This window comes from Haliotis cracherodii, unplaced genomic scaffold, assembly GCF_022045235.1.
Source record: "Haliotis cracherodii isolate W230 unplaced genomic scaffold, xgHalCrac1.p SCAF_17, whole genome shotgun sequence".
Lineage (NCBI taxonomy): Eukaryota > Metazoa > Mollusca > Gastropoda > Lepetellida > Haliotidae > Haliotis > Haliotis cracherodii.
The window spans coordinates 17,738,407-17,856,089 of record NW_027266272.1 but is presented as its reverse complement, the minus strand read 5'-3'; the positions used below and the strand labels follow the sequence as shown (position 1 = coordinate 17,856,089).

Below are 117,683 nucleotides of genomic sequence, written 5' to 3'. Positions count from 1 at the left end.
TCCACAGCATCCATAACTCCAAGCATGTCTGATTCATTTGGATCTCAATTTGCTCTACTAATCTGAGGGGCGGTCGGGTAGCCTAGTGGTTAAAGCTTTTGATTGTCACGCCGAAGACCTAGGTTCGATTCCCGACATGGGTACAATGTGTGAAGCCCATTTCTGGTGTCCCCTGCCGTTATATTGCTGGAATGAGAGTCCATTTTCACAAGGAAATGTAACTTCATTATCCTAATGACCACTATGATTTATTGATGCTAATACTTTAGTAGGACGGTCGGGAAGCCTCGTGGTTAAAGCCTTCGCTTGTCACGCAAGTCCCAGGTTCGATTGGATACGATGTGTGAAGCCCATTTCTGGTGTCCCCCGCCATGATATAGCTGGAATATTGCTAAAAGTGGCGTAAAACCATACTCACCCACTCTACTAATCTGAAGTTGTCGTCCTCTGCTGAAGGGAGTTGAAGCCTACTCGGCATGTAGAGCCAGAATGTGAAGGCTTGGGACGGTGGGGTAGCCCAGTGGATTAACGTGTTTGCTTGCAACTCTAAAGATCCCTGTTCAATTCCCCTCTGGGGTACAATGTCTGAAGCCCATTTCTGGTGTCCTTGACCGCAATTTTTCTAGAATATCGTTAAAAGCGGCGTAAAACCATACTCACTCACGCGGTTCATAAATTTAGCAATGTCCTCAGTATTGTTTATGACTGTGTAAAGATGATGTGCATATATTTATTTTATAGTTTTCAAGTCATATTCGTCCCAGCACTGTGACTGTTAAAGTCAGTACTTGATTTTAAACAAGCTACACTGTTGTATGTGAATCGATGCGACGTGGAGATCATCTCCTTGAGAAGCGAATCAAACAAGGGCATTTTAGGTTTTGGTTAAACCAAGTCTGATTTGTGCATTTTATCAAAACAAGTGCTGATATTGATCACTTTTATCTTATTATCCATATGATGGTTAATTATTGTACAGTTTCTTCAAGAATGTGTTCATGATTAATACAAAATGTTTAACGCTTAAAACAGCGTGAACTGAAACCGTCCATTGAGTCGCCATACCTGGAGCATATTTTCAGTTGTTTTGTCAGGCCAAATAATCTTCTGAAAATTGTTCAAGTTTTTGCAGCTTAGTCAATATTCTATAGACGTTTTACAGGGAAAACCATAGTTTTCTCAATTGCCGACAACAATAATCTCAATTAAACAAAAAGGGAGACGTGTACTTTCCAATGTGTTCAAAAAACATTGTCATTAACGTTGCGTATGTTGTTTACTTAAATCTCCAAATGTTAAATGCAATTGTCTCAGGGACTGTTATCTGTAGTATGGAAGTGATTCTTGTATTCAAAAGTTGATTGTCTCATGTGATTTGTTTTAATGCCATTCATGTATTAAAATTATGCATTGAAAATGATTTGTCGTACTTTACATGAGAGGGAAAGATAGTCACAGTCAGTGACTGAACAACTGTCAAAGGAGTGGAAACATCAAACATCTTTGATGATGAAGCAAGCAAGTGATGTTCCACCAGCTGGTACAGTGATGCCTTTTGTTTTCTGGAATTCCTATCTGCTAGTCTTCTCCAGCAATGTAGTGTGACTTTGCATGGAATATCATGGAGAAAGAACTGTTTGCAATATCCACATGCAATTCATCTTCCCGAGGCAAGAGAGTTAGCTGACTTTAAAAGTTCAGTTTCCATCCTTCCCGAACTAGGCTGAAATTACTGGGCTTGATCGTAGTGCCACCAGTGGCTATTATCAGTTATGTCCCTTCTAAGCCTCTCCTATTGACCAATCAGATTCCACCTCTCATATCACTTGCGTTTGCTTCACACAAAATGGTGGCGCCCAGTCAGGATGATCTGATCGATAATCAAGATCTATATTGTGATAAAACGGGTCTTACATCGCGAAATGCATCAAATCACCTCAGCACCTTGATTAAAAACATGAAAAGGTGTTGGAAAATATCTGCAGACGAGTTGGCGGTGCACATGTTTTGCAAATCCTGCAGTCGACCAAAATCTGCACGACGGTTCATGAACCGTATTTAGATTTCGGGGAGAGATTTTGATTGGACTATGCATAGACTCATTAGTCCAGCCAAAATGTAACTCCATAATACCAGCCTAGTTCGGCAAGGGTGGAAACTGGACTTTTATAGTCAGTTAACTCTCATGCCTCGGAAAGATGCATGCAATTTGGAGGGATTGTGACCAGTGATACTGCCTATTTAAAACCGCACTGCATTCAAACGTATCATGAACGACCATTTGCTCCTGGGATCAAAAACGTCATGCCACAATTCAACGCCGTAAATCGAAACATTGCAATCCGACGCCACAGTCTGCAGTCATCTCAATGTTCACCGGATCACCATTGTTCTTTGGGATTTATGTCGGCAATACAATTCCACGCAAGGTCCCGAAGTGGAAGACCCTTGCCATCCAGAACAGGTACATCCGGGTACTTCATTTGCGTAGCTGCAGGTGGAGAACCTGGTTTGAGAAGAGTGTTGCAGTGGCTATATCGATGCTACTATATACCAATATTTCAGCTATATGACAGCGGTCTGTAAATAATCAACTCTGGACCAGACAACCCAGTGATTGACATCATGAGCATCAATCCACGCAATTCGGATACGATGACATGCATTAATCAAATCACCGAGCCTGACCAGCGTACCCATGTGGAGAATCGAACCTAGTGACTTTTAAGTCGCTTCTTACGACGTGGATCTCTTCTCCACAGCATTTTAGAAATGACACCGTGACAAATACATGACAAGACAAACCAAACCAAACACAGCAAATAGAGAGATTCTTTATTGTGGAAAAACCCTGTTTTCCAGATCCATTTAGAAACAGAAGGGAAACTACAGCTATCAAACTAAACTAGGATTAATATATGGGCTATTGTTAAGTGTAGGTAGATATACACTGTGGCTTCTAGTTGAAAATACAGTCGACTCCCTGTCAGCAGGTTTGGCATATAAAACACTGAACTTTATGAAAATATTACATATTTCTGTGCTGTTATGAATAGTTCTGTTTGCACCTGATCACCAGAATAATTTACTTTGAATAGCAGGATGACATACATTCTGGTGAAGCAGCTGTTTAAAATAATTATGTCTATTTGATGACCTCACGACTGAATTTATGTGATCAATAAGCTGTTGGTGAAAAAAGGCCACATCTTTGGAGGTCATTAAGTAGAAATAGGATTAAGTAGACATTTTTGACTGTCCCTTGACTTACTGAGTCGACTATGTTAAACTAAATCTTGAACAAAATGCTTTTGAAGAAACTGCTGCAAGTAATACACTCCAAATGATTGCAAATTAACATATTACAAAGTAAATGTGTAAAATTAGAACTCGGCAAAAGCATGTTTTCCTCCATAATAATTGAGCAAAATTATACTGGGATGAATTCAAGGAATGAGTTAGCTATGGGCCTCCAACATGGGTCTTTGCTTATTACATTAAAAAAGAAGAAATGTATTAAGTGACCTGGGGGAATAATCAAATGACTGTTCTCATAAAAAAAAAGTAATTATCCAGCATTTTTTTAAATTCAGGGTCGGTCAATCTGTAAACCAAATAATAATAATAAGGGCCTTATTAGATTATTCAAAATTCATAGGGCAAACTGAAATATTCCATCTAGTATCATTCCCTTTTGTGGAAATATGCTGTCTGATTAAACCAACTTTTGTTGGACAAGAATGTCATTGGGGTATTGACCAATAAAGATTTAGATAGGGACCAAGATTATATTTTCTTCCAACCTAATATGGATGTTGGCATCAAGTCTATACTGTCAGGATAGAATATTGACCATCCTGTTTTGTTTTTTGTCTTTATAGATCAAACTTGTATTATTGACAAAGCACAATGGGATTGAAGGAAAGTGATATCGATACATCTATGGGACTGGTTTGGGACTGTTCAAATTGAGAGTGTTGTTTAATGCTGCTACCATTATTTTTCAGATATTCTTTGGGACTGATTGATAGACGTAAACAATTAAAGATTCAGGGCATCCTAAATTAAATCCTCTCGCTTATCGGCGTATGCGCCTGACTTATCTAACAAAGGAGATGGATAGTGTGGCATTGAGTGAGTGAGTTGGGTGTTTACACCTCTTGTACAAATTTGAACTACATGACTTCAAAACAAAGAATGAGCTGAAATTGATCATTTCTATGATTTGATGATCACAATTTCTTTTTAATAAATTGTTTAAAATGGAAACGACAAAAAGAACTTACACACTGGGAACCACACCTCAACATTCACCCGTATTTTTTTTGTTGAATGAATATCTTTGGGTCACTGCTTCAAGATTATATTTAAAATAATAAAAATAACTTACAACACATTTTTTCAGGATTCTAATCAATTATTTTGGGGATAATTTTTGAGGCAAAAATAATTTTTTTCCGATTATTGTGGAACAAATTATTGAAATAAATATATAAATAAATCGCAGCCCCGACCCAGAATATTAAATGGTCCCAATGGTGGAAGAAGCAACAATGCATCTGATATGAAGTGATGGGTCACTAGGTTATCTGAATGGCAACTTATTACTGATAACTGATTGTCCAGTGTGAAAGAGTTACAACAGGGACTTAATTGTCAATACCACATTTAACAGATAAATGAACAAAATACAAGTTCTAAAACAATGACACCTTTCAACAAATAATTACCCAACATGTTTACCCTCTCATGGTATGGTAAGAAGGACATTTACTTACACTGACAGGCTCGAATTCAACAAAATACTTCAACATTACATAAAAGGGACAAATTACATCTTCAATGTAGTAAACGCACTTGGTTCTTAATACATTGCTTACAGCACTGACAAAATTATTGACTATGCACAACCATAAAATACCAATCACATTACACTCCCTCACAATGGAACAAATAAAATACATGGTCAACAACAAAACATATCCAAAACACATCATGTATCTTTTGTAAGAAGATAGCACACCTAAGGCCAGACTTTGTTTTTAGACTCCCAAAATTAAATGTGAAAAAATTTAAAAACAATTTTTTTTTATTCCACCAACCAGAAATAAGTAAAAAGTTAAAAAAAAATCATTTAATGTTGCTATCAATACAGATAAATTATTGAAAATACTATAATTGTAACCTTTTGAAAATGTATCTTAAAAACTACTAAGCATTTGGAGGAAATCCCAAATGTCATTGAAATAGGCTAGTAATAATTAAAGCATTTGGATATGTGAACAATTAGTATGTTACCATGGTTATTCCAATCATATAAATTATACAGAACAAAAGTTCTTCACAAAAGAGATTCAAATTTTATCATTAACAAAAGAAAAAGGTACAAATAAATGTTGAAGCACAAAACTACTTTGTTCTCGTGTACATAAAGACTGTACGTCTATCTGGGCAAGAGAGACTACGGCAATATATGTGGGTGCAAATCAGTAATAAAACTAAAAAGCAAAATAATATCACTATGCTATCTGCAATAAATCAAAATCATTCATTAATTTGATCAAATGTCATATTACAGTCCAAAAAACCTTGAATCGATAAACTAAAGTGAATGCCAATAAAGATGTAACACATACGAGTTACACATCGTCAGTACACAACAGGTTTGAATACACTACGTTCCTCCATAACCCAGCAATACATACGACCGCTTTGTGGCGTAGCTGCTATTATTAACCTATGAAACAAGGGTTGGCCTGGTTCCGGCAAGGGAACACAGAGAACAAATAAGCACTCAGTTTATATCACACACGTGGCAATGTGTCTGTCTTGACATCATCATCTCATAAGTGTTATCATGTGCCATAGCCCATCTATATCTGCTCTACACATTGCAACAATGTGAGGCAATGGTAGAGTTTACACAAAGTTCATATAAGGAGTAGGGCTTTTTCTGGTCTGTCATACAGACCCTGAAACAAATATATCCAAAACAGCCCCTGCAAGTCTATAGTAGGCAAGTCAAGATTACTGTAGTTTCAGTTTCTGAAAATGAAGCAGGTCTCTGGGCTCCTTTACATTATATTTTATTACCAGTAAGATAAATAAACTGTTTTAAAAAAAACACTATTTTCATTTCAGAGACAAGGTGTTAGTCTAGACTTAATGGACTTCTGTGACTTATACACAGCCTCATTTCATTGGCTGACTAAAAATAGACACATCACTACACCGCAAACCTGCCGTATGGATTCACGAGTGGTGGAAGACCGTAGAAGTATTGGCATATTGTTACATGGTGACTTCATGGGAGGAAGAGTATTCCCAAGGTTGCCTGAAAACAGGCCAAACAATTCTAAATATGTCATAATGTCAATATAAGCACCAACAAAATGTTATACAGTACTATTCAACACACTGGAATAAGATATGAATATTATGCATATGATTGGTGTATAACTGTGTTTATCACACTGTGTTGTTCAGTACATATCGCCACTCAGTTGCTGCAACGATAACTGGATGACTGGGACAGTTATTGAAGCTGTAAACGGAAAGCAACACAAATGACAGACAAGAAATCACATTCGAGACGTGTATCATATTCATAAATAACTAAATAACGACAGGAGAACTCTTATCATCAAACCACCAGCTACAGCATGACAAATGTGTGGTTTTGTAGCTTTGATAAACTAAAATCAAATTTCACAAACTGTATCAATATGAGAATATAACTTGTGTCTTTTTGTGTGCAAAGCGACCTAGCGCTACAACTGTCGTAAGTTGTCTAAGTTAAAGTAGTGGAATTATGATCATCTTAGTGCAAAGATCGCTTTGAGGAACCTGGGCCATAATATAACAAGTCAAAAACAAAGAAAAATGTTTTCCACGGAATGAAGACTGAATCTGTATCATTAACTATCTGCATCTTCGTCAAGTTTAGCAGTCACTATGTTTGAAGTACACTATTATCACACTATTGTACAATGTAAACAACATTTGTACATTAGGAATGTTCAGAGACCAAAATGTATGATCTTATGTATGATAATATGTCAAGTGTATATCTAAATAGCATGATATATCTGAATATCCCTATCAAGAGTTTAAAAGTATATATTGAAGAAGAGAAGTAACTTGGTATATCACATATTTTCGCATTTCTAAAACCTACCGAATGTTTCAAAAAAAAACGTTCCCAACAAGGATACAGCAACAGTTGCACTTCAAACATAGCAGAATAACGATCAACTAGTGAAACATATTTGCACATCTCTTAATTACAGGCAGTTGATAAGTTGTTCCCAACCAAAGGCAGGGTTAGAAATTGGCATTAGTCCTATAGTCCTTGCCAAACTGCCCAATAGTAAAGATCCAAAGGACTAGTAGAATTTTGCCATTTTTAAAGGTTTTGCTTTATGCTATCATTATAAGGACTAGTGGACTGAAACTGTTAGTTTCTACCGCTGAAAGGCCTTTCTTTTTTGCTTTTTGCTTTATATTATTTATTTTCTCCCACTCACCCTTTCCCTTTGTAGCTGAGTATGGAAGTGACAAACACACAAATTAATATCAATGGTCATTTACAGGTAGTTTATCCTCGATCATTCTGTGTATCTGATCTTCATTCTATAATGCTACATGGCGATTGGGTCCAAGGTATTGAATGGAGATACAGTCAAACACCACTGTGTCGAACTGTGATGTGTCGAACTAACGGTTGTCTCAAAGTAAAAACTTGCGTATTCCTTCTTTTTTTCATCACTTCCGGTTACGTTGAACCTTGGATACCTCGAAGTATTTACAAAGGTCCCTTTAACTTCGACACAATTTTGTTTGACTGCATAATAGACCCGTGAAGATCCGGGGTAGAATAGGTCTTCAGCAACCCATGTTTGCCGTAAAAGGCAACTAACGGGATCGGGTGGTCAGGCCACTTGCGTGGATCGATGCTCATGATATCAATCACTGGATTGTCTGGTCCAGACTCGATTATTTACAGACCGCCGTCATATAGCTGGAATATTGCCGAGTGCAGCGTTACACAACAAACCAACCAACCAACCAACGACTGCATAATACAGTGGATAATCGAGGATATAGGTAGTGATGCAGGGAAAGAGTTTGATTCATCTGATGGACACTGCATGCATACAACTGACTGGGTTGTACATAACATTTTTTTGAAATCATTATCTGTTACACTTAAAAATGTATCAAGTACATTTCAGAAAGGCATCATAACATGTTGGTATGACAACTGTTCCTCGGAGTCGAAATTTGAATATTGAACACTGAGTCAAATCGATGCATGTCAATGTGCTTGAAGCAGGATGCAGACCTTTACCTACTTGATGATACCCAAGAACATGCCGAGGTGCTAACAAACAAAGGATCCTAATTGGGACAAAACTGGAATTTGAAACCTGGATCCCGATGGATCCTGGACAGGCTAAAGTTAGTGAGTGAGTGAGTGAGTGAGTTCGGTTTAACGCCGCTTTTAACAGTATTCCAGTTATATCACTGCGTGTCAGCTTATTGTGGGAGGAAAGCTCGAAACGATGCAGGTCTCTGACGTTTACCACTTTGGTGAAACCCACGAGCATGGGTATGGTGCTGACAAACCTAGAAACAGGTTTCTGACGTGCATAAGGGACGCAACTCTGCACAGCGAATCGCCATGCTTTAGACGACTGGGCCACGCGTGCCACTGGAAAGGCTAAAGGATGTAAATTGTGATGTCTGAAGCCACTGTGCACCCCCCATGATGCTTCTGTTTGGAATGCTGATGCTGCACTTGCATGACTTAATAGCAATAACTGCTTCCTTAGTCATACAATAATTATCTAAAATTGAAAAGGCAATTTAGAGAGAGCTTGATGAATATTTGAGTAACTGGTGCATACAAGTCAGTAAGGAAGGTGATTAAATAAATGTTCATACATTTTCAAATTAATTTTGAGGTTTTAATAAAGGGCCACTATTTACCCTATGTGATTAAGCAAAGCTGATGCTGAATGACAGATCACTGATAATTTGTGAAAAAACAGTTGAGCGTATGTCCTAAATCATGCTAAACACATCCACAAAACAATATTTCAAAAAATATTTTTTCTTTAGATATGTACAATAATTACATATGAACATCATACATAAGTATATGCCAAGGAAATATACATCAGTTATCAACAAACTTGCCTCAGTTGTAAGTAAACACAACCATAATCAGCCATTACTAGTCAACATACAATGACATTCAAGAAGGTGAGTGAGTGAGTGTGTGCGTGAGTTGGGTTTAACGCTGCTTTTAACAGTATTCCAGTTATATCACAGCATGTCAGCTTAATGTGGGAGGAAAGCCCGAAGTGATGCAGGTCTCAGACATTTACCACTTCGGTGAAACCCACGAGCAAAGGTATGGTGCTGACAAACCTGGAAACATAATTGGGGCGAACCAGGATTTGAACCCACAATCATAGGTTTCTGGTGTGCCCAAGGGACGCAACTCTGCACAGCGAGTCACGGTGCCTTAGACAACTGGGCCACCCGTGCCCCCAGAAGGTGAGTGAGTGTTTGTTGTTGTTTTGCTCCGTGTGTATGTAGTTGTGTGTGTGTGTGTATGTGTGTGTGTGTGCGTGCGTGCATGCTACTTTGAACAGCACTTAAGTTAAACCATGTGGATCAGCTTAATGTAAAAAGTTGACAAACAAACGATCATAATGGGGTCAAATTATGAAACCATGACCAGCAGATCCTGGCCTTGCTAAGGGAGACAACTCAGAAAGGAGGCAGTACAAAGACTCCAGTCAACTGTAAGTCTGTTGTAAGTTACAATCATCATATACAGTCTGTACAGAATGTTTGCTGTGTTACCTGCCTCATTGGACAGACAGGCACAGAACAGTGATCACCCAATGAAAGGAATAATAGTCAACATTGATAAGTTTAATACTATCTGAATGGTAAATGACTAAAGTATACTGAAGTATGGGACTTTTCAGAAACTGTCTAACATGTAGACTGTTCCATAAAGAAAGAGTGTTAAAAACAATGTGATAAATTTCTATTATACACAGTTAACAATGAATATAATGATTATGCTGCCCAGGCAACAATGTTCAGGCATTCAATACGAGTGTATGGGAACAATGTATGGATATACCTCATTATGATGTCATCATCCGTGTTAAACAGTGAAACCTCAGTAATACAGACAGTGCTGTTCCTTATGAAACTGCTTGGATGAACTTATTTCTGGATCAACAAATCGTGGGTATGTTGCAGCCGTCTGCAACTTCAGGGACTAGAGTCTAATAATGCTGTTTGGTTGCCACTAAGAAAGACCATATTCTTAATTAATATCTTTTTCCACTGAAACCTACTGAAAATTATGCCAAAAAGTAATTTCGTGCTACTAGGCATGGTTAAAGGTTTTGCAAATACTGCAGTAACATCTCTTTAATAAAAAATTATTGTTCCAAGCAGTAATGACCGCCTCCATAGTCTAGTGGATAACGTGTCTGCCTGGCACGAGGAAGGTTGGTGGTTTGATCCCCTGCCACGTCATTCAAAAACAGGCTGAAAGATGTTACTTGTTGTTACCCTGCCTGGTGCTCGGCATTAAGGGGATAAAACAAGGACTAGTAGGCTTGGAGTCAGTATGCTGTGTCTGAGCTGGGTGTATCTATGTTAAACTGCATCATGACAAGTACCATAAAACTGACATTAGCCACACACACATGCATGCAATAATTTTAAACGCGATGTTAAACCCCATTTCACCTCACCTCAAAGAAGCAGTTGTCTGGACCAACAGTGTCAGAGTTAGCAAGGTTTCAGTTTATAGGATACGCCCCATGGACATCATCAAGAGGGTGTCATGACTGCTTGATGTTCACATGAACAAGAGCACCTTGTGGACGTTACATAGGGTTGAAATCAATCACACAAACTTTCCCGATCTGGACTGCACACGGTCAATACTTCATGGGTTTCTATACAATATGTTCCTCCATCATCTGTGAATTAATATGGTCGGTTTGCAGTATAATCTCAACGGATGGCCTGTTTCAACCCAGTGAGTGATGGAAAACAGCACAAAGCAATATTTCTCACCGTGTGCAACATGTACCATGTGCTCTTCACTTTGAGTAAATGTCAGGCAGTGGTAGGTTTTGCACAATGTTCAAACATGGAGTAGTGCCAATTTGACTTCCATGAATTATAAATCTCATTTCGTTACATTTCACCACTACACTGCATACAGACGTGTCTATCATGGTTGAGGGGCGGTCGGGTAGCCTAGTGGTTAAAGCGTTCGATCGTCACACTGAAGACCCGGGTTCGATTCCCGACATGGGTACAATGTGTGAAGCCAATTTCTGGTGTCCCCCGCCGTGATATTGCTGGAATATTGCTAAAAGTGGCGTAAAACCAAACTCACTCACTCACACTATCATGGTTGATGGAGGAACATACTGTTTACAAACGTAGTGAGGATGGATTGTGTAAGGTCTTGTTTATCGCTCACACCATCTGGAGCACCTGGTACACCGGGTTCATGTAGACTCGTTTAAAGTAGGGCTCGGGATGGTCTCGGAGGATATCACAGAAGGGTGTCTTTCCTCGATTCTCAAAATCTTCCGTGTCCCAGATCTCTGGCATAGAACAACCCTGTCTGGAAGAAAATGACAGTGAGTCAGGTAACTGAATCTGGACAGGCTTCGAACTATTGCAGGCTTTAATAGAAACATATGCCAGTAACAGTTTGGCAGTGCTGAGAAGGGTATGTAGACACCACTGGTTAAATCTGACAGACCTGCAGCTCATTTTGGACTAGTGGTTTATGTAAAACAAGAAAAAAAGTGAGCATGGCTCACTAATACCCCTGACTCACCTAGTGTGTCAGTAGTTTCAAATTAAATAGCTAGGATAGGGTTAGGGTTTGAAAAATTCATTAAAAAAATTAAATTAATAAAAAACATTTTTTTTCTTTTGACTGCACCCCTCCATATGACACAGATTATATGTACTAAGTTTGAGATGAATCCACTGAATAGTTTAAGAGAAATCGCGCAGACAAAGTTTTCGGACGGACTGACAGACGGACGGAAGGAACCTTGGTATAACTATATACACCCGACTTTTAAAAGTCGGGAGGTATAATAACTATATTTTAGGAATAACTAAATCACTCTAGACTTTTACTATTTTTTGACTAATGGACCATTGTCCATGTCTATTTCTAGAACGCGACATGTATTGGGATACCATACTCACTTGGTTCGGCGGGAACACCATGAGTCTTCATAGATGACATAATCCACTTTCAGCTCTTTGAGGCCCTTCACGACCTCATCTCCGGGCTTCCGGCTGAAGATACTGTACACCATCTTCGTCCTTTCCCTGCAATACACATGTTTTAGGTCAACTCACATCACATGTACAGTAGGCCAGCCACGATTAGGTGCCTCACTCTGGCAGTGTGGGTGTTTGAATCCTGGATGGGTCTCAACCCCAAAAAGAAATACTAGAACCTGTACTTAAGTAAGTTATCCCAAATATATTTGTTAGATATGGATCTGGTTGCTTGAAACAATTCATCAACGTGAAGAGGTTGCTTAATCTCTAACAAGCTCTATGGGAATAATGTCTAAGAACTTATCAATTCAAGATCAGATTGATTCATTAAGTACAATTTCATATTGTTTTAGCAGCATTCCAGCAATATCAAGGCAGGAGACACCAAAAATGAACTTCACACATTGTACCCCTGTGGGAAATTGAACCTGGGCCTTTGGCGTGATGAGCAAACGCTTTAACCACTAAGCTACCCCACCGGCCCCAGTAAGTAAATGATTTAAGATTGGAAGAAATGACTCAACTGAATCACGACAATAATGTCCCCCTGATCGAGCACCTACCGTAGTCCTGCATCTTCATAATGGGGGTGGTTGACAATTGGTCGGTGGGTGCACAGCTTAATTGTAGCCATTGTTGGCATCGGACCAGCAAATACAGCATCTGAGGGACAGAAGTTCCATGAGGCATGTACAAGCAATCTGCAATGAGGGAACATCTTGCCTGTGTGGCTTCCATTGAGTCGCCTCTATGACCAGCATACATTGCTCTTGGCCTGTTCTAACCAGGAATCCTCATGAGGTCGCCTCTATGACCAGCATAGGTTGTTTGCGGCCTATTCTAACCAGGAATCCTCATGAGGTCGCCTCTATGACCAGCATATGTTGTTTGTGGCCTATTCTAACCAGGAGTCCTCATGAGGTCGACTCTATGACCAGCATAGGTTGTTTGCGGCCTATTCTTACCAGGAATCCTCATGAGGTCGCCTCTATGACCAGCATAGGTTGTTTGTGGCCTATTCTAACCAGGAGTCCTCATGAGGTCGACTCTATGACCAGCATATGTTGTTTGTGGCCTATATTAACCAGGAGTCCTCATGAGGTCGACTCTATGACCAGCATACATTGCTCTTGGCCTGTTCTAACCAGGAATCCTCATGAGGTCGCCTCTATGACCAGCATAGGTTGTTTGCGGCCTATTCTAACCAGGAATCCTCATGAGGTCGCCTCTATGACCAGCATAGGCTGTTTGTGGCCTGTTCTAACCAGGAATCCTCACGAGGTTGCCTCTATGACCAGCATAGCTTGTTTGCGGCCTATTCTAACCAAGTAAGGATAAGAATTTATGGATGAACAACTTCTTTATTACAATTATATTGTGAGCAGCTCTTAATTGTAATAAAGAAGTTGTTCATCCATAAATTCTTATCCTTACTTACCGTATATCGCTGTGTATAAGGCGACCCCACGTATAAGACGACCCCCCTGTACACACCTTAAAAATCAACCCAAAATCCTATACTCCGTGTATAAGGCGACCTGGATTGAAACACATCACAAGTCTGACTGATATACCGGTAGAAGATTTAACGTGCTCTTGCCGACTGTAGCGTATTTCGCACACAGACATCACAAATTAGTTAGTTAGTTACTTTGGAGATTTAATGTGCGCTTTCCGACTGATGCGTATTTCGCACACATCACAAGTGTGCACACAAACCTTATATATGCAATAAAAATATGTTTATCTTGCGTTGTTTTTTTTCTACAATGATAGGTCGCGTGTGTAACTCCGGCACACGTCGCCATTTTGTGTTTACACGGTACGACACCAAATTGGTGCCCGTAAAATAAAATTAATTTATGAAGTAATAACATATAAGAGACAATGGTGAGTAATTTAATCGCCAATTAACTATGTTGTAACTAACTAGGCTTATGTTTGCTTCACATTCAGCGTGTTTATTCCACAATCACTTGTACACACCGTCTCCAACACTTGTTAATACAACTGTAAAAACAGCGGGAATTGATTTCAGCTTCACCGGTTATCACATGTTAGGTCACATGTGCAATATGCAAATGATTACCGGTACTTCCGGCTCTCTACTCACGGATGTTGATTGTTTTACCGTGTCAGCTGGTTTGACAGTCTGCATCGAGGAGAGGGTCATTTCAACTTTATTTGCAGAAATTATTAAACTTTATTCAAGGAAAAGAGATACAAATCATGTTTATGTATGGAAATAGTTATTTGAACAGTTATTTAGGACGAAATGCGAAGTTTTATTGTCAAATGCTGGGCTGGCTATCGGACGCCGGTTGACATCGCCAGTGGAAAATAATGTGAGATCTTTGACTCCGTGTATAAGACGACCCCCCTTCTTAGCCCCCTCATTTTAGGTACGAAAAACTCGCCTTATACACAGCGATATACGGTAGTACTCCAACTTCTAAATGCCTATCAAAGAAGTTATTCTAACCAGGAAATAACATGAGGTTGCCTCTATGACCAGCATAGGCTTTTTGTGGCCTATTCTAACCAGCAATCCCCATGAGGTCGCCTCTATGACCAGCATAGCTTGTTTGCAGCCTATTCTAACCAGGAATCAACATGAGGTCGCCTCTATGACCAGCATAGGCTTTTTGTGGCCTATTCTAACCAGCAATCCCCATGAGGTCGCCTCTATGACCAGCATAGCTTGTTTGCGGCCTATTCTAACCAGGAATCAACATGAGGTCGCCTCTATGACCAGCATAGGCTGTTTGTGGCCTGTTCTAACCAGGAATCCTCATGAGGTTGCCTCTATGACCAGCATAGCTTGTTTGCGGCCTATTCTAACCAGCAATCCCCATGAGGTTGCCTCTATGACCAGCATAGCTTGTTTGCGGCCTATTCTAACCAGCAATCCCCATGAGGTCGCCTCTATGACCAGCATAGCTTGTTTGCGGCCTATTCTAACCAGGAATCAACATGAGGTCGCCTCTATGACCAGCATATGTTGTTTGCGGCCTATTCTAACCATGAATCCTCATGAGATTGCCTCTATGACCAGCATAGCTTGTTTGCGGCCTATTCTAACCAGGAATCCCCATGAGGTCGCCTCTATGACCAGCATAGCTTGTTTGCGGCCTATTCTAACCAGGAATCCCCATGAGGTCGCCTCTATGACCAGCATAGGCTGTTTGTGGCCTATTCTAACTAGGAATCCTCATGAATCCTCATGAGGTCACCACTATGCATAGGCTGCTTGGGACCAATTCTTACCTGGAATCTCCAAAATCCAATGCATACTGTGTCTGTGGCAAGTATCAGATCAGCTTGTGGGCAGAGATTCCAGTGATCGATAATATGAGCAGCCTCTTACAAAGTCAGGGTACAACACATGTCATAGATCATGACCACCCAACCCATTTAGTCACCTTGTGCGATAAGCATAGGTTGTTGAGGACATATTCTTACCAGAAATTTCCAAAATTCTGGGAAACAATAGGGTATATTTTATCAATACCTTAAGCCATGTAGAGTACTCAAGTATTAGTGAGTGAGTGAGTATGGTTTTACGCCGCTTTCAGCAATATTCCAGCTATATCATGGCGGGGGACACCAGAAGTGGGCTTCACACATCGTATCCAATCGAACCTGGGACTTCGGCGTGACAAGCGAAGGCTTTAACCACGAGGCTTCCCGACCATCCTACTAAAGTATTAGCATCAATAAATCATAGTGGTCATTAGGATAATGAAGTTACATTTCCTTGTGAAAATGGACTCTCACCGTAAAGTATCTGACCTTTGCCACCAGTTTGAAGTCCGATTCCAGTAAAATTCTGTTCATTCTAGTAAACTCAGCTAATAATAGTACAACCCTAAGCTCAACTGAAAATGATGCTTACAGTCTGTTTGTTTCTTGTTTAACGCCGCACTCAGCAATATTCCAGCTATATGGCAGCGGTCTGTAAATAATCGAGTCTGGACCAGACAATCCAGTGATTGGCATCATGAGCATTAATCTACGCAATTGGGATACGATGACATGCATCAACCAAGTCAGCGAATCTGACCACCTGATCATATTAGTTGCCTCTTACAACAAGCATAGTCGCCTATTACGGTAAGCATGGGTTGCTGAAGACCTATTCTACCCCGGATCTTCACGGGTCTGCTTAGACCCTGTTTGGGGTCGTAGACAGATTTGGGCATTCTGCTGCAATACCAAAGAGGCCTACTTTTGGGTGTCTTGTCGTTAATCCAGTCGACCAGGTCCTCCATAGGATAGTTGCTGAACTCCCCCATGATGCTCCACTGATGCTGCAGGTTCTGTATCCCCGTGAACGCCATCCCCGCCAACACCACCGCCAGCATCGCGAAGTGGGCCTCCTTACGGCCACACCAGCCAAAGTACTGCAACATTTCAGGTGGTTGGTGAGAACATGGTTCACGTCACATGAGTGGTTTATTTTTGTTGGTTCTAATGCTGCACTCAGCAATATTCCAGCTCAATTACAGCAGGCTGTAAATAATTGAGTCTGGACCAGACAATCAAGTGACTTACATCATGAGCATCGATCCACGCAATTGGGATCGTTGACATGCATTAACCAAGTCAGTGAGCCTGACCACACGATCCCATTAGTCACCTCTTACGACAAGCATAGATGCCTTTTATGAGCCTGCTCCCTGATCCATTCAGATTCCTCTTATGACCAGCAATGTATGTTCCTGGGGACTTATTACGGTGCTTGCTTAGTATATGGTTCAAGTCAGACAAGTGGTACCATGATACAGCGACCCATGTCCCCTGAGTATGATTGGTTGGTTTGTTGTTTAACGCCGCACTCAGCAATATTCCAGCTATATGGCAGTGGTCTGTAAATGATCGAGTCTGGACCAGACAATCCAGTGATTGACATCATGTGCATTGATCCATGCAATTGGGATCAATGACATGCATCCACCAAGTCAGCGAATCTGACCACCCGATCCCGTTAGTTGCCTCTTACGACAAGCATAGTCACCTTTTAGCCCACTGAGATACCATGCTGCAGCTTAACATGCATACCCCACTCAGACACAGTATACTGACTCCGAGCCGACCAGTCCTTGTTTTCACACATTGTCTTTGTAAACGATATTATTTTACAGAGCAATGGAATTCATTACAAACATCTTTTAGATTACACTAATTTCATTTATGGGTGTAGTCTTTTCTGTCCCAATTGGTAAGCGATGGCATGTCCTAATAAATAAATAAGTAATTTATTGTCCAGAAAACATCCAACTGATTACATGATTCAGTTCAGTTAAAAAAATACAGTTGGTCCAACCTCTGAGGAACAGAGGATATATTTACTCCATGTCAATTTGTGAGACGGCCAAAGTATATGTTGTGTAAGACTAACCTTTATTCTCTGAAATGAAAATATTTTAGGCTAAAAAAATAATAGTCTTGGTTCTCAGGCATCTCCCACATCATCAGAAAGTCTGCCGCATAGCGCTTGATATGAAAATCAAGCCAGAATCTTTCAGGAGTTATTTAACTGAACCAATTTTTTATAACCCTAAAATCAAAATTAAAATGGGCAGAAGCTCATTTTATGTAACAGGTACTTCTTGTAAAGTCTGCCGCACATTTCATTTTTATTTCCATTTTCAAAGTTTGAAAAAATTATCCTAATGCTTAAAAAAAAATGCGATTCAATATAGCACACAGTTACTACCCATTACATGCGTACTGCTTTACTGTGCATCTCGTGTTATGGTCATGGCAGCAATAGGAGTTTGTATGCTTGTTTATGTAGGGAGGCACTTTACCAGGTTGATGGTACAAAACTGTTTATTTGGTCACATAAAGATTTGAACAAGCAAAATAAACACAAACAAACAAACAAACAAACAACACACCTGCAGTATATTTTCAAAAGGCATTGCCTGAGAACCAATTCTTTAATTTTTTTAAGCCTTAAGATTTAATCTTGTTTTTTCAAAATGCCAAAGTATTATAGACAAGCTAGGGGCTTTTGTTGTGGGTGAGAAACTATTGTGAGGTGGTAGGTGTAATGTACAAGGCTGCTCACCTTCTTGGAGGCCAGAAGTGACGTGAGGAGGCAGAGATGCGGAGTCCAGAACAGCTTCAGCCTCATGATCATGATGGCCATTGTGGCGAAGGCAACTTGTTGGAACAGGTGGTACACCAGCTGGAACATCGAGGGAAACATGGCCAGGATTTAGGTTTGGTTAGGTGTGTAGTTTTACGCCGCACTCAACAATATTCCAGCTATATGACGGCGGTCTGTAAATAATCTAGTCTGGACCAGACAATCCAGTGATCAATATCATGAGCATTGATCCATGCAATTGGGATCGATGACATGCATAAACCAAGCCAGCGAGTCTGACCACCCGATCCCGTTAGTCGCCTCTTACAACAAGCTGAAGATCTATTCTACCCCGGATCTTCAGAGATCTGGCCATGATTTATCACCGATTATAACTATTGCTGTTTGTTTGAAGTTTAATGCTGCACTCAGCAATATTCCAGCTATGTGATGGCAGCCTGAAAACAATCGAATCTGGACCAGACAATAATCCAGTGATTGACATCATGAACAACGATCAAGGACGTCACGCTATTAACCAAGTCTGCCATCCAATCCATTTGGTCCTCTTAACATTTCATATTTGAATTACAATTTGGCAATTATTTACAAAATCTTCCTTTAATCTAGGTCCTATCCTGGAATGTGGGTATGGTGGGTGCCTGGGAATGTGGTATACAGGACAGTATCACCCTGTAGTAAGCGTTCTTACAACGAGCATTTCTGCAATATTTGAGCTCTATTAACCTTGAAAAGTGAACTCACCTCTGCATCAGGTCTGTTCCTTCTGAAATAAAAATAAATAAATCACAACTTAAGTTTTACGACTGTGGCCAGTAATGAGTTATGTTCCTAGAAAAACAACAAGAGAATACTGTAAATCGTGAAATTAATGGGTCTCCAAAAGAATACGACCACTGATCCCATGCAAAAAATGCGACTCAATATGAATACGAAACCCCCCTCCTCTCAAGCATCAGCGGATTTATATCTAAAAAAAATGTCCTCTGTCAGGTTTACAGGAGAATCCTTACATTAATCCAATCACACACCAAAAAGCACCGCTTATTAACGCTGAGTAAAGTACTTTCGCTAAAACAATGCACGTATGCACACTCGTGTCGGCCTTTGACGCAGTCGAAAAGAACAAAGACACCGTGTTTCATGGGTGGTGTCTGTCTGGACTTGCAGGTGTGATCAGTGATGACATAAGTGAGTCTTGTCTTGACCCCAGCAGTGACAATTCACAGGTTGTAATTAGTGTTTGAATGACATTGTTTATATACTTCTTACAATAAAGTGGTGTGGAATACATAGTTGTTTGTTTTCAGCGTATGTCTAAGTTGGTATTTCTGCTATCCCAAATGTCTTATTGTTGATATAAATGCAATGTTTAATAATACGAGCAAAGACCACTCGCATTTTTTGCATTTAATTCACGCTCGCGTTAATTTCAAGATTTACAGTAGTATACATGTATATAGAATATTGTAAAATGTTGGCAGAGGAAAAGATCAAGTCAATTTCTTTTCCAAATACAGGTTTGAATATTTCCTAATTTAAGACACTTGAAGGAAAAGTCCTACAGTGTAATGGTCCATATAGATCCATGGATCATTTTCTATAGATATGTCAGAAAATGAATTCTATTCTTCAGAGAGATCGATGCTCAAAGTAAGAATTCAAATAAGACCGTAAGCTTTCTTGCAAAGGTTTGGGTAATTTCCCATGATTCCTTCTCAAGTGGTTCATTTTAGAGTGTTTACTAGACAGTAGACATTGCCTTATCTTCTAGAAATATCAGTATTGTAATATATGTGTTTTGATGGTCGTATTAATCTAGAAAAAAACAAGAACGGTGTATAAACAAACACACTGATAAAATTTCATTAGCCAGTTGGGCCAGTGACATTTCAGAATCTATAGCAGCGGTAGAAACTAACATTTTTAGTTCACTAGTCCTTATAATGATAACATATAGCAAAACCATTAAAAATGGCAAATTTCTACTAGTCCTTAGGATACCTTCAGTATTGGGCAGTTTGTCAAGGACTACGGGCACTAGTGCCAATTTCTAACACTGTATAGCTGACCAAACTTTTGCCATTTGGCACACTGATACCTACCCCTGACTCTCTGCAGTGCTGGCATGCACAGCAGAGCCGTTAGCCACAACCGGGTTCTTCCACTGAGAGTATTCAGATTTTAATATCTGGAACAAATCAAATTAGTAGAGTGAGTGAGTATGGTTTTACGCCGCTTTTAGCAATATTCCAGCAATATCACGGCGGGGGACACCAGATATGGGCTTCACACATTGTACCCATGTCAGGAATTGAACCCGGGTCTTCGGCGTGAAAAGTGAACGCTTTAACCACTAGGCTACCCGACCGCCTCCCATGCCAGTATAAACTTTGTAGTGTTTCAAATACATCACAGATGTAAACCAACTAATATTCCGTTGAATGCCCACCTACATGCTGACCCCAACGTATGTGCATACATTAACTTAAGAGACTGGTGAGATAGCCTTCATGAACATGGTACAAATTGCAACACATTCAGATTTTAATTTTTTTTTTATAAAATTAAGCAATCCGAAATGGCCTATCTATTACATCCCCCCCCCACAAAAACAGTTAACAGACAATTTGATGTGAAGATACTAAAAGGAAGAAACTGCATTAGGTGAGGTGAAATGGGCTTTAGCGACATGCGTGCGTGCATGGCTGCTTGTACTAGTCCGGACTGATGTCGACTTTATAGTGCTAGCCCACCGAGATACCATGCCGCAGTTTAACATGAGAACCCCATTCAGACACAGTATACCGGTACTGATTCCAAGCCGACTAGTCCTTGTTTAAGCTGTTTAATGCCGAGTGCCAGGCAGGGTAACAACAAGTACCATCTTTTAAAGTCTTTAGGTATGACGCGACCGGGGATCGAACCCGCGACCTTCTGCCCTCCAGGCGGATGGTCTACCAGTAGACAACGGAGGCAGTAGAAACTGCATTATGTTCATATCAGTTAGTGTGACAGTTAGTGTGACAGCACTTCAACCCCAGGAGACAGTGAGTAAGCAAATGGATCAAGCATTCCATGTTGTTCCATCATTGACTATGTCATGATGTTTGTTTGTTGTTTAATGACACAGTCAGCAATATTCCCTATATATGACGGCTGTCTGTAAATAATCGAGTCTGGACCAGACAAGCCAGTGATTGATATTACGAACAACGATCTGCTCCTGTCTATCATAGAGTTTTTAAGTGACGTTATTTAGGCAGCATACAAACAACATGGTACCAGAAAGAATACAAAAAAGTTTTGTTTGTTTGTTTGTTGTTAAAGGCCCCAATCAGCAATATTCCAGCTATTTTACGTCGGTCTGTAAATAAATGAGTGAGTGAGTGAGTGAGTGAGTGAGTTTGGTTTTACGCCGCTTTTAGCAATATTCCAGCAATATCACGGCCGGGGACACCAGAAATGGGCTTCACACATTGTACCCATGTCGGGATTCGAACCCCGGTCTTCGGCGTGACGAGCGGACGCTTTAACCACTAGGCTACCCGACCGCCCTGTAAATAATTGAGTCTGGACCAGACAATACAGTAATTGACATCATGAGCATCAATCCACGCAATTGGGATACGATGACATGCACCAACCAAGTCAGTGAGCCTGACCACCTGATCCCGTTAGTCGCCTCTTATGACAAGTTTATTTGCCTCTTACGGCAAGCAAGGACTGCTGAAGACCTATTCTACCCCGGATCTTCACGGGTTGATGAGTGTGATGAGCCAATGTGGTTACCACATAGCTAACCTACAGGACTGACTACCTTCCCATACATCAGGGTGTGGACGAGACTGGGATTATGAATAATTAAATAATTCTGAAATTGTATGACTGAGAAACTGATAAGACTAAGCCTCAGTGGGTGACTTACAAAGAACACAGCTGTGACAAATACGACCATGGAACAAGGCAGCAGTAGGGTCCACAAAAACTTCCATATTGTCTGAAACAGATTTGAATAAGTTGCCAATATTTCTACACAATAAGTTGTGGGTCTTAGCTTGTTATCATAATTGTCACATAGAATTATTTCATGAAAATCAAGCCTTCGAAACTTCAGTGCTTGACTGAAACCGTCCACATTAACAAATTTACTGATAAGCAACACATAGTTACAGTGTAATGTGATGATGTATATTTGTAAGCAACGATAGAAACTAGCATGTTTAGTCTACTACTAATTATAATAACATATAGAAAAAAAACTAAAAATGGCACATTTCTACTAGTCCTTGTGATATCTATGGGGCGGATTGGCAAGGCCTTCAGGATTACCACCAATTTCTATCGCTGTGTAAATGTTCCTTGCAGCAATCTTCATGAATGGGGAGTTTCCATATTAACGGGGTTCACTGTTATGTAACCAGAAATGATCTCTTTATGTTATAAATGATCTCTTAATCATTAAAATGATCTCTTCATCTTCAAAAAATGATCTCTTCATCTGTTAAATGATCTCTCCATCTCTTAAATGATTTCTTAATCTTTAAAATGATCTCTTCATCTTGAAAATGATCTCATCTTTGAAATGATCTCTTTATCTTCAAAATGATCTCTTCATTTCTTAAATGATCTCTTAATCTTTTAAATGATCCCTTGTCTTTCAAATGATCTCTCAATCTTTTAAATGATCTCTTAATCTATTAAATCGTCTCTTAATCTCATAAATGATCTCTTAACCTCTTCAGTGATGCAGATTGAAACAACTAAATCAGTATACTCACTATTTCTTCAATGAAATCAAATTCCTTGGCACAAGTATACAACATGGTGTGGAAGTTTTTAAAGTCAGAAAACTTGCTTCTGAAGATTTCCCCTATGTGAGCCTGGAAATAACACAGAGTAAGAGTTAGGGATAAAGTCACCTTATGTCATTCTGATTAAAACATTGTTTAATTAGGCACTTTCTTGAAACTGACAGTGGTAAGTGACGATAATTCTATTTTAATTTGAAATGTTATTGCAAAGGTGAGTGAACACAGGAATTATGAGAAAAAAAAGCTAAAAAATGATAAATGACTTTGAATTCGTTAACCAAAATGGATTTTAAAAAAATTCCAAAATTTGGAATAAACATTTTCTTCCCCACAATACTTGCCATGGACATTCAGTTGAAAATAATAAATTAATTCCTGTGGTAGTTTTGAGGTGAGGAAGGTGAGAATGACCTTTTGGTCATAACTTTATTCTGGCCAAAAGTAGATGAAGAAAACCAGGCATGTTGCCTGAACATGTGTATTGCACCTCAACTGATATTTCCTTCAGTCTGTGATGAACCGAAAAAACTATCTTTTCTCAACAGAACTTAAAACCACCTTGAAACAGGAGTAAACACAGCTAAACAAATTTCAGGAAAATCACAACCTGACGACTGAACCCACTGAACGGAATAATCTGCACAGTCGAAAAAAGAAGCAGGGGTTGAAGGTTTGTATGTGGGAGAGTCCATGTTGTGCATTGAATACACATGGAACAGGAACTCCACATGCTCCGCATCAAAAACCACACAAGTACAAGTACGGTATTTAATGAAAATTGATTCTTCAGTTGTATGCAGACTCCCTACTATCCCCAAAGACCCCCAATTCTTCTTAAGTCTGTTTATGGATCTGTAGGTAATAATAACTGTGAGATAGGCCCGGCTACTCATCTGACAGATGATAAAACTGTCCTTGTCCATAATTATCCCTCAGATTATGTACGCTATCTAGATGACGTTGAAGGGAATCCCGTAATAAAAAGGAACAAACTAGATTCTCAAATCTTAGTGCATCAAACTTTACACTGCATCTTTTCTATTAGTATGGAAACTGTTAGCTAAATTTGAAATGAATCCATGCAGTAGTTTTCAAGTTATAGATCGCATAAATGTTTTATATAAAACATTCTTGGTCAAAATTGGTCTTATTGCTAAAGAAAGTGTTGACTAAGTTTGAAAAAAATCTATGCAGTAGTTTTCAAGTTATAGGTCACACACCAAAATGTCCTCGGAAGGATTACCAAATTCCTTGGTAGGTCAGGGGCAAAACAACAATAGCGTGACGTCATGTCGTTGGTTTAAATTACAAACGACAACACATCACTACAGGCGATACAATTACGTACATCATCTGCAATATTCAGCAGCTTCCCGACCACCATTTTACTGCAGACTGTTCCGATTGCCAATAGTAAACTTTGCACAGCCTGAAACACAATGGGGATACTTTACCGACATTGATATAACACAGAGTAACACCATGTTGACAGATAAAAGAGGATTGCGATTCAAGCTTTAGAGATGTGACCATGCACAGATCGTATCATGCTAGTCTCAGATAGGGATACACTGTTAAATTTATCATTCACCTTCCAAGTTGACGTTCAGTTTTCTTGTGCTAATGTAATGTGCAACATAATCTCGAATAAAGGTTCAAAACTAGAGGTAGTTGCATGTACTTTTGATTTTTCAGCTTCACTGCTTAAGCCCTGACAATCATAACATACCACCATGCACTTTATGTCTGATTACTTCCAGTATGGGGAACCAACATATACTACACAAAAAGCCCAACCCTCTAAGCGTGTGTGATTATTGTTTAGTCCCGCACTCAGCAATATTACAGCCCTATGATGACAGGCTGTAAATAATCAAGTCTTGACCAGACAAACCGGAGAGGGTAAGTTGACACACAATCAACCAAGTCACTGAGTCTCACTGTCCGATCCATTTCGTTGTTTGTTTGTGGTTTAACATTGCACTCAGCAAGTCCATCTATCATGTCTATATGATGCTGGGTTGTAAATAATCAAGCCTGCACCAGACAATCCAGTGATTGATATCATAAGCAATGATCCACGCATTTGGGTACATTGCCAGAAGCTTGATGTGCCATCAACCAAGTCATTGAGTCTGACCACCCAATCGATTAAGTCGCCTCTTATGACCAGCATACAGACCAATTCTTACTTGAACTGCTCATGGATTCCCAAAGTCGTCGCCCTTAACAATGGGGAGATGGGGACACATTCAGGTACACTCAAGTTCACCATGTCTCCCGCAAGACTTACAAGTAATGTTCACCCATGAAGATCTGGGTTAGAATTGGTCTTCAGTAACCCATTATTGTTGTAAGAGGCGACTAACGGTATCGGGTGGTCAGGCTCGTTGACTTGGTTGAAGCATGTCATCGTATCCCAGTTGCGTGTATTGATCCTTATACTAAGGGCCTCAGTTCCTCACAGACTACGGATGAGTCTGTGGAAGGAAATCAGTACAAACAAACTTTGGCTTGGTTCCACATTACCTACCATAATGATGATCTTAAAATGTAGTTTATCTAGGACTGGACGAAGGAATAGAATGATCTGAAAATGAGAGAAGATATTTTAGTCTGCTTCTCACAATTACATCATCATCATCATCATCATCATCATCATCACCATCACCATCATCATCACCACAGTGGTTATTGTAATAATAACTTATAATTGTTATTGTTATAATAATAATAAGAGAGAGAGGATAATAATAATAATAATAATAATAATAATAATAATAATAATAATAATAATAATAATGATCATCATCACAGGAGTTATTGTAACAATAACTATTATAATTGTTATTGTTATTATAATAATAGTAAGAAGAAAAGAGAGGATGATAATAATAATATTATCATCTCCCTCTAGTAGTACCTACCCACATGGAGATCAGACAGGATGCATAGAATGATGTCAGCAGCATCTCATTGCCGAACAGCAGCACATAACTGATGGCCAGGCCCAGCTGGAACAACAAACAACATGGTAGTGAGTGAGTGAGTGAGTGAGTGAGTGAGTGAGTGAGTGTCATGTCTAATTTTGGAATATTCCAGCCATTTTACTAAGGGAGACACTTGAAACAGGCGTGATGAGCGTGATGTTTGTTTGTTCATTGTTTAATGCCGCACTAAGCAATATTCCAGCCATTTCATGGAGGGAGACAGTGGCGTGATGAGTGTGACTTGTTGCTTGTTTGTTGTCTAACGCTGTACTCAGCTATATTTCAGCTATATGATGGACGACGGTCTGTAAATAATCAAGTCTGGACCAGACAATCTAGTGATTGACATCATGAGCATATATCTAGCCAATTGGAATACCATGAGAAGCACGCACTAACCAAGTCAGCGAGCCTGACCACCCAATCCCGCTAATCACCTCTTATGACAAGCATAATTGCCTCTTACGGCAAGCATGGGCTGCTAAGACCTATTCTCTACCCGGATCTTCATGGGTTGATGAGTGTTTTGAGCTAATGCAGTTACCACATAGCTAACCTACAGGACTGACTAGCTTCCCATACATCGGTGTATGGATGAGACTGGGATTATGACTAATTAAATAATTCTGAAATTGGATGACTGAGAAATTGATAAGACTAAGCCTCAGTCTAGTAAAATACTGAGTCTAGTAAGCTCCATTTATTATACTGGTAGTCCATAAAATAACACTAAAATCTGAAAATGGTGCTTTAGAGCCAATTTCAGGCGAGTAGACTAAAGGGTTATTGGCACAAAGTGGTAGATATTCTACCCACGTCAGAGAAAAGCAGTGTTTCCGACTTACTGACTGTCCAGAGAGGATGACTTTGAGCTTCCTGTCATCGATGTACTGCAGGACGTATGTTCCCATCACTGACATGGCCTGGGTCAGCAGGGCGAACTGGGCAAACTGTGACAAGAGAGGGACACATCAGCAACAAAACACCCCATTTTATCATATAATGGATAGTCTTACATTGGTACCATGATTTGATAAATATGCAAATGAGGTTGCCCATCAGGAACTATTTTCAAGCTCAATACATAGATGCAAAGCCTTCTTTCCATAAACTGTTGACTGATGTTTCCAAAATGCTAAGATAGGGGTTTTCCAATTTGTTGCTGTGTTTCTGTAGATTAAAATAGCTGCAGCGCATTTGGTACTACATGATAAATTGGGCGGTTCACACAAACACTGTATTCATACACGGTTTCTGAAGCAACTTCATTAAGTAAAATTACATCTTAATCATCGATCATTCTAAGAATGACATCATGTTATAGAGAGATTAATACCCTTGTGTATTAAAATATCATAAATAAGAAGAAAAACTATGTATTATGTTCACAACGGCTCGCATTTCTAATATATGATTTTATCATACGGAGACACACTCTAACCTGGAAGTGGAATCCCCAAGAGGGAGTGTTCTTGTTTAGTATATATACTCACTAATAGACAAACAGTCCCTTCATATTATTTAAGAAATAAATGACGAGTGGGGGTTGTTCATCATACAATAAAACACAGCAAGAAGAATAAACCAATGTTTTACCATGAAATAAACCATGCTTCGTTCTTCATTGTTATTTGCGATTTATTAACGTAGCTATCTTATATAAGCTGTTTAAATTTTCTACTTTAACATTATCATAATTATCTTAATAGTCTCTCTAAAGCAGATAAAAGCTCACCTGCCACGGCAGCATGAAGCACACAGAGGCAAGGGCTATAGCCACACTGTGGTAGATGTTTGGGGACTTGCACCTGGAAACACAAACATCACTTGCTACACTGACTACAAGACACTAGGGCTGGCTATCGATACAGATCATAGAGTTGGTTGGTTGGTTGTTTAACGCCGCACTTAGCAATATACCAGCTATATAACAGCGGTCTGTAAATAATCAAGTCTGGACCAGACAATCCAGTGATTAATATCATGATCATCGATCCACACCATTGGGATCGATGACATGCATCAACCAAGTCAGTGAGCCTGACCACCCGATCCTGTTAGTCGCCTTTTACGACAAGCAGAGTCACCTTTATGGCAAGCATGGGTTGCTGAAGACCTATTCCAGCCCGGAATCATCACAGGTCACTGATCATAGACAGTGATAATCGTTAACTAAATATCGATCAATTATTGATGAATATCGGTAAAGCAACTAGGAGCAAATACACACAAAAATTCCAAAAGAAATCAACATATTTCACTCCACTGGTGAGTGGTGGCACACTTATGCAGGGATGACTTTGTGGACATTTGAGATACAATGTATAACAAAAACAGTAACTTTCCATCTTCAGCAATTGACATAATTGAAAATAACAGGTCTGTTTTAGTAAATCTAAACTTTATTTCATGACAATAGTTCATGTGAGATATTTTCGATGACACAATTTTCATATCGATAATTGTTAATATTTCTTCCCATCGACAATAATTCTGATTATTGATTTTTTTTCCCCAGCCCTACAGCTGGTACTAAATTTATGATTTTCAACTGAGCCCTTTAGGCAATTAAGTTATTATAAATGTGCTATTTTGATTTTAACAGTATCATTGACACTGTAATACAGAGATGGAAATTAGCACTCGCCCACTGGCCCAGACCTATTTTGTTAATTTTTAAGGTAACTTAAAGGCTAGTAGAATTTTAAATGGATGTTTATTGCTATTTGTTCACACTATTCAGTGGGGCTGCAATGAATGCACTATGAGGGGAATACTATTCATATCACGAATATAGGGTAACAAATACGAATATTAATTCATGTAGACAATAACAAGTCAGCAGCTGATGCATTATTTGTTACATTCAGTGAAGCAATAATAACATAAATTATTTTACATGGTTTGTTAATTATCAATATATTATACATGTATATACTGCACTGATTGGCACTGTTCGTTTTCACCATTCTGAATTACCATGGAATAGCAGTGGTCGAAATTCAAAGGTGTCCAACACAGAAAATAGTCATCAGATTGTGGATCATTGTCTCTGTTTAACTTGTTTTTTTATGTGAGTGAGTGACCCTGCAAATCATTAGATGGACTGACTGTCAAACGTGAAATGGATATGTATACACATTACATACCTCAGTGTAAATGTAACTAGTAGCATCTGGAACACAAGGAAGGGGTAAGCGAAGCTCTCTCGGAGGGGTGGCGTCCACTGTACTCGGGTGGCCTGAAACAGACACTTGGTATTAGAGACAGAGAGTAGAGAGTTTACTGGTAAATAAATATTACTGTTTGTCAAGGCAGTATCACTAAGAATACCTTAACTTATACCTTTGAATCAACACAACTTCAGCCATTAGTCCAAAGACCAAGTCTAGTAAAATATCCTAGATGGCAGGGTAGTATAGATGTGTATACCATGGATGTCAGGGTAGTATAGATGTGTATACCATGGATGTCAGGGTAGCATAGATGTGTATACCATGGCTGTCCGGGTAGTATAGATGAATGAATGAATGAATGAATACTCTTTATTTCCCCCAATGATTTGGAGAGTAGTACATACAATTACATTACATTATTTGACAACGGCAATGACAAAATACATGTGAATACAACAGGTTGAGCTGGGTAAGCAGTAATGAAGTGATGCGTGAAACTCTATTTACATGATGTGTGACATAGCTTCACAAATACAATATGGATGTTAAGTTCCATGAGCTGACATGTTTAGCCACGATACTCATGAATGTTGCCCAGCTGTCAAGTGTCATGTCCTGGACCACATCTGTAATAGCACCGAGGTATGTCAGAATCTTGACGGCATCACTAGACGTGTCCTCAAGTCTGAGATATGTTTCAAGGCTAACATTGTCAAATAGAGACTCACTAAGCACATTTCTCTGTTTCATTAGGCCATCACAGTAAAGCAATTGGTGCTTAACAATGTCATCACATTCACTGTTACAGATAAGACATAGTCCAGACGTTACAGGTAATATGCCGAGCTTTACAAGAGCATATACAGGGGGGGGAGTAATATCATACCATATACACAGAGACCAGAGACGATGTGGGGCAAGGCGGGTGTGGATAGCACTAAACCTATGCATGTCTGGACGTTGTTGCAAAGTATTTCTCCAATTCATATTTTCAGACTCACTAATAGCTCGTTGTACCATGCTTTTCCATACACTCTTAGATGGAAATTCCCCAGAGTTGATTAGTTTATCTAAGACGCCTGAGAATCCATACTTTTGAGCCACATTCAGTAGATCATGTGTTATGGATCTGGCACTGTGTGAGATCGTGGTGACATATTGGGATAGTCTGAGATAGAAAATCGGCTTCACAATGGTTGTGCCTGCTGCTCTACAGAGTCTTCCCAGAAAGAGAAGCTTCATTTTCTCCACCTTGCCCAGCATTGACCACAATCCTAGAACCTGGGTTGTAGCAGCTGTAGAGGATCTCCTGTGAAGGTTTTGGACTCGTCGTGCAAAGTAGCGCTGTAGGGTTTCCATCTCACTGATCTCACGGTTGTTGATATTAGGCCAGAGCTCACATGCATAGAAGGCAGTGGGGAAGATCACTCGTTGCCAGATATTCGATGAAGATACTGGGCTCAATCCTCCAGCTCTAAGACCAACATTTCTTAAGGAGTTGATTGTCTGTCGCGCCTTAGCACAAGCCCTAGCAGTTCGTTCACTTGCTTTTTCCGTGTGTATCAGAGAGCCGGCATAAATCGTACTGCTTTGGATCTTCATTGTCACATCTCCAATTCTGAACACAGGTCTATTACAATGTCTTCTGTTATTGCAAAAAGACAAGACACAGCTCTTATTTGCGTTATATGTCAGTCTCCAGCGCCGAGCATACTGGTGGATAGTATCAAGAGACATATTCAGTCCATGTACACTCGTACTCACAACAGTAGTGTCATCAGCCAGTACTACCGTTGGGATGTGCTCCTTACCAACAATTAGTCCACATTGTAGATTATCAAGCTGGGATATCAGGTCATTGATATAGACTAGAAACATCCATGCTGAGAGCACGCGACCTTGTCCTACTCCTTGTTGAACATTGAACAAATCACCTGTGCTCCCATTGTATTTAACACAAGCACTTGCTTCTTGGTAAGATTGACGGATAATGTGCCATGCACACCCTTTCACACCAAGATTGTATAGTTTCAGTAGCAGCCCCTCATGCCATATCCTGTCGAAGGCCTTTTCGTTATCCAGAAAGGCAACATATATATTTGAGTGTCTATCTTGATAATAGGAAATAGCCTCTTTTAACACAAATGTAGCAACACTGGCGCCATGCTCTTTCCGGAAGCCGCATTGGAGACGATGTGGGAAATCAGGATTAATAGATTTGATGTAGGACTCCAGTCTGTCTAGCAACAGCCTCTCAAATACCTTCCCAATCACGGATGTTAGAGTGATACCGCGATAATTAGCTGGGTTGCATTTATCTTTATTATTCCCTTTGTAGATGGGAATAATAGTTCCAGTTCTCATCATGACAGGCGTGTAACAAGTACTGATCATCATATTGTAGAGGTGTGCCAGATGTTTAAACAGAAGATTGTCAGCATTACAGAGGTGTTCTACAGTAATACAGTCTGGTCCAGGAGACTTATTCTTTTTCAGCCTCTTAATGGTTGATTTCACTTCATTAGATGCAATACTTGTCGCCAGGATTGGATCGTTCTCAGATATGTTACTGTTTGCTATATCACAAACCTTTGATTTTGTTTCCTCATAAAAGTCCGTTTCAAACTCAGGCCTATCGAGAGGAGACAGCAGATCTCCGTAGTAATCAGTCCACATATTGCAGATGTCTTCGGGTGTGCTGGCCGTCTTGTCTTTATACTGTAGAGATGTACACGTTACATTAGTCTTCCTCTGTCTCCTGACAGTTCTATAAAATTCACCAATGTCCACTTCACAGGCAGAGTTCAGCTCTGTATACTTGTGTCTGTCCCATTGCCGTTCGGCTTTTCTTTTCTGTCGACGGAAGTTGCATTTAGCTGCTTTATACTGTTTATAAGAGCCATGTGCATCTCCTCTAGGTTTACCTTGAGATATCCATTGTCGTCTAGCATGACGCATCTGGTAGTGGTAGTAGTCTAGACTAGATCCTCTCCAATAGGGCCGAAGGTATGGTCTGTATGATCCTGTTGGGATGTACATTGCTGTTGACGTGTGGAGAGAGCTCACTATAGCATCAAAGTAATATTCCACCATATCGCTGTCAGCATGTGTCACGTCTGGAAGGGTGTCCCCAAGTATTTTGTTAACTTCAGATGAGTACATCTTCAGTTCAAGGCCATTCGCCTTCTGCCATTTGTAAGTTGGGGGAGTCCATAGCTTTTGCTCTGTTAAGAACGCATCGCTAAGGAATGATACCACTACTGGTGAATGATCCGATATCTCGAAATCGATGTTGTTATTGACAGAGGTCGTCAGCACAGATGATTGAAGAGCATCTGGCAAGAAAATATAATCAATCAGAGATGACTGTGTTCCAGCCTTGTTGCACCATGTCTTGAGATGACCTAGAGTGACACCACAGTTGTATGATGGTATCATGTTTCTTGTATCCAAGTATGACTGCAGTACAGTGGAGCGAGGGGATGCTGGGTAATTTACAAGATCTGTATTAAAATCTCCACACAGAACAACATACCTGCTTTCTGATAGCTCATCAACCACGTCGAACACTTCCTTGACACTCTCCTCATACACTGCTGTGTTGTGATTAGTATCAGGGTAGTATAGATGTGTATACTATGGATGTCCGGGTAGTATAGATGTGTATACCATGTATTGCAGGGTAGTATAGATGTGTATACCATGGATGTCAGGGTAGTATAGATGTGTATACCATGGATGTCAGGGTAGTATAGATGTGTATGGATGTCAAGGTAGCATAGATGTGTGTACCATGGATGTCAGGGTAGTATAGATGTGTATACCATGGATGTTAGGGTAGTATAGATGTGTATACCATGGTTGCCAGGGTAGTATAGATGTGTATACCATGGATGGCAGGGTAGTATGCATGTGTATACCATGGATGTCAGGGTAGTATAGATGTGTATACCATGGATGTCAGGGTAGTATAGATGTGTATACCATGGATGTCAGGGTAGTATAGATGTGTATACCATGGATGTCCGGGTAGTATAGATGTGTATACCATGGATGTCGGGGTAGTATAGATGTGTATACCATGGATGTCAGGGTAGTATAGATGTGTATACCATGGCTGTCCGGGTAGTATAGATGTGTATACCATGGATGTCAGGGTAGTATAGATGTGTATACCATGGATGTCAGGGTAGTATAGATGTATATACAATGGATGTCAGGTTAGTATAGATGTATATACCATGGATGTCAGGGTAGTATAGATGTGTATACCATGGATGTCAGGGTAGTATAGATGTGTATACCATGGATGGCAGGGTAGTGTAGATGTGTATACCATGGATGGCAGGGTAGTATAGATGTGTATACCATGGATGTCATGTTAGTATGGATGTGTATACCATGGATGGCAGGGTAGTATACATGTGTATATCATGGATGTCAGGGTAGTATACATGTGTATACCATGGATGTCAGGGTAGTTTACATGTGTATACCATTGATGGCAGGGTAGTATAGATGTGTATACCATGGATGTCAGGGTAGTATAGATGTGTATACCATGGATGTCAGGGTAGTATGGATGTGTATACCATGGATGTCAGGGTAGTATAGATGTGTATACCATGGATGTCAGGGTAGTATACTTGTGTATAATATGGATGTCAGGATAGTATAGATGTGTATACCATGGGTGTCAGGGTAGTATAAATGTGTATACCATTTATGTCAGGATAGTATACTTGTGTATACCATGGATGTCAGGGTAGTATAGATGTGTATACTATGGATGTCTGGGTAGTTTACATGTGTATACCATGGATGTCTGGGTAGTTTACATGTGTATACCATGGATGGCAGGGTAGTATAGATGTGTATACCATGGATGTCAGGGTAGTATAGATGTGTATACCATGGATGGCAGGGTAGTATAGATGTGTAGGGTAGTATACATGTGTATACCATGGATGTCAGTGTAGTATAGATGTGTGTATACCATGGATGTCAGGGTAGTATAGATATGTATACCATGGATGTCAGGGTATTATACAAAAAAGTAACATGTGTATACTATGGGTGCATATCCTACCTCTCCATGGTTGAAGAAGTAGCAGGCCACAGTGAGGATACCACCAATCATCCTGTCACTGCAACACAAGGAGAACAATGTCATTACCCATCATGGTGAATAAATGTTTGATACTCATACATGTAGCTCTAGTATTTGAGGGGGTTGATATTGGATTAGGTGCCTCAGTCTGGCAGTGTGGGTTTGAATACCCCCAAAAGTACTAGAATCTGTACTTTACTAAGAAAGTGTTATCCCAAATATAACATTTGTTACATTTGACCACTTTCTAAATGGCATTAAGTGATCATATATGACGGTGGTCTATAAATAATGGAATCTGGACCAGACAATATAGTGATTGACATCAGGATCATCAATCTACGCAATTGGGATCCTGTTAGTTGCCTCTTACAATAAGAATGGGTTGCTGAAGACTCGGATCTTCGTAGGGTTAGTGTTGTTTCATGGCACTGGCAGCAGTACTCAATCTATAGGTTTGAGACCTGTAAAACATTGAGTCTGGCCCAGACAATCCAGTGATTGATATTTTGAGAAACAATCCATGCTGTATCAATTTAGTCGCCTCACCTGAACCATTTAGTCGCCTCTGTTTTTTTGTTTTTTTATTTAATGCCGCACTCACGATATTCTAGCTGTATGACTGTAAATAATCAATCAGGACGAGACAATCTACTGATTGATATCATGAGCATCAATTTACGTAATTGCAATACAATGACATTCATCAACCAAATCAACGAGTCTGACCACCTGATCCTGTTAGTCGCCTCTTATGACCAGCATAGGTTGCTAGGGATCAATTCTAACCAAGAATAACCATTGGTTGCCAATTTAGCACCCTATTACGGATGGCAATGGGGCACTAGGGACTTTTTGTACCGGAAGTCAACATGGGGATCGGGCACAAGAAGTCTATCTCACCTGAGGTACGTCCCGAAGAGGAAGAAGATGCCCATCATTATACCATTGAGAGCGAAGGCCGATTCCACATAGAAGTAAGATGGTTCACCCAGGCCTACAGCAAGAAGTGACATGGACACAATTAGAAATATACTTTGTTGCTTTTTTCTTATTTTGTATATGCATTTCTGTGGTAGCAAGTATGGGAAGTGATTCATATGGAGTGAAAGAAGGACTAAGCTAACATTGTATTGTGAGTGAGTAGGAGGGAGTTGGGTTAAACACCAATTTGAACAGTGTTCCAGTTATAAGACGGTGTGTCGAAGTGATGCACGTTTCAGATGTTTACCACTTTGGTGAAACCCACGTGCATGTATTGTGCTGACAAACCTAGAAACATAATCGGGGTGAACTGGGAATCAAAATCACAATGATAGGTGTCTGGTGTGCCCTAGGGACGCAGTGAAGTGATATTACATGACTGAGATACTGACATGAACCAGGCTTCAGATAAGAAGCACCTGGTAGCTTGATATCGGCTAGTCTGTAATTAGAGTATTTACCTTTTCTGAGACAGATATACTACTGTATTTTCTTGAGTATAGTGTGCACCCGAGTATAATGCGCACCTCCGTCTAGCGGATTCAGTATTTAGTAAAAAAATAATGAATATTATGCGCAGAAAAAATTACACAGTACTTAAAAATCTAGATGATTTAATCTAACTTTCTAATTGAATAAAGAAGGAAAAAAGTGTTTAGTCTATTGCTCTGGGTGCATGTTGTGACTACATAGCCAAATTAACACTTTACTATTGAGGCATTGAAAAATCACTCCCCATTGTAAAAGATTTGCATGAAAGTATAATTAATAGTATTTAACATGTTTAACCATCTTAACCATCTTAACCACACAACAATAAATGTTCATCAGAAAAAACCCATTCTCTATTCACACTAGAAGAAGTTCAAGAACAAACAGTTATTTTCATCTGACAACAGTGAATCCGTCATGGCTGGTGGGTATTGCAACACACAGCCGTCCAATTGTGGGTGTTCCTTAACTTCTTTTGAGTTGTATCTGTCAGCGTGCTCCTTTTTATAGGAAATGGACACATTTACATATTTCCTGTAACGTGCATTAACAATACATTTATATCAAAAGAACATTGGGGTGCTACTCTCATTCACTTCGAGGAGCAGTAAGTAACCCGTCACCTGTCAAGCAAAATGACTTTCAAAATATGTAATGTCATCTCTTGGCAATTTGACTTTTTGTCTAAGATTGCTGGGAACAGAATTCATAACCGAGATAGGCTGACATAAAATTTGTCAATAAACAACTCCCGATTCATGACAGTTGAGCAGTGAACACAAAATCCTACAAGCAGACATCTTAAAGGTATCATTCAGGGAGGTGAAATTTCTTATTTGTCATAATCTGTGGATAAGATATCTCAGTTGTAATCAGGAAAGTTCTGACAACAGTGAGTTACATCCCCTGCGGGTCTACTCTTTTGAACCACAAGGTGGCGATACACTCACCTTCACAGCTCTGGACAGGAGTCTTCCCTTCTCCTCGGTTCACCTGCCAACACACCTTGGTCTGACGATTCAGACGCGCGTTCACATCTTCGTATATACGATAGCCGATACTGAGCGCAACCTGTGGAAACATGAAATGTGAACTGATGTGACATCATATGTACGGTGTACTTCCTTAGAACTAGATTCATGAATTGCCTGTCCTACCGTTTAGTGATTTTCGAGTGGGTGAGTGAGAGTGGTTTTATGCCGTTTTTAGCAATATTCCAGCAATATCACAGCGGGGATCACTGAGCTTCACACAAAGTACCATGTGGAGAATTGAACCCATGACTTCGACAAGCAAATTCCCTAACCAGTAAGCTACCCTGCCACCCCCGGGATTTGGGAGAAGATTATAAACCAAACAATATTATGAAGTGAACTTCTAGAGGAAAATTTCATATGAAAAGGAAGAAAATGTAACAGGAAAACAGATGTTGAACCCAATTACATACTACAGATTAAGATGTCGATACTGTTTGGAATATGCATGTGTAGCTAAGATTCACCCAGCAGTTTCCTATATAAAGTTAGTGAGTGAGTTGGGTTTAACGCCGCTTTTAACAGTATTGCCATTATATCACGGCGTGTCAGCTTAATGTGGGAGGAAAGCCCGAAGTGATGCAGGTCTCAGACTTTTACCACTTCGGTGAAACCTATGGGCACGGGTATGGTGCTGACAAACCTAGAAACATAATTGGGGTGAACCGGGATTCAAACCCAGTCATAGGTTTCTGGCGTACCAAAGGGACGCAACAGCGAATCACAGCGCCTTTGACTGGGCCAGTTTCCTACATAAACATATTTACAAATGACATGTGAATAGATATACACCACACAACATTTGACAGGAATACTGAGGTATTTCATACTGTGACGTAACTCTATTTGACGACGACCCCTTTTTGCACAATGAATTTTTGTTTAATCAACTTAGAATGAAGCTGCAGATGCTTCAGTTCCTTGGCAAATTTGAATACTATTCGTCTGACAACATGTCTTTCAATGAGTCATATTCAGGCCCCACCTAGATACTCCCTATCCCAATCAAAGTTGTGTAGATAACTTACCTCCGGGTACAAGTTAAATCTTTTGAGGACATTGATGGTCTGAGGATACTCTGTTACGTTGTCGTACATGATTTGATTGAGACCTTCCATGAATGATGGCGCGTGGATCAACGTCTTGAAGTAGGAGTAGTACAGGCCCTGAAGTACAGAAGCACACCATGGTTCAGTCCAACATAAGACCAGTCTAACAAAACAGTAGTAGCTCTACACCTATTGTATGTCATGAGTTATGACAATCACAGCACTGCAACCACTTTGTGGAAACACTTAACAGTGGGTGAGTGGGTGAGTGAGTGAGTGAGTGAGTGAGTGAGTGAGTGAGTGAGTGAGTGAGTGAGTGAGTGAGTGAGTGAGTGAGTGGGTGAGTGAGTGAGTGAGTGAGTGAGTGAGAAGCACTAGTTCTGCATTGTCACAGTAGCGATTGTATTCACAGGGGTATCCCAATATTTGAATTGCTTGTGTGGTTGGGTATTGCATGTGCTTTACTCAACAACATGAATTAAATATTTGCATTCTTGAGTTTGGATATGTTCATGAGTGAGTGAGTGAGTGAGTGAGTGAGTGAGTGAGTGAGTGAGTGAGTGAGTGAGTGAGTGTGGTTTTACGCCTGTTCTAGCACTATTCCAGCAATATCACGGCAGGGGGCACCAGAAATGGGCTTCACACATTGTACCCATGTCAGCATTTGAACCTGGGTCTTCAGCGTGACGAGCAACGCTTTAACCACTAGGCTACCCCATCGCCCCGAAAACACTGAACAGATCACTGGGATATAGTAGAAATACTCGAAATCTTTCCTGTTTCCATGGTTTCAGTGAGGGAGCCAAGACTATCATTTGACAAGAGTTTTAGCATGACGAATGCCACAAGTTGATTGTAAAGTTTTATGTTATGGCAGTTGTTCACTTTGTGAAACAGAACACTTGAATATAGTAGAAACATATGTAATCTTTCCTGTTCATTAGAAAGCATTACAAATTGAGATTAGTCCTATATGGTCCTTGCCAACCTGCCCAATAGTTAAGGTATCAAAGGCTTAAAAAAATCAAAGAATTGGTTCCCAGGCAATGACTTTTAAAAATATGGTGCGCATGGTGTTTTTGGTTTTTTTCTTGATGTTCAAACTAGAATGTAACCAAATAAACAGCTGTGTACCATCAACCTGGGAAAGGGCCTACACATAAACAAGTATACAAACTCCTATTGCCGCCATGACCATAACATGAGATGCACCTTAAAGCAGTGCGCATGTAAAGGAAAGTAAAGTGTGCTCGTTTTGGTTTTATTTCCATTTTAAAAAAACTTAATCCTAATACTTAAAAACAATGTGATCCAATATAGCATACAGTTACCTCCCTTTACATGCACACTGCTTTACAACTCATGGGCGGATACAGCTTTTTGGAAAAGGGGGGGTGTGTGCACAATTAAGATCAATTTATTGTCTTTGGTGGTAATTTATACAGAAATAAAGATTTTTTTCGAAATAAAAAGGGGGGTGAGCCTCCCCGCAACCCCCCCCATCTGTATCCGCCCATACAACTTCAATGCACATCTCGTGTCATGGCGGCAATAGGAGTTTGTATACTTGTTTATGGAGACACTTTCCCAGGTTGATGGTGCACAACTGTTTACTTGGTAACATACTAGTTAGAACAAGCCCATAATATATTTTCAAAAGTCATTGCCTGAGAACCAATTACCGTATTCGACGTAATAAGCGGCCCGCTCTAATAAGCGCCCAAGGCGATATTTGCTAATATATTGGTTAGTGAACAATCCCAATTAGCACCTCTTCCGATTGATCAATGTACAAAAGATCTATTTATTCGCGTATGATACGCACTCGTGTTTTATTTACACCCTTAATTATGGGCAATTTAATTTTGGAAAAATATATGTCGCATATAAACATTTCAGGCTGTCAGCATAAACCACGAAATTTATCTTTCAACTCTGTTTTTTTCACCAAAATAATATTCTAATAAGAGCCCCCTTTTTCTAATTTTGAGACCGCCCTGGGCACTTATTACGTTGAATACGGTATTTTATTTTTTTTAAGCCTTAAGCATGTTAAGCAGTAGCTCATTGTCTTACCATCTCCGTCCTGAATGCCAGCTCCCTTTCAAGCGTGGACAGATGGGAGAAGTGGCGGTCCTTCTCAAACATGGTGGCAATGTGGTTCCTACAACACAAGATCACAGATGAACAGGATAAAAAAAAGTTTCAAATTTTGCACACTGCTCATTGCTCATGAGGCACTTATCCCACCCAGCCCTCAGATTCAACAATGCATGCTTGTATCTAGTCCTGCACCATGACCGTGGAATATATTTATTTTATTAAAAAATAATAATCTAGAAATGCATACAAAAGCAAGTCTAGCAAGCTCAAACTAGCTCTATTCCACTCTGAAATCAGCATAGGTACATTTTTTTTATATTTAGAGTCAAGAAGGATATTGTGTAATATAAGATTTCAGAGACTAAATGTTAATCTAGCTTGTATCATGTATGGATCTCTTGGTAATACCATAGTGACTATCCAGTGTTCAAACTAAGTACGAATGATAAGGGGTCCTTAAAAACTAGGGGGCAAGGGTGGCCCAGTCGTCTAAGGTGCCGCGATTGCTGTGCAGAGTTGCGTCCCTTGGGCACGCCGGAAACCTATGATTGTGGGTTCGAATCCCGGTTCGCCCTGATTATGTTTCTAGGTTTGTCAGCACCATACTCATGCTCATGGGTTTCACTTAAGTGATAAACGTCTGAGACCTGCATCACTTCGGGCTTTCCTCCCACATTAAGCTGACACGCCGCAATATCACTGTAATACTGTTAAAAGCGGCATTAAACCCAACTCACTCACTGTTAAAATCGAGAGATTTAGGGGTCCCCAGATTCAAATAGCATAGGCGCAAACCTCAAGGACTTCCGGAACCACATAATTCCGATCACTGCTGTCACTGCAGGGTTAGAAACTAACAGTTTTTGTCCACTAGTCCTTAGGATACCTTTACTATTGGACAGTTTGGTAAGGACTACAGGACTAGTGCCAATTTCTAACGCTGCACTGAGATCACTCAGGCCTGGCAACAGTCAGCTCCTGTTTATGCCCCAAACCAGAACGATGTCACTTGGTGATTGATGCTTTGCCAAGGCAGTCCCAGAGCTTGTAACAACATTCCCGTCAACATCAAAAGTGCCAAGGATATTAACCAAGTTAACATGGTTAAGGGACTGTTAAAAACCTATTTGTTCCAATCAGCCTACAACGCTCACTGAACTCTCTGTTTGACCGCCAGACTCATGCAAAAGCGCCTTTGCGATGTTCCAAGCTGGAAATTGGCTTTATATTATTATTATTATTATTATTATTTTTATGGGAATATAAGTCTGCAGCAAATGACTAATATTATGGCTATACAGAGGTAACTTGTATATCACTGACAACAGTGCCAATAAAGTGGAAGAGACAATAATGTACTCCTAATCAAAAACAAAATTAATATTTTTCCAATTTGACTGCCATGGACAGTTACTTTAGAATCCTAGATAAATCCCTGGGTTGTCAACAAGGACATGTCAAAGGTCCTTCCTCAATTTAACCAGCCTTAGCTTTGTAGACTTTCGGAGCCTGTTTAGTCAGTTGTAATATCATGTATCAGGAGGAATGTTATTTTTATTGTATCGCTGCTGCTCCAACAGACTGCTAGTTGAAACCCAATCATACAAATGACTTGTATTTGTTGTCAAAATGCTTAACTTGTGAAAAATGAAATACAAACACTGGCAACTAAATCAAATCAACACTTGTAAATAATTTCCAAATCAACAAAAATATCAGCACAAATAATCTTAAATATTTTTCACATCTCTACACATGTTAAAGCCTGATCAATACATTGGCTTAGTTTATGGTTCAAAATGAAGTGCAAACATAGCAAATGCAGCCTCAACATGAGATCCACATGTCGTTTCAATTAATGTACGATCAGATTATTATACTCGATCAGGGCAAAATTCTGAATATGTCCTTTGTCCTGCTAGTCCTGAACCATGTATTATTTGAACTCTGTGACTGGCATCTTTAGAAGTTAGTAAGTAACAGTAAGGAAAAGATATATTATGGGTGACAACTTCTTTATTCTATTATGATGTGACTTTTTGGTATAGATCCTTATACCCTTGAGAACGGGTAGCATCATAATCATCATAATAACAAAGAAGTTGTCATCCGTAAAAAATATTTATTCCACAAATAGTTTTCTTTTCGTCTTCTATCATATTCAAAGTCAATATTTCATTGTCTCTATTGTTACTGTGACATTGCTTTCATCTAAATCAGCAGGGAGTCAAAATGCACTCCCATTTCATCAATAAATATGTTCAACAGAGTTCAAAGGTCTCCATGTGCACACCTGGTGCAAACCAATACTATGCTACTCAACTGTTGTTAAGAATACCCAAACACTTCACTACATAATGCAACAAGAGCATCAATGTATGAAATATCTAGTTTAAATAAAAATGAGGTCTATAAATAGAAATCAAGATAAAAAACTCCAAAAAATAAGTAAAAGTTTGGTGAGGTGAAATGGGGGATTAATGTTGCGTCCAAGATTATTGCACTTAAATAGCAACATACATCATGCATATAGGTGCACATGTGTGTGCGCATTTGTGCGTGCATGCGTGCAGTATACTGTATCCAAGCCGCCCAGCCCTTGTTTTAGCCCCTTAATGCCGAGCACCAGGCAGGGTAAGTACCATCTCTTAACATCTTTTGGTGTGACACAGCCTGGGATCGAGCCCCGGACCTTCCGCACTCGGGCGGATGCTCCATCACTAGACCACGGAGGCAGTCTCAGCCATATGGTCTGTAAAATAATAGAGATTGGGACAGACAATCTAGTGACTGACATCATGAGCATCGATCTACAAAATGGGATGCTCTCTGGGTGGATGCTCCATCACTAGACCACGGAGGTGGTCTCAGCTATATGGTCTGTAAAATAATCAAGATTGGGACAGACAATCTAGTGACTGACATCATGAGCATCGATCTACAAAATGGGATGCTCTCCGGGCGGATGCTCTATCACTAGACCACGGAGGCGGTCTCAGCTATATGGTCTGTAAAATAATTGAGATTGGGACAGACAATCTAGTGACTGACATCATGAGCATCGATCTACAAAATGGGATGCTCTCTGGGCGGATGCTCCATTACTAGACCACGGAGGCAGTCTCAGCTATATGGTCTGTAAAATAATTGAGATTGGGACAGACAATCTAGTGACTGACATCATGAGCATCGATCTACAAAATGGGATGCTCTCCGGGCGGATGCTCCATCACTAGACCACGGAGGCGGTCTCAGCTATATGGTCTGTAAAATAATTGAGATTGGGACAGACAATCTAGTGACTGACATCATGAGCATCGATCTATAAAATGGGATGCTCTCTGGGCAGATGCTCCATCACTTGACCACGGAGGCAGTCTCAGCTATATGGTCTGTAAAATAATTGAGATTGGGACAGACAATCTAGTGACTGACATCATGAGCATCGATCTATAAAATGGGATGCTCTCCGGGCGGATGCTCCATCACTAGACCACGGAGGCGGTCTCAGCTATATGGTCTGTAAAATAATTGAGATTGGGACAGACAATCTAGTGACTGACATCATGAGCATCGATCTACAAAATGGGATGCTCCATCACTAGACCACGGAGGCAGTCTCAGCTATATGGTCTGTAAAATAATTGAGATTGGGACAGACAATCTAGTGACTGACATCAGAAGCATCGATCTACAAAATGGGATGCTCTCCGGGCGGATGCTCCATCACTAGACCACGGAGGCGGTCTCAGCTCTATGGTCTGTAAAATAATCGAGTTTGGGACAGACAGTCTAGTGACTGACATCATGAGCATTGATCTACAAAATGGGATAGGATGACATGCATCAACCAAGTCAGCGAGTTTGACCACCCGATCCCGTTAGTTGCCTCTTGTGACAAACATTGATTGCTGAAGACCTATTCTAACCAGGGCCTGCATTAAATAAAGAATAAGAATTTAGAATATCCTTATAAAACATTGAGTAGTTTAGTATTTGACATGACTACAACCAGTGAAAAACATCAATAAGTTAAAAGATCAATTATTAAGCTAGGGAACACATGGCACAATTTCAACATCAGTAATGGTCACATCTGTTACAAGAAGATAGCCACATCTTGTAAAAGAATAAAATCAATGCAACAATCAATAACCTCACTTGTCTTGTCTAAATACACATATCACTTTTTTTTCTGTCATTGTGACAAATTGTACCAATAATCAGCTATTAACGAGTTTCAAACAGATGCCAGATAGTGGAATACAAAAAATACAACAGAGATAGAACAGTTTTAACCCACTAGTCCTTATGATGATCATATAGCAAAACCCTTAAAAAGGGCAAATTTCTACTAGTCCTTGGGATACCTTAACTATTAGACAGTTTGGCAAGGACCACAGGACTAGTGATAATTTCTAAAGCTGAACAAACAGGCAAAATCAACTAATGCAGTGAAATAACTATAACTATCGTTACAACACGTACAGCACTCGTAGATAAGTCCAAGCAATTATTTTTCTTTCTTTTTAGAGTGCATGCCATACATTGGGAGAAAACATGAAGCCAAACCAATTTATTTCATTCTTTTAACATATTTAAAGACAACCCTACTCCAAATTTAGCAATAGTAAAATACATTAAAAAAAAAGAATAAATAAAATTTAATATTCTTTTTAAATGCTGTGCTTGATTGTATCCTTAAAAAAGGAAATACTGTATTTGACGTAATAAGCGCCCCGCTCAAATAAGCGCCCACGGCGACATTTGCTAAGATATTGGCTAGTGAACAATCCCAATTAGCACCCCTTCCGATTGATGAATGTACACAAGACTTACTTATTCGCGTATAATACGCACTTGTGTGTTATATGCACCCTTAATTATGGGCATTTAATTTTGAAAAACATAACTGTCGTACATAAACATTTCAGGCTGACAGCATAAACAACGAAATGTATCTTTCAACTCTGTTTTTTTTTATGCCAAAATAATATTCTAATAAGAGCCCCCTATTTCCTTTTTTGAGAACACCCGGGGCGCTTATTACGTTGAATACGGTAACATTTTTCATGTGTTTTTTTTGCATTATTGTTAAAATGTTTCTCAAAGAAGATCTTTAAGACAGGAAATAGCCTGACTTTATTTCGACTTTATCTGGCCTGTGGGTCGGGTAAATAGTGATGACAATTAAATAAATTCACTGATTATGATGACACACAATCAGTCACGTCACACATTGTAGCCTCTTAATACAGTCAACTCTTAGGACAAGCATAGGGGCCTGGGATACCCATTTTTTCCTGGAAGACACATGGGGATCCATGATTGATGATCTTTCACTGAGGCCCTAGTTTTTAACACATTAGACAAGGTTATATTCTTAATTGGTTTTCAAATTCTGTCGACCCTTATGAAATGTGGAAAAAGAAATCATAACAATTTTTACGGATTATTATTGAGTATTTATTCACATGTTATCATTCACATTAAATATATTTTTTGTTTGTATTCAATGTTTGTAATCCCATGGGTTGAGTCTATTGGGTATCCAAAAATAAACAAATATACCAATTATAGAAATCAATTTTCTTAAAAACCTGTTTGTGGTGACAGTTTGTGCAGCATTCACTGCAGCTGAATTCATACAGAAGTGATTCCTGCGTTCGATCCACAAATAAAAAATAGCGGCGCAACATATCGCAAAGAACAATGAAGAACGAAGCATGGTTCTTCATGATAAAACATTGCTCTATCATGACATCATTTCTGGAGATTCGAACGTGCTCACAACTTGATGACGTCTTAGATTGGACGACGTTATTTTGAAAGGAGAGTGTCAAGTGAGTTGTTTGTTATAGATGTAGCTGGGCAACGTAGAAAAAGGCAATGATCGCATTCAAAAATGGGAGAGATATGACAGATAACTGACGCGAAAATTGTGAGAATATCTGGGAAATACCAAATTTAACCCCCTGATCATGAAATGGAATCATTCAACATTGCCGAGGTCGGATTGCATTCAGGGAGTCTTCATTATCTAAATAGAGGTAAATGTTATTAATGTTTGTTTGTTTGTTTATTTGTTGTTTAACGCCGCACTCAGCAATATTCCAGCTGTATGACGGCGGTCTGTAAATAATTGAGTCTGGACCAGACAATCCAGTGATTGACATAATGAGCATCCATCTACGCAATTGGGACCGATGACATGCATCAACCAAGTCAGCGAGCATTACCACCCGAACCCGTTAGTCGCCTTTTATGACAAGCATAGTCGCCTTTTACAGCAAGCATGGGTTGCTGAAGACCTATTCTAACCCGGATCTTCACAGGTCAAATAAAGCTTGTACATATCATTAACATCCTTACAGAGGCTGTGCACAAAATTAAATTTTGATCTCTTATATAAGAAATAAACGACTGCAGAGAGAATAAACCATAAGGGGTGTTTATTTCTAAAATAAAGATCTGCAAAGACAAACAGGCATGCAAACTGAAAAAGCTACTTTGGGTTCTTAAGCATGGTGTCAGCGTTAGAAACTGGCACTAGTCCTGAAGTCTTTACCAAACTGCCCAATAGTAAAGGTATCCTAAGGACTAGTAGAAACTGGCCCATTTTAAAGGTTTTGCTATATGTTATCATTATAAGGACTAGTGGACAAGATGTGTTGTTATTCCATGAGTTATTGATATGATTGACATCATGTGTATTTGTGAGGTGAGGTGAAATTGGGTTTAATGTCGCATCCAACCATGTGTATTTGTACATGAGCAATACAAAATCAATTGGGTATTGATTTATTTTGCATATGTTGCGTAAATACACAGCATATCTGGAGCTGTGTGTAAAGAGTGAGTGAGTGAGTGAGTATGGTTTTATGCCGCTTTTAGCAATATTCCAGCAATATCACGGCGGGGGACACCAGAAATGGGCTTCACACTTTGTACCCATGTCGGGAATCGAACCCGGGTCTTCGGCGTGACGAGCGAACGCTTTAACCACTAGGCTACCCGACCGCCCCTCTGTGTAAAGAACTTATTTACCACAAAACAATTGTTGTGCATCAAATATGCTAAAATACAACACAACATCATCACATTAAAATTCTGTTTTGAAAAGAAATAAAGAAGAAGAAAAAAATCTGAAGCATGTTTTTCATTTTATATTTGTTCCACCTACCGACCAGGACATTTCACATAAACATTTCATACAAATAAACTGAATGGCTATATACAAAGGAGGCCCTGAAAACCATCTCCTCATATGGTAATGTGATAGATTAAGTGACTAATGAAATGACAGCTGTTTTGTTGAAATTGTGATTAGGCACACTGTTTTTGACTTCCTATATTGCAAGATATGTGATATGTGTCCACATTGATGGTAGGTGCAGAATACCTCATGCCTTATCGAGAAAAGGCCACGACATTAAAGGCATGCTGTACCTGTGATCATCATGTGCTCAGAAATCTACAATAATAATAATAATATTAATAATAGCAGTCGGTCTATATTGCACATATTTCCAGACCACTAAGGGACAAGATTAAAGCACTTTTTATTACCCTGGTTATTGGATCAATATGCACTCAAGAATCATTCTCAGCTCCCTGGGGAGTATACAACCCAAGCTGCCTGTTAGGCAATAGTAGGTTAACAACCACATTGCCGACTCATCCTTCCTGGTACCCATTCACTGCTGGGTGAACAGAGGCCCATATTTGAACAAAGTCACTTGCCCAAGGAGACGTCACATGTGTTACATGTGCTTCAGTGTGGGGCAGGACTGAAGCCCTAGAAAGGCGGTCACCCATCCAAGGATTCCCCGCAACTGTCGTTGCTTAACTTCACCTGATTTGTGACCTGTGCAACAGACTTATTGTAGGGGTGTGGTATTTGGCAGTGTACATTGTATCAAACTCAATCTCATTAAAATCAGATCTTAGTTCTCGCTACCGCTTTGTTTAGCGGTAGCGAGAACTAAGATCTGATTTTAATGAGATTGTATCAAACTCTGATGATCGTAAGAAGCAAATGATTGAGGTGCTCATAAAATGTTGACCTTGGTAGTGACCTTGATATAGAGTGACCTCCCTTGGCATGACAGATTAACTTTAATAATATGAAAGACCCAAAATGTAGACTCTTTATTTTCTTAAGTTTGTTTAAAGACTCAATGTGAAACTGTTGAAATGCAGATTAATACACCAAGTAATTGGGAATACAGGTAGTCGTCCAAACTCCATTTTCAGATGATTTTAAAATCATTTTTCTCTCTTTCAAATGATGACAAATGATACAAAAGACTAAAAATACACAACATACAGCAATAATTCTAAACTGTCATTAATCTTAAATCATTATATTAAATTATTCATAAATCATGCCGCTAAATAAATGACAGAGAGCCATGCACATATATTTCGCTTTATCATCGTGATCACTGTTGCTCCAGTTGTACACAGCCTGGGGCCTCCCAGTCTCTCATGTCAAGTATCCTGTCTGGCAAGTTGAAGCTCTAGTTCTGCATTGTCACAGTAGCGATTGTATTCACAGGGGTATCCCCTTATTTGAATTGCTTGTGTGGTTGGGTAATGCATGTGCTTTACTCAACAACATGAATTAAATATTTGCATTCTTGAGTTTGGATGATATGTTCACAACTGAGTGAGTGAGTGAGTGAGTGAGTGAGTGAGTGAGTGAGTGAGTGAGTGAGGTTCTATGCCGCTTTTAGCTGTATTCCAGGAATATCACAACGGGGGACACCAGAAATGGGCTTCACACATTGTACCCGTGTTGGGAATCGAAACGTGTCTTTGGCGTGACGAGCAAACGCTTTAACCACTAGGCCCCTGTTCACAATGAAATGGCTGGACAAAAACATGATTTCATAGTAACAATATTTTGGAACAGTATTTTCAGGCTGCTCTAATATTGTTGTGATAAATATTGTGGTTGCAAAACCAAACTTTACAAAATATGTTCAATAAATACAGCTAATGAACTGTCAACATATTGAAGGTTTTGATATATGCATGGTTCAAACAAGTCAACTAAAAGAAACATGCATCAGCATGATCAGTAGCTGAAATGATCTATGTATTTTCCAGGTACCATATATCGCTGTGTATAAGGTGAGTTTTTCGTACCTAGAATTAGGGGGCTTCAACATGTTCAAGGGGGGTCGTCTTATACACAGGGTTGAAGAGTTTTGATGTATTTTCCCCAACACAAAGACATTACTGTAAACACGTAACACCGGAAACACCATGTCAACAAATCTGTATTGAAGTATGTAAACTAATCATGTAATTACACTGTCTGGTTATAAAAACAGTTCATTATATACTGCCACTAAATTCAACATATTCAAGCCCCTGCTTTTATTATTTATTGTTTATTAACTAAGACTAAATAGACACAACGAAGTCACAGTACAACATGTTTTGCAATGTCTTGCTCACAATAAGATTAACACTTTTCAGTGAAAACATCCAGACTCAGTTTACTTATTTTCTTTGCTTAAATACCAATAGGAGGATACATGGAATATAAGAGGGGAATAAAAAATCATTTTCAGAATGTTTCAGAAAAAAAAACCTACATAAATCCACATAGTGTTTAGAAGATAAATACCTTCAATCAAACTAAGGTGTGGTCTTATTTTGTGGTCTTATTAAATGTTTAATTTGTTGTTTAATGCTGCACTCTGCAATATTCCACCTATATGGAGGCAGTTCATGAATAATTAAGTCAGAGAAACCAGTGACTGATATTATGAGCATGATCCCGTAGGATGACCCTAGGATGTAAATAATCAAGTTTGGACCAGATAATCCACTGAGTGATATGAGCATCAATCTATGCAATTAGGATACGATGACAATTGACATGCATCAACAAAGTCAGCAAGTCTGACAATCGATACCGTTAGTCGCCTCTCACGACAAGCATAGCTGCCTTTTACAAGGATGGGTTGGTCAAGACCTATTCTAACCACTATCTTCACGATTAGCATAGGTTGCTGGGGACCTGGACGCCCAACCTTATTACCATGATTGTTTTGTTTGTTGTTAAACATGGCACTCAGCAATATTCCATCTATATGTTGGCAGACTATAAATAACTGGACCAGACAATTCTGTGATTGACATCATGAGCCTTGATCTACACAATTGGGAATGGGATACATGACATGCATCCACCAAGTCACCGAGCCTGACCACTTGATCCCGTTAGTCGCCTCTTCCAACAAGCATGGGTTGCTGAAGATCAATTCTAGCCTGAGTCTGCATGGAGGTATTACCATGAATACAACATCTGGTTGAATAATGGATTTCACAGCCACAATGTCAACCAGTACCAGATTGTTGACCCAATAACAATGTATATCGATACTGAACTAAGCATATCGTGTATAATTAAATTGAAAAATAATAGTCTAGTTTGTTTTAATTACTTAATTAACCATTCCAAACCTCCAGAAATGTGAATAAACTAAAATTTGCAGAACAGACCTTTCTTCTGACACTATTAGCCATTTTTAATAATGAATAAAGTATATAAAAAATCAAACTAGGACAGTGAATTGAAGTAACTTAGTCAGTTCCCAAAACATTTCCTTATCTATGACCAACGATTCTCTTAAGAAATCACTTTAAAAAATGTTTTGCACAAAATATTGATATTTTCATTTCAACCACAAACCCAATGTTTTCAACAAAATTAAATAAAAAAAGGTGATTAGAAAACAACAACCCACATCAATACCATCAATACCACATCTAGCAGCAAGGTAGGCTGTGCTTACCTGTGGGTGACAGCAATTCCAATGGCTGAAACAGAATAAAGCACATATGTAGACAATACCAGTACAGAGCTACAGATAAGCAGAGTATTTGCGTAAAATACCTCCCAAAAATATTCAGAAACCAATTACTTTCAAGCGTACAGAAACGCATGCATTAAATGAAAAACTCAAATGTATAAAAATAGTACGCGTAAATACCCAATGAAGATTTTTCAACATGCGTACAAAGTTGCTAATTTCCGAAGCACAATTACAAGCTAATATACTTTCAGAGTCAAGCCTATATATTTAGAACACTTATCATGGTTATATACATTTAAAACATCATTTCATTTTTTTTTAAATCTTAAAATGTTCACACTTTTTGGGAAAAGACCAACAGAATTATGAACAGATGAGTGCAAACATATTGGTTACCATATGAAAAATGTTATAACCCAATTAAAATAGAAACCCTAGAGTGAAAATTCAATTGCTCAAAAAGTTATCTGGAGCTCTGCAGTACATTGTAACTTGCACAACCTTAGCGACAGATGAAGCCCATACTCTAAAGTAAAGTATTCACTATTGCTTTGTCTTGTAGTAGTAAGCTCAGATAATAATGGTCTACATAGTAACACTAAAAATCTCCTGCAAGTGATACCAAGAGACAAGTTCGGGATAGTAGACTTGACTGGTTTTGGTCATAGCTGTTGTATGGCATGAATATTATATTTGTGACGACAACACACTGAAATTCTGCAAGATGTTTGGGTGGTGGTTCTGAGTAAGTTCTTACGATTATAAAATATTAACCCCTTCCCACTTTACTTTAAAAAAAGAGGGATAATTCTTGGGTGGGGCCTTGTGCTTTTAACCCCTAAATTTGAAAAAAGGCCTACATTTTCAAACACAATTGGGCATTTTAACATTGTGCTGTATGGGTAGGTGTGAGTGTACCTCAGGGTGAATCCTGATTTATCTAGGATTCTTAACTAAGGGCCTGTCACAAGCAAATTGGGAAAAATAATTACTTTGTTCAAAATTGGGATTTTTTTAACAGTTAATATTTTCTTAAATTCAGAGGTATTTTGTGATTTCATTTAAAGCAATATCATGAAACAAAGCATACAAACTTGGTACTTATTACAACATTTTCAGTGGAATCAAACACAACAAATGATGCACACTGCAACAAATGGTTTAAATCTCAAATCTGCATGATTTACCATGTTTGGTTCCATTGGAAATGTGCTGGGTTCTTATCATTACGATGCAAACTTTATGGGGATTTTTGACTTTGTAATTTGCAGCGTTAGAAACTAACAGTTTTCGTCCACTAGTCCTTATAATGATAACATATAGCAAAACCCTTAAAAAGGGCAAATTTCTACAAGTCCTTATGATACCTTTACCATTGGGCAGTTTGACAAGGACTATAGGACTAGTGGACATTTCTAACGCTGATTTGTGTGGCTACTTCTGTTTAAAGTGTGTACAATTCGATAGTTTGGTAGCTTTATCCTGGTTTTCTTTGGTAGGCCTGCAGTCCATTCCATCATTACTGGTAGCAATTATCATCATAATGGTTCCATTCTCATCCATGTCATGTTGCTCATGCTTGTGTTTTGTGCCCCACTTTCTAGTGCAGTATGGTATGGCTCCTCCACAGTAACTGACAGAGCCGACTAACGGAGAAGTTTGAGTAAATAATGGTCTGAAAGAACAGTGTACAGGTGAAAGAGAGTTTGGGCGAGATCTTTTATTTACTTATTTGGTTTCTGATTCTACCTGAAAAATCCTGATTAGTAGGTGGATGGAATAACAATGAAATAAAAAAGACATTTCATATTTTTTTCTTCTCAATATGTTGCCATGTGTGCAACTGAAGCTCATCTTATAGAATAACATTAAATTGTAGCCTAATGTCATGCAGGTTAGTTTGTTTGTTTGTTGCTTAATGCAGCACTCAACAATATTCCAGCTATTTGATGGCAGTCTGTAAATAATGTCTGGACCAGACAACTCAGTGATTGACAGCATGAGTATCAAGCCATGCAATTGGGATACAATAACATGCATCTTCCAAGTCAGCGAGCCTGACCGCCCGATCCCGTTAGTCGCCTCTAACTACAAGCATAGTCGCCTTTTACAGCAAGCATGGGTTGCTGAAGACCCCGGATCTTATGGGTCTCTGATTTTATGTGAAAGATCCTGGTTGGTAGGTGGAGGGAATAACAATGAAACATAACAGACATTTCAGATTGTTTCTTGCTCAATATGTTGCCATGTGTGCTAGTTAAGCTTATCTCATAGAATAACATGTGAGTGAGTGAGTATGGTTTTACGCCGCTTTTAGCAATATTCCAGCAATATCACGGCGGGGGACACCAGAAATGGGCTTCACACATTGTACCCATGTCGGGAATCGAACCCGGGTCTTCGCCGTGACGAGCGAACGCTTTAACCACTAGGCTACCCGACCGCCCCGAATAACATGTAATTGTAGCCTATTGTCATGAAGGTATACATATTGTATATACCGTATTTGATGAATACATAATAAAAATAAATTTTTTTAAAGAAATCTGTTCAGGTGCTTAATTTCCTCTTTTCCTCTTATATATAATCATGCTAATAAGAGTCTACAAATTTCATAATGATTTGTTTGTCAAAGACTTGCATAAAATGTCAATTAAATCAAGTATTTGAATATGACCTTACACCAGATCGCTCACTCCCTTCTTCCTCATCATCATAATGTTCATGTCAGAAAAAAGAAACAACACATGCCATTCATAATGTTTAACAAAGTGTTCAAATTAGAATTACAGCTCTTCAGTATAATGAATCAGAAGGAATATTACAGAAAGTCCTTATCCATGACCAGCTGTCGAGATACGCATCACAGAAATAAGGAGAGGAATAATTATAGAACAATCACCTCCTTGTCCAACTCAAAAAACATTGTGACTATCAGCAGCAGTTCAAGCATTTTTACAAATCCTTATACTTCGATGATAAACATGAAATCTTCTAACTTCTGTTTCTCTTGCATTAATGTTTTGATTGGAGAACTGCGATAAATATAATGATCCCTCATGTGAGCAACAAACATGGCTCCAGTCTAATAATAAACTTGTCTAAGGCGGACAATTTGCCTCTAGCTATTTCATCCTTTGGCAATGATTGTAATGACACAGTGTTTGTGACCCAGCTTTTCAAAACCCATTTCTTGAATCTATCAGTCCGAAATACGACTCACTGAATTATGAATATTTTACATAAAAACTAAATTTTTTAAAATGTGACATGGATGAACATGATGAACAATTGAGAGCCATTTATTCACAGGGTTAGAAATTAACTTTTAGTTTCACTAGTCTGCAAAAATAATCTTACAGTCTTACAGAGATGCATAATTGTAAAAGTGGTAGTCCACAAGGAAATGTCACATGACATTACTTATGCATTGTTCATATCTGTTATTAGTCTTCATTTAATGTCGGGGCGGTCGGGTAGCCTAGTGGTTAAAGCGTTCGCTCGTCACGCCGAAGACCCGGGTTCGATTCCCGACATGGGTACAATGTGTGAAGCCCATTTCTGGTGTCCCCCCTCCCCCGTGATATTCCTGGAATATTGCTAAAAGCGGCGTAAAAACAATACTCAGTCAGTCAGTCAGTCATTTAATGTCATGAAACTTCAGTTTGGAAAATGATTGTTCCAGCGTTAGAAATTGGCACTAGTCCTGTAGTCCTTGCCAAACTGCCAAAAAGTTAAGGTATCATAAGGACGAGCAGAAATTTGTAATTTTTAAGGGTTTTGCTATATGTTACCATTGTAAGGACTAGTGGACTAAATATGTCACTTTCTACCCCTGTGTTCGTGAAAAGACGTTTTTATTTACCATACCAAGGTTCCAATCAATTACAAAATATATAAGAAAAGTTTGCTGTCAGCTTATCAATAGTTGCTGCAAAACGTGAGCCACCAAGTTTTTTTCAAGGCTAAAATAAGAACCATGTGTGATTTCACAGATTTAAAAAGACATTCTAAACTTTCAATAACGGAATTGCTCCATTTGTAAATCCAGAATACACTTTAAAAATATTGAAGTCCACACAACTAGTGCATTAGTCATACTGAGTTATGGACTAACCCTTACAACTATAACTGTACTATATTTTTTAAAAGCAAAAACAACCATGATGAATGATACAGTGTGCCACAAAACAAACAAATGGAACAATGTTCTCATTAAATATTGAATAAAAGTATATCATGTAAATTGTTTTGGCTGTTTTAATTGTATCCTCTGCCCAAACAATAAAGAACACATGTCAGATACGAATCAGTATGTTCAATATCAGTGTTAAACATTATCAGTAAATGGCTTTGTGTTTGACATGTTTGAACGAAAGGTATACTAGCTTCAACTACTAATCATGCTAATAGTACTATTATACATAGCTACATTATAATTATAATAATCAATACAAGCTTGAAAAGTTGTTTTTCAGTGTTCATATTGCTGGCTAATCAAAAAATCATTAACATTAAACACTAGGGCTGTTACGATTCACTCACATATTCGGTGAATCAAACCGATCCATTCATGAATTGAATTCATTATTCGTAGCCACTAGAATCGAATGTCTATGGATATGCAATAATTTTCATTTACTGTACTAAAATGTCCATAAGAACATATATGCATAGATGTCACTGGTCATTGTCGCATTTGAGCAGATACTAGTACCTGGATAAGTGAAGTATATTAAAGTTTAATATATTAATAATTAACAAACCATGTCAAATAATTTATTTTGTTATTGTTTCACTGAAAATAACATTTAATACATTTGTGAATAAATATTCGTATTCGTTACTCTATATTCGAGACACAAATCGTATTCGCCTTATAGTGCCCTAGTTCAAATGTAAAATAAAATTCTTGTTTATGGCAGATCAGGGTCTCAAATTAACCTGAAACACTTACTGTTTTGAAAAGTGATAACATAAAAGGAACCCTTCAAAAGTAGGGCTGTGTATTGGCAAAAGAAATTGTATGGCAATATATTGTGGTACAGGTATCTGTATTCCAATACTTAGGGTTAGAACTTAACACACAACCCACTAGCCCAGGGTTAGTACAAATTCCTTCAGGTTAGGACAAATTTCCCATTGTTTTAACATTACTATGATTACAAGGGCATCTTATCTTTACCAGGGCTAGTAAAGCTTAGAGTTTGGTTCTAACCCTGAATACGTATTACGATATATGTTCAAGCTAAAGAGTTTGACACTGATTGTACACGCAGATCTTATTTTCTACATACTGAAGTAAATATTACTCAGCATGGTCATTTGCCACCAGTTTGTTGTCATGAACACAGGAGAGATAATATCGGAGAAAAATCACTTTAGCATTTTTGCTGTTTAGTGTTATATCATTCAATTTCAAAGGGAAACACCATTTGTGAATGAATTTCACAAATTTATGAATGGAAAACAGAAAAAAATATGGCAATTTCTATTGTTTGAGAAGTGTATTACAGTATATTGAGGTATGGTCTTAAAGGCCAGCAATTCTTCTAGCCATCTGGATAGCTTTAACATAGATCCACTCATTTAGGCTAGTAGGCCAGTGTCAGGTTTGAATTCTTGCAGAGGCTTATTACCTGTACAAAAGGACTGAAACTACACTTAATTCAAAATACAATTCAGATTACGAGTGGCATGGGTTACTGATTCCTGAAAACACACAAACAACCTTTCATCTGACTTAATGAACAATATAGGTGTGCTGTCTTTCTATTTCTGATAACTAGCTTTGATTATGTAAAATGTATAAACATCAGGCTGTCAGTATTGGCCAGTGCTTATTGTATAAATCTGTAGAATTATTACATCACATGATATGAATTTGCGATAAAATACAATAATTATATTTATTTTATTGTACAAAAAGAAATTTGTAATATGTGAAAGTCTAATAATAAGTTTGTTTCATGCATGGTAAGCATGGTAAGCATGGTAAGCATGGTATTAAAGTGAAAACTGAATACTTGAGATGAATTTAACAACTGTAAACAGTTCACTTTCTCTTTGATTAAGATTACCAAAAATCTTAAGAGATTTCTGCATGTTTAAGGTCAGGTTTAAGGGCATTTTGACAGATTAAACCGTTATGATGGTGTCACCTTATTGTTCTAGTATTTAATTCTAAGCCAGGAATTCACTGGCCATTCAGAATGTGTATTTTATAGAAATGAAACAGATACAAATATATTATAAAAATCAAAGAGACAATATATATCAACAATAAAATGGTCTAAGTCAGAGAAATCACTTGAATTTGTTGACTCCGGAAGTAAAATCGACTCAACCTTTGGCGCTCGTTGATTCTACTTTTGAAATCAACAGATTCTCTTGATTTGTCTATTACAGGGGTCATCATGAGCCTTGAAATTTGTTCCATTGATGAATCCACACAAGTTTGCATGAAAGTAGTTACTTCCATAATAATAATTATCATAGGGTACTTATTAGTGAATGATAATAGGAGGTGAGGTGAGGTGAAAGGAGGTTTAACGTCGCGTCCAAGATTATTGCACTTATATAGCGACGTGCATGTACGTGTGTGTGTTTGTGTGGCTGCTTGTACTAGTCCGGACTGATGCCGATTTATAGTGCTAGCTCACTGAGATACCATGCCGCAGTTTAACATGAATACCCCACTCAGACACAGTATACTGACTCCGAGCTGACCAGTCCTTGCTTTAGCCCCTTAATACCGAGGGCCAGACAGGGTAACAACAAGTACCATCTTTTAACGTCTTTTGGTATGATGTGGTCGGGGGATAGAAACGCGGACCTTCCGCTCTCCGGGCGGACGCTGATGATAATAGGAACTAACATCTTACTCTGAGAGTAGAATACACCCAATTTGGGGTTACACCAAAGAGAACAGTGTCTTTACAGTGTCAATAATTGTAGAATTCATTAAAGTGCTACCTTGTCAACTTTTGCCAATCTCCAGTTTACTTCTGTATTATTTCAGTGTAGAAATACTTTTCACAGCATTACTTGTGACTGTAATTTTGACACGCAGACGGACATTCTCATTTGGGAAACAGTTGTTGGTGTTGACTAAATTGTTTTTTTGGTTTATGGAAACAAATGCAAAATAAAATGCTTGGTCAATCAAATGCCATGGAATCACTTTGAATTTATTCATAACAGGACCCAAAAAGAGTCTTTTATGCTAAGTCTAACAATATTGCATTGCAAGCACAACAACGTTAAAATACCTCTGAATTTAAGAAAAATATAAACTTGTAGAGTTGTAATAAATCCGTATTATAAATAGGAATAGCATCCCCCCCCCCCTAAAAAAAATATTAAAAAATTGCCTGGAATCCTAGTAGAATCCCTGTAGATGATGTAAAATCAAGATATATTCCAGGGTACATAGTCATGTGCCAAGGCGAAGCTTGTGTATTGGTTTCAATAATTAACGAGAGACAGTGGCATGGTGATTCTAATCACAATAACACTACACTTCAACATAGCTTCTCCAGTTCATTAAAATGCTTATATTTAATCTCTATTTCTTGCAGCATAGAGTGAAAAGATTTCATAAAAGTTAAAATATAAACTTAGAATATCAACTGCAAATAAGATCCTCCAGTTTACACAACAGATGCCGTCTCAAGCAAGCTAGCAGACGATAAGTCTAGACCGGTACCTTCATGCTGCAGGGATTCGTCTAAATTGATGATGCCGGTATCTCTGAAAAGCCGATTACTTACCGACAGCCACAAGAAACAGTTTGTAGACAATGCCCGTCGAGTTTCCATTTTCCTTTTCTCTCTCTCTTGACTCAGAAGACCTGTTGTACTTGCTTTTGCCATGCTTAAACGAACTACGATGATCGCCGGTAGATCCTTGCCGTCGATTCCCCGCCATCTTGAAACGTCAAATAATGTATATACTACTTTCCTTGCGCAATATTTTACAATCTAATCCATCAAACAGACATCATAAATATACAAGTATTAATTTGAATGTGACATTATCTCATTTCACTGTCACCAATAAATGCTACAATTTATATGTTGCATGAACAGCTATGAATGATACACTTTCAGCACAGCATAGCTCGTTCACTCGTCTCAAAGCAAGACATGCGTGGGTTACGCCCGAACACAACTATAACCGGTTTATTTGTTGACACAATAGCGTTGCCTGTCGCCTTTTCCGTGTTGAATGACTGCGTTGTAGGACAAGTCTTTCTGCCCCTGACCTAGCCACCTTAGCAGTGAGGATAACAATAAAACACAAAAATGCAATATATTTGCTGACTAGACTAAAGTTAGAACATATTAAGAAATATTATAATGGCAAAATCTAAATTAATAAATTTCAAATTTCATTAACACACTGAACACATATCATATTTGATCAATGAAAACCACAGTCCTGTATATAGATGGTGAGCTTAAGTTGGATTTGATGTATTTTGTTTTCAATCTCTTTTAATTATCACGGTATGCGTGCGTGCGTGCGTGCGTGCGTGTATGTATATGTGTGATGGCATCGATTATAAAGAGATTGACCATAAATATAATCAAATTTCAACTCTATCATCTATCATCCGTCCATGCATGCTTTAGGTACGAAACTATTAGAATATAATTTTGGTGGGGAAAAAAGTTAAAAGTTTAAAAGATAAAGTTCGTGGTTTATGCTGACAGCCTGAAATGTATTACATACGAGAGATACATTTTTCCAAAATTTAATTGCCCATAATTAAGGGTGCATATAACACACGAGTACGAATTATACGCAAATAAATAAGTGTTGTGTACATTGATCAATCGGAAGGGGTGCTAATTGGTATTGTTCACTAGCCAATATATTGGCAAATATCACCGTGGGAGCTTATCAGAGCGGGGCAAAATATTTAATGATAATGCTTGTTTAGGACTTCCGCCATGCCCAGAGAACATTTTCTGAAATCCCCTGTTTGTTAAATATCGTTGAATCTATAGGTTTCAATATCAATAAACACATACACACAAAAACGTGCGCACGCACGCACGTATATGAAACACATATGAAATTCACAAGATACTATAGTAATTACATGACGACACAAATTGTTCTCCTGTACATTCCTACATGTTTCAACTTTACCTTGTAGAACAAAGATCCTTTAGACTAACATTTTGCCTTTGAAATATTTTATAACACAATACTTTTTTCTCCTCTGTAATTAAAAAACAATCCAGACCCTGTGGTATAGAGCTGGCTAGACTTGCTTTCATATAAATCTAGATTGGTTTTGTTTGCATAGAATACACATATTCCACTGTTACGGTGCCGGACTGGGTATCCTTCTTATGGTAAAGGTAGCCTGCTCTTATTTCAGCATACAGAAAGCATCTATTTACCCCGGATATTATAGAGAATTAATGTAGACAGTGCCCAGTTTCCCAGCATGTATCAAACATGGACACGGAATGCGACTCATCTGTATTTAGAACCCACGCTTCTACTAAAGCGTATGATAACATGTACATACATATAGCTATTAAGTGCAAGAGAAAACCGAATATAGAATTTCTCTACAGGTTTCTGTCGTTCATCGTATGCGACAGATATAGACATTGCCAGCTAGTGTGTGTGATAGGTGTCAATTGGCACACAATAACAGTTTTAACACCTGTGGATTACCAAATATTGTTTGGACGTTTGGTGGCCGGGCAAGAATATCCGATGAATCTTAACAACACGCTAATGAGGATGTAACAGTGTTTTCAAATAGACAGGCGTTTATAGATAACAACTTCTTTATTATTCTGCAATAGCGACGTTTCGACATAGATCCGTATACCGTTGTCAATTATTACATTATAAAGTTGTTATTCATGAGCCTTTGTCTGCTAAACCATCCGTCATTTTTTAAGAAATACCTATCAAATAAGTGATAGTGTTTTGATGACTGTATATCGTATTGTGTATTTCATTCACGTTTCAACATGTATAATAGGATATTACCTTTTTTTGAAGCCGTTACATTAATTGGAATATTGATAAAAGCGGCGTAAAACGATACTCACTCACTCAATCTATTTTTGAATTATATTGAATGAGCCATCTTTCAAAGTGTCTAACAAAATACGTTATTTAAATCGAGTGAACGGTCTTCCTATGCTACTATGATGTAATACACTACATAAAAATGTGAATGTGTGTTTTTACTTTAAATGCCGACTGAAATGTGTACACATTATTTCATATATAATACACCGTATGGAAAATAGCATACCGTTCAATACGGAAATGTGAATGTAAATAAAATGCTTGTTGAGTGATTAAGAACAAGAAATGTATCACATTTGCTCTTTTATGAAAATAGTTGTTATAAATTGTCAAACCTATTGACATATATTAGAATATGATTAAAATCGGCTGTGTGCCGAGTGTTGCCATATATGGAAGTTTCCGGACAGTATCCTAGCGACGGTGTAGTTTACAGTCGTTCGGAAACATGGCGGCCTCCAGATGAAAACAAGCACCTGCTCTCCATGGTCGCTAAGTTTAGTTGGCAGTATTGTTAATCAAAAACACGACAACAGTTAGTTATATCTATTTCTCACGAGCGGGAGGCTGAGAACGAGTAAGAAGACACCATGGCAGAGGTTTTAGAGGCCGGACTTGTTTTATCCGACTCGAATTTTAGGGCAAGACCTAACTTTCGAACATATTTGTCTTCTGATGCCAGTTTGGGTGGCAATGCTGTCAGGCAAATTGAAGAAAAGAGAAGAATACGACAAATGAAATTTCCAAGCCTTAGGGGTAAGCGTGATTATGATTCGTTCCAGGAAAGCACAAAACAAAATGGAGCATTTAAGAAATGGAATGATGACGGAGACTTTCGAGCACCTGCGCCATTCAGAAGTTTTGATAACATCTTGGACCCTTGTTCTGGCTTTGTCAGTGTAGGAGGTGATGTTGACAGGAATACTGGACATACTCAAATAAGATCCCTTGTTCAGCTCAACGACACACCACATTCAGGGACACCGAAAGGGAAGAATTCGGACCGAGTCAGTGAGCCAGCAGCGCCTCCTGAACTTCGGAGATCTCATACATATGCACCCGGTGTTCCCACCTTGTGGAACAGCAGGAAAATATCGGATGCTTGGATTCGAGCTCAACTTGGAGGTAAACTGTTGTTTTTGTGGGAGCAGATATAACTGCAACCTTTAGGCATCACACATATGCATATTTGATTATTTCATGTACATGATTGTTCTTATAAGTTCCATCTTGTCCAAATAAATATTTGCGGTTGATGCCATTGGTCATGAAATGCCCTTTGTTACTCCGAGGTATGCATTTCTTGCTATTTGGAGTTATTTTTGTCTTATGTTAGAAATCAATTATCCACAACAAAGTGAGTGATTTCTAGAAGTCAGGTAGTTGACAAGTTATTTCTAACAAATAATTGTTTTAGAGTACAAAAACTCAGAATAATAAAAAACTGTCATTTATTTTACAAAATTGAAAAAAGCCACATCTTAAGCTGTTTTAATTTTATGCTGCATTTATTTTGTTAAAAGATATATAGTTTTTCCCACAAACTAACCTCTTAAAAGTTTGGATCGAAATTTGATGATTAACATTTTTTAAAGTGACCTAACATGAATATGACTGAATGATCTGCTGTTCTTTAGGATGGACGAGTGATTATGATACCAGGAAGACCCCCCCTGAAGTACTTCGGTCAAAGGTATTTATGACATGAAAAATAGACATGATTGGTCAAGTCATAATTTCTATGACTGAACTGCACTTTTATTTGAGAATCAAACAGATTTCAGTTTTAATTCATAAAAATTGTTACTCTAAAAACTGGGGGCACGGGTGGCCCAGTCGTCTAAGGCGCCGCGATTCGCTGTGCAGAGTTGCGTCCCTTGGGGACGCCAGAAACCCATGATTGTGGGTTCTAATCCCGGTTCGCCCTGATTATGTTTCTAGGTTTGTCAGCACCATAACAGTGCTAGTGGGTTTCACCAAAGTAGTAAACATGTGAGACCTGCATCACTTCGGGCTTTCCTCCCACATTAAGCTTACATGCCGTGATATAACTGGAATACTGTTAAAAGCGGTGTTAAACCCAACTCACTCACTACTCTAAAAACTGTATTTGATAAATATTTAGTTACATGTGATAAGTTGGACCTTTTGTCTCAGATTTGGACTCCAGTGAAGATCCGGGTTAGGCGACTATGCTTGTCGTAAAAGGCGACTAACGGGATTGGGTGGTCAGACTTGCTGACTTGGTAGATGCATGTCATTGTATCCCAATGTTGTGGATTGATGCTGATGATGTCAATTACTGGATTTTCTGGTCCAGACTCAACTTATGTACAGACTGCCGTGATATAGCTGGAATATTGCTGAGTGCGGCGTTAAACAACAAACAAACAAATAAACAAGCAAATCAGATTTTGATGGTGTTGATTGTTTTTCAGTCGATGTTTGTTGCCAAGCCTCCATCAGAGCTCAGTAAAGGAGGCAGAGACCACTTGGCTCTGAGGTACATGTACGGCTCTTCCACCCAGAGGTCAGTTAAACACAGGCTTTGGTTGTAGCTAGGCCATGCAGCGCATGTTTTTAGGTTGACAGATTTCAGAAATTGTTTTTAGCATTTGTCTTAAACAGAAAAAAGAAACAACATCAATCTTTTTTCTTATCACCCTTGGATCTGTCAGACTAAAATTTGTTGCCATTGAACGTTTATTAATTGTTTGATATTTGTTGTACTCTCAAGTAAGTGATAGAGTTGGATTTAATGCAATATTTTTATTCAGTTTATCTGATTTTTTAATCATGCTAATGTTGTTTTATTTTCTAATTTATACAATTGTTTGTTTTGTTTAAGATTTTAATAGTCACAAGGTCAGATATTAAAAATTTGGCTAAAAAACCCAAAACAAACAAATCATAACTCCTACACAACAGTTTGATGTCCTTTCACAGAGTGTGCAAAAAGGGTTTGAGGCTTATGTTGTGGCATTGTTTGGCAGATTGTAATGTTAATATATTGATTATCATCTGACCTTACCTGTCCAAAAGAATTCATACTCAGGCTTTGGCCTAGTAGCCAAACTGACAAACTGCTTGTGTCTTCAGAGGCTACGAGGAGATACCATGGGACTCCATGCTGGCCCCCAAAGTGTGGCAACCAGTCTCCACGATGGAGGAAAAACCAGACATGGTCTCACAGCGGTGGAGTTTAAAAAAGTACGACCCGGCAGCACAGGAGTGGCAGGTAGGGAATTTATATAACTTGTACTAGTGTTGTAGTGGTGGTTGTATTAGTGGTTGTATTAGTACAGCTTGTACTAGTGGTTGTATTAATGGTGTATTAGTACAACTTGTATTAATGGTTGTATTAGTACAACTTGTATTAATGGTTGTAGCAGTACAACTTGTATTAATGTTTGTACTAGTACAACTTGTAATGATGGTTGTATTAGTACAAATTGTATTAAAGGTTGTATCAGGTCAACTTGTATTAATGGTTGTATCAGGACAACTTGTATTGATGGTTTTATCAGTACAACTTGTATTAATGGTTGTATTAGTACAAAATTGTATTAATGGTTGTATAATTACAACTTGTTTTGATGGTTGTATTAGTACAAAATTGTATTACTGGTTGTATAAGTACAACTTGTATTGATGGTTGTATTAGTACAAGATGGTATTAATGGTTGTACCAGTACAACTTGTATTAATGGTTGTATATGTATAACTTGTATTGATGGTTGTATTAGTACAAGATGGTATTATTGGTTGTATCAGTACAACTTGTATTAATGATTGTATAAGTACAACTTGTATTACTGGTTGTATCAGTACAACTTGTATTGATGGTTGTATCAGTACAACTTGTATTAATTGTTGTATTAGTACAAGATAGTATTAATGGTGGTATCAGTACAACTTGTATTGATGATGTATTAGTACAACTTGTATTAATGGTTGTATCAGTACAACTTGTATTATTGGTTGTATCAATACAACTTGTATTGATGGTTGCATTAGTACAAGTTGTATTAACGGTTGTATTAGTACAAGTTGTATTAATGGTTGTATTAGCACAACTTGTATTAGTTGTATCAGTACAACTAGTATTAATGGTTGTATTAGTACAACTTGTATTAGTGGTTGTAATGTTTATAGTGTGACTTTGGCCATTTCAACCTTGCTTGCGCCTAATGTTTATTGTAATCCTACTGATGAAATCTTTTAGAGATCACACTTGGACCAATTTGATAACTTGCTTCACTGATTTTTGTCAAAAATATGTCTTAAAGGCAAGAGGAACAAAGGTTTAAGATTTAAAATTCAGTGACTAAATCATCACTGCACTGTGCCCAGGTTACCTGTATTTTCTTGTATATATAACATATGGCCATCTTTTGAGGGTTAATTTCTCTAGGTCAATGGGTGTAGACAGATCTGTGAAACAAGTAATTACATTGGTGTTGCCTTGATAAAAAAATACCCTTTCATAAAGTGATGTTATAAATATATATATTAAATTGTGCAATTAAACCAAGACTAGAATAATACGCCCTAAATGGTTCATATACTGGTTGTTGCTTTCCAATTATCTCCCTTGGTACAGTAAGGGAAACAAGTCGGTTAACATTATCACAGATGATAAAGTATGTAATTATATTTTTGCATATTTTGTTGCTAGGCAACTGGCCGAGGCTGGGACATGTTCCAGACGAGGAGAGGATATTACAAGGAGGAACCATATGTCTTGTAAGTATTCAACTTATGTTAGAGCATGCCCTCTTTTCAAAATCAGGGGCAGTTGGGAAGCATAGTGGTTAAAGCATTCGCTTGTCATGCTGAAGACCTGCGTTCGATTACCAACATGGGTACATTGTGTGAAGCCCATTTCATTATTAATCATTTACATCCACAGATACAAAACTAGAATATTGCTTACTGCGATGTTATAGAACATTCACTTATTCACAAGTCTACTTTAGTTGTTGAAAGCATTGTATTCATTTTCTTATAATAGTCATTGAGTTGGGCTTATGCCATATTGAAGAGTATCTCAGTGATATCACTGGGTGTCAGCTTGATGTGATAGGAAGGCATAAAATGTGCAACTGTTTTTTGTTAAACCCTCCAGCTCATTTAGGGAATGGGGCGGTTGAGTAGTCTAGTGGTTAAAGCATTTGCTTGTCACGCCGAAGACAGGGGTTTGATTCCCGACATGGGCACAATGTGTGAAGCCCATTTCTGGTGTCCCCCACCGTGATATTGCTGGAATATTGCTAAAAGCGGCGTCTCACTCACTCACTCACTCACTCACTCACTCACTCACTCACTCACTCACTCACTCACTCACACTTCAAAAACAAAAAAAACATATATGTTTTTTACCAACAGAAAAAGAGTTTGATGAACGTGTAACCCATATATAGGCCGACCCCTTTCTACAGAATCCTTTTTCTGTTAGAATTTGTTACGTTTAATCCCAGAAGAGTAACTTGATTGAAAAAAATACCAGCTTTTTGAAAACGATATTTTCATTAAGATCTGGTTGTCCTCTTGGGAAAACATGCTGGCTGTCCTAAGGATATAAAAAAAGTGTTTACATTGATGAGTGAGATAATGACCATGTTTGTTTGTTTGTTTGTGTAGCTGCAGCGCCAATCCCAGAGCTGACCAGATTCCATCCTACGGGTGAGTAATTCAACACAACGCTCTTGCATAGGGGTAGCCTAGTGGTTAATGCATTCGCTTGTCATGGGTACGATGTGTGAAGCCCATTTCTGGCTTAAAAAACATACTCGCTTGCTCGTTTACCTGGCATTATAACTCTCAGCCCAAGCCTTTCATAATTCATGGCTTACCGATTTGTGTATTTTCATGAAAATAAATAAATTTCTTTAGCTCAATACACGCATGGTTATGTTTTATTTGGCACCCTGTGGGGATTCCAGGTAAGACTAGGCCTCTAGCAACATGGCAGCCAGTACCATTGATTTCGACAGAGAAATTCAACATAGAAAATCTAAGTTACAATAATTATGAAAACCTACTGGAAATAAAACTTAAAGTCAGTGTAGAGAGTTGTTGTTATGTTTTCATTTGACATGTGAGGGATGTATCGTCATTGTGCCGCAAGGTACAAGAGGCTATTTCAGAAATATTGAAAACTATGTTTTCCACACAACTATTCATGTTCCGTTTTCTATTTCCACAGAGGCTGTGTTGGTGCCAAGAACTTGGAGGAAATAGATAATGCAAGGGAACCATTCCAGCCCTTCACCGTCAAGAGAGTCCCCATTCCTCGACCAGTAGACACGGGACAGTGAGTTGAACAGGAGTTTACCTTTGTTTCGACCTGTGAAGATCTGTGTAGAATAGGTCTTCAGCAACCAATGCTTGCCGTAACAGGTGACTATGCTTGTCGTAAGAGGCGACTAATGGTACCGAGTGGTCAGGCTTGCTGACTTGGTTGATGCATGTCATTGTATCCCTATTGTGTAGATTGGTGCTCATGATCTCAATCACTGGGTTGTCTGGTCCAGGCTCGATTTATTTACCACCGTCATATATCTGGAATATTGCGGAGTGTGGTGTTAAACAAAAACAACAACAACAACCTTAGTTTCTGTGGAATCACATGACATGTTTTCAGATTTGCAACTGTAGACATGAAGCATTATGTATTTAGGCCATACTAACTTCTTTTTTTTTATTTTCATTCATGACGCCCAATCACTTAACACCTAACCTCAAATTATTTTGTTGTACCTAAGTACTTGTCAGTCTCACAGTCCCTGAACCTTTATTACTTTCTCTTCCGCCCAGCCCTTACTGTAATTTTATAGTCCTAAATGAAGCAAGTCTAGTCTCACAGCTCACTGGGGCACCTTTTCAATTAAAATATAATTGCTTGTTTTTATTAAAGTTATATATTTTTAGAGACTGACCGTTAGTCTCCCCAAGTACCTATAGATGAAGAAGATCACTATCTTTCCCTATAAGACATTTATGTGGCTGTGTCATGTTTTGCTGACACCCCCTTTTATGTAATTTGTTTTTTATGCCCCTTCCTTGCCCTAATACATGAAACATTTACATGTGACCCCCCACCACACACACTCACACACATTGTATCCATGTTCAAATTTATGATTTTATATTTGAACAAATAGAACTGTCATCTTTGCATGACAAACTCCCGCCCAGCCTCTTCTACTAGGCTATAATAAGTTACTCCTATGAAGCAGTGTCTGTGTGTACTGAGAAGGGATCTTATCCTTCAATAACCAATGCCTCTTTTTAAATGTTTCCTCCTTTGCTCATTCATTCAGCGTTAGAAATTGGCACTAGTCCTATAGTCCTTGCCAAACTGCCCAATAGTAAAGGTATTGTAAGGACTAGTAGAAATTGGCCCTTTTAAGGGTTTTGCTATATGTTATCATTATAAGGACTAGTGGACTGAAACTGTTAGTTTCTACCCCAGCACCTGAAAGTCAGTTTCATGTACAATGCAAGACTTTATTGTGTCGAGCCCCATGATGTCATCACAGTTACTGTCAGCAAATCCTGACTCAAGGTGGGCTCATTTCGCAAAGTGGGTATCATTAGACCAGGCCATGCAGGCTAAAACTCAACTCACTCACTCACTCACTCACTCCTCTCTTGCAGTCGTCCAAACATTCCCTGCTACACCGGTTGCACCTTGTACCAGGGGACGTACAGCCCCGCCCACTCCCGGCAGGTGGCCAGTGCCGTGCCCACGACAAATGAAGTACACAAGTAAGTCGGAGCGACATACAGTTGTCTCCCTTCATCTTTATTACCCGAGTATGATGAAAGTAGGCAATTAAGTCTGTCCAAGGCATATATTTGTCTCCCTTTGTTTTGGTCAATATGCTCAAAGTTAAGTAATTGAAATGTTTATAATTGATCGATAACAAAGTATGCACAGACTTGAAATGGCCTTGAATTTGGCAGTGTGACCATGAAATGGCCTTAATTTTACTAAAAGGCCTTGATAACATCCACTTGGCCCATGTGGGGTTAAATGCCTTTGGTACCAATACCATGGTTTTGTGGTGTATAATTGCAATTATCATTGAAAGCAAAGGAACAGTTCTCAATCAATGAATAGGCCCGTGAAGATCCGGGGGTAGAATAAGTCTTCAGCAACCCATGCTTGCCGTAAAAGACAACAATGCTTGTCGTAAAAGGCAACTAACAGGATCAGGTGGTCAGACTCGCTAACTTGGTTCATGCATGTCATCGATCCCAATTGCGTGGATCGATGCTCATGTTGTCAATCCCTGGATTGTCTGGTCCAGACTCGCTTATTTACAGACTGACGTCATATTGCTGGAATATTGCTGAGAGCGGTGTTAAACAACAAACAAATAAACAATGAATAATATGCAGGTGTTTAGACTTGAATAAGATATTTGGATGTGCAAAGGGAGCCATTCAAACATTGAAATAATAAAGTGAGAATTTTCTGAATACTCTCTCTGAAATCTTGGGTCTTACTTATTACTTTGTTTCAGTCCTAAGCCAGTGTCCCCCAACAAGTCGGAGTTCAAGCGAAACTCCCACATGTCGAAGATGGTGACGACGGTGCCGCCCTGTAACCCCTTCAACAGCATGGAGAATGAGATGGTCACTGTCAGTTAAGGGGTTAAAGATGTGACCAACATTTTGCACATTCACGACATAACTACCGTATTCGACGTAATAAGCGCTTCGCTCTAATAAGCGCACATGGCGATATTTGCTAATATATTGGCAAGTGAACAATCCCAATTATCACTTCATCCGATTGATCAATGTACACAAGACTTATTTATTCATGTATAATGTGCACTCGTGTGTTATATGCACCCTAAATATTGGCAATTTAATTCTGGAAAATATATCTGTCGTGTATAATACACACAGACTTTTCTTTTATATCTTTTAAGGCTGTCAGCCTAAACCATGAAATTTACGATCTTTCAACTCTGTTCTTTTCAACAAACTTTTATTCTAATAAGAGCCCCCAATTTCTAATTTTGAGAACGCCCTGGTCGCTTATTACGTCGAATACGGTATATCAAACCAGTTCTCTTGCAACTCAGGTACCATCCCAGCTCCTCTAATATTGCTATTATGAAGACTGTGTGTAAATCAGGCGACTATCTTGGCAGGCTGATCTCCAAATCTCATTACCGGTAACATGCGGACCCTGTTCCACAAAGGATCTTAGTACTACAATTGTCGTAAGTCTATGTTAAAGTATGAGAGATACGATCGCCTTATCGCTAAGATTGCTTTGTGGAAGGAGGTTCGATCTTTATCAGCTCTAACCAACTTTCAACCGAATGATTCAGCTTTTGAAAGCCATGTGTTCTAGTGTCTCCTGCTGTAATATTACTGGAATATTGCTATAAACGGTGAAAAGCCATACTCACTCACTCACTCACTGGGGATTGAACTTGGTGGGTTTCAGTCCAGACTTTGCTAGGGTTCAATCTCATTAAAATCCGAGTTTAGTTCTCACTACCGCTAAACAAAGATCTGAGGACATCCCATTTGGGGTCACGTCAGAACGACCTTTCATCCGACCAATCAGAGCGTCGCTTACCAGATCATGAAAGTGACAGTCGGAATGTGATTTCTAATCATGCAGCCTCGAAAACCTTAAATCGGGATATTCCGAACAATAGTTACGGGCTTAACGACTGAATCTTTACAATCTAGACCATATATTAGCCATTCGAGAATCTTCTTTTGTTCAGGTTTCAAATTTTTAATCGAGAATATGTCAAAATATGTTTCGAAGCATAGTCACCAATTTTTACATTAGTGCCGTAAAGCACAAGAAAGCTGCCTTCTGATTGGCTAATGTCGAATTCTTATCAGTAATTCCATTGGTCGGTCAGAGATTGCGAAAGGTTTGGTCTGACGTGAGCCATAATGGGATGTCCTCAGATCTTTGTTTAGCGGCAGCGAGAACTAAGATCTGATTTTAATGAGATTGGCTAGGGTTAAACTTTAGGAGATAAGGGTTGTGGGTGATTAGACAGTGTAGTTGTCCTCGAAATGGATGGTTTGTAAAATGGCCACGATAACTGAGACGCCTTGGTCGTTAAGGAAAGAGTTCTCGCACATTTTGTGAGCCCAATAAAAATGGCGGGGGTATCCGGTGTAATGCATTCTTTCAGATGGTTTTAACCCAGTGGGAGTTATTGATACAATACACTTTTCCCTGTCTGAGAATCCCTGAGAATCTTTTGTTTGTGAGTAGATTCCAGATTATTTGGTCTGATTATGTGTGAGACCTGCATCACTTCAGGCTTTCTTCCACATCAGCTGACAAGCTGTGATATAATTGTGATAGTCTTTAAATTGACACACCGTGATATAACTGTAATACTGTTCAAAGCTGGGCTAAATCATACTTGCTCAGTCATAGGTTTTAACCTGCTGATGAATGAGAAACATGAGGAACATTGCTAATGAAACAAAACAATGCAATATCCGGGATGCCTATTTCAAATAATATCGGGGGAGTTTTAATTAAAAGTATTATAAATACTGTATTCGACGTAAAAAGCGCCCACGGTGATATTTGCTAATATATTGACAAGTGAACAATCCCAATTAGCACCCCTTCCGATTGATTAACATGCACAAGATTTAAATTTATTCGTGTTTAATATGCACTCGTGTTATAGGCACCCTTAATTATGGGCAATTAAATTCTGGAAAAATATATCTGTCGGATATAAACATTTCAGGCTATAAGCATAAACCACGAAATTAACTATCTTTCAACATTGTTTTTTACGCCAAAATAATGTGCTAATAAGAGCCCCCTATTTCTAATTTTGAGAGTGGCCTGGGCGCTTATTATGTAGAATACGGTACTCCTGATCAATAATGGGTTATTTTCTAATTTATATCTATGCACACAACAAATAACATTTTTTTACAATTCCCATTTTGTAGGACAATACAGTCAGCGCTACAGAGAAAAACATTCATGATATATTAGACTGTTTGCCTTGAATATATATTTGTTATTTTCTGTGAAAGGCTCGTGATATATACAAATGCAATGCAGCCTTGTGCATCGCTTTACAGTATTATATATAGTCTGCTTGTGTTCATATTAGCATGTGCTGTTACAAGGAAATATGTTTTGATGTAAGATACAATTTTAAAACTATTTACAAGCTTATTTCAATACAAAATTGTATACCTCCAAACAAATAATCGACAGTTCAATATGAGGGTTCCAGTCCCCTTATGGTATGCCGGATGCCAATCCCTGTGGTATGCCGGATGCCAAGCCCTGTGGTATGCCGGATGCCCAGCCTGTGGTATGACAAATGCCAATCCCTGTTGTATACCGGATGCCGAGCCTGTGGTATGCCGGATGCCCAGCTTGTGGTATGACAAATGACGATCCCTGTTGTATGCCGGATGCCGAGCCTGTGTATGCCGGATGCCGAGCTCTGTGGTATGCTGCCCATCCTGTGGTATGACAAATGCTGATTCTTGTGGTATGCCGGATGCCGAGCCTGTGGTATGCCGGGTGCCGAGCCTGTGGTATGTCGGATGCTGAGCTCTGTGGTATGCCGGATGCCAAGCCCTGAGGTATGTCGGATGCCGAGCCTGTGGTATGTCGGATGCCGAGCCTCTGGTATGTCGGATGCCGAGCCTCTGGTATGTCGGATGCCGAGCTCTGTGGTATGCCAGATGCCGAGCCTGTGGTATGTCGGATGCCAAGAATGTGGTATGCTGGATGCTGTGTCTACACACTATACCAAGTAACCTTTTCCCTATTCAGAGCATTGAATGTAAAAATAATAAACATAAATACTTGAGAATGTGTTTGTACTTACTTCGCCTTACTTTTCTATCTCTGTGTCCCTTGGGCACGCCAGACACCTATGATTGTGGGTTCGAATCCCGGTTTGCCCTGATTATGTTTCTAGGTTTGTCAGCACCATACCCGTGTTCGTGGGTTTCACCGAAGTGGTAAACGTCTGAGACCTGCATCAGTTCGGGCTTTCCTCCCACATGAAGCTGACACGCCGTGATATAACTGGAATACTGTTAAAAGCGGCGTTCAACCCAACTCACTCACTCACTCGCTACTTTTCTTCCTTGTAATATACTGACAAGGTTATAAACTCCAGTTTATTGTCTCTAAAGATGACATACAAATTTTATTTTTAAGAACTTATTAATTTAGCATAGACCTGTGTGTTTCTATTCATATTCACCCGTGTGTTTCTATTCATATTCACCAAAGACTGTGATATTCACTGTACATGTATTTACTGTAAATATTTATTAGTTATATTAACCGATTGTGCAATTTGTGGATGTTTGTACATATTTTGTTTGAACCCGCACATTTCTATGTCTGGGAATATCTGATGTACTGCCTGTGTTAATATCAAGCTTTGATGGTGATAATGCTTTTTTGTAATCCATCCAATCAAATGCTTTGCACAGAAATTTGCTTGCCCATGAAACTGATTTCTACATATAGAGTTATTTTAGGGTTGTAGTGTCTGAAATATTTGAGTAAATGATTGTCTGGATATATTTGTTGTATTCATTGTCAATGCTTCACTGGATTGTATTTATTGCATCTTTGATTATAAACACACTCAATATATCATATTTGAGGTACTGACAATGTGTAGAATTCAACGTGATGTTTTTGTCAAAACAAGACAATTTTTAGTGATTTACCATTTTTTGACAAATTTTTAATAAAGAGTGATTTGGAATGCGAATGGCCCACATGTCTTCTATCAATGTGAGAAATCTAAGCTAACTCTGAAACAGTTTGTGAATCATCCTCACTTATCCAGGGTACTTTATCTCCATCTAGTACTTTAAGTACCCTGGACCCATTGGCTGCCATAGCTTTGTTTAAGGACGTCACCACATCCAACACTCCCATTTCTAATTTTGCTCAGAAATGTTCTTGCTCATTAGAGTTACATGATTGGATGGCTATATTAAGCATGCTGCTGACTGAAATGGGCTCAAGATGGAGTCGTAGCGGCTAACGGTTATGAAAAAATATATACAGGTATATTTCTATTTAATTCTATCGATGTTATGGAATCTTAAAGTTTCAAGTGTAATCAAGGACTTATTAAGGACTTTGTGCACCCAATTTATCTACTTGTGTGTATTTTAAACATATTCATATTTATTGTTAAAGTAACAAAATGTTTCTGACATCTCCACGCTGTGTACTCAGTCTTCAGAGCTGGTTTTGCTGTAGGACTACACCTGAGTGCTAAAATAATGGTGTGAACGTTCTTTGGTACCATTCATCACCACTAAAAGTCTGGTGTCTCCATTTGCTTTGGCATGAGTTGCTCACAAAAAGTTTGGTACATCACATCTTGAGAGAAGCGTTGAGGACTCCGCAATGTTCCAGCTATAGGACAGCAGTCTTTAAATAATCATGTCTGGACTAGACAATCAAGTGATTGATATCATGAGCATCAATCATCCCAACTGGAAAATGATGATGCATCAACCAAGTCAACCTGACCACCTGATCCATTTAGAGCCTCTTCCAACCAGGATAGGCTGCTGGGGACCAATATCCTAACTCGGAATCCACATTGGGGATGCAAAGAAAGGTTTGGGGGTGCAAGAGGTGTGATCCCCTTTTTTCACAGACACCTTACATGTCAACCTGTCATGTGTTTTTGTTGTTTTATGACTCGTGTAGAGTCCCCCCCCTCGAACTGTCCTCCCTGACCTTTTTCCAAATCCTTGAAGCGCCTCTTATGATGTGTGATATTATCTGTGAATACCTTGTTATCAGTATTATTTTGATACGCTGTACCCCTTGCTGACTTACACCATGTTTTTGATTGGCATTTACTTCTAGATACGCTGTGATTGCTGCACCTCCCTATCAGTATTAGGAGCTCAGAGGGGGGCTTGTATTACAATATCTGCTTTTTGTGTTATTGAATGATTGTGGTTGAATTTGAACAATAAACTTTATACATATGAAACGTGTTTCTTGTTGGGTTCCTTGCTCAGACTAGCCTGTGCAGAGGGTGCTGATGCCGAGTATGCCGGATGCTGAGCCGTGTTAAGTGGTATTCCGGTTGCCGCAGTGCTGAAAACAGATGAGAGTCCAGTTATGTGGTATTCCTGAAGCTGCAGGGCAGTCAGTTGAATACAAGCCCAGTTAAGTGGTATTCCTGATGTTGCTGTTAAGTATGCAGTAGACAATCTGAATATTTTTTTAATCTGAGTATATGCTCTTGAGACCGTAGGAGAGCCTATCCTAGTTTATACTTTCTTTGAAATTGAAAACCAAACATAGTGTGCTGGCAGTAAAATTATCTGAGAGAGGATTTTGATATTTTGACCCCTCCCACGTCAGTCAGTCAAATGCCAAGCCCTGTTAAGTGGTATTCCTGAAGCCTCACGGCAGTCAGTCGAGAGACACGCACTAGCCGACTGGTGGACAGTCAGATCTCTGCCAGCACACACAATGACACACAGTTGCCACCTGATAGACAGTCAGATCTGTGACAGCACACACAATAACACACAGTTGCAACCTGATAGACAGTCAGATCTCTGCCAGCACACACAATGACACACAGCTGCCTCCTGGTAGACAGTCAGATCTGTGACAGCACACACAATAACACACAGTTGTAACCTGATAGACAGTCAGATCTGTGCCAGCACACACAATGACACACAGTTGCCACCTGATAGACAGTCAGATCTCTGCCAGCACACACAATGACACACAGTTGCCGCCTGGTAGACAGTCAGATCTCTGCCAGCACCCACAATGACAGACAGTTGCCGCCTGGTAGACAGTCAGATCTCTGCCAGCACACACAATGACACACAGTTGCCGACTGGTTGACAGTCAGATCTCTGCCAGCACACACAATGACACACAGTTGCCACCTGATAGACAGTCAGATCTCTGCCAGCACACACAATGACACACAGTTACCACCTGATAGACAGTCAGATCTCTGCCAGCACACACAATGACACACAGTTGCCGACTGGTTGACAGTCAGATCTCTGCCAGCACACACAATGACACACAGTTACCACCTGATAGACATTCAGATCTCTGCCAGCACACACAATGACACACAGTTGCCAGCTGGTGGACAGTCAGACACACACAATGACACACATGTACAGTTGCAACATGGTTGACCTTGGAAAGAGGTGGCCGTGATGTTTTCGTGTTAGTGGCGCGTTAGTGTTTTGACTTGCATCTAATCTTGGAAATAAAAACATTTTGCAGAGAAAACAGTAGTTAAATTATCTTAATATAATATAATAAAAAGAAGCCCAGAGACTTGACAACTATTATAGACTTACTTTGGATATGTTGGATATAATTCTTTCAGGGTCTGTTCAAGGAGGTTTTTTTCGTACTTTTGAATTTGCAAAAAAACATAATGGTAAATTAAAATTGATTGAAATGGAATCTTAGGCGTATTTTAAGCTAAGGACTTATTTCTGGGGGAAATATTGGTCCTAGGGGGTGACAAAACCCTTATTAGGGCCTGGGCCCACTTGCACAGAGCTAACTTAGAGCTAAGATTATCGTAAGTCTATGTTAAAGTATGGGAATTACGATCATCTTAGCGCTAAGATAGCTTTGTGCAAGTGAGCCCTGGACTTAAAGATGTGAATTCCCAGTAACTGGCTGCAAACCGGGTGGATATATATATATGGAAATATATTACTAAGAAGTAAAGAAGTGAGAGGCCGTTGTCTCACGAACCTAGGCTCGTATGTAAGGGACATGACTGCTTGAATGTTGCTTCAACATAAGTTTAAAGTTCTCGTTAAATCTCCGAAGTCGCTCAGTCAGTGTTGGAGTTACTTCGAAGTTACTTCGTGGAGCTACTATGGGGTTACTTGGTCAGGCCAGTCTATGGAAGCCCGTATCAAACCAAAGGTTTGAGGGACACATGTGGCCTTCTGGTGTCTCAGTTCTCTGTATAGAGTTACTTCCCTTAAGTGTGCCAGGATGCTATGAACGTAGTTCGAATGCAAGATTATTATTGCTTGTTGTATGTTTGTTTTTTACTGTCGCGGGCAACAGTGTTCCAGCTTTATGAAGGATGCGTGTAAATACTAAGTCTGAATAGACACGGGCGGTCGGGTAGCCTAGTGGTTAAAGCGTTCACTCGTCACGCTGAAGACCCGGGTTCGATTCCCGACATGGGTACAATGTGTGAAGCCCATTTCTGGTGACCCCCGCCGTGATATTGCTGGAATATTGCTAAAAGCGGCGTAAAGCCATATTCACTCACTCACTGAATAGACCAAAGTGGTAAAGACCCAAGACCTGCATCACACTGGGATTTCCTCCCACACTAAGGTGATATTCTGGGATATACCAGGACTACAGTTCCAAGCGGCGTTAAAACAAACTCATCTGTTTACTATGATCATAAAAAACAAAGCATAAACAATATTCTAATTGAAGGTCCAATCATACATACAATCAAGTAACACCACACCTCGGTTCTGGCTGAGTTATTTAACCAATAAATCCTTATCCATAACAGCCCGTATACAATACCGACTGTGTTGATATGTGTATATATATATTGTGTTGATCTAATTAGTGCCACGCAGGCGTTCTATCTCCTCACAGCTGTGTTTTGTTCACAGTAAGAAGCACTGTTCAGCGTTTGCTCTACACAACACCTGCATTATTGGTTTATATACCAATGTAATAAACATTTCTACATTTGTGTAAATATATTTAGAAAAGGGAGACGGTAAATGCCGGTAGATCTCATCGCAAACGCAGGTAATGTACGCACTATATTTTTGCTGCAAGACCATTGGATGATATTATGATATATAACAATTCTTAGTCAGAGCTACTTCGTTAGGATTCCTTATGGTGAGTGAGTATGGCTTTACGCCACTTTTAGCAATATTGCAGCAATATCACGACGGGGGACACCAGAAATGGGCTTCACACATTGTACCCATGTCGGGAATCGAACCCGGGTCTTTCCGTGACGAGCAAACGCTTTAACCAATAGGCTACCCGACCGCCCCGATTCATTATAGGAAAGGGAAGGGCGAGATAAGGTTGGAAGGTTGGGGCATCTAAACGTTCGTGGTATTAAAGGGAAACTATATGTCATTGAAGCTGTACTTCGACATTGTAATTTGCAAATCTGAATCATGTTTACACACAGGTATACATGACAGCGAGATAGTTATTCCTGGTTTTCAGGTGCCATTTAGAAAAGACGTCAACTCGAGGGGTGGCGTAGCCATGTACGTTAGAGATAATATGTATGTCAAATATATGGATCAGCATCTTATAGTTTGGCTAGAGGCGATATAGGTACTTGCTAAATGCAAAATTTATTTTTTAAGTTATTTAGGGTTATTTGGTAAATTTAATCGGTAGTGTTTATCATGCAGAGTGAAGCGTATTGGGAACTAATTAATCAATCAATAGGAAACGCAGTTGATATGAATACGTACACTGTATTATTATCCTCATCGGGAGATGTGAACACAATTACTGATGAACTTACATTTCGAATTTATCAGTCTATGACAAACGTATTCCTGATAAACTTGTTACCATACGATCAAAGGATCCACTGTGGATCAGTAATGAAATACGTTCCTTAATAAGAAAACGAAATCGCCAACATAAGGAAGATAATAAAAGACGTAATACTTCAACTGATTGGGCAAATATTAAGTTGATAAGAAATAAAGTAATCTTATCTCCGTAAGGCAGAGAAAACATACGCATCTAAAATTGATACCGTACAACGTACAAAAACTTGGTGGCGTTAAGTAAAAGAATTCCTTAAATTTAAAACTGCAATTTTATCCCAATTGTATTTGGGGATAGGTTGTATGATAATTCCATGGATTTGCTAATATTCTCAATAACTTCTATGTGGCAAATCCCACATATGTAATCATTCCACCCTTAGAAATAGGTAAAGTTGATAATATATGAATAAATGTAATTCTTGTTGAAGATGAAGTTAGGGATATACTATTATCCGTGGACTCCACAAAGGCAACAGGCCCTGATTGTATTGGAAATACAATTCTTAAAAGTACAGCTTACGGTTGAGCTCTAATCCTAACCAAAGTGTTCAATTTCGCTCTTCAACGCGCAAAATTCCCTTCACTATGGAGAGAAGCTCTTATCATTCCTATTCATAAGACAAATAGCGTGAATGAATGTACAAATTACAGACCGGTCGCGCTCACAAGTTGGTTTGCAAAGATATTTGAAAAATGTACATTCAAAGATGTGTATAACTATTTAAAGAATAATAATGTGTTTACTAACCTACAATCTGGATTCACGCAGGTGACTCCACCTCAAATCATGATCAGTATTTATATGACTTTTTTTGCAAGGGCTTTAGGTGACGGAAAGGAAGTTAGAGCTGTATTTTTGACATAAGTAAAGCTTTTGATAAAGTTTGGCACACAGGAATAATTGATAAACTACAACATTATGGTAGCTGAGAAAGTTAATGAGATGTTTGACAGTTACTTAGAAAATCGATTCCAAAAGGTTGTTATAAATGGATATAGCTCAGATACAAAACAGTCTCGACAGGTGTGCCACAGGGCTCGGTTTTGAGACCATTATTGTTTATTATCTATATCAATGATATTGTTGAAGGAATAAATAGTACTTTCTCCTGACGACGCATCTTTGTAAGTGATCATGAAGATCCGGAAACAGCTGCTAGTAATCTCCATAATGACTTGGACAGAATTTCAGAATGGGCTGTTAGATGGCAAATTAAATTTAGTCCCGATAAAACTGAATCTGTATTCAATTTACCCGTAAGGTAAACCCTAGTCAGAAACGTAACTTCTATATGAATGGCACACAAATGAAAGATGTACAAAGTCATAAGCACCAAGGATTACATTACAAAGTAAAAGTACATGGAAAATGCACATTGATGATATTGCAAGTAAAATGTTATCCTCTATAGTTAATTTTTTAAGAAGTTATAAATATCGTCTATCCCCAACTACCTTAGAAACTTTAAATCGTGTGTCGGGAGACTATCTATCTATCTATCTATTTGTTTGTTTGATTACAGAGTTCTCACTTTGAGCAACTTAAACGTTCGATCATGCACGACAGAGAAACGATCTGCTTGTTAAATAACAAGGCGACTCTAAGCAGCTGCAGCCACCTGGTCGTGGATATGCCTTCAGGAGTGAGCAGCATACCTGGCCCTAGGAGAGGGAACGGCTTCTGTGGGTCGTACGGCACAGGAGCGGGCCAAGCAGTTCGTCACAGCAGCCCTGGGGTGGAGCGCATCTCCTTAACATGGGAGAACATCAGTGTCAGCGTCAAGACGGACAAGAGGAGGTTCTTTCGTCAAGTACAAGAAACTGGACACCTTAAACAGATTTTAAGGAATGGTAAATACGAATCGGCTGATACATTAGCATGTCTTTAGAAAGAGACCCGTGAAGATCCAAGTTAGAATTGGTCTTAAGCAACCCAAGCTTAACGTAAGAGGCGACTAACGGGATCGGGTTGTCATTGATGTCATCGTATCCTTATTGCGTGGATGGATGCTCATGATATCAATCACTGGATTGTCTGGTCTAGACTCGATTATTTACAGGCCGCCGTCATATAGCTGGAATAGTGCTGAGAGCGGCGTTAAGTAACAAACAAACAACAAAATCTTTTGAAAGACTCGAATGTCCTTTAAACTATTTATGTAAGAGATACGACGGTGAGATTCAAATTATCAGCCAAAATCATTCTTCCAAGTTTTCCAGTTGTTAAAGGTAATGACGAGTGTCTTGAGTGTACAAAGTACAGCTAACCAGCTTCAGTGGCAGAGAGATGAGTGATTGTCACATAATTGTGACATCATGGTAACCGATGACCTCTAAAGTGGTTCGCTTCAGATGAACTTTCTACTCTGCCAGTCGGCGTCGTGAGACGAGCATAAGAACAACTGCATGCATATGTGATTTCTGATTCTTGAAAACGAATATAATCAGTGAGTTCGAAATGCAAATAAATAAAGCCGCGCTGTTATATTGTTGTGGATATTTATACATCCTGTCGTATCTGAGCGCCATGGCATCTAAACCAAAAAGGATGTACTATCGTGGGTATATTTATGTTTTGTGGCGGTTTTCTTTGGCTAATCAAAATGTCCGAAGGTAGGTTGTTAAAAAATGAAGAAGAAATGTTTTAGAAAGCTGAACCACACATCAGATTGAGTGTTCATTTGACGCGACCTCCTATGGACTTGTCCTCAGATCTTCACGCGGAGAGGTATTTAATCAGAGTAAAAGATCTTATTTTAATGAGATTTACAGATATTATTACTTGTGGAAATAAGCACGTTTGCTTGTTTCAGTGACCGGAGTCGCGAGACCAGGAACACTGCTGGCGATCATCGGCTCAAGGTGAGAGTGATTGAGTTTGGTTCATGGTCGCTTTGAACAGTTTCCACTTATTTTACGGTGTGTCAACTTAACTGATGAGTAACATAACATACAACTTTATAACAAGTTCTAGTTTATTGTATATAGTTACATTTGGATGTATATTCTTACATAGTTTTCAGGCTTGATGACGGTGGAGCGACTACGCTTGTCGTAAGAGGCGACTAATGGGATCGGGTGGTCAGACTCGCTGACTTGGTTGATGCATGTCATCGGATCAGTGGCGTGGATTGATGTTCATGTTGTCAGCCACTGGATTGTCTGATCCAGACTCGATTATATACAGAACCCCGTCATGTAGCTGGAATATTTCTGAGTGCGGCGTTAAACAACAAACAAACAAACTGATAACGGCGTAAGAATCTACATAGAAACGTCGCGGTATGCAATAAACCAAAGTTGCTATCCATAAAGTTAGACGCTTTCTTCCTTACCCATTAACTTCTAGAATGCCAATGAAACAGTTAATTGAGGAAAAAAAAGCCCGAAGTGATGCAGGTAAGGACACAGCGAATTGCGGCTCTATTGTTGAATGGGACGCCAGTACCACCGCTCAAGTGGTACTTGATAAGGAAACAAATCCACAATAGTTGCTATTTAGGTGAGTGCCTCGGTAGTCTAGTGGTAGAGCGTCCGCCCGGAGAGCGGAAGGTCCGGGATTCGATACCAAGCCGCGTCCTACCGAAAGACGTTCAAAGATGGAACTTCTTGTTACCCTGCCTGGCGCTCGTCATTAAGGGAGTAAAACAAGAACTGGTCGGCTCGGGGTCAGTATACTGTGTCTGTGTGGGGTATTCATGATACACTGCCGCCTGGTATATCAGTGAGCTAGCACTATAAATCGGCATCCGTCCGGACAAGTACATCAGCCACACACACAGACGTGCATGCACGTCGCTATATAAGTGCAATAATCTTGACACGCGACGTTAAACCCCATTCACATGTAATGTAGGTGCTGACAAGTTTACCTTAGAAACATTATCTATGGAATACTAGAAGGGCCACTGTCGCCTTGTCGCTCTTCCAAAAACAAGCAAAAAGTGTCAACATCTTTCAAGGTCAACATATGTCGCGTTACTGCATTGTCGCGCTTTGGTTAATTTTGACACTTTTTGTTTGTTTGTGGAAGGGCGACAATGCGACAACGCGACAATGTCCCTTCCAGTGTTCCATACCTATCAGTGTCGGAATAGGGTATGAACCAGTCAGGTTGATATGATTGGACGTGTCTTTGTTCATTCCACAGCGGTGCTGGCAAGTCGACGCTGATGAATGTCCTGACGTGTCGTAACACCGCACAGTACGTCATAAAGGGCGCCGTGAAGGTCAACGGCGTGGACGTTGGCCGGGGCATCAACAACATCTCCGCCTACGTCCAGCAGGATGAACTTTTCATTGGCACTCTAACAGTCAGAGAACATCTCATATTCAGGGTAGGCTTGCTCACAATATCAATCACTGAAGAAGATGTCAGTTGCTCACAATATCAATCACTGGTTTGTCTGCTCAAGACACACTCAGAGAACATCTCATATTCAGGGTAGACTTGCAGTAGAAGTCAGTTGCTCACAATATCAATCACTGGTTTGTCTGGTCAAAGCACAGTCAGAGAACATCTCATATTCAGGGTAGGCTAAGGGTTCGGCCAATTCCATTCACGTTTAAGAATATTTCATCAACTTTTGGACGGTCTGTAATCCGGTTAATTTGAAGAAGGTCCAATTTCTCAGTAATAGGCATATCAATAGAGGACATTTCGCGTTTCTTGTGAAGTAACCTGTTGACCTCATAACTGAGTTGACATTAATGGTTGCATGATTGAGAATGTCAACTCTCTCAAGTCACGTGAACATGGATGTTTGCCAAAAAAAGACAAATGTTCTATTTATCATATTTTCTTACTGAAAACCAAATTGAGGTAGTCTGAAAGTTGCATAAACCATTTTGTAACTCCAGCCAAATGTCCATTTTGAATTTAGACACATGCAGTATGCTATCCGTTAAATACATTTTAAAAAAAAACAACAGACCCGTGAAGATCCGGGGTAGAATAGGTCTTCAGCAACCCATGCTTGCCGTAAAAAGCGACTATGCTTGTCGTAAGAGGCGACTAACGGGATCGGGTGGTCAGGCTCGCTGACTTGGTTGATGCATGTCATCGTATCCCAATTGCGTGGATCGATGCTCATGATATTAACCACTGGATTGTCTGGTTCAGACTCGATTTGTTTACAGACCGCCGTCATATAGCTGGAATATTGCTGAGTGCGGCGTTAAACAACAAACCAACCAACCAACATGATCAGTTGTATTTAGTGCATGTAGGCGTCACGAGACCATGCCTAACAGTATGATTCCCCGCAGGCCATGCTGAGGATGGACCAAACGCTGTCAAAGTCTGCTCGTCTTCTCAGGGTCGAGGAAGTCATCTTAGAGGTATGTTGACTAAGGGTGTGAGGTATTACCGGCATATCGGTTAATAGAGGTTCATTCTTTCCACGATACGTATTTCAATATCATTTATTCATGCTCGATATATTGGGGGATGTCAAATTTTGATTTTTATCATATGTTTAATGTTATTTACTTCCCAAATGCCCATCCTGGTCCCTAAGATGGCTGCGGATTTATGGATTGAGTAAACATTACTGTATGATGCACCAGCGTCTTGTTTTGTTCCATTTATGAACTTCAATTTATACCTTAATAATTAAATTTTCGTTGTGTTCATGGAAATTCCTGCATTCTGATTAGCTGAATTGGTCACGTGTTATTGCATTCATTTCCCAATGAATGTAAAAAAATTAAGCCACGCCCACCGCTGCGCACTACTTTTATTACTGCGGAATGTCGGGGAATCCAAATATTACAGTCGAGGGAATTCCCTTTCTGCTCACGTGTATCGTCATGCACAGGACATTTAGCGACTTTCATGCATATTCATTGTCCAAACTACCCTTTGAAACCGAAGGCCGAGAATGAATGAAACAGCAAACGTGCAGGCTCGCTCGCCAGTTTTTTCCCGCTCGCCTCGGTTCAACTTTCATGTCTTCGCGTTTCATTTCTAACTAGCATTTCTCCAACTGTTTTACCGTAATCAGAGAGGTAATGTTTGAATCACGCAGTAAATGACCATGTTATTTGAAACAGCCGCCTTCTCTCGGACATATTTCTTACGGTTCGTTACAGTCTGACTGTTGCAAGTCTTTTCGCCTCTTGCCTTAATTGACAGGTCAAATGAACATTGTTTTAATCCAACTCTCCGTTGATTGGCTACTGACTGTGTAGGCGTGTCAAGTTATGTGCATAAATTAAACGATCACCTGATTCATGTCACGCCACTGTATGTATTCCTACACCTGGAATGTTCATCAATGCCGTCATTTTTGTCTGTTTTGATATATGCAACTGTTTTGGGTTAAACTATTGTAGATAAAACATGTTTTACGTTGTCGAATTTAATTATAAGCATTGACTGTGTATTTTTTTCGGTTCATTGAGGTATGAATCGAAAAACCGATGTGCAAACTTTTGTAAGAATCCGCTACGCGGATTCATACAGTTTGCACATCGGTTTTTCGATTCATACCTCAATGAACCGAAAAAAATACACAGTCAATCCTTAAAATGTATCAGATTGCTGTGGAATTCAAAATTTATAATTATACAATATATCGTTATACGTATCGCAAAACGACCTTGTGCATTGCAAAATATTGTGATGCACTTTAAACCTCCAATACCCATCACTAATCTTGACCTTGAACCCTGTTTAACTCAATACAGAGTTCAACGTACATACAACGTTCAACTGCACAGGTTCTGCACTTGTCTCTTGTTCTAGTAGCCTATTAACGACAGCGCAATTTACGCGATGCAGAGTTTTGTCCCTTAGTTTGGTCGGGATCCTATGATCATGGATTCGAATGGATTTGATCATGGATTCTTACGCTGATAATTATCCTTTGGTTATGAGCAACAGGCCAGGACCCTGTTTCACAAAGCGACCTCAGCGCAACGGCTTTCGTAAGCCTATTTTGAAGTATGGAAGTTACGATCACCTTAGTGCTAAGTTCGGGGCGGTGGGGTAGCCTAATGGTTAAAGCGTTCGCTCGTCAAGTCGAAGACCCGGGTTCGATTCCTGAGATAGGTACAATGTGCGAAGCCCATTTCTGGTGTCCCCTGTCATGATATCATTTGGAATATTGCCAAAAGCTTCGTATAATCATCACAACTGACTGTGTGGCTGCTTGTACTAGTCCGGACTGATGCCGATTTATAGTGCTAGCACACTGAGATACCATGCCGCAGTTTAACATGAATACCCCACTCAGACACAGTATACTGACTCCGAGCCGACCAGTCCTTGTTTTATCCCCTTAATGCCGAGCGCCAGACAGGCTAACAACAAGTACCATCTTTTAACGTCTTTTGGTATGACGCGGCCGGGATCAAACCCCGGACCTTCCGCTCTCCGGGCGGACGCTCTACCTCTAGACCACGGAGGCGGTCCATTGCAGATAAAGTCAAGGTCGAGGCTCTGTCATCTAGCTTGTAACTGCTCCTTATATCACTCTTCTTTATGTACACAACACACGTAGCTTGTTTCTCTTACAGGTTGTGGTGGCGGGGTAGCCTAGTGGTTAAAACGTTGGCTTTTCACGGCGAAGACCCGGGTTCGATTGCCCACATGGGTACAATGTGTGAAGCCCAATTCTGGTGTCCCCCGCCTTGATATTGCTGGAATACTGCTAAAAGCGGCATAAAACCATATTCACTGACTCTTACAGATGGGCCTGAGCAAGTGCGCGGAGACGCAGATCGGGACGCCGGGCCGGACCAAGGGCATCTCTGGTGGTGAGATGAAGCGACTGTCCTTCGCTTCAGAGGTGGGAGTTGATCTGTAGTCTGTGATTAGATCTGTAGTCTGAATGTAGATTCTGATAGTTTATGACATAGTAGGCTCAGAAGTCTTATGATACCTCAGAGTCTGAAGACATATTACAGTAAGTTCAGATGACATAACGTTTGATGTTTATTTGTTTGTGTGTTTGTTTGTTGTTGACCACCGCCCTCACCAATATCCCCGGTATATGACGGCGATCTGTATGTAAATAATCGAGTCTGGACCAGACAATCCAGTAATTGACATCATGATCCACGCAATTGGGATCGATGACATGCATCAACCAAGTGAGCCTGACCACCCGATCCCGTTAGTTGCCTCTTACGACAAGCATGGGTTGCTGAAGACCTATTCTAACCCGGATCCACACGGGTCTCAGAAGACATGACATCAGGTTCTGATATCTTATGACACAGTAAAGCCCAAGCTCGGGACTACATTGTTTTACATGGACAACTGTGTTAAACAGTCCATCACACCTAGAAGTCCTGAATTCCATAGATATGTACTTAACGCTTACTGAGTCAACAGAATATACGTATATTGTCAATGCAAGAAAATATCAAGCCTAGAGTTTCCGCGGAAACAGATTCCACTTAAATTATATAAATGGACCACCGGAAATCAGTGATGACACCAGGTGTTCGCGAAAAGGGTTAGCATGTCCAGCCCTACCGGTAGCACCTGCCATTCACACAATTGCATAAAAAAGTAAGTATTTGTTACCTGATGCAGCACAGCAGTACTCCTTTCATGCGACGTCAGCCTGTAAACAAACCAGACAATCACGTGATGGATGAACCAGAAAATCACGTGACACGAGAGCACAATAACTGATTTAAACGGTATGTTAATTTTGAATTACGAGATTTTGCTGCTTATAAGCAAAGAAAAACGTTAAGAAACACACTCGTTTTGCAATACAGTGTGGCGCAGCTCGAAGAAACTCTAACTGCAAGAGATTGACCAAGGCTTGTGTCCACAGGTTCTGACCAACCCTCCTCTGATGTTTTGTGATGAACCGACGTCCAGTCTGGACTCCTTCATGGCCCAGAGCATTGTCCAGACCCTCCAGAACATGGCGTCCAAGGGCAGAACCATCCTGTGTACCATCCATCAGCCGTCGTCAGAAGTCTTCGCCATGTTTGATCAGTGAGTTGCTGTGAGATATCCATCTTCCCTAGGCAAGCGTGTCCACTAGCCTATATCGAAGCCTAGCATCTTCCGGAGGCAAGCGTGTCCACTAGCCTATATCGAAGCCTAGCATCTTCCCGAGGCAAGCGTGTCCACTAGCCTATATAAAAGCCTAGTTTCTACCCCTGCCACATCAAGGACACTTTTCTTGGCTCGACCCTAGCGCCACCTCGCGTAGATCACGAGTTGTGCCTCTTGTAATGAAAACGCGAACTCCAATCAGATCGCTGATTTATCTTGTATAGCTTTACAAAGATGCCGACTACAACATTCGCGATTTCATCCCTGACAAAAGAACATAGCAATCGTTGGTGGGTTAAAAGATGAAAAAGACATATTCGTGTCAACAAAGACAGGCAGCGGTAAATCACTTTCATATGAAGGTGTACCAGTCGTGAACGTTGGTTTTGTGAAACGTTCTCTGATTGGACTATAGATATGTGCGACAGTCCAATCATAATTAGCATATTTAAAGTAGGTTTAATGTGGTGGAAACAAGACTTGGATAAAAAGGCTAGTGGACGCTCTTGCCTCGGGAAGATGAGAGACATCATACACACATACAGTTGATTACAATGTATCATAAATATATCTCAGCATCAATACTGAAGGGTCAAACATGAACATCAATCTCATTTAAATCAGATCTTGGTTTTCGCTACCGCTAAACGAGATCTGAGGACATCCCATTACGGGTCACGTCAGACAGACCTTGCGCGAACTTTGACCGACCAATGGAATGACCAATCAGAATGCAGCTTTCTCGTGCTTTACGGCACTCATTTCAAATTGGCAACAAGGCTTCGAAACGTATTTGACAAATTCTCGATTAAAAATTTGAAAGCTGAACCAAATAACATTCTGGAATGGCTAATAGATGGTCTAGATTGTATGGATTCAGTCGTTAAACCCGTAACTATCGTTCGGAATACCCCGTGTTGAGGTTCTCGTGGTTACATGATTAGAAATCACATTCCGACTGTCACTTTCATGATCTGGTAAGCGACGCTCTGATTGGTCGGATGTAAGGTCGTTCTGACGTGACCCCTAATGGGATGTCCTCAGATCTTTGTTTGGCGGTAGAGAGAACTAAGGTCTGATTTTAATGAGATTGACATGAACATATGCCAGCAAGTGTCAACAGTTCCGTGTATGTTGACTATGTGATTCCCTGCTAAAGAACACCTTGTTTATGCTTATGTCACGCTGTTTGGATCTTTCAAAAACTGGAGTGAGTGAGTGAATATGGTTTTACGCCGCTTTTCAATATCCTATGAAACCGGACAAATGGACGACTATAAATAACAATGAAAAGTGCAAGATTGAAGGTGATGGGAAAAGCTACTTAAAACGCACGCCGGAGCGCAACCAGTGGTTTAGACAATGCACGTGCGATACATGACAAGTAACAGTCAATAATGACGCTGAGTATATACGCCATGTTTTTGCAATTTAGTATTCATCTGTGTGTCCACTAGCCTATATCAAAGCTGGAAACAAGACTTTGATAAAGAGGTTAGTGGACGCTCTTGCCTCGGGAAGATGTACAGTATTAGGCTTACTAGCTTTGTTCAATACAACATTTTCTAGGGCAACTGTTCAGTTGTTCAATGTAGTTTAGCTTTGATTGAAATGTAGTGTGGTGTTGCTCTTGTGTAGCTGAGCGTTGCATATAATTCTTAAAATACGACACAACCCCCATCCGTTGCTTTGAAAGTTAGAATAGGTTCCCAGGAAACAAGAGGCGACTAAATCATTCAAGTTGTCTGACTTGGTGACTTGATTGATTGCGTGTCATATCGTTCCCCATGTTACGTTGTTGCTCACAATATCAAACACTGGTTTATCTGGCCCAGACTCGATTATTTTCAGGCTGGGGTCATGTAACTGCAACGTTGCTTACTTACTGAGATTCATCTTTAACATCCGACCCGTGAAGATCCGGGGTCTTCAGCAACCCATGTTTGCCGTAAAAAGCGACTATGCTTGTCGAAAGAGGCGACTAACGGGATCGGGTGGTCAGACTCGCTGACTTTGTTTATACATGTCATCGTATTCCAATTGCGTGGATCGATGCTCATGTTGTCAATCACTGGATTGTCTTGTCCAGACTTGTTTATTTACAGACCAACAAAAAAACAAAAACATCCTTAACATTCAGTCACCGGATACCGGATTATAATTGATCCCAATCATACCATGACTGGGGGCGGTCGGGTAGCCTTGTGGTTAAAGCGTTCGCCCGTCACGCCGAAGACCCGGGTTCGATTCCCGACTTGGGTACAATGTGTGAAGCCCATTTCTGGTGTCCCCCGCCGTTATATTGCTGGAATATTGCTAAAAGCGGCGTAAAAGCATACTCACTCATTCATACCATGACTGTCGGTAGAGGCGGCTAAATGCATCTTCCCGAGGCAAGGGAGTTCACTAACTGTAAAAGTCAAGTATTCACCCATGGAGAACTAGGCTGGAATTTCTGGGCTCGATCGTAGCGCCACCAGTGGCTATTACGAATTATGTCCGTTCTATGTCCCTCCTATTGACCAATCAGATTCCACCTCTCACATCACTTGCATTTGCTTCAAACGAAATGGCGGCGCCCAGTGAAGAAGATCTGGTCAATCAAGATCTATATTGTGAAAAAAACAACGGGTCTTAACTAGCGAAGTGCATCAAATCACGTGAGCACCTTGATTAGAAACATGAAAAGATTTGTAAGATATTTGTTGACGCCCAGTTGACGGCACACATCCTTTGCAAATCCTGCTGTCGACCGAAATCTGCACGTTGTTGTTGAAATCCATGTTGTTTACACATTGTACCCGGGTAGTAAATTTGGACTCGTCCCAGCCCTAATAGTACCCCCAATAATATGTGATTTCAAGACCTTTACCCACCACTGGTTGGGACCCGATTGTTTACATGCCACAGGGCATTTATGCAGTTCTTGAGAAGTGTTGTGCTCAACCTTGCAGGGTAAACGTAGTCGACATGAGCATTAACTACAAAAGCAGTAACTAGGTTATTGAAAGATGTGCATCAATGAACTATTTTTCCTTTGAAGGTTATTACTTTTGTCTGAAGGACGGAAGGCATTCATGGGTTCATCTTCCGATGCATTAAACTTCTTTGAAAGGTAAAACCATACTATTCCAATATTGGAATAGTGCTGCTAATTCGCTATGGTGCTGCAGACTAACACCAACCCTATTTGGGTATTTTCGCCAGATATCCGCAATATATACCGTTGCAATTTACTAAGAAAAACAAAACAAAATTAGAAAAGATAACGTTCTATATCCCTTGAATAATTGGCATTGACTCTCGATAGCGTTTCAAAATAGATATATGTGGTAGGAATTTATCATTGTTCTGAAATGTTGCTCCACTTCATGAAAACTCCCAACTATTCTCAACATCCATTAAAATCCAAACTCTTTAAGGTGATGTTCTATGTAGAAATATTATAAACATATTTACTTTTCACTGTTCAGCCAGGGTTATTCCTGTCCCCGGAACTTCAACCCAGCAGATTTCTACGTCCACGCGTTGGCGGTGCGGGCTGAAGGGGAGGGGCAACGCCGGGACAAAGTGGAGGTAACTCTAGCTCACTCTGGACGCTGGAAAAGAGACAACGCACTGCATATATTCTATGTGTAGGAGAAACCATGTCTCCGAGGGATTACTAGAGATTGTAAACCCGCACATGAGGGACGTTCCCGAATGTGAGGGTTTACAATCTCTAGTAATCTCGAGAAGACATGGTTTGTCCAACTTATAAACCGACTCATCGCGTAGACAACGTTTTTAATTAAATAACTGTAATAAAAACTCTCAAATGTATAACCTGTATCGGAGATGAAATATCGCCTGCAGTCGTGAACTCGGTTCAATGAAACCGGTGAACTCAGCACGTGGGTTTCGCAACGGTGCGAAATCTGCACGTGCGTCTCCCAATGGCACGAAATCTGCACGTGCGTCTCGTAGGCTGTTCGTAGTTTTTTCTTCTATCAAGGGTTTACAATGATTGTAAGCCCTCCTGCGAGGTGTTACCACAATTTCAAAAACTCCATATCGAGTTACACAAACAGCCAGAGATCGAATATAACCTTGATTCTATCATGACTTGAAAGAATACTCGATTCTAGGTGGTTTCTCACAATATTAAAATGTCTGCAAAGTGGCTCTTGTTAGAGCAGCTGATTGTACGAACGCTTCATCCCATAATGAAACTACAGTTGTTCCGTCATGTGAGAAATCAAACTGACACAAACACCATCTCACTCATACTGCCCAAATGGACGTATACATGTTTGAGTTAGTCAGTCAGTATTTCCCTTGATATGGGAGAAAGCCCGAAGTGATAAAGGAAACCAGAGCACAGACAAATCAAGAATCATAAACCGAGATTGTAACCCGCGATCGTAGTATCCTTGCACACACAAGGGACGTAACTCTGCACAGCAAACTGCGACGGCTTAACGACGAGGTCACACGTACCACGATAGGTTCTTGGAGTGCTATTTGAGAGCGACGTGGACCACAAGGTATATTAGCGCCCGTGCAAATTTTTTTTATGAAACTCTTTTTTCAATCTCGCCGGTCCAGTTGTCAAAGGCTTCCAATTATTGTCCGAAGTGGCGTCCCATAGCTATGCCTGGGTTTGGGCATTAACGGTTCGAATCCTGATTGTGATCATTGGTTTGTCAGCACCGCACCCGTGCATTAGTTTCACAAAAGGTGTTAAGATGTAAGACATGGGCGACTATGGGCTGTCCTCCCACATTAAGATGTTTAAGATGTTTTTAGTTGTTATTTTATGTATATTAGTGCAACAGTTCATGGTCATCGCTCACTCTTCCCGTATTTCCAGAAGCTGTGCAATGCATTCTGTCAAAGCGACACATATCACCAGCTGACAGACACCATTACCGACATATGTAAAGATGCACTTGAGAACAGGGCGCTATCAATAATCGTGAGTAGATAGCTTAGTATAAGCATTCATTCTTATCCTATGTACGTACACGTGTTGAACCTCGGGGAGACCTGTATAAAACGGCTCTAGGCGAGGTCATGGCGAGAGGCAAGATGGGAGATTGTACCAGGTCAAGCTAGGCATGGTCTTCCTCGGGCCCTGTCACAAAGCCTACTTGTGTCCTGCTGGGTGGATGTAACATCTGTGTGGGAAAGTAAGACCTGAGGGGAAGTAAGACCTAAGGGGAAGTAAGACCTGAGGGGAAGTGAGATCGGAGGGAAAGTGAGATCAGAGGGAAGGTAAGATCTGAGGGAAGGTAAGATCTGAGGGAAGGTAAGATCTGAGGGGAATGTAAGATCTGAGGGGAAGTGAGACCTGAGGGGAAGTGAGATCGGAGGGAAAGTGAGATCAGAGGGAAGGTAAGATATGAGGGAAGGTAAGATCTGAGGGAAGGTAAGATCTGAGGGGAATGTAAGACCTGAGGGGAAGTGAGACCTGAGGGGAAGTGAGATCGGAGGGAAAGTGAGATCAGAGGGAAGGTAAGATCTGAGGGAAGGTAAGATCTGAGGGAAGGTAAGATCTGAGGGGAAGTAAGACCTGAGGGAAGGTAAGATCTGAGGGGAATGTAAGACCTAAGGGGAAGTAAGACCTGAGGGGAAGTGAGATCGGAGGGAAAGTGAGATCAGAGGGAAGGTAAGATCTGAGGGAAGGTAAGATCTGAGGGAAGGTAAGATCTGAGGGGAATGTAAGATCTGAGGGGAAGTAAGACCTGAGGGGAAGTAAGACCTGAGGGGAAGTGAGACCTGAGGGGAAGTGAGACCTGAGGGGGAGTGAGATCGGAGGGGAAGTGTGATCGGAGGGGAAGTGAGATCGGAGGGGAAGTAAGACCTGAGGGGAAGTGATATCGGAGGGGAAGTAAGACCTGAGGGGAAGTGAGATCGGAGGGGAAGTGAGATCGGAGGGGAAGTAAGACCTGAGGGGAAGTGAGATCGGAGGGGAAGTGAGATCAGAGGGAACATAAGACCTGAGGGGAAGTGAGATCGGAGGGGAAGTGAGATCAGAGGGAAGGTAAGATCGGAGGGGAAGTGAGATCAGAGGGGAAGTGAGACCTGAGGGGAAGTGAGACCTGAGGGGGAGTGAGATCGGAGGGGAAGTGAGATCGGAGGGGAAGTGAGATCGGAGGGGAAGTGAGATCGGAGGGGAAGTGAGATCAGAGGGAAGGTCAGATCCGAGGGGAAGTAAGACCTGAGGGGAAGTAAGACCAGAGGGGAAGTGAGACCAGAGGGGAAGTAAGACCAGAGGGGAAGTGAGATCGGAGGGGAAGTGAGATCGGAGGTACGGGAAGATAGGAGGGAAGGTAAGACCATAGGGAAGGTAAGGTCATAGGAAAGGTAAGACCATAGGGAAGATCATAGGGAAGGTAAGGTCATAGGAAAGGTAAGGTCATAGGAAAGGTAAGACCATAGGGAAGATCATAGGGAAGGTAAGGTCATAGGAAAGGTAAGACCATAGGAAAGGTAAGACCATAGGGAAGATCATAGGGAAGGTAAGGTCATAGGAAAGGTAAGACCATAGGGAAGGTAAGATCGGAGGGAAGATTAGGCCCGGATAAGGGTTGATCAGGGGTGATTTGAGATCAAAGCCTAGGTCCGGAGGGGGAGTACGATTGAAGGGAAGGGAAGGTCGGAGGAAAGATGGAAAAGGCTTAAAGATCCGGGTCCTGCTTTCCCTCGCTTGTACCATGTAATGAAGCCAATCGAAGATAACCCTCATTTAAGTATTGCTGGAATATTTGTAAAAAGGCAACATAAACACCTTCTCATTCACTCATTGCTTTGTTTGCAGGTTGAAGATGGAAACAAACGGGACAGGTGTGTACATCTGTATCTTATATCCGTCATCTGAGCTCCTGTATACAATGATACCTTTAATGTGACGTATGTTCAGAGTGGCAAACACTCTCCACAAGTCTGTATGACAAGAGGGTTGATGTCAACTTTCCAATAGTCAACTTTCCTTTTATGTTGAGCAATATTCCTGCAGCTCCAGCCTTTGGTGTCAACATTTCACAACTTTTGTGGTACAATCGAGCATGCTCTTTCTACCAAGATTTCAAAGAGCGTCACGCGACTCTTGCACAGAAGTTGTTTGATCAAGGTTACAACATTCAAGGCCCCAGTAACGCTTGTAAAATGTTTTATGGAAGACATGTGGAGGATATTTCCAAATTGTGTGACCATAATTATGTCCGATGCAATTCCCTATTTTGACTTGTACCATATGTTCCCGTGTTTTTTCAGATGAAAATTTACTTTCCTTTGCATGTGTTTGTGACGGGTGACACGGGTGGGGCAGGATCCGCTCACCCCTTCGCTAACACCTAGTATCGTCACTATTTGATAGTGAGTGAGTATGGTTTTACGCCGCTTTTAGCAATATTCCAGCAATATCACGGCGGGGGACACCAGTAATGGGCTTCACACATGGTACCCATGTCGGGAATCGAAACCAGGTCTTCGGCGTGACGAGCGAACGCTTTAACCACTGAGCTACCCGACAGCCCTATTTGATAGTAAATTCATAAACACATACTCATGTGGAATCGTACAATCGACTCTGCTGTTAGAAGAGATTTTTTATGAATATCGAAAGGGTTTTGTCGCTTTAACAATTATGTGATGTAACTATTGCGCCATTTCATAAAGGTGTATCTGGCTTTATGATGTATTCAACTACCTCCAGACTATTGCGACACCCGGTTCTTTCACTGCAGGTACAGGGCCTCTTGGATCAGACAGTTGACCATTCTACTGTGGAGAAGTTGGACCTGTGTCTACAGAGATGTGGCATTGTTCCGTACCCGTGTCATACAGACTGTGGTGAGTACAGGTGTCATACAGACTGTGGTGACTATACACGTGTCATACAGACTTTGGTGAGTACACGTGTCATAAAGACTTTGGTGAGAACACGTGTCATACAGACTGTGGTGAGTACGTGTGCCATACAGACTGTGGTGAGTACACATGTCATACAGACTGTGGTGAATACATGTGTCATACAGACTTTGGTGAGTACGTGTGTCATACAGACTGTGGTGAGTACGTGTGCCATACAGACTGTGGTGAGTACCCGTGTCATACAGACTGTGGTGAGTACACGTGTCATAACTGTGGTGAGTACACGTGTCATACAGACTGTGGTGAGTACACATGTCATACAGACTGTGGTGAGTACACAAGTCATACAGACTGTGGTGAGTACACGTGTCATACAGACTGTGGTGAGTACACGTGTCATACAGACTGTGGTGAGTACACGTGTCATACAGACTGTGGTGAGTACACGTGTCATACAGACTGTGGTGAGTACACGTGTCATACAGACTGTGGTGAGTACACGTGTCATACAGACTGTGGTGAGTACACGTGTCATACAGACTGTGGTGAGTACACGTTTCATACAGACTGCGGTGAGTACAGGTGTCATACAGACTGTGGTGAGTACAGGTGTCATACAGACTGCGGTGAGTACAGGTGTCATACAGACTGTGGTGAGTACACGTGTCATACAGACTGTGGTGAGTACACGTGTCATACAGACTGTGGTGAGTACACGTGTCATACAGACTGTGGTGAGTACACGTGTCATACAGACTGCGGTGAGTACAGGTGTCATACAGACTGTGGTGAGTACACTTGTCATACAGACTGTGGTGAGTACACGTGTCATACAGACTGTGGTGAGTACAGGTGTCATACAGACTGCGGTGAGTACAGGTGTCATACAGACTGTGGTGAGTACACTTGTCATACAGACTGTGGTGAGTACACTTGTCATACAGACTGTGGTGAATACATGTGTTGCAGTTAATGTTGGTGTTGCTGTTGCAGTTCATGTCGGTGTTGCTGTTGCAGTTCATGTCGGGTTTGCTGTTGCAGTTCATGTCGGTGTTGCTGTTGCAGTTCATGTCGGTGTTGCTGTTGCAGTTCATGTCGCTGTTGCTGTTACAGTTCATGTCGCTGTTGCGGTTACAGCTCATGTCGCTGTTGCTGTTGCAGTTCATGTCGCTGTTGCTGTTGCAGATCGTGGCATTGCTGTTGGGGCTTGTGTATCTTGGTCAGGGAAACGACCAAAAAAGTGTGATGAACATCAACGGCGTCCTCTTTCTCTTCATCATGACACACTCCGTCACATGCATGTTCGGTGTCATCGCTGTGAGTCGCCGTCAGGAGCCATTTTACAATTTGATAGATGAAACCAATGGTCAGACCAATCAATGTTTCAGGTCATAGTGTGTGTTTCCAAATATACAGAAGAACTAAACCTAAATTAAATTATGAAAATGTCCAGACATGTATCCACGGGCGACCATTATTACCATATGATTAGACCGCCTCCTTGGTCTAGTGGTAGAGCGTCCACCCGGAGAGCGGAAGGTCCGGGGTTCGATCCCCGGCCACGTCATACCAAAAGACGTTAAAAGATGGTTCTTGTTGTTACCCTGCCTGGCGCTCGGCATTAAGGGGTTAAAGCTAGTCGTCTCGGAGTCAGTATACTGTGTCTGAGTGGGGTATTCATGTTAAACTGCAGCATGGTATCTTAGTGGGCTAGCACTGTAAATCGGCATCAGTCCGGTCTAGTACAAGCATGCACACGCACGCACACGCACACGCACACGCACACACGTCGCTTTATAAGTGCAATAATCTTGGACGCGACGTTAAACCCAATTTCACCTTACCTCACCATATGATTAGCCTCGCGGTTACAGTGTTCGCTGGTCACGCAAAAGACCCGAGTTTGATGTGTGAAGCCCATTTCTAGTGTTCTAGTGTTCTCCCGCCGTGATATCAAACTCACTCACCCTTTAACTAATTCCTACAACGTTGTTAAATAAAACGATAATAATTTTCTGAAATGTATTTGTTTGATCTTTTAAAGCAGCACTCGGCAATATTCCAGCCGTCATGCTACCCCGATGTAAATAATTGAGTCTGGACCAGACAATCCAGTGATCATGAGCATCGATCCGAGCAATTGGTATACGATGACATACATCAACCAAGTTGGCGAGCCTGACCACCGATCCCGTTAGTCGTCTCTTAAGACAAGCATAGTCGCCTTTAACATCAGTCATGGGTTGCTGAGGACCTATTCCGGATCCACCCCGTATCTTCACGGGTGGTTTAACAGAATAAGTACGACGCGTGGCTCAGGACAATATGTTTATCACTTTTGTGAAGCAAAATAGCATGGGGATTGTTCAGCGGATCCTGTCACGGTTTAGAGTCTAGTAAGTTTAGGCTCCTAAACGACTGGACCACGCTTGTGGCAGTGTAAACGGATAATGATATCACGTGACAATGGTGTTTGAATGAAGTCTGGTGTGTTTCAGTCGTTCACGGCGGAGGCGTCGGTGTTCCTGAGGGAGTATGGGGGCGGAATGTACAGCACTGATGTGTACTTCCTGTCCAAAACTCTAGCCGAGGTGAGACCATACCGAGACCTTACTCCCACCCTTCTGAAACATGCGCCGATTTAACATCTTTCTCCCATCTTTCCAAAACCTTTCCCGAGGTGAGACCTCACTGACACCTTACTATACTACCTTTCAAAAACCCTTGTCCAGGTGCGACCTGACTCCCACCTTTCGAAAACCTTTGCTGAGGTTAGACCTCAATGTTACCTGTATAATAATCCACATTACCTGGCCATTGCCAAGATAAGGCATTACCTTTACCTCGCCAAACCCCTTGCTGATATTATTAGTGACATATCATTGTCTGACATCTACGCTTACTCGATTAGAATTGATGATTGATATTCCCCCCCCCCCCCACATGATTAGAATATAAAGAATGAACAGTCCCAAAATTATATTCAAATGTAGCTCCCCCCCCCCCCCCTCCCTATAGTTGTGATAAATTTTGGCGACCCCCACCACTTAATCTCAATCTCCCACCCTACCTTTTACTACCCATCCTACCCCCAAGATAAATGACCGGTCTCCATAAGTACACTACTTCCTCTCAACGACAAGGTGGAGCGGGGTCAACTCTCACCATCTACCCAACGTGTTAGACATTCGGTGATGTCATGAATATATAAATGTTCTGCTTGTAATGTAATGTAAGGGGTAACGGATGTGAATAACCGCCGTCATATAGCTGGAATATTGCTAAGTGCGGCGTTAAAAAAACAAACAAAGGATCTGAATAACATGTATAAAGATGTTTTCTTTTGCGAGATTTCGGAAAAAAACGACAAAACTTTGACCAGTAATGTGACAGCCGTTGAATTTTGTTTTCAGATACCAATCCTCTGTGCCCTACCAGTGATCTCTGTCGCCATCTTTTATTGGTTGGTCGGTAAGATATTGCGTTTACCATAGTTCAATACATTGGTGTCATGGGGACCCGTGTATAGCGCACATGTCACCAATCAGGTGAGTGAGTATGATTTTACGCCGCTTTTAGCAATATTCCAGCAATATCACGGCGGGGGACACCAGAAATGGGCTTCACACATTGTACCCATATCGGAAATCGAACCCGGGTCTTCGGCGTGACGAGCGAACGCTTTTAAAACTGGGCGTCCCGACCGCCCCACAAATCAGGTGAAGTTAAACACCGTTGATCACGGAGAGTAGGTGGATGGGTGGCCGTGTTAGACAGCACTCCTGAGAGTTTCAAGGTCTTCGGTCCTGTTTGTTTGTTGTTTAACGCCGCACTCAGCATTATTCCAGCTATATGACGGCGGTCTGTAAATAATCAAGCACCCATTGATCCATTGACCGGGTATACTCCCCAGGGGGCTGAGAATGAAAATCAAGTGCACACTGATCCATTGACCGGTGTATACTCCCCAGGGAGATGAGAATGAAAATCAAGTGCACACTGATCCTTTTGACCGGGGTATACTCCCCAGGGAGCTGAGAATTAAATGAAGTGCACACTGATCCATTGACCGGGGTATATTCCCCAGGGAGCTGAAAATGAAAATCAAGTGCTCACTGATCCATTGTCCTGGGTATACTCCCCAGGGAGCTGAGAATGAAAATCAAGTGCACACTGATCCATTGACCGGGGTATACTCCCCAGGGAGCTGAGACTGAAAATCAAGCGCACACTGATCCATTGTCCTGGGTATACTCCCCAGGGAGCTGAGAATGAAAATCAAGTGCACACTGATCCATTGACTGGGGTATATTCCCCAGGGAGCTGAGAATGAAAATCAAGCGCACACTGATCCATTGACTGGGGTATATTCCCCAGGGAGCTGAGAACGAAAATCAAGCGCATACTGATCCATTGACCAGGGTAATAAATTAATGATATAATGCTTTAAGCATGTTTTAGGGTCTGGGTTTGGTGCATTATTAACATACACATTATCGATTAAAGCAATTGTTAGAAAATGATAGTCATGTTATATTATGCTGTTATTTTTGTTTAACGCCGCAAACAGTTATCTTATGGCTATATCACGGCTGTTTGTCATGATAACTGACACCAGACAAACCAATGATTGATATCATTACTGAGAACATGCAAACATTGTATACATGTATCTTAGAATTTATACATATTACGTGGAAATTGAACTTTAGAACATTAGTGTAATAATAAAGTGTCTTAATCATTGGACCACCATGGATAATAAGTTACATGAATTGTAACAATTTTAACTTGTTTTCATGTCATTTCACTAACAGTTCATACTTTGAAACATTAGGAAATCTTGCATCTACACATAGGTTACAGGGAAGCTATTGTTACCTGGAATCTCCTATTGTTTCAGGATTATATAACGACGGAATGGCGTTTCTGGTATGCGCCGGGGCAGCCATACTTTTTTCCAATGTGGCGCTATCTTTTGGTGAGTGATTGGTGAGATTGCTGACTCGTCGTGAAACATTGTTCAAAGTGTTAAAGGGGGACTAAGCTATTGCAAATTGGCAGCACCTGCAAGTTATATTCACTTACCCCTAACCCCACTTTAAATGTGTTTGTTTGCGACCTCAACTTGTGTAATGTATACAAACCTGTCAGTTCATGATAACTCCAAAGAGCTGAGAGTCAAGGTCTCATTGCCACCCAGGAACCAATTACGTCTAGATCAAGGCATTAAATAGAGGACCGCCTCCGTGGTCTAATGGTAGAGCGCCTGCCCGGAGAGCGGAAGATCTTGCTTTCGAACCCCGGCCGTGTCATATCAAAAGACGATAAACGATGGTACTTGTTGTTACCCTGCCTGGCGCTCGGCATTAAGGGGCTAAAACAAGGACTGGTCGGTTCGGAGTCAGTATGCTGTGTCTGAGTGGGGTATTCATGTTAAACAGCTGTATGGTATCTCAGTGGGTTAGCACTATAAAATCGGCATTAGTCCTGATTAGTACAAGCAGCCACACACACACACACACACACACACACATACACACACACACACACACACACAAAATGCGACAAAGCAATCAGAATGCGCGTGTGACTTCGAGAATATGGTGAAAGAATCCCTCCGGAATAAGTTTTGATTTTACTAATGTTACTGTCCCGATGTAAGTCCCGATGTGTTTTCAATAGCATCTGTGATATATATGATATGAGGGGGACGTGAATCATTATCATCATCAGTTGACAATTCTTTAAGCTATGCCTGTTTCGCTTAGACAGAACCAAGTCGCAAGAATAGCCAAGCGATGCACGAGTTGCTATTCGGCCTGTCCCGGAATGACACGAGTTGGCCAGGAATGTTGAAGACCATTTAAATATATATTCATGTTTTACGAATATGTTGTCATCTTCCCGAGACAAGGGAATTAACTGACTGCAAAAATCCAGTTTCCACTGGACTTTTATAATCAGTTAACTCCCTATCCTCCGTTATTCAAACCAGGAAGGGAGCGGTCGGGTAGCCTAGTGGTTAAAGCGTTCGCTTGTCACGCCGAAGACCCGAGTTCGATTCCCGACATGGGTACAATGTGTGAAGCCCGTTTCTGGTGTCCCCCGCCGTGACATTGCTGGAATATTGCTAAAAGCGGCGTAAAACCATACTCACTCACTCAAGGTATAAAAATTAGACCACTATTGATAAAATACGGATTAATATGGTGTTATTTTAAACATTCATCTGGAAATGTTGCTTTAAGGTTGCCTAATGACTGGCTATCTAACAAATGGGAGGTTACCGAAGAGGGTCTTAAGCCCCTCGACATTGGTTCCCTTGCGAATCTAACGCACTGTGACTGACATGGCGTCTTCGGAATAAGGTGCCAAAATGAAAAGTATTAGTTAGAAAGGAGACATGTTATATAAACTGCCGGTGGAAATAAAAGTATACACCTTAAGAAATAGATTTGACCAAATAATTCAAACGTTATCAAACCTTTACTAGGCTGAAAACAGTTTCTGAAATACTGCATCCAAAACACAACTATGATACCCGTATCAAATACTCACCATCGAACAACGATTTCTGGCTTATTTCGTTTATACCTCGCATCAATAATGGGTGTGTAGTTTCTTTTACCCGGCAGTTTACTATTGGTATTTCGCGAACACAGGAACTCGTTATTGGTCAGTAAATAAAAATATATACCCCCTAAATTCTCTACTTACATATAGGGGGTATATATTTTTATTTACTGACCAATAACGAGTTCCTGTGTTCGCGAAGTCTCATCGTGTTTTTTGCGATTACTTTCGGACATTGACTACCCCGAAATACATAGATAGACTTTGGGTTGGCTATTTCAGGGTATATGCTGTCCACAGTGTCGCCGTCGGTGGAGATAGCGTTAGCACTGGCGCCACCGTCTCTGCTGCCCATGGTGTTGTTCGGCGGGATGTTTCTCAATAACGCGTAAGAATTGTAGGCACATGAACAAAATGCCAGTTTTATTTAAAAAAATAGTTTTTTGGTTTAATTTCAAACATTATTTAATATTGATAACACGCACACGAAGAGTTCAACAACAACAATTAACGAACGTTATTTTACTTGTTATTTCCGGTACATGTATGGATTTGAGGCACATTGGTATTTCAGCAGGAGTTTGAATTAGTGTTGTTTTTTTTTCATTTTTTGCTGCAGTAGCTCGATGAATAAATTTTCTGATACATATTTATAGCCAGGATCACGTATTGCACTTCGGATTTAAACACACTGCGCAAACTTTCTCTGTATCTGATGAGCACGTTCACTGAATTCACTGGGGATGAAGAGTGGGGTGCTTCCAAAATGTCTGCTTCACATTGTTAAAAGCAATGTTAAAAACTGACACTATCGGGCCCAAACTAGTCTCTGTGTATAGAATAGGGCTTTGTATTGCAACAACAGTCCATCACCATTTTCGGGATATGTTCATCCGATTGTGCAATCTACTATTGATCTGTTGGATCAACTCTACCATTTTAATATTTAGTTTGTATAATGACGATTCACAAAATCACGGATTATTAGTGAAATGAAGAGGCAGAGCCGATGCGTATCAGAAGCTGATATCAGTGATATCAATGGATATATCTGTAACAGGCTGTAAATGTTTTGAGGTCAAATATCTAGGGAAGTACTTGTGAAATCGAGTAAAATATTCGAAACAAAATATCTAACATTGCGAACCCTGAAAAGAGCTGACGATGAGGGTTAACTTTATAATATTAGCACAGCAAGTCAGTTCACATTGACCCACCCATAAAAGGAGGCTTTGCATGTGCACGTATTCATAACATAAGCCTTGTCAGTCAGATCATAAAAAAATGTTACGTGTATTTAGGTTTGTTTGTTTGTTTATTTGTTGTTTAACGCTACACTCAGCAATATTCCAGCTATATGAAGGCGGTCTGTAAATAATCGAGTCTGGACCAGACAATCCTGTGATTGACATCATGAGCATCGATCTACGCTATTGGTATCGATGGCATGCATCAACCAAGTCAGCGAGCCTGACCACCCTATCCCGTCAGTCGCCTCTTACGACAAGCGTAGTCGCCTTTTACGGCAAGCATTGGTTGCTGAAGACCAACTCTAGTCCGGATCTTCAATGGTCACGAGCATTTAGGATGTATTTGGCATGAAAACATTTTACTTGAGGGGGAAATCAACAAAATATGATAGAGCGCTCAGACCAATACCCCCCGCACACACACTTAAATGACCAATCCACATGAACATGATAACACCATCTGTTTTAGTGAACCTGCTCCCAACTCTGACTGCAGTTTTACAGAAGATATTTAAAGGGTGGAAATCGGGCGCTTAAATCCCAAGCGCTGCTTAATGCTGAAACCGGTTCTGAAGTACAGTACCATCAACATCGCGGGGGATTCTACACATAAGTTCATGTTGTAGCATCTTCCCGAGGCAAGGGAGTTAACTGTCTGTATTATTCCAGTTTCCCTCCTTGGAGAAAAGTGGCTTGAATTATGTAGTTATATCTTAGCTGAACAAACGAGTCCATGCATAGTCCAATCTAAATCACGTAACTAAATCGACACCCGGCTAATTAACTGCCGTGCAGATTTTGGTCGATTGCAGGATTTGCAAAGTATGTGTACCGTCAACTAAAATTCAAGAGATATTTCCCAAAACATTTCATGTTGCTCACGTGATTTGATGCACCACGCAAAGAAGGACGCCCTTTTCACAACATACATCTTGATTATCGATCTGATCGTCTTGACTGGGCGTTTGAAACAAATGCAAGTGATATGAGAGATGGAATATGATTGAACAATAGGAGGGACACAGAAGGCACATAACTCGTAATAGCCACTGGTGGCGCTACGATCGAGCCCAGAGATTCCAGCCAAGTTCGCCAAAGATGGAAACTGGATTTTTACAGACAGTTAACTCCCTTGCTTCGGGAAGATGCTGTTTTACTAGATACGTCCAATCAAGGTTTTGCAGTGGTTGTTATCAAATTGGTGTCGTGTGCAAAAGGGAATTTCTTTGTGACATGTTAGATCAAAGTTTACTTTAGGTCTTCCAGTCTTTGGGGATCGCTCGATGGCTTCCACCAAGATAAACTACGGTTATAACGAACTCAAAGGGGCCAATATTGTTTTGTTTTTTGCGTTATAATCGTTTCAACTAAAGGTTCTCGCAAATGGCCGGGGCCAAAAACAACAGTTCGTTATATCCGTCACTTCGTAATAAGCGTGTTCGTTATATACGTAGTTTATGGTATTGTCAAGGAAAGGCCTACTGGTTAAATCGTTCGCTCGTCACGCCGAAGACCCGGGTTCGATTCCCGACATGGGATAAACTCACTCAAGATAAACAATCTTTATTTCAGCTCGACTCCTGTGTACTTCCTGTGGCTGAAGTACCTCTCCTGGTACCAATATGCATTTGAAATCATGGCGGTCAACCAGTGGATGAATATAAAGTACCTGGGTAGGTGCATGCGAGATGTCCTTATAGAGGTAGTATGAATTAAAAAACCACAGACAAATAATTTTCACAATCACGTGAAATCTCCATTAAAAGAAGAGTCCATTAAACGATTCCCGCTCATATGCATGTGATTATGACTCACTTTCATTTGTGATGATACGTGGTGTTCGCGAAAAGGTGAGCGTATCCTGCCCCACCGGTGGCACGCAGTCGTGGAAAAAAACATCCGATCCCCAATTCAGCCCGCTCTAACGACAGCCATCACCCACTGGGGGGCTGTTCTGACCGGAACCCCACAATCCCCAGGACGTGCCACGCCCATTTGTGGAATACCACGTGGGGGTATTGTGATTGTTCTGATCAAGATATACATTTATCCGCTATGGTATTGCTGTTGGTCGGTGGGGTAGCCTAGTGGTTAAAGCGTTCGCTCTTCACGCTGACGACAAGCAGCGTAAAATCCTACTCACTCACTCACCCGGGTATCGCTGACTCAGGAATTATTCTCTATCCACTGTTACAGAGTGTCCGGCTACTAACAGCACGTCAGGAAACACAACAGAAACAGAGACACGCTGTTTCCGAGACGGGAGGGATGTTTTAGACTATCTCAGCTTCAGCGAGGTGGGACGTGTTCATGTTGCCCCAATGAGTTAAAACCTATACACGCCAGCATACCGATATATCACACCTTATATATACGATACCTATATGGGACGCCATACCTATAAATGAAACCAATATATGTACGAGGGGCGTAAGGATAGCAATGTATGTTTGAAGCCAGTTTCTGGTGTCCACGCTGTGATGTTGTTGGAATATACGGCGCAAAACCATACTCACTCACTCAGTACAAATATGTACGATATTCAAATAAACGACACCATTCCTACATATGATACCTATATCTCTGACACCATACCTATATGGGGGCATGGGTGGCCCAGTCGTTTAAGGCGCCGCGATTCGCTGTGCAGAGTTGCGTCCCTTAGGTACGCCAGAAACCTATGATTGTGGGTTCGAATCCTGGTTCGCCCCGATTATGTTTCTAGGTTTGTCAGAACCATACCCATGCTCGTGGGTTTCACCGAAGTGGTAAACGTCTGAGACCTGCATCACTTCGGGCTTTCCTCCCACATTAAGCTGACACGCAGTGATATAACTGGAATACTGTTAAAAACGGCGTAAAACACTCTCACTCAACCCATACCTATATATATATATAACACTACACGTGAAACTCATCTACACGAGAAAGTACCTATATACGACACCTATATATACGACACAATACGTATATGATATGACAACTATATATACAACACCATACACGACACCACATACCAATACACATCTTCATTATGCCTCAAATTGAGATTGACCAATCAGAGAGCAGAACTACTAACCCCATATATATGATCCCGTATACCGTCAGTAGAAATCCAAGATGGTTCTTACTGACCTAATTTGAGACCGAAAAGCGGCAGTAACAGCCATTTTGGATTTCCAAACACCCACCTCACATATTTCACATGACAATTCTGGTACAGAAATTCGTTATTCGACACTCTTTTTGTGTTAATATCATGAATTTTGACGTGCAAGGACATTAATATTTGTTTAAGATCACGTTCGTGACTTTATTGATAAAGATTAAAGTAAAAATTATCAACAAGGTTTGGCCGCTAAGGTTTGAAGAGTAGTCTCCCTGTGACCCTTAACGTCAACGGTTTCGAGGTTTTGACATGGTACCGTATTGTTTTCTGTTGCAGGACAACGTCCTCCTTGACGTGGTGCTCCTCGTCACCCTCCTCGTGTCCTACAGACTAGTGTCGTTCTTCATCCTCCTATTCAGGGCCAGGAGGTCTAGGTCGTAGCGCAACACAAAGCCAGATCCAGACGCCCGGCGCCAGGTTAAAGGAAATAATGCAGGGTCCCGAAGCTGGCCTGATACAAATTGTAAACTGCGGAAGGAAGATGTATCTGTGTACAAACACAAACTCTTCAAGTATATTTCAGCTTATGGTTCATATGTGTTACATAGACATGTCTATGTCATCCAGTTGATTAGCATATACCTTGTTATTTTGTTTTGTTTAACGACGCACTCGGCAATAGTCCAGCTGTATGACGGAGGTCAGTAAATAATCGAGCCTGGACCAGACAGTATAATGATTGATATCATGAGCATCGATCAACGCAATTGGGATACGATTTCATGCATCAACCAAGTCAGCGAGCCTGACCACCCAATCCTGTTAGTTGCCTCTTACGACAAGCATAATCGCCTTTTACGGCAAGCATTAGTTGCTGAAGACCTATTCTACCCCTGATCTTCTCAGGTGACCTTTTTAGATAATACATTCAAATTGACGTGTATCGTATTAAAATAATAAAAATACTTAGTAATGTAGTAGGATTGATCCTGATCATGTTTCTGTTTCATGTTAGAAGGACAACCTGCTTTAGCGTTTATAAAAGGCCCTATTACATTACAAAGTACTATTGTTATATCAGTAAGGTGTTTATCAGGCTTAATAAAGTGGCGACATTTAAAAACATGATTTGCACAACCTGCTCTTACGTCTATTAAACATCTTTGAGTCCATTTTCACCCTTGCCGAACTAGGCTGGAATTCCGGAGTGACATTTTGGCTGGATGAACGAGTCTATGCAAGGTCCCATCAAAATCGCGTGACGGACTGGACATCCTGTTCGCAAACAACATGGATTTTAGCGTGCAGAGTTCGTTCGACTGCAGGGATTGCAAAGCATGTTTATCGCCAACTGGCCGTCGATGGATATTTTGAAAATCTTTTGATATTCATGTTTTCAATCAAGGTGCTCAAGTGATTTGGTGCACTTCGCATTCTAAGACCCGTTTTATTACAATCTAGATCTTGATTATCGGTAAGATCGTCTTGACTGGGTGCCGCCATTTTGTTTGAAGCTAATGCAAGTGATAGAATAGGTGGAATCTGATTGGTCCGTAGGAGGGGACATAGAAGGGACATTAGTCGTAATATTCACTGGTGGCGCTACGATCGAGCCTGGAAATTCCAGCCTAGTTCGGCAAGGGTGGAAACTGGACTTTTATAGTCAGTTGACGCCCTTGCCTCGCTACCGCTAAACAAAGATCTGAGGACATCCCATAACGGGTCACATCAGACCGAGCTTTCGCGAACTTTGACCGACCAATGGAATGATTAACAAGAAGTCGACAATAGCCAATCAGAAGGCCGCTTAATCGAGCTTTACAGCACAAGTTTCAAACTGGCGACTACGCTTCGAAACATATTTTGAAATATATTAAAATCTGAACAAAAGAACATTCTGGAATGGCTAATAGATGGTCTAGATTGTATGAATACATACATAAAGCCCATAACTGTTGTTCGGAATACCCTGTGTGTGTTTTTTATCGAGGTTGCACGATCAAAAATCACATTCTTACTATCACTTTCATGATCATTTAGATTAAATGTCGTTCTGACATGACCCGCAATGGGATGCCCTCAGATCTTTATTTGCAGTAGCGAGAACTAAGATCTGATTTTAATAAGATTGTACAACCTGCTTCAACGTCTTTAAAAGGCCCTACTACTAAGTATTTTTTGTTAAATTAGCAAAATGTATATCAATCTTAATAAAGTGGCGACATACAAAAACATGAGTGAGTGAGTTGGGTTTTACACCGCTTTTAACATTATTTAAATCATATCACGGCGTGTCAGCTTAATGGGAGAGGAACGCCCGAAATGATGCAGGTCTCAGACGTTTACCACTTCGGTGAAACCCACGAGCACGGGTATGGTGCTGACAAATCGAGGAACTTAATCGGGGCGAACCAGGAATCGAACCCACAATCATAGGTTTCTGGCGTGCCCAAGGTACGCAACTCGACGCCCCTTTTAAGAAACATGATCAGTACATTGATTGTAACTTCAGTTCAAGTCAGTACCGAGGCTCCTGCAGGTTAAACAACGCTTTGAACGTCATTTCAGTTTGTGAAACCTACAGGCACGGATGTCGTTACTCGGGAGAATCTCGAATTCTCAGACCTTTAATTGTAGTCATCAAACAGTCACCGAGCCTGACCACCCGTTCCCAATTTGGGCTCTTCCGACAAGCATTGGGTACTGGCGGCCTGTTCTAACCTTGAATCCCCATAGAGTTCCTAACTAGTTTAGATCAGTATACCAAGGATTATTTGTTTAAATAACTATTTTAGGACTTATTTCTTTTAAGCAGTATATTATGACCCATTTGTTTAAAGCATGACTTATCATGACTTGGAATGTGTTTCAGCAGATAAATGAGACTGATTATTCTCTGGCGTTGACATTTTATATTTCTTTGTGTAAATCTGTATTATCATGTTTATTTACATCATGGCTTGTTTTAATCAGTAACTGGCAGGCAGGATAACTCCTCCGGGTTTCAAAACTATCCATATTCCCAGGCATAACAAACGTGGCGTTGGTGGAGCCATAATTTATACGGATGTGTCCAAATGTAAGCACTTCTATCTTTTGAAAGCCTTACTGTGAAAATTCGTCTTCAGCACTAAGGTTACAGACGGGGCAAATTCTTAGTGACTTTTCAATATTTAAATATCTTCCTCTATTTACCTTTAAATCATTCACCAATTCTAAAACGTATAAAGGTATTGCGGAGGACTCTGGTTCAAGGCGAGGCTTAATATTACGATATATGTCGTATCTCGAAAGTGTAGAATGCCAATCCTGTCGAACATATCTATAGCACGAGTACGAAATTGTTGTAAAAACATATTTATGTCACTAATAGATTTCGAGATCCATATGAATCCAAAGCCATAAGTAAAAAGAGTAAGCGTATATGGGAAGCCCATGTGTTCTCCCCAATATTATCAAGACATACCAGCATGTTATATTTCTTTGGCACACGATGTTCAGGCATACATAATAACTTCAGCCAATAGCGTTGGCATCGAGTATAAGATGTTATATATAGTGGGAACCTCCCACAGTCACCATAAGCCATATTACTGGGAGTTGACATGCCCACATTAACAAATCTTTTACAGGCGAACAGGTGAACCTTTTCGATTAAATATAACTCTCGACAGCCCCATATTTCTGCACCATACAATAAGATCGGCTGTACTGACAATCAAACAATTTAAAGAAAGTGTGAGGTGTAACAACGCCAAGTATATACACAACAGACTGCAATTGAACGAAAGCTTTCTTTGCTCTTGTTAATGAATTTAACACCGATTTACTTAAGTTTAATGTACTTGTGAATAATATTCCGAGGTATTTATATTCTCCGGTAATATTCATATATTCACCTTTATATGTCCGCTTTTCTCTCAGTGCAGTGGGCCCTCCTTTTCTAAAATTCACAATATTTGTCTTATCTACTTGTTAACTTCAAGTTTCCATTTCCAACATCAAATGTTCTATTATGTCAAGAAATAGTTGGGTTCCATGTTTTCAAGTAAGAGAAATTTCTTTATAAGTTCATTAATGAAAAATGAAAACAGCATAGGGCTCAATACACATCCTTGACGCAGACCGATTGGAAAGTCGAAAACGTCAGCCACAGCCCCGACACATCGAACACATGATTTAACATTTTGATAAATTGATTTTAAGTATTATATACATTTTGCCATCCAAGTTGTGCTTTTTTAAACATTTCCACAATCGACGTCTTTCCACAGAATCGAATGCCTTTTCGAAGTCCACAAAGGCAACATATAATTTACGTTTATTATATGAGAGGTATTTTTCAATTACTGCATACTGAGTGAAAATATGGTCAAATGTGGAATAGCCTTTCCTGAATCCAACCTGCGCTTCGGGTATCAGGTCCCGCACGTTCGACCACTGAATCAGTCTGTTATTGATGATACAGGTAAAAACCTTACCTAATATACTAGTTCGGGGACGGTGGGGTAGCCTAGTGGTTAAAGCGTTCGCTCGTCACGCCGAAGACCCGGGTTCGATTCCCTACATGGGTACAATGTGTGAAGCCCGGTGTCCCCCGCCGTGATATTGCTGGAATATTGCTAAAAGCGGCGTAAAACCAAACTCACTCACTCACTCACTCACTCACTCACCCGCACGTACGACCACTGAATCAGTCTGTTATTGATAATACTGGTACATACCTTACCTAATATACTAGTTAGAGAAATACCCCGGTAGTTGCCAGAGTTGTTCACATTACCATGTTTAAATATGGGGATGATAATTAATTATTGACAATGACTTACTAACAACGCGTTGGCTGCACGTGTATTGAAGACGCGTGGCGTTGCTAATGATTATTTGCATACGCGTGCATGCAAGGGGTCGGCGTGTGGTCTCGGTAGAGAGTAATATGGAGTCGAAAGGTCAGCACATAGTGAGAGTAGTGATGATGTTGGTGCCCCGGGGCACCTCGCCTTACCCGAGCTAGGCTACGGGTAAGACCCTCTCTCTCCCTGTCTCTCTCATCTTACTTACTTACATGTATGTTGGAGGGGCGGTCGGGTAGCCTAGTGGTTAAAGCGTTCGCTCGTCACGCCGAAGACCCGGGTTCGATTCCCGACATGGATACAATGTGTGAAGCCCATTTCTGGTGTCCGCCCCACCGTGATATTGCTGGAATATTGCTAAAAGCGGCGTAAAATCAAACTCACTCACTCACTCACTCACTACTTATATTGGAGATTTTACGTGCGCTTTCCGACTGCAAGCGTATGTGCCTTTCTCATCTCTGGACCAAGGCTTATATAACCAAGGTCACCTGACATGGATTAGGCATAAATATTAACAACAGTAATTAATTAGTGGTTGCACGTCTCGTTCAGGATGACAGACTGTCAATGCACAAGACAAAGGGGGTTAACAATTGGGATTAGCATCTTATAAATAACGGCAATTCAGTGATTCGAGACATATTCATGTCATGGCTACAGTGTAATTAGCCTTTGGAAGTAAATGTTCATTCAGCCAGTGGTTGTCCCAAATCGGTCGTACCAGGAATACACCGACTACCTGTCCAAACACCACACCCGGGTCGCTGTCCAGAAACAGGAACAGAAGGTCTACTAGACACTTGTGTAAAACTTGTGTATGACAAAATAAAAAAATAATAAAAATAATTTTTTTTAGAAAAAATAAAAAATCAAAAAAAAATCGGTCGCTATGACAGTACTGCAGTGTCTTATCTGGTAGTCAATTCATAGCAGGGAGACAAACCCTGCAGAATGACCTGTTCGAAGCTGAAGATACAGTGGAGCTGTCATTCTAGTGTAGTTGGACCTATCGGCCGCCTTTGACACTAGAGTGAGTGAGTGAGTTTGGTTTTACGCCGCTTTTAGCAATATTTCAGCAATATCACGGCGGGCTTCACACATTTTTGACACTAGAGACCCGGTGATCTGCAGCTGAACAGATGACATATATGAGATTTAGAATCTCTGGGTACGTCTTGGACTGGCTTTGGTCGTACCTTTTGGGAGGATATCACTCTGTTCTCATAGATGTAGTAATTTCCGAGAAGGGGGCAGTGGGGTAGCCTAGTGGTTAAAGCGTTCGCTCGTCACGCTGAAGACCGGAGTCGATGTGTACAAGGGTACAATGTGTGAAGCCCTTTTCTGGTGTTTCCCTCCCTGATATTGCTGGAATATTGCTAAAAGAGGCGTAAATCCACACTCACTTACTTCCGAGAAGACTGCTACAAGTTGGTGTCCCTCAAGCATCTGAACTAGGTCCACTATTGTTCACCAACTCCACAGCTAGGGAACATGGCCTAGGGTTTACTTTTTCGCACACGATACATAGCTGAATCTTGCGTTCAAACCAAATAGCAGCTAATCCATCCATGAAACATCTTTTGCAATGTCCATATGTATGTTGTCAAACATGTGCTCATGGGGGAACCACCAGTTTCCTCAAGTTGAATTAAGGAAAAAGTGAGCTGCTCGCTACTAGTATTTGTTCCTATGATGCCCATTCAAAACTATCACTTCCTGTCCCGGTGATTGGAGAAAGCAGCACAAAGTCAAGTACTGAAGCCCGAAACCTGGGAGTCATGTTCGACAAACCCTTGAGCTTTAAGTCACAGGTCAGTTTTATTTATAATTGTGCTTTCTCCACATCAGGAACATTAGCATGAAGAGGCACTTCATCAACAGGGAAACAGCAATGCTCTCTTACTTACTCGACATCTGATCACCAAACTTCAAAGGGTCCTGAATTCATCTGCCAGTGTAGTCAGTTACACATTCACGAGCCCCATCCCTGTGCTGAAGGGGTTTCAGTAGCAGCCACTGACACAGTTCAAGATTCTGACTCTAGTATTCAAAACTTAACATACCAGAGAGCTAATAAAAGAGCACATTCTATCGCGATGTATAAGATCAGGTACCCAGCATGTGTTGTCTGTGCCAAAACTACCCAGCAGCGCCCTTGGGTGTCGAGCTTTTGCTTAAGCTGGACCAGTACAGTGAAACAATCTTCCAGGTCATCTCCGATGTATTGCAGAACTATCCAGAATCAGCTAAAGACTCACTTCTTCAGATAGGCATACCACTGAACCACATGTCAGAACTGTTCTTTCCCCTGCTCCTTTGAGCAGTTATCTGGAGACCGGCTCTCTACAAATGATGATGATGATGATGATGATGATTTTTAATGCTTGTCTCAAATCAGTGTATCATGGTTTGTTTATGTCAGTATTTCATTCCATATTTAACTCTGTATGCCATGTCTCGTGAAATTAGTATATTCTGTCTTATTTGTTCAAATCAGCATATCATGGCTTGTATATCATGGAAAGGGGTTTGTTGCTTTTATTTGTTTAAATCAGTAGATCGTGTCTGATTTGTTTGTTTTAATCAGTATATCATAGCGTGTTTAAATCAGTATATCATAGCTTGTTTAAATCAGCATAGCATGGCTTGTTTAAATCAGTATACCATGGCTTGTTTAAATCATTATATCATGGCTTGTTTAAATCAGTATATCATGGCTTCTTTAAATCAGTATATCATGACGTGTTTAAATCAGTGTATCACGACGTGTTTAAATCAGTATATCATATCTTATTTGCTTCTTTAAGTCATTATATCATGGCTTGTTTAAATCAGTATATCATGGCGTGTTTAAATCATTATAGCATATCTTGTATGTTTGTGTAATCAGTATATCACGGCTTGTTTAAATCACTATATCATAGCTTGTTTAAATCAGCATATCATGGCTTGTTTAAATCAATATATCATGGCTTGTTTAAATCAGGATATCATGGCGTGTTTAAATCATTATAGTATATCTTGTATGTTTGTGTAATAACAGTATATCATGGCTTCTTTAAATCAGTATATCATGGCGTGTTTAAATCATTTTAGCATATCTTGTATGTTTGTGTAATCAGTATATCGTGGCTTCTTTAAATCAGTATATCATGGCGTGTTTAAATCATTATAGCAGATCTTGTATGTTTGTGTAATCAGTATATCGTGGCTTCTTTAAATCAGTATATCATGGCGTGTTTAAATCAGTATATCATGGCGTGTTTAAAACATTATAGTATATCTTGTATGTTTGTGTAAATCAGTATATCATGGCTTCTTTAAATCAGTATATCATGGCGTGTTTAAATCATTATAGCAGATCTTGTATGTTTGTGTAATCAGTATATCGTGGCTTCTTTAAATCAGTATATCATGGCGTGTTTAAATCAGTATATCATGGCGTGTTTAAATCATTATAGCAGATCTTGTATGTTTGTGTAAATCAGTATATCATGGCGTGTTTAAATCATTATAGCAGATCTTGTATGTTTGTGTAATCAGTATATCGTGGCTTCTTTAAATCAGTATATCATGGCGTGTTTAAATCATTATAGCAGATCTTGTATGTTTGTGTAGTCAGTATATCATGGCGTGTTTAAATCATTATAGCAGATCTTGTATGTTTGTGTAGTCAGTATATCATGGCGTGTTTAAATCATTATAGCAGATCTTGTATTTTGTGTAAACCAGTATATCATGGCGTTTTTAAAACAGTATATCATGGCTTGTTTAAATCATTATATCATATCTTGTATGTCTGTTTAAATCAGTATACCATGGCTTGTTTATATCAGTGCAGCATGCATTTTGTGTTTAAACCAGTACATCATGGTGTGTATAAATCTGCATATCATATCTTAATTGTTTGTTTAAATCAGTATACCATATCTTATTTGTTTAAATCAGTATATCATGGCTTGCTTGTTTTAATCAATATATTATCGTTATGAAATCGGTGTATTATCAACTCACAGATAATACCGGTTGCAGTGGATTAATTGTAACTGTCGTTGTATAACCTCTTTCTGTCGTTGTATAACCTTTTTTGCCGTCACATAAGCTCTTCTGTCGTTTGGTAAGCTTTTTACTGTTTGTTGAAGGCGTCGCGGTATTTTCAACGCCCAGGCTTGCGTGACACTGTCAGCCCAACGCTTACAAACAAGACTTTTTAGTACGGTACGTGTAGAGTACGTGTAACGTTTATATTTAAAAACCACGCAAGTAATTTTGTTTTATTGGGGGTCATATTAATTTAAAAAAACTGGTTAGGATCTGGAAGCCCCCAGCTCAGTTCCTTCCGCGTTGTATATAAACTGGTGGCTAAATATGAAACAACCGAGAAATGTTTTTTTTTCCCGATGGTGGTGTATTTGATACGGGTATCACATTTATGTTTTGGACCTTAAGTTTGGCGACTGTTTTCAGCCTCGTAACGTTTTGAATATTTTAACTTTGTAAAAAAATATCAAATCCAATTTTATAGACAAGTGTATACTTTCTTTTGTAAGTGTATACCACTTTAGGTTTCATCATTCTCATTGAAACTAGATCTTAAACTCCGAGACGATACCTCTCTACCTGCACGGAGAACTACCATCCCCTCTGACTGGGGCCCATTGGGTGAAGACCGCCAGAGAGCGGAAAGTTGGAGGTTCGATCCACGGCCGCTTCATACCAATAGACGTTAAAACCTGGTACTTGTTGTTACCCTGTCTGATGCTCGGCATTAAGGGGCTAAAACAGAGACTGGTAGGCTTGGAATCAGTATCCTAGTACGTACTGTGTCTGAGTGGGGTATTCATGTTAAACATCCTCGTGGTATCTCAGTGGGCTAGCACTATAAAATCGGCATTAGTCTGTACTAGTACAACACAAACGCACATACACGCACGCACGCACGCACGCGCGCGCCCGTCGCTATATAAGTGCAACAATCAGCTAAAGACTCACTTCTTCAGATAGGCATACCACTCAACCACATGTCAGAACTGTTCTTTCCCTTGCTCCTTTGAGCAGTTATCGCCAACTGGAGACCAGCGCTCTACAAATGATGATGATGATGGTGATGATGATGATGATTATTATTGTTAATGCTTGTCTGAATCAGTGTATCATGGTTTGTTTATGTCAGTATATTCCATGTTTAAATGTGTATACCATGGCTTGTTAAATCAGTATATCCTGTCTCATTTGTTCAAATCAGTATACCATGGCTTGTATATATCAGTATATCATGGCTTGTATATATCAGTATATCATACCTTATTTGTTTAAATCAGTATATCATGGCTTTCTTTCTTTAATCAATATATTATCGTTATGAAATCAATGTATTATCGTCTCCAAGTTACAGTGCATTATTTGTATATATCAACATATCATGGCTTGTATATCATCAAATGGTGATGATGATGATGATGATCGCCGTCAAATAGGTGAACCCTGAGTGAACTTTGACCTCCCCATGCCTGTGGACGACGTATAAGGGTGGTAGGGTCACCGCCAATTACCATTGACCACGCATGGACATGTTTACTTATGGTTTTCAAGTGGTCCCTCCAGCCAGATTACTTTGTGTAGTGGTAACGTTTAGTTTGACCACATCGCTTAGGGACACTGTTGCCTAGTGGCGACCTGCCAGTTAGGTACGTTGTAGCACGCGCCCAACATACCAAAAATAAACAACGCTAGTGTCGCATATTTGCATTTGTCATCCAAAACTGGCTCCCACAGGAGATATCGCTTGGATGAGATCAAGCGATATCTACACTGTAGATATCGCTGCAATGAAATTACATCACAATGGTTTGCAGACCATTGTGACGTCACTGTTACATGACGTCACAATCAAATGACATCACTAATGGCTCTGCTACTGAAGCTGTTTGCAGTACTTTTTACACTAAGACACTGCTAATTATTGTCTACAAATTGAAAAAGTTGAAAGAATGATGTTGGATGATAAATAAAATCGCACCCTCGTGTCTTTTGATATCAAATATATCAACACTTGTTGATAAAAGTGGCAAAAGTCCTCGGCAAGCCTCGGACTTTTTCCACTTTTATCAACTCGTGTTGATATATTTGATATCAAGACACGAGGGTGAGATTCTCTATATGTGTTGAGTTTCACTCTGTGTGCGATAACTGCACCATCAACCTTCAAGGGCTGGGTCGGGTACCTCGGGTACCCGGGTATGGTTGGTACTGAGT

General features: G+C 40.1%; 3 protein-coding genes across 3 annotated transcripts; 2 read left to right on the top strand and 1 right to left on the bottom strand.

Annotated features, from left to right (window-relative positions):
- Window positions 1-10,315: 10,315 nt before the first annotated feature.
- Window positions 10,316-59,194, bottom strand: LOC139464929 (protein C-mannosyl-transferase DPY19L1-like). The gene is made up of 22 exons (XM_071246530.1): window positions 58,841-59,194; window positions 51,048-51,072; window positions 40,207-40,294; window positions 38,110-38,247; window positions 36,998-37,118; window positions 35,475-35,568; window positions 34,551-34,608; window positions 29,435-29,526; window positions 28,021-28,093; window positions 27,131-27,235; window positions 26,223-26,309; window positions 25,829-25,885; window positions 24,644-24,724; window positions 23,263-23,364; window positions 22,410-22,481; window positions 20,587-20,672; window positions 19,226-19,247; window positions 18,440-18,559; window positions 16,592-16,766; window positions 12,927-13,026; window positions 12,283-12,408; window positions 10,316-11,680 (listed from the first exon to the last, which is right to left on the bottom strand). Exons 1-22 carry the CDS (start codon window positions 58,995-58,997, stop codon window positions 11,530-11,532), a joined length of 2,130 nt encoding a protein of 709 aa, XP_071102631.1. The 5' UTR covers window positions 58,998-59,194; the 3' UTR covers window positions 10,316-11,529.
- Window positions 59,195-61,600: 2,406 nt separating this feature from the next.
- LOC139464478 (protein SPMIP7-like) lies at window positions 61,601-70,630 on the top strand. The gene is made up of 9 exons (XM_071246005.1): window positions 61,601-62,261; window positions 62,774-62,829; window positions 63,575-63,666; window positions 64,236-64,374; window positions 65,815-65,882; window positions 66,780-66,821; window positions 67,345-67,452; window positions 68,799-68,909; window positions 69,671-70,630. Exons 1-9 carry the CDS (start codon window positions 61,727-61,729, stop codon window positions 69,795-69,797), a joined length of 1,278 nt encoding a protein of 425 aa, XP_071102106.1. The 5' UTR covers window positions 61,601-61,726; the 3' UTR covers window positions 69,798-70,630.
- Window positions 70,631-80,521: 9,891 nt separating this feature from the next.
- LOC139464477 (protein white-like) lies at window positions 80,522-107,013 on the top strand. The gene is made up of 19 exons (XM_071246003.1): window positions 80,522-80,606; window positions 81,569-81,617; window positions 82,906-83,092; window positions 84,024-84,095; window positions 86,450-86,548; window positions 87,551-87,717; window positions 90,824-90,895; window positions 91,254-91,356; window positions 92,633-92,737; window positions 94,583-94,608; window positions 95,511-95,616; window positions 96,823-96,954; window positions 98,136-98,228; window positions 99,051-99,108; window positions 100,541-100,618; window positions 102,496-102,601; window positions 105,036-105,136; window positions 105,660-105,760; window positions 106,909-107,013. The coding sequence occupies exons 3-19, from the start codon at window positions 82,928-82,930 to the stop codon at window positions 107,011-107,013; spliced, it is 1,689 nt and encodes a 562-aa protein (XP_071102104.1). The 5' UTR covers window positions 80,522-80,606; window positions 81,569-81,617; window positions 82,906-82,927.
- Window positions 107,014-117,683: the final 10,670 nt, after the last annotated feature.

Excerpts from the sequence above, each read along its gene's own strand:
- LOC139464929 (XM_071246530.1), bottom strand. The coding sequence starts at position 58,997 with ATGGCGGGGAATCGACGGCAAGGATCTACCGGCGATCATCGTAGTTCG. Across the intron at positions 27,236-28,020 it reads GCTTCATGCTGCCGTGGCAG|TTTGCCCAGTTCGCCCTGCT; the intron begins GTGAGCTTTTAT and ends CTCTTGTCACAG. Across the intron at positions 13,027-16,591 it reads TAACGACAAGACACCCAAAA|ATGCTGTATTTGCTGGTCCG; the intron begins GTAGGCCTCTTT and ends TCTGTCCCTCAG.
- LOC139464478 (XM_071246005.1), top strand. The coding sequence starts at position 61,727 with ATGGCAGAGGTTTTAGAGGCCGGACTTGTTTTATCCGACTCGAATTTT. Across the intron at positions 63,667-64,235 it reads TACGGCTCTTCCACCCAGAG|AGGCTACGAGGAGATACCAT; the intron begins GTCAGTTAAACA and ends TTGTGTCTTCAG. Across the intron at positions 68,910-69,670 it reads ACGACAAATGAAGTACACAA|TCCTAAGCCAGTGTCCCCCA; the intron begins GTAAGTCGGAGC and ends ACTTTGTTTCAG.
- LOC139464477 (XM_071246003.1), top strand. The coding sequence starts at position 82,928 with ATGAATGTCCTGACGTGTCGTAACACCGCACAGTACGTCATAAAGGGC. Across the intron at positions 87,718-90,823 it reads GTCTTCGCCATGTTTGATCA|GTTATTACTTTTGTCTGAAG; the intron begins GTGAGTTGCTGT and ends TTTCCTTTGAAG. Across the intron at positions 94,609-95,510 it reads GATGGAAACAAACGGGACAG|GTACAGGGCCTCTTGGATCA; the intron begins GTGTGTACATCT and ends CTTTCACTGCAG.